The 144,179-nt window shown below is 38.8% G+C and overlaps 5 protein-coding genes across 5 annotated transcripts; 2 read left to right on the top strand and 3 right to left on the bottom strand.

Annotated features, from left to right (window-relative positions):
* Positions 1-24,020: 24,020 nt before the first annotated feature.
* LOC139730001 (lysosomal aspartic protease-like) lies at positions 24,021-36,145 on the bottom strand. Its single transcript, XM_071640926.1, has 9 exons — positions 35,925-36,145; positions 34,507-34,645; positions 31,872-31,995; positions 30,844-30,962; positions 30,297-30,496; positions 27,462-27,584; positions 26,277-26,415; positions 25,355-25,453; positions 24,021-24,321 (listed from the first exon to the last, which is right to left on the bottom strand). The coding sequence occupies exons 1-9, from the start codon at positions 35,981-35,983 to the stop codon at positions 24,160-24,162; spliced, it is 1,164 nt and encodes a 387-aa protein (XP_071497027.1). The 5' UTR covers positions 35,984-36,145; the 3' UTR covers positions 24,021-24,159.
* A 5,165-nt stretch (positions 36,146-41,310) lies between these two features.
* LOC139730057 (fibroleukin-like) lies at positions 41,311-49,099 on the bottom strand. Its single transcript, XM_071640971.1, has 5 exons — positions 49,027-49,099; positions 44,922-45,053; positions 44,121-44,239; positions 42,613-42,821; positions 41,311-41,611 (listed from the first exon to the last, which is right to left on the bottom strand). Exons 1-5 carry the CDS (start codon positions 49,097-49,099, stop codon positions 41,311-41,313), a joined length of 834 nt encoding a protein of 277 aa, XP_071497072.1.
* Positions 49,100-58,943: 9,844 nt separating this feature from the next.
* On the top strand, positions 58,944-71,684 carry LOC139730047 (carbohydrate sulfotransferase 15-like). The gene is made up of 8 exons (XM_071640962.1): positions 58,944-58,953; positions 60,616-61,331; positions 61,915-62,158; positions 64,459-64,605; positions 66,997-67,135; positions 69,325-69,460; positions 70,022-70,166; positions 71,488-71,684. The coding sequence occupies exons 1-8, from the start codon at positions 58,944-58,946 to the stop codon at positions 71,682-71,684; spliced, it is 1,734 nt and encodes a 577-aa protein (XP_071497063.1).
* Positions 71,685-76,821: 5,137 nt separating this feature from the next.
* LOC139729991 (uncharacterized) lies at positions 76,822-88,690 on the top strand. The gene is made up of 2 exons (XM_071640915.1): positions 76,822-77,085; positions 88,227-88,690. The coding sequence occupies exons 1-2, from the start codon at positions 76,932-76,934 to the stop codon at positions 88,688-88,690; spliced, it is 618 nt and encodes a 205-aa protein (XP_071497016.1). The 5' UTR covers positions 76,822-76,931.
* Positions 88,691-96,132: 7,442 nt separating this feature from the next.
* LOC139730190 (uncharacterized) lies at positions 96,133-124,098 on the bottom strand. Its single transcript, XM_071641089.1, has 2 exons — positions 123,282-124,098; positions 96,133-96,686 (listed from the first exon to the last, which is right to left on the bottom strand). Exons 1-2 carry the CDS (start codon positions 123,912-123,914, stop codon positions 96,183-96,185), a joined length of 1,137 nt encoding a protein of 378 aa, XP_071497190.1. The 5' UTR covers positions 123,915-124,098; the 3' UTR covers positions 96,133-96,182.
* Positions 124,099-144,179: the final 20,081 nt, after the last annotated feature.

Genomic DNA, 144,179 nt, shown 5'->3' with positions numbered 1-144,179 from the left:
TGTAAATTCTGGTCCACTGTTTTATTTGATTATCATAAAATTAGTATGAGAAAACAAATCTCCCCCCCCCCTCTCTCTCTCTCTCTCTCTCTCTCTCTCTATATATATATATATATATATATATAGCACATAAGTATCACTCATTCACATACATATCTACCATTATTGGAAAATGTGTTATCTTGACCTATAAAGTTTAAAATAACAAAGAAGATAAGAAGCATTAAGTTTTTAGTTCAATAGTCAGATTAGTTGCTATACCTTCGCCATGTGCATACATAATATACAGTAATTTATCGTTATATCAAGTTTCAAGTTTCAAGTTCAAGTTTCAAGTTTATTTCATATTTCCATTTCTCAGTGATGGGATCACAAAATGATTGACAATAAAACAAAAGTACAAAACATATACAACCATATCTTATGTTTGAAGAAAAAAAGACAAACTAACATTACACACAAATATAAATGGTCATTTTCATCTGAGGATATCACAAATAAATGTCAGAAATATGATGGGGCCTACATAAAAGCAATGACGCTTGTAAAAACTGTAGGTTCCCGAATTTATAGGCGTGAAATTATACGGAGAACGGACATGTTTATCTCGACCAACTTAAATTGTACCAGTGCAAAATCAGTATTAAAAACGAACTAACGAACCACATGAATACTTTAGTATCGCTTAAACGAGACTGTACATATTTCGCCGTGTTTACACACACACACACACAAAGTGCTATAACGGTATCGTGAAGTAACTTGGAGCTGCAGACAAAGACAAAAGACTGGGGGTATTAAAAAAGAGAATGTTGCTAAGAGCCGGGTAGTGTGTATCCACTAAGTAATAGCCGTTTTAGTTTGCGTTTGAAGGTGAATAAGGATAAGGAAGAAGTAATATCTTGAGGGAGGTCATTCCAGTATCTGGGTCCAGTAAACATAATTGTTTTCTTTGCAAAAATAGTGCGAGTACGGGGAAGGTGATAGGCGTCACTCTGACGAGTGGGGTAGCAATGAATAGAGCGATTTCTTTTGAACATGTGAATAAAAACGGATGGTAATTCATTAGTTGTTAGTTTATACATGAAAATTCCAAGATTATAATAAAATAGGTCTGGAATTTTCAGAATTCTGTTTTGATGAAAAAAACAGTTGGTATGAGCAAAATATCCGGCGTGGTTTATAATTCTTATTGCTCGCTTTTGAATGCGAAGAAGGGAATCTAATAGTAAATTGATTGCGTTTCCCCACGCCAAAATTCCATAATTAAAGTGTGGAGATATTAAAGAAGAATATATACTCTGCAAAATATAATCAGGGAACAAATGTTTAAGCTTGTTTAAAATTCCAATATTTCTGGACAAAATTTTACTTACAAAATTAATATGAGTTTTCCAGGATAATTCTCGGTCAATCCAAAGCCCTAAAAACTTCGCGTTATTGACCTGCGTTAAACATATATAATTTATTTTGATCTCATGTGGGACAACATTCAAAGAATTACTGAATACCATATAATAAGTTTTTTCTATATTCAGGGATAATTTGTTGGCATAAATCCAGGATTGCACAGACCTAAGCTCAATATTCATCATATCAATTAATGTATTAGGGTCTCGATGAGAACAAAACAAACTTGTGTCATCAGCAAAACAAATAAATGATAAAATTGGCGATGATTTTTGAAGGTCATTTATGTATAAAATAAATAAAAGTGGGCCCAAGAGGGAGCCCTGTGGGACTCCACATGAGATAAGTTTTAACTGCGAATCATAGCCGTTAATGTTAACAAATTGCTTTCTATCAGTTAAGTAACTCTTAAACCATTCGAGAGGTGGCCCGCGAATTCCATAATGATACAGTTTAGAAAATAAAATTTCGTGATCTATCGTATCAAAAGCTTTAGAGAAATCAAGAAAAACTCCAATTGTATGCTCAAAATTATCTATAGCATGAGCTACCTTGTCTATAAAAGTGAGTAAAGCATGGGTTGTATTATAATGTTTTCTGAAACCAAACTGAGAATCTGATAAAATATTATGATTTGTGAGAAATTTCAATAATCGCGTGTAAACTAACCTTTCAAGGATTTTAGAGATCGAAGTCAATAAAGATATTGGTCGGTAATTATTCACCAAATCTTTCTGTCCCTTCTTAAAGATAGGGACAACTTTTGCAACTTTCATTTTATTGGGGACTTTACCATTAAGTAGAGATTGATTAAAAATGTATGTTAAAGGAGAAATGATTTGATTCAGAACATTTTTTAAAAGAAAATTTGTAATTCCATCATATCCTGAACTTTTTTTATCGTTTAGATTCTTGACGATATCAACAATTTCTTCTTTAACAATAGGTTCGAAAAATATTGATTGAGGATTCCTATTACCTAAGTATCTATGATATTCAGTTGAGGATTTCGGGATTTTACTGGCAAGATGTGGACCAAGACTTGCGAAATAATTATTAAAAGATTCCGCCATGCTAACCGGATCGTTAATCTGCCGGCCGTCCGCCAAAATATATTTGGGAAGATCAGTATTGGTTTTGTATTTGAGTGTCTCGTTAATCACCTTCCACGTACTCTTCACATCATGTTTATATTTAACAAACTGTTGCGAAAAATAATTCCGCTTAGCAACACGTATTAAGGATGTCAATATATTCCGATATCGAGTATATCTTGATTTATTTCGAGGGCATGGATCTTTGCGATATTTATGAAAAAGACTATTCTTGCGGTTAATGGACCTGAGTAGAGATTTTGTTACCCATGGTTGTCGAGGTACTTTTTTGTAATTTGAATGGTGAGGCCTTTGAAGAGGAACACTAGATTCATAGTTAGTGGTCAAAATATTCATAAAATTTTCAAATGCTAAATCAGTATCGCTTTGAGAGTATACAGTGGACCAATCTTCTGAACTTAATTTCTCCCTAAGTTTATTAAGGTTAGATTCAGACATTACACGAATGCCCGGATTGTGGGTATGAGAAACATTAGTAGTCATAAAATTTGACACAAGGGCATAGATTGGAAAATGATCAGTGACGTCAGAAACTATTATGCCAGATGTGATGTCAGAAAATAAATCATTTACAAAAATGTTATCAATAAGAGTAGATACATCATCAGTTATTCGAGTCGGTTTTCTTGTAAGGGGAATAAATGATTTCGACAACATAAGGTTCAGAAAATCTGCGCACATAAGATTATCGTTGTAATTAAGAAGATTGAGGTTAAAGTCACCCATGACAAAACATGTCTTACTATCAAAATAACTGCTTGAAATAAGGTCGCAAAATAACTCTAAAAATTCAGCAGGGTTTGAGCTGGGTGGTCGATAAATCTCCCCAATTATAATATTACCTTTATTCAAGGTTTTGACCTCAATAAATACACTCTCAAAAACTTCTGACATCACGCTATATTTTTCCAAAAAAACACAATCTAATTTCTGTGACACATAAAATCCGACTCCTCCTCCTTTCTTCCATGTTCTATTATTTGTTATGAGTCTAAAGCCGTCTATTGTAAGCAGCGAAGAGGGTGATGTCTCCTTTAACCAAGTTTCACTGAGCCCGATAATATTATATTCAGTTTTCAACGTGCTCACAAGAGAAAGAAATTGATCGAAGTTTTTATTTAAGCTTCTGATATTAAAATGTGAAATAAAAAGTTGAGTTACGTCATTATGAGTGAGTGAAAGAAGTTCATCCTCTGTGTGATAGTGAGTGAATACATTTTGGACTGCGGCATCGTTACAGTCGAAATCTAGTCTCAATTCAGAAGTCTGCATATTTAAGAAAGTGACGATGTCGGAATCTTCGCCCTCTTCGCTGTTTACTGAGATTACTGGTGTCATATCAGCAGGTGACTGAGGATAAAGCATGCTAACAGCAGCGGCGTTCGAGTTAACAGTGGTATTTGGATTCATCATTGTGCATGATACAGAATAGGTGAATATAAAGATAGGCTGTTAACAGAAAATAGGTGCTCAAAAATACATCTGCTGTTGGATTTTAAAGGAAAATAGGTGAAAGAACATTTACCCTGATAATAGACGGTTAAGGAATGTTCAGTTTCCGTACGCAAAACAAGGCATGTCAGAAATTCAACGGTATCTGCGTGAGCATAATGCGTAGGGAATGTGGTTGTTACTAGTCTACAGGAGGGCACAATTGCACTGAACAGTTCAGAGAGGTAATTGCAAAGGCAAACAGACAATAAATTATTGGGGGTGGTCGAAAACACCGTAGAAACACATTTGTGTAAACACAAGGATAACAGTTTGCTCAGGGTAGGTGGCAACTTACATAGAGGAGTCAGATACACCAGGGTGACACATTTTTGCATAAACATTAATAACAAATTTCTGAGAGGAGTCGGAAGCACCGTGGTAATACATCTCTGCATATACAATAACAAATAGCTGAGAACAGGTAGTAAGTTGGTTTGAGCGGTCAAAGACACCGGAATAACACGTTTTTGCATACACAAGGATGGCAGATTACTGAAAGCTGACAAGTTGGTAGCTGTGGAGAGCACCGGCATAACACATTTTTGCATACGCAATAGGAAGTTCATTAACACTGTTATGTAAATTTTTGTGAATTTCGTTAAGAGAGACAGCACAGTGTGCGTGAAAATAGCAATATAGACAGGTATACTAAGTACTGGTACTTTACATAATGAAAATAACAAACCAGTTCTCTGTTTAGATCTTAACATACATGTGGCTATACGTACGTTCATAAGTATGCACTTGGCACAATTGTGAAAAATCAATTTGTTGGTTCGCACAGGTGAGATCGATTTTGGTGTAGCGTACAAGGAATGTATGTCAAGGCAAAAAGCAAGCACTACTGAGCACAAAACAACATCAAAGTAGAAACGAAGATCAAACACTGTGTCGTGTGCGTACTCGAAGCACACAGAAAAATACATAATCAGAAAGAAATTGCTTACATACATGTCTTCTATAAACCGTTTTCTCCAGATATTACCCGCAGCCACCCCCTCCCTCCCCCACCCTTGAAAAAAAAAAAAAAAACCCTTTGCAGTCAAAATATGAACGTCATTGCAATCTACGTCTTTTCTCATTGCATATGAAATGATATTATCATTTTCATGAAGTTGTGAAATAAAAAAGACAGAGGATATGTTTAATTAATTCTTAACGAAGTACACGAACTGAACTATTTCATGTCAGATATAGTAGTCAATGACTACAAAAGAAAGCGTATGACGTTTTGCATTTCTTTTTTCATGTCGGATATAGTAGTCAATGACTACAAAAGAAGGCATATGACGTTTTGCAATTTTTTTTTCTTTTGCAATTGCTGAATATTAGAAAAGTTGTGGGAAAAATGAGGAAGACACTTTCTTCCTGTCAGTATAAAAAGCAAATTTGTTGTTGAACAGTATATCATTGCTATTCAATCACATGAGCGTATAATGAGCGCACTGTTAAAATACAACTACAGTGTAGGTTTATACTTCAAAATTCATTTCAACCGAATTACTGTCTGAGCCGTGGCTTCGGCCTTATACACTTAGTATGATAGTTAAGTGTAATGTTTCTCTAATATAAATGACAAAAATGGAAGGGAAAAAGAACAAGTCATCAACACTCATGGTACCCATTTGGGCAAGACTTCCTTTTAAAGATTTGGGAGTGATGTTACAAGTCAGACTAAATTTACGTAGTTGGCAGAAGATTTGGAATTGTTATTCAGCATTCATAGCAATGGCTGGGTAAGTTAACAAGGAAGAAACACTAATGTAAACGATAACAACTTGGGTACTTGCTTACCAATCAAGTCGCAAGAGATTGTCTAACTTAAAGGTGCACATAGGAGCTGAAGATAACACGAGACTCGCGACTTACAGATTCAGTCACGGTACAGGTTCCAAGTCGCGGAGCCTTTCACTTTCCATTTAAGGAGAACTTCTGTGCCAGCTAGGTATATCTTGGTAGAAGCGTTTTTTTGCTTTCTGAGGTCGTAGGCTGTTTTCGCGAGAAGGCTTCTCCTGGCTTTGAGGGCAGGGGGCAGATCCGTGCGGACCGTGATCCGTTTGGATTCCTGAACGGGGCCGGTGCTGGCTCGCGGCTGACTTGTTTGGCGCTGGCGCTGGTCGAACGATTCAAGAACACGGTTCCTGTCGCGGATATAGACAAACTTTGCAATTATGGCTCGCGGAACAGGGTCTCGAGATGGGGCTCCATTGGTCTGGCCGGAAGCAGCGTTGGCGTTGTCGCGCCGGGGGAGCCGGTGAACGTTCACGAGGGCAATATTGGCGGCATCGTCTGCGCTTATCCCGAAGTAGCAAAACGTGTCGCGAAGTGTGCGCTCAACATTTTCGTTTGGCGTTTCCTTCACTCCGTAAAAGAGCAGGTTTGCGCGACGGCAGTAAATCTCCATTGCCGTGAGCTTATTTTGGAGTTTGGTAATTTCGGCTGCCATCTTGCTTTCCATTTCTGGAAGCTTCTTGCTCTCAATCTCGATTATCTTGTCAGAGTTCATGGTTACGGAGTCTTCTAGTTCTGACAGTTTGGCGTTAATTGAAGCGACCTCTTGCGAAAGAGTATCAAGCTTTGCACATACTGTAGATGAAGAACGAGTTATACTTTGTTGTATGTCCGCCAAAGTCAGGTCACTAGATGCGCCATCATCGCTCCTTGAGTGAGACTGGCTTGCGTCGGCACGGCTGGGTTGCGGAGGGTGTTGGGTGGGAACAGACCGGTCTTTGCTGGCAGCTCGAGTAAGGCGGGTCGCCATTTGGGCTGATGTTGTGCGTTCACAAATTTCAAACAAATTCCGAGTTTTAATGAATTTCACCGCTTAAGTTCCAAAAGGTTCGTTACAGCAGGTTAAAAGCAAAGTTGTTCTGGAGCTGGAGCTGAAAATTATGCAGGAAGAGTCAGAAAATAAGCCATGGAGTGGTGGTGAGGGATTGGGGCGGTGGCTGCAGAACCAAGAGGGCTATGGCGACACGTCCGTCTCCATCGAGCGCTAGGGATGGTTATATATATATATATGTTTAATATCTCTCTCTCTCTCTCCTCTCTCTCTCTCTCTCTCTATATATATATATACATGGATATATACACACATATATATATATGAAGAGTTTGTTTGCAAAAACCGATAAGTCCATATTTGCCAAATGGAGATATTTGCGATTAAAGGTCAAGAAAAATAAAGAGAATAATAAGAAATTTTTTGCTTCTTTTGACCATAACTTCAAAAATGTACCTTGATATGTAGTGACCAATATATCATTTAAAAGGTATTATTTTGTACTTTATGACAGAGACCGTACTTCAAAATCTTCAAAAATGGACTTATCGGTTTTTGCGACCAAACTCTTCATATATATATATATATATATATATATATATATATATATATATTGTGTACATATCGCTAAGATTCCGCTCGAGGAAGTTTTGAATCCATGAAGACTGCAAGTTTTTCAGTGATATCGTATTTTTCACAGACACTCTCTAAAAACTCATTAAAAGGATAATTTAGATACTATTTCATGACTTTAATGCCGACTACATACGACTCATATTTAAGACTATCTTGACTGTCTCACCTTTTCTGTTTTTTGTACCAAGCCATGGACATGACAAGGAGGGCAAGAACGACACACAGCAACGCTCCCAGGCTGAAAATGATGACTTTCTTCTCAAGAACTTCAGAATGTAAAAGAATTTCAGTACTGTTAGAACAATGGTTTCTCTAGAAAGAAGTCACGAGGTAAATTTTCGTATACATTTGGCTACAAGTGAAAATATGTCTTAATCTTGTCATTTAATTCATTATGGTTGTCCCTTTTTTTTTGGCGTGCTTGGAGTACTTCTCAACGATTACATAGCTACTCTCTGAAAATGTGTGATCCAGACTTAATAAGTCTTAAAAAAAAGATAAGAGACGAGGCATTTGGTTTTAGTTCAGCAATAGTCAGCTCAGTTGGTATCCGCTGTCCAGTAAGCAGTATATAGGTTACATGTCTGAATGCCATGCAGGCAGATGGCAGGTTCCTACTTTTTCATTTCGTCCATTGACATTTAATTGTAATTAATATTGAAATTGAAACTAGAAATGTCGCTATGGCGACTGGTATGCCTCCGCCATAATGCACGATTCTCCTAATAGGTCTATAGTACATGTGGACAATGTGTGATTACATTTTCACAAAATTGGCAAAATATTAAAATGACATGTTTGTCACAAATGTATTGAATGTTTACCATCCTTGACCTATGTTTAATTGGATGAATAGGAGAGCATGTATTTGGGGATTTAAGAACTTTAAATTGACTTTGACCCTTTCATAAGTTTATGCACTGAGTAATTTTCAAGGTATGGAAAAAAAGTGCAATTTCTGTATTGAACAGTAAATTGTTATCATTTTCATCTGGCCTTTGATTTATAAGAGAATCACTGTCAGTTAGAACATACATAAATATGTACTAAGTTTCAAGATAGTCTTGAGCCACTTCCGAGATATGGAGAAAGAATTTCAATTGATCTTTGACCTTTTGACCTTTGACCTTCTTGGCAAAAAAAAAAAATCCCAGAGAATCTCTATTGGGTTATACATGCATACATCAAGTTAAAAAAAAATAATCCTGCTGGCATTGCATAAATATAAGGAAAATAGTAAAATTTTGAAGTATTGCCCTCGACCTTTGACCCCCTGACCTTTGACCCATGAACCCTAAATTCCCTAGATAACCACTGTCAGTCAGTACATGCATATATACTATGTTCCATGAAGATACCTTGAACAATTTCCAAAATACAGAGAAAAAAGTGGAATTTTAACATTTTACTTGACCTTTTGACCTTTGACCTTTTGACCTCATGACCCCAAACTTTCACCAGAGAATCTTAATTGGGTAATACATGTATACACTAAGTTTCAAGAAAATATCTTCAGGCATTGCATAGATATGGGGGAAATAGTGAAATTTTAAGCATTTGACCTTGACCTTTTGACCTTTGACCTTGAGCATGTGCACCCAAAAGTTTCATTAGGATACCTCAAAAGGTTTTGGTAGTTACCCTGTCCACAAAATTCATTACGGACGGACGGACGGACGGAAGGACGGACGGACGGACAACCCGAAAACATAATGCCTCCGGCACCACTTCGTGGCGGAGGCATAAAAATTGAAGTCTATAATACATTGCAGATCGACCATACGATCTGAACGGAGACATTGGGAGAGAGACAGCGAAGGAAACATCTCTAACTATATACACTCTCTTCACAACAGTACACACATGAGCAAACCAAAGAAGTGATAAAAAACCCTTTCAATTTTAACTGACCCTTGTTAATATTGTTTATAATTTGCCATTTCTATATCAGTTACTAGCAGAGTGAGGAATCGAGTAAAATAGACACAATGAGAGAGAGAGAGAGAGAGAGAGAGAGAGAAAGAAAGAAAAGACTGAAAGTGAGCTGCAACTCACAGATAAAAGTTTTTGTACTTGAAATACTTGATGTCGTGAATTCTAGAACGGCCTGTCCATTGCCTGTATATGAAAAAAGGACATCACATAAAATTAACTGTGAAGAAAGATGATTTCTAAAGCGTGGCGGGGCAGCGATGTCCATACTGTTCTGTCCTTTTCAAGCATTTGCAAATCCATCAATATTGGCACATTATGGACATGATTTTTCCGAATATACATACAATACATACAATCGCACACGTACACAACAAGCTGAACTTCTTTATTTCGAAGTGTTTTACAATTATACACAGTATACCACTGCGCGAATACAATGAACTTCCTTAAAAAAAAGTGTTGTGTTTTGTGTAGACGTTGTGTGGATTTTGTCTGTACAGGAACATGCACATAAACATATCCATACGCACATGGAAACGTTATGACGTAAAGGTGCATTTCGGTCTATGTGAATGGACAATTATCATTTGCACTCATGGGCCTGAGAAGGAAAGTACAATCTGCGTGAAAAAGAATGATCAGTCCCCACTATTGTCCACTCGCCTTTTAAAGAAGAGAAGTACAAAGAATGTACGTACCCAACTTATATGACCCTGCATCACAAAACCAACAAAAAGTCGTCTGACATGGATTTTAATTAAGGGTAGATTCTAAAAAAGTAGACTCTAAGCTTTTGAATGATGTATAACTCAATTCAAATGGACTGTCCTAACGTATCTAGATATTGGAAAGAAAGCACACACTCAGGAAAAGTGTGTACTGAGAAAAGTTGCTCTGAAGCAGAGGGTCTATTCAAGCGCTTTTAAATCTTTGCAAAGCCGTGCTAGCTGTGCGATGGATGAAAAAAAAAGGATGTTAACCAACGGAGCCACAACAATGAACTGATTATCAAATTACGCTGAAATTTAGCATGCTTCATTAACACATTCTGTAAATGATTAATACTAACTTTCAAAGCAGTAGCGTCATCTTTTCTAAAGTTATTAGAGTTGAAAGTGAAGAGTGTGTACAGGGTTTCTAAGAAATGAAAAGGGAACTCCAAAGACACAAAAGTGTTCGAGATAGACTGATAAAAACACTTTCCCGTTCGTTTTATGATCCCAGACTTTAACATAATGTATAGAAGAAGACTTGCTCTTTCTGAAAATATGAAAAGTCAAGATTGGCTAGGTTGAAGCATTTCACCTATTTTCAGTCCTCACACAAAATGTTCGTTTTATGATGCACGGTCACATAATCATAGAAAATTAATTATTTCCTAATTGATGAATTATGAATGCTGTACTTGAACGCTGCGTCTTGAAGATACTTGAATTCTTTGCTAGTGTGGTCTATCTGGCACTTAAAGGAGACAGGTGTACCCCTTTCTTCCTTGTAATATGAGATATCATATTCATTGTATCGAATTTCATTCACGTGACAAATTCTTGAAGTGTGCATAAAATAAGGTCAGCCAGTTACACACTTGTGATACCCTATAAAGCAGATTGACCATGGTGTTTAGATCATGACAACATGGTACATGTACCACGCTTTATGATAAATGAATCAATTTTGACCGACTGATTGTTGCTGTTGATTGGAAAGCCAGGCAAGATGGTACTGAATCACTCCAAACAGGGAAGTAAGTTGACCATCCGGGTCTTCCAATACATTGAAGAGTTGCGCTCCCGTTGATGACGTAGCCTTCTTTACAGGTGAGAGTTATCATGGATCCAAACCTCATGATACTTAAGTTCCAGTAACCATTAGATACATGGTGAGGAGGATCACAAGCCCCTAATGAAGCTGTAAGACACAGATAGCCATGAAGAATTCTCGGTGACCATCATAAGAACATATGAATTCAAGTTTAAAAAAACACACAACCCCCCCCCCAAAAAAAAAAAACAAACAAACAAACAAACAAACAAACAAACAAACAACCCATATACATATGTTTATCAGCGATTCATTGTTGTGAATTATTGCATGGGTGAAAAAATGTCTGCTTATCTCATGAAATCATTTTTTTTTCTTTCAGGTAAATGTATCGCATATTTCGAAAGGGTATATTTTTTCTGTTTTTTCCCTCTTTCGCCTGTTCATGTCGAATAAGTTTATTATTGTTCATTAACTTCAGGAATGATGTGAAGGATAAAATGATATCAAACTACGACAATAATAGTGAATACATGTAATTGCAGATTTCTAAACATGACAGCATTTACGGAAACATAGGCAGATAGGAGTCTCATCGCATCACAATGGTAACGACATCTATATACACTACCAACGATAATATCTATTATGATATGTTTTTATGGACAATTATCTAGCAGCCTATTGATATGATTAAACATTGTAGATTGATAATCAGAATTAAGATATTACAGGTAACCAGAAAGATGAGACTTTCAAAAGAACAAAAACATGCCTTGTATGTTATCACTGGCAGTATATAGTACTCACGTTTAAAGGAAAAATGGAAATTCTTTAGTTGTTCAAGGTCTGTCTCGCTCGGACATTCCCAATCTTCAAAACAGGTTCCGCAGTTGGTGACGAAGGAGGTGTAATCTGCAGGTCGAAAACACACGCATTTTCCTTGGTGGACAACAGCTGTTCCGTTTTCGATGCGTTGTTTGCTACAGGTAGACGAACACTCTTTATACGAACGAACGTCAAATCCGCGGTTAGAGAACGCCTGAAATGTCTGTTTATTGCCGAGGTAGCATCCAAGGAAGCCAGGTTCTACGCGGAAATAGGATGGTTTCTTATGAAAATATTCTCGTTATCCAAAGAAAATATCTACAAAGTTTTCCTTTGTATATTCAATAATCTTATAAGCAGAACAACGGTGCCCGTCATCAAACTGTCATGAAAGTAATTGTGATATTATACGTGAAAATGAAATATAATCCTAAAAAAGGAAGGAAGCAAACTGATCTTATCTATTTGCCATAATCATATATATATCATACAGTACTTCATCTTTAGACATTCTCATGATCGTAAAACAGTTAAATTGCTTTCTCAAAAAAAGAAATGTTGCTGACAATGCACAATCGGTATGCTGAGCAAACAGTTTTGTTACACTTGATCTGTGTTAATCGCCTAAACGGCATGAGAAGATTGTGCAATGCCGACGTATATTTTCAAATGGTATAGGCCTATGTGTCATAAGTTGACATGGTGTATACACATCCTTACCGCGACATTTGAGTATGACATGCGAATTCTGGAAACACTCAGTGGTTGTCAGTGCACAATCCATGAAACGTTGAGAATCTGTAGATTGAAATTATCAAATGGTACATTCCATTTACAAGATCATGCTACCTAATCATTCTCAAACAAGCATCTAAATATCTGGCTCGTTTGCAAGGAATATTAATAGAATCGTTGAACATCCCTACTTTGGTTCTTATGACTTCGTATTTACCATTTGTTTCAAATGTATAGCCATGCATGATACGGCTTATTATAGAATACTACGTTTCGATTATTTTTGTACGTCAAGACAAGGTCTTAAAATAGTAATAGTCATGGTATTACTCAGTTATCTTTTTTTTTTAACACAGAGTGGAAATATGTTCAAAATCCATCAATCAATCAATCAATCAATTACCACGAGCACATGAAAGCCGCTGACTTTTGATCCTTGTTGCTGTATTTGGCAAAGTCTGAATCACATAATCTTCTGGCGCTGGGAAGCCAAGTTCTGCGCATATCAAATCAGCAGCTTTGGCGGTGAATCCATCAGAGCAGACATATCCGTCTCGTTCGAGTATATATACGAAACCTTCTAAGGGAGAAGGTCCGCCAATCAGCTTGACAGATGATGAACCTTGAAATTGAATATAGTCAAGCAGATGGCTTGGATTGAAATGTTATTATACGAATAAGAAATCAATATATGTAATTGTTCTGCAGATTGTACTCTCCGATACGACACACAAAATCGAATCCGGGCCTAGGGAAATTACCCCTGTGCAATTACCCCGGACCCTTACTCTGACCCTAATCCTAATCCTAATCTTGAACCTAATCCTAATCCTAACACAAACTCTAACCCTAAACCTAACCCTAATCTTTATTCTAACCTTTATCACTAACCAGTATTTAGCCGGGGGCAATTGCCCCACACACATAGAAAGAAAGAATTGTTTCTGAGCGATGCCATCAAGATCTACCCGTCTAAATGAAGTTTAGCAAATTTTCTGTATCCGACAAGTCGCTATGTGGTCCAAAGCAGGGTTCTAGCTTCTTGAAGTAAGATTTAGGAGATGTTCAATTTAACATTTCTAATCAAACATTAAAATCATCAATAAATATTACGAATCCAGAATGGAAGAATATCGTTTAAATGTAATGAATTAGGTTTAAACCTCACTAGAATTTTATGTTGTGCATGATCTAAACTACTCGTGGGGATGTGAATTTGCCATAGAAAAATCAGTGTCATAGAAAAATCATCTCTCTTTAGTTGAAAAGGAATGTGCCAAAGTTCTTGGTATCACAATAAAGAAGCATATACCGAATCATGGCGCCAACGCTTACAATGACGTAAACAATGTGTCTTCGTGGTCTTCTTCAATAGCTAAATTAAGTCACGTAAGTGGACTATTGTAGGTAAAATGAAAGTTCTGTTTGGGTTTTTTTTGTCAGAACATTCTCCTATTACCATGATTTATACAAAGTCTTGATTTTGGTGTACAGTACATTGATTCGATTATACTTGGGAAAATCGCCGTATCAATCTCTCACACACGGATCCTATCTATTCAATTATTTGAAAATTGTCAACGTAAAATGTATAAATTCTTTTTCTTACCCTTAACTTTTTACATGAATAGAAACCATTACAAAATGCATCCCTCATTATTCTTAAATTTATTTTCATAAAATTCAAGTTTGATTCATATCCAACAAGTACACACAGCAATGTCCACTTAAATATTGTCATAACATATTATACGTTTTTCCTGTCAGTTTCATTTTTTTTTTCTCATTCATGCATTCAGTTAATTGGTCAAATATGCTCATGCATCAAAATATCGTCTTTCAAAATCGCCTTTGGTCGCTATAATTAACTAATGCAGCAACCGATTTAGCATTTGCAGATTCGAATTCATTGAATTAACATAATTTTCGGCAATGGTTATTCAACTGCATCTCAACATGTACAATCCGAACTCAAATAATCTCAGCAATCCGAATATTCAAAGTCACATAACAGGAAAACAAGTTCACATTAGGAGCATTCAACATGTTCATATTGAATATGTATGGTATCCATTAAAAAAGTACATTACTTGTGATAAATTTTAAATTGAATGTTAAGAACATCTTATGTGGTACATCACACATAATGAAAATAGATATGTCAAATGAAAATCACAATCACCAAAACAGTTTGATGTTCATAATGAAAATAAAGATATCAAATGACGATATAAACACAATAATAATGATAATGGTATGATGATATAAGAAATAAAGATAAAATAAAGCAATGTAATGATCATGATGAAAACAAGGATTCAGGTAGAAGTTAACATATGAATGTGGGGCAAAAGAAAGATGTTGAGATAAGAAGAGGCTTGTCATGATGATTTAAAGATTATTGATAGGAAGTAAATGTCATATTCAGTGATTAAATGGACAAAATCCCTCTCGCTTATAATGTTTATAGTATTATATGTGTCGGCTTATACGGAACTGAATGCTCAGCAGCGAAAATCAATTGCTCAAAAACGAAATTGAAAATGCTTTGAAGTGTTTACCCACCCATCTCACTAATCTAAATACACAAATCTGGAAATCCATACCCAGACGCGAAATTGAATGCATGCTTACATCCGAATTTGAACTTCTGACCATTGATTTTAATGCTTGAAAGGCATTTGTAATCACAAAACATTAAAGCGTTTTACCACAGTCCATATTGTGTTTAATCTGTTTATGTGTATCATCGACTACACTACCATTTTCCTCACACACACACACACACACACAAAACAAAACAACTTGATCCTCGAGTATTCTTAATATCATTTTGCGGAGGACAACACAAAGAGAGTATAACAAGACAGATACGAATTTAAGAGACAAAAAGGATACCTGAATATAAGGAGCAGTTGAAAAAAGAAAGGATGTAACAGTGTTTAGCACAGTTATACCTATACGCAAAATTGAAAAACTTAATTTACCAAAGAATTTTTATTCTAATAATGAAGAATTGTACGGTAGACAAAACATTATTTGTGAAACGAGAGTGAATCGGTGAGCTAGATTTCTTCTTTGTTGTAGGATGATTGATAAAAAAACATTGAAGAGAATGACTGCGTCTAAGATCATCAGACAATGATGTCCATACATCAGGTTCATGGTGTCCAATATATTTTGACCTATGATAAGTTGAGGATCTTTCTGAATGATTGGTGAGATATGAAAGGATGCCACAGTTTGACATTACATTTTGTATGCATATTCAAGTTTCATGACGAATAAAGAACTGATGGAATGCTGAAAATATTGATAAATGCATAGGCCATATTCTAGTATCATCAACATACATTGTTGATTAATGTGTCCGTGTGTGTATGTGTGTTGTGGCTGTGTACACAAATAATATGTGCATTTTGTCTAATAAAGTGAAAACCCACAAATTCAATAAACGAAATCCTTTTTTTCACTTGTTTTACTTTTAATTTATAATTTGATTTTGATTTGATTTTATTTCATTGTTCCACATCTCAAACATACATAACATGATACAATCGATTGAACATAAGACTGGACATAGCGTCGTAATTACAAAGAGTACAAGAGAAGACAATTTTACAAACATGAAATGTGGGGTACCTACTAAAAAGCAAAGCTTGTAATGTGTAGGTCCCTGTATAGATGAAAATGTTGTTCTTCTTAAACAAACAACCTAGTAACGAAAACTATGAAAGGAAGGAAAGGGACGTAAAAGAAAAGAGAGCAAAAATAGCAAGAGAAACAAATAAAATACATTAGAGCATAACGAAATAGCCACCTGTAGTGCGCTTACAAGATTCCTAATGATAAAGCCATGAGTAGGCCTATATACTTACCTCTGAAACACTTCACCTTGAGCTTGAACATCACTGGGTATGTATAGACTAATACATGTAGTTTCGTCTTATGAGTCAGCGATAGTACGGAAAGAGACGCTTCATGACTCCTGATCAGATTGCCATACATTTTGTGAGATATTACATCCAGAATGTGAAACTCTATCGCTTGATTATCGATAGACTCAATTTCTAGAAGTGTTCGTCGTCCGCGAGGTGCCTCTACAACCCAACTATGACCGTTTTCGACGCAGTTTTTATCGCATGATATGTTACGTTCTAGTGGATCCCCGGAACAGTTCAGCAGGAAATCTACGAGACAAAGAGAAATCAGGAAGATTAGGTTTTAACTCTTGCCTTAATAGATTTGGAAATTTTCGAAGACTAGTACAAATCGTGTATTTTGTTCAAGATGCATTAGATCTGCAAGCACAGAGTGTTAGAAGAAGAGGATAAAGACTTTTCGCAAATATATGGTTTTAGTGTAGTTGTAACAAACCTTAGCAGAGTGTTACCTGCAAAATTCATAGAGCTCAGCTAAGTCTAACCATTTTCGAAGAGGGAGAATAATGTTGCTGTCATCTTACTTATTTTTCGATGTATTTCAGTTGATAAGTTGTTTTTCCTTATTTTTATTCGAGATGATAATCCAGAAAAGAACTCTTTAGTCTAAGACAATAGCTCTCAATGTGAATATAGTTAATGTACCGCTAAACTGATCTGTTAGGCGAGCAGTGGATATCAATCACAATATTGGAAGCCCGAAAGAGTTAAAAGCTGTCCAATAGGGAAATATCCTGAAATGCAAATACAGACATTCTTAGAAAAGAATAACTACGTGATAAAGCACATAATTATGGATAGAAATAAAAACATACACCTCGTGTTTGTTTCAGGCGTTGACGAAGTATGGAGCGGACTGTAAAAAAGGAGACCGGCAAACATCCATACAAAGGAAGCCATTCTTTCTTCGGTCGCTCTAAAAGTCAATGTACAGCCAACTAATCGCTATCCTGCAGTAAAAAACTGAAGACAAATTCCAGCCTGATACACAGCATGCTCCTCACGCAAAAGATATTGTAGTAGCGTTGAGGTAAGGGGAAAAAAAGCAATTATGAGATGTGAAAACCAAGGCACTGGTATTCTTCAATTTCGATGCAGAATATCCCTGCTAACTGCAAACAAATATGAATTCCTGTAAAGGCAGAAGAGAGGTCTGCGATACTTATCAATTATTAAAGGTTAGTGCTGCTTTATGAGCTGTAGAGAAATGACCATCAACCAATCATTATTGTTGATGAATTCGTTCTGGTCCAGCATGTCGTGGACGAAAAGGGTCTTACTGCGCGTGATGAGGATGCGTAACCATTATGCCAACTCCCTGCGTGAGCGTGAAGGGTACAATAATATTCTTTTGTCATATTGAAACTTTATTGAGACCTCTTATCATTATCATTTCATTTTTTTTCAGAAACGGAGAATGAGTGCTTCATAAACCACTTGAGCCTGTTTATAACTTATCTTCGTAGGAATCAAATGACTCTTTTTGTGATCGATAATGACTTTCGGACAAAATGAAACTTAATTCAGACGTTGGCCTTTCGTACATTATTGTAAATGAAAGATATGATTCTTATCTGTTGTCACAATCTCACAACCAAATGAAACTTAATTCAGACGTTTGCCTTTCGTACATTATCGTAAATGAAAGATATGTTTCTTATCTATTGTCGAAATCTTACCACCAATTGAAACTTAATCCAGAAGTTTGCCTTTCGTATAATATTGTAAATGAAAGACATGTTTCTAATCTATTGTTGAAATCTTACAACCATTTTTTTTTATCAAGTGGGTAAGATGATATCATTACCAAGCGTTTTCGATTTCGAACACAGAATCAAAGTAATTTACTGTATTTAACACATTCCATGCGGGAATTTAGAATATCGTAGAAAGCTCCATTTGCATCATTGAAAGATCGATTTTGATTTATATCTAATGCTTGTTTCATAATTATTTTCACAGCGAAATCCAAGTCAGCAGAGAGCAAGACGGACAGTCGTGAACAGGGTGATGTGTGTACCCTTGGACTACACAACTTAAAGTTTAATTTCAGTGTGATTAAAAACTTGCATGCCTTTGATTCATCTTGGGTCTAGCCTTGACACTTACGCCAAATGAATTGTAAATAGACTATTTTATTGAGGCCTAATTACAGCTTCTTGTATGGTGTCATCTTTGCCGAACAGTACTGTCGACATAAAGTATATTAGAGTTGCGGTTGTCTGTTTTCGAGTTCCGAGTTTGTCAAGTTCATTTCTGTGATTATGTATTATGGTGCTTTGTGTATGTGTGTGTGTGGTGTGTGTGTGTGTGTGTGTGTGTGCTGGACCCGTGCTACTTACGTTCTACTTGCGTGCATTCCGTGTGACCTGCGTCACACGGATGTTCCGTAAAACGCATGCGAAACTCGCCCAAATCCTTGTCCGCCTGCAAAAATTGTCCTGCGTGCTGGAAAATTCCCACTCGCAATAAGCCCGCGTAGCTTGCACGGAAAGGTGTGACAGGGCCGTAAACTTGGTTGCGGGTGAATTGGACTTGCGTGCGCAACTCCGGATAACTACGGGTGAGATACGTGCCAGGTAATGTCATGTGCGGGTCATCTGCGGGGACCTCCGGGTAGTAAAAATTGTTCTTCGCAAGTCGCACGCAAGGCTTGCTGGAAAGGTGTGACAGGGCCTTTGATTGTAGTAGCGATAATAATGACAGAATGTGTCAATTAGTGTCAAAAGATTACGATAATACGTTTATAGCCGCTTGTGAAAGAATTTCCTATATCACGAATCCTGGACATCCCTCTCTCTCTCTCATTCTGTGTGTGTGTGTGTGTGTGTGTGTGTGTGTGCGTGTGTGTGTGTGTGTGTGTGTGTGTGTGTGTGTGTGTGTGTGTGTAATGCAGGGCTCCACATCAGCGACGGCCCGTTGGCTCTTGTCCACCAAATCCCCCAACCCCCCTCCCCACCCCCCACCCCCCACCCCCCAAAAAAGTTACCTTTTGAGGAAGTGTGTGTGTGTGTGTGTGTGTGTGCACACACTCCCCCAATCAATTCACCTCCATCACATTGGCCATAGACACTTGGGGCGGAAAATTTTCCAAATATTCTATCAAAAAGTGAATGGGGGATATTGATACCCTCTTTCTCTGTCCCGTTTACCTCCAATATAGTACACAGTGACGCGACACGCGAAACATGATAATATGCAGGAGGTGACACATACCATTATTTAACAAGTCACACTTTCCCTGAATGTGTATTTTTCCTTACTCTTTTTGATTGAAACTTGAAATTGAAAAGTGTACACCAGATTGTCGAATCTCAATGCTAGAAATGCAAAAGATTCCTCGAGTATGCAGGGCTACTGCCTCTAACCCTGCCCCCCCCCCTCTCTCTCTCTCTCTCTCTCTCCGATCAGCCCACGTTCAAAACTTACACTTTGCGGACTGAAAAACATCCAAATACTCCACACACACACACACACACACACACACACACACACACACACACACAAATATGTGCACCATATCGCTCTATTTCAAATCCCCCCCCCCAAAAAAAAAAAAAAAAGATCAGAAGTTCCAGGTCTCGTGTGAAAGGGAGGGAAATCCCCGTTACTCTCAGACTATAAACCGGGACCTCCGGAAGAAGGAATCCTGTTTCATTTTCAGATTAAACAGGAAGCTGAGAGTCACACCTTCCTGGATTTAAGAAGCTTGTATCATTTTCGCACTGACGAACCTGTTCTATTCGTTTCCGGAATAATGAACCATAGGAATAACAAACAACCATATTTCGTTTTCGGATTAACGCACCTTCAATGGAACAACGAAACTTCTGAGTGATGAACCGTCAAGTCAAAATCACTTCGTTTTGAAACGCTAGTGTGCTGGCCTAGGACAGTGCGTGCATGAGGTGTTTTCGTTTTGGTCAATATTTTCGCGATTGAATGCAATACCCGAAATTCGCGAAATAAAACCACCGTGAAAAATTTCAGTTTAATCATCACAAGTTGTGCACCTTGATGTAAATCGAGTCAGGTATCAGAAATTCGAGCAGCCCCTCCCCCCTCTATCTCGTTCCAAGGGTCTGGGACTAAGCGAAAAGGAAAATGGCACTTTTACCCTGTCGTAATTTAACGAAATGTTGTTTATTTTCAAAATTAATCGACTAATCGAATGAGTTGTGCCGTAGACACGAGTGCTTTTAGAAAAGTCCATAACGGAAATATTTTATGAATGTATCGGTAAAGGGCCTACCTATCGCATGTTTCCCTGAAATGCCTTTCGTTAGTCATGTGGGTAACATGGAAGTCATGTTCAATCTAGAGAAAGGTACATAGTCGGACATTCTTATGTCTTTTGTTAATAATCATATTAATATTTCGGCAATGATGGACAGACGAGGCCACAGGCAGAATTTTGGTTTGGAATGTTTTGTTGTATGTATGTATGCTTTTTTTTTTCTTCTTCTTCTTCGTTTTTCTAGGGGGCATATACAAGTAATCCGAGGAAAAATGCAATGTGTAGTTGAAGAATTACTGTACAAATTGTATTATGAAATACAGCTGTATATGGAAAATATAATTGAATATTCGTTTCGCCACATAATAATCCCGAAAAAACACAAGTTAACATGTATCTACACTGCATATGTCCTTTAAACGTACCATATAAAGTCAATTCTAGATTTTGTAAGTTCTGGGAACATCGAGAGACAATATGACTTGTCACCTATGCAGCATACTAAATGTACATGTACTGTATAAGAAAACGCAAACGTCTACCAGGAGAAAGGGGGAAATGAATGGTCAGACTGTATTTGTCAGTATAATACAAGCAGACCGCCTGAATGAGTTTATCGAGGTTGGGGTTAGTTTGTATAGAAACAGTGGCCATCGATATCATGGTACTGTTGATCATGACTTCGAGGCATTTGTGTAGAGAGAGTTCTGTGGTTTTTATGTACAATGTACGTGACAGGAAGTGAGCAGTTTTATTTTACTTTTCCTTTCTTTTCTCTCCCTTCTCTCCCCCCCCCCCCCCCTTTCCCACTTCTCTCTCCTAACACAACCTACTTAGGGATATACTGTACTTAATTGTATTGCCATACAAAAAGCTTGCCTAACTGAGTGAAGAGTACACTGCTATAAAACACAACCAGACAAATAGGCAAATGGAGCCGACTGCTGTATGCTGTGAGTTCACACTTTATTGCAACATCTATGACTGTGAGAAAATATATGTATGAAAAATGACTGCATGCATTCACAATTATTCACACCAACAATTGCATCCATGTACAGGAGTCTTAAAATTGTCACTTTGCACAAAATTACATCCTCCCAACTGCTGTAAGTATTCAAATTCTTTTACAGATACTTCTTTCTCTACAATCACTGAAAAATATCACTACAATTGTATTCTCTAACCTAGTCAATCATAACAATTTTAATGCTGAGGCTGTATCTTTTCATTTGAAAGAGATACAATGTACAATGTAGTACATACACATGTACACATACATCTCTCTAATACGTGATGAACTATGATTTCACCTACGTGTGTAACACTGTATAACCTCAAGTCATGTATGACTACATGCATTAAATTTACAGCTACTCTGTGTTATAATGTATGATTATGATTGACTTAGAATGGTTTATTTTTGTCTTTTCCAAATATGCAAATATGTGTATTTTGTACATGCATATCTCACTCACTTAGATTGGTTCAGAAAAGTTAACCATGAGCAACTTTCTATTTCTGGAATTGTACTTCATCTTTACATCAAAATGACATTTTTGTCTTGAGCCAGCAACAAAATTGAATCACCAAGCAAAATAAAAATGATAAATACAATTCAGTTAGAGGCATACAACTACATGACAAATCAATCAAACTTTTTTTTTCTTCAAAATAATGGAATAATTGAGCATTCTGATGGTTGATGTGCCAAAAATTGACACTAAACATACATATATTTTCTTCTACTACTAAACTCTCCCATAGCACATTGCTGTCAGACTCAAAATTTTATCATGATTTATCCTTTTTTCTTTCATCTTTCACAGCGAAAATTCTTTTCATTATGCATTCTGTCGGGTAAACAAGTAACACTATGAATTCACATACATTGTATTAACAAATAAAGTACCTGTAAGTAACTATTTGCACTTTTCTATTTCCACACTGAAAATACAGCATTACAAAGTATTCCCTGACTAAACTGATAACAAAAAACACACCTTAATCTTTATATTGTAGAACATGACAGCCCTGTGCTACAATTTCATGACGCTGAGTAGAGATAACAGAGGCTGATCATTCCAAGGTTAGTCATTTTGTCCATTATGTCGTATTGTCTCTTCAGAAATGGAAAGAAATTAACCCAATAAACTCATCAACACAAGAAAGTCTCTCTTGACTCTTTGCCTATGGAACATACCGTTTCAAGAAGATGAAGAAATATCAAGCAGAATAAAAAAAACATAGATGAAATTAACATCATCAGTTAAAAAACAAAACAAAACAAAACAAAACATGAAAACCTTCCCCATTGTATTAACAAAGGGAGAGTGCATGTGTAACATAAATCATGCTATTGTTTCTTAGGTAATTTAGACTGCAATTGATACCATGGTTAGACCTTCACTCTATAAGGAAGTCATATATCACTTTACAGATACACCCACTCACACTCATAAGAATACAGAACTCCTATTTCTTGGTCTTCAGACAGGCAGCATGCTTGCTGTCTGAAAGTCTGTGTGGAGGATCAATTTTAGATCGTGCAAATGCAAGCATACTGTGCAGTACGAATTCCGGTGGGTGATCTGGCCGGGTGCTTATAGTAGAACATTTCCTGGATAAGTTGGGTCCTCACACTACTACTAGAGTGCCAGTAATGAGGGTAATCTTTTTCATATTGCCAGTGTGAACTACACTGTAGCTCTGCAATTATGAACACAGGAGAGAATTAAGAGCAAGTGAGAGAACATAAATCACTCACACCTTAATGGACCCCATATGCAATGTTTGGGCAAGGCAGAGGACAGATGCAACTTGCTTTAACATAAATACACCTCCCAGAAACCTCTGTCGCTCCTGTCTCAAACACTGAAGCACTTTAAATCACTGATCCAGTCAGCATCACACTTCATGGAACAAATGTGCTGAAGTGCTACTCTTGCTCTTTCTGCTATGTTTGGAATTAAACAAAAACAAATAGAAGAGGCTCACAGAGACAGAATGCTCTGAAAAGCATTGAGTTCAGACTGCTGCAAGATTCTTTTCAACTCATTTCAACTAAAAGGGAGAAACCACTATCTTGATAAAGACACAGTGATCTCATGGGGGGGGGGGGGGGGGGGGAGAGGGGGAGGGGGAGGGGGAAGGAAAGAGACAACTTTTGTTTGAAATGACATTCCCTGAATTTCAAACAAGAGTGAAAAAGATAACATAAAATACAAGGACAATGGATCTCTTCATTTTGAAAGCATGGTGAGGAGAAACAGAAAGGAGAGTCGTCTAGACGGCGGTGGCGAATCCAAGTCGGTTGTTGCCACGGTCAAACTTGGTGTAGTAGGTGCGGAGGAAAGGGTCTCCCAAGATCCAGAGGGGACCAGCTGGGGGTGGGACATCCAGGCCGATGAATCCCACAATGCACATTGTGACTGATGACTGCTGGACCTACACACAAACCAGAGACAGAGGGGACAGGTTTAAGAGACTGCTGCATAAATTTCACGCTGTCAACACATGAATAGTCTACAGATCACTTTCAGTTTCAGTTTACTTTCACAAACATTCACATAGTTGCCATTTACACATACACATGGGAACATGTACCTATATTAATTACAAAAGGCCTATCAGGAAGTTTCTTATCTGAGGCCAGTCCAACCGGATTTTTTAGCATTTCTTCCTTCCTCAATTCCATATGTGCAATAAATCATATAAATCCGAAACAACAGAGGAAGAAGCACCTTTGACCCAGTTTTTTTGATATCCTGTTCCACATGGAGCTTCGTGTGGAAACATCTGACCCTCACTACAACAGAATTTGCATACAGTTAAGGTATAATTCATTGCTCAGAAGATTACAAATAGTCTGATCTATTGTATTTGGGGGTGACTTCAGGCATAAACACATTATACTTACATATTGTTTGGATCAGGCTTCTTCATATCTGCCACAATGTGCCTGATGGATATAGTTTTACCCAGTTTGAGCACTGATAGTAAAAATATGATTGATGTTGCTGTTTTGGACAGCACATAAAAGTGACACACACTGACTACCTGTTTCTGTGTCAGGACTAAAAATTTACTCAAAGTGACAGGGCCTCAAACTAGCAGCATTCTTGGCTTTCCAAAGAACATGTCTGCACCTATAACCATGCAGGCAGCATTCCATTCTAACTGCTGCAAAGGTATAATTCTAGTTACTCTGATGCACAAAAATGTGCTGCCAAAATAAATTCAACATACTGCGCAGGGCAACATGAAATACTCTTTCATTGTGTAAAGACTCTAATTATGAAGATATGGGTCACATCCATTCCAACAACGACAGCAAATCTATGAATAAAAGACAGGACACTCTGACCAGCAACAACAAATTGACGATTCTAAGGATCACTTTTTCCATGGGCCAAGAGTATCCATTATCCAGTTTGTGCTAGATTATGATAAAAAACCCAAACAATTACTTTTGACTTACCTCCAGGATATAGTCTCGACCAGTCAGAACAAATTTCTGTTTATTCAGTGTGATTGTGACATCTGGAACAGTGTCAATCTTGTTGCAGTCAATCAGGTACTGAAAAGATTAGAAAATCCAAAAATAAGTGATAGAAATATCCAGGCATGACAACTTCAAGCAGTCCAAATCATTGAGAGCTGTATCCCTCTCACCAAACCTGCAAAACAAAATCCACAACTAATCCATTTTGTTAGCATTTAACCTATATACATGTATATATACCTGCTTGGTTTTGGTGCCTTCTTTATGTTAGTGCCTATTTCAGCCATAACTGAGGGCTTACATTTATGTAAGTATGCCTGACATTATGTTGCTGGGTCGACAAGACCTCATATCTACAAAATGTCAAATGTTCAAAAGAGCACAAAAATATGGCAGCTAAAGCACTGCATCAAATAGGAGAGTCTTTCCTTTGACATGCCGTGGTGGCTTTATTTTGAGGGTAAGACAGCTAGGATTTGGACAGGACATCACTAAATTGATTATCTAACCATTAATCCAGAAAAGTCATTTTCACAAAAATTTCAGATACGAGGTCTTGTTGCCCCAGCGACGGTTGATAGTTGATGCATGCACTGACATAGCAATGCACCTGACTCACTGCATAACTCATTGAATCATCTCTTATTCTTATTTTCGAACCCCTCCCCCCTTCCATTAAGGCTAACACAAGTTAGAGTATTTTACCCTGTTGCGGACGGACTAATTTTGCTACAACACACATTTCCCATACACACCTGCCAAAGTATACTCGGGACTTGTCCTCAACGGGTCAAAACCGAACATTTCTATACAGAGACATGTGTACTAATTTGGTGCAGATATGACTACTCCTCAATGAGCAAAGGAGATTGATAAAGAAGAGATTATCTGATTGTACCTCTCCAGATGTAAATGGCGCTCCACCAATCTGCTCCACCAGTTGCTTGATTGTGGCAGAGGGTCCGGCAAGGAGAGACGTCCCAGTATCGGCGATGGCAACACACTTGGTGCAGTATGAGGTTGAGCCAACGGCAAGACTATAAGGTAAGACACAGACAGCGGTACAAGCTAGATTAAATAATCCTCGTCTTAGCTGACCTTGCCCAAGTTGAAAAATTGGCCTAGTCAAAGAAAAATTCTACTCAGATGGATGTAAACATTTGTTAATCATGCCATGTAATTTGAAATTCATGTAAGTTAAAGGATTCTGTCTGGTCCCTTTGTATTCAACCATGGCCAGGTTGGCTGAGCCTTGAATGATATGGGCGGATGACTGAACATGCAAGAATGACAGAGGACTACAGTCAACATCCTGATAGGATGCTTTTTCTTTATTCTTTCCCTATTGTCTTTCCATGTGAGGAGGTTTTCAACTGACACCAAAGACACTACAGTCTTACAAATATTGCAACAAACAGTGAGTCTGATACATAAACACAAGACTGCAAAGGTGTTTTCGATCTGCTATTTACTTTGAAGTGGGTCATGTACATAATGATGACATCATAGTCACATAACAAAGTAAACAATATTCCAAACTACATGATGTTAATTTAGATGCATAATGACATCCCAAATGTACTTGTATTTGAATCACATCCACTATCCAAGATCAAAGTTCCATTCACCCTCTTCACTATTCTGCTGTTTTTATGATAAATAACTCTTTGCTGAAGAGGTCACTTCCACTGTGATTAAGTAGCAAAACATAAATGATTATAATATGATGGGTTTTAAAAAAACAAACAATGACTGAGGCCAATGATAAGTTGCAGATAAACACACAGTGCAGTATATTGTAAAAGTAATCCCAAAGAAGTCCACATAAATCTAATCCACTGAAAATAAAGACAAAGCTTTGATTTGTGGAATATCAAATCTTCCAAGATGTAACATGAAGGTTTAATATTTTAGCATGGCAATCAAATTCCATTCATAGAGATGGTCAGCTCATTTGACTTTGGCTTTTGCACAGTTGAGTGTTATGTAAATGCAACATGAAGGCTTGGGTAACACATGATCACATTATATGTGACGATGACAAATACAGCCTCACTAAAGGGACTCTTCAAAAACATCTTACCTCTCCATTTCAATCTGCCAGTACCCCTGCCGTGTGACATTCACATAGGTGAAGTCCCCTGTGTAACGCTTTTGGTCAGCCCCACCAAATACAATCTCACCTCCAGGCACTTCTGATGCATTCCTACATTCCACAGGGAAGAGTCACATGTTATTTGACAGCACAAGCAGTGACCTGTCGCATTTGATGTGGTGCCTCATGTCTAACCCTTTATCAATGTCAAGTTTTTTAAATTCTCTGATAGCTCTACCAGCATCCCCACTAACGGAAAATCATTTGAATGTACATTTTCACGTCAATATACAGAAGGCATTCCTTTATTTATTATAATTTTCAAAGTCCAAAGGAAAAAAACAAAAACATAACAGAAAATATATAACAGCAATGCAACATCACAATTCCTCTTAAAATACCTGTGCCTAATCTGCTTCATTTGATTTAAAATTCTACATCCTGGCTAGTTATACCACAACTTTATAATAATTACATGCTATCACATGGTCTTTGATGTTTTAACTTTGAATTCTGAAATCCCTGCAGCTACTCTGTTATAGAAATAATGGGATTTGCAACAGTTTTCTAGTGGTTGTCATAAACTATTCAAAGGCTTTCAGTTGATCATAAGGGATATAAAGAGTAAAATAAAAAACAGCATACTAAATGGAATGTCTCACAAAGGTGTCTAATATGGTACATACATTATATCTTCCATTTCTTATTGTCATAACAGAAAGCTCTTTGCTATTCACAACGATCTGATCCTGACAACTTCCAAAGGTTAGGGATTGTAAAGTTTTGGTTGAGATGGGGTATCAGGTTTCCAACTTTCTTATGAGATAATGAGAAACCTTGTTATGTACATGTATTATGATGTGATTGTCCTAAATTATTCACAGGCTTTCATTTGATTACAAAGGAGACAAAGAGCAAAATGAAAACAGCCTACTAAATGGAATGTCAAATGTGGCACATGCCTTCATTTCTTCATTTCCTATTGTCAACAGAAAGCTCTGCAATTTGATATTCACAATGATTTCATCCTGACAACTCCCAAAGGTTAGGGATGGTAAAGTTTTGGTTGAGCTGGGGTATCAGGTTTCCAACTTTTTAATGAGATAATGAGAAACCTTGTTACAAAATATGAACGAACATGTAATTCTACGAGAGATCCAAAGTTCTAATATTTGACTAAATTCGGTTTTGAAATGGTTTAGATATTCAAAACAAAAGAATCCTAATAAAAGGTGGGACTCACCTTTCATTAGGATCACTCTGTTTTACTTTTTTTCTTGATATTTCATCATTTCAATACTGCTTTTTATTAAATGAACTTTGAAGTACTCTTAGAATAGTTTGCTCTTTTATGTTTCATCAGTAGTTTCTTTAATATCTCACAAAAAGTTACAAGCTCAAACCTCATCTCAAGTGATTAAAAAATTGTTTGAGTTATCACATTTGATGTGAATATGCATGTCACTTGTATCGCAAAACATCCTACGTACCACATAAACATTTTGCAATAAAGCCTACAATATGAGGAGATATCACTATTTTTCTTAACCCTATCTAGGCCGGGGCCCCCCCCCCTCGACGTTCCGCGCGATGTATCGCAATTGCAAAAAGCTATCACCGCGACGTTTCATGACTTTTTTCTTTCGAGTCTCGCGCATCTTTTGACACCAAATTTGCGACGCCTGGGCGCGCGGCTCCGAAGTTACACATAAATATACTATATACATGCATGTCAGACCAAAAATTGCTCAAAAACGTGAATTTGTGTACAATTTCAATGCAAACTGTGCTTTCAGGCAAATTTCAGAAAAGCGTGATTATTTGGGTGTTTTATTGATTAAAATCAATGAATAACATATTTTCTTGCTCGGAGCGATGTCGCGGACAAATTTCTTCGAAAAAACAATGAAATACATAAAGTCGAAAAAACAAAGAAATACATAAGAAATTCAAAAAAAAAAAAAAATACTGAAGAATTTTTTCTGACATCACAATTTTTTTTATTACATTTGCTAAGGACACTAAAAAGAATATTTACACAAAAAACGTGCCTGTTCTGAGCTTCACTTTGGGATTTATACCACATAGTCTGATTTCATGCATCATTATGCATAAATTAGCATAATTTAGCATAGATGATAATTTTTTGAGAAATTGACTTCAAGGTATTTTAGATTACATCATAGGCAATGTGTGTGCCAATTTTCGTCGCGATCGCGCGGTCGACGGCCGAGATCTGGAGGGGGGGCCTGGGAGGCCCCCCCGGCTCTGTCAACTACCTAAATAGCCCGGCCTAGTTAGGGTTAAATACCATAACTGTATTACTGTAGATTGTTTATGTTAGAAACAATACTCAACATTGAATGTACCGATGAACATTTGAAGAGTTTGTTTGCAAAAACCGATAAGTCCATATTTGCCAAATGGAGATATTTGCGATTAAAGGTCAAGAAAAATAAAGAGAATAATAAGAAAATTGTTGCTTCTTTTGACCATAACTTCAAAAATCTACCTTTATATGTAGTGACTAATATATCATTTAAAAGGTATTATTTTGTACTTTTTGACAGAGCCTGTACTTCAAAATCTTCAAAAATGGACTTATCGGTTTTTGCAAACAAACCCTTCATTTCTACATTGGTTGTTTTTAACCCTTACTCACAGTTTGCAACTACAGTACTTCAAAACACTCAAATTGGGGGTTTTTGTTTACAGATATATATCTGCAAATTGTAGAGTGCCTTATAAAACTGGTATGATGATGATGATGAGGATGATGACGATGATGATGAGGTCAAAATAAACTTAGAACACATGACTTACTTTGCTAGGTACACAGAGAAGACAGGTTCTGCTACAAGTCCCTGCTTCATGATATTGTCAAAGACCGGCACATTGCTGATCCTGGTGATGGTTGGGTAGCCGAGTCCCATGATGCCATCGAACTTGGCAGCCACAAAAGTAAGCCCCGGTTCCGAAGTTGCCTCTCCGAACCGCTGATTCTTGGCAGCCAATCCACCCAACTACAGTGAGCATTGGCAATGGTAGTAAAAGATGAAACAATATACAAATCAAACACTCTTCACACTTACAACACCAACAAAATCAATTATCAAAATTCTTCAAAGGTTTCTTAGCATTCTGAGACATCACAAAAGTAAGTTTTATTTCTGAGGCACCCATTATGAATCTACCTCCTGGATTTGTTCTGGCATGTACAGATTTTTTCAATGTTTCCCCACATCTTGTATGTTCAGGTACTGTACGCTGATTTTTAATTTGACATGGCTTCAACACCAGCATTAATAGTAATGACCACAATAATCACATGTGTTCCTTGTTTTAAACCAGGTATAGATCATCTGCTCACCGTGGCTGTGTCTTGACTCACGATCCCTGAACATGAGCCTGAACCATACTCGATGGACCATTCGGTGCCATTGGCCACGTAAGTGGATGATTTGGATCTGTAATATTTATTATGTACTTCTGTAGAGACAATGATACAACGGAATGGAAAGAAGAAAGACTGTATCATAAAACACATCGCAAAATATCCAGATTACTTCTACAAAAGGTATAGACAACTCTCCCCACAATGAAGGGCAATCATGTACATGTATGGAACAGAATGTATAGATTCCATAGTGTTTTTGATTCTTTAGATGATTTTTCCAATCTTGAACAAGGGACACAGAGAACCAAATCAAATTTGGTAAAACAAAACTGACATTAAGAACGAACTTAAGCACGAAGGGGGAGGCGGGGGCCTTGATGTGCACCTAAACTTCAAGAAAAAACTCCACCTTCACTCCATCTTCATACTACGTTGTACATTTGTATGGTGCCCCTTGATGACGGTATGTCACAAAAGGAATTACATGTATAACCAACTACCTCCCGTGTATACTTTAAATTGCAAATTATTACCTCTTTACCTATAAAAACACCCCATATAGTGTACTAGTACACTGTATGTATCTGTTCTACTATGACATAAAAATCCTAACTGGAACATGCTTTAATTTGCCCCATTAGCTTTCCCCGTGGCCTTAATAAGGACACCATGCTCTTTTAGGATAGCACTGCATTCCCAGTGTCGAAGAGTACATCTTCAGGAGTGGTTCTAGCCCTGAGGCTGCCATGAAAACTGTTTACGGTACTTATCCCTACAGGGATATCATACTTACTATTTTCATTTTTATTGTATAATCAATTAATAATAAAATTACCATATGAGGGTATACATGCAATATTCTCATTTTAGTTGAAAGTTTGTACACTGTATGAATTAATAACAAGTAGAAAATGATGGCAAGGCCCTCTGGTAAAACAGTAGTGCTAAACACTCATCAAGTGTCAAAACACTAGTCTATTCATAACATGAGGATAACTTACGACAGGCGATGTCTAACAGGGAGCAATTGGAGGCTGGGACCCAGAGATCTGAACTTCCGGTGTCAAACACAACTTTAAAGGTCTGCTCCGGTGTGCCAAGTGAGATGGGTCCATAGTACTGGGCCTGACAAGGGATCATGTGACAATGAGAACAATGAATCATGTGACATTTAGGCAGGCTCATGTGGGAAGATAGACATGGATTACTTTTAAAGGGGATGGCTACAAAAATGTAGTAACTGATCAGTGTGAATCAGTGGGAATGCTGGGGGATGATTGTTCTAATCATTGTGGGATTCATTTAAGAGTACATTATACACGTATATCTATTGTTGTGTGAAAATTATTTGCTTCAGAATGGTCTCATATTCAAGTAATGTGCAGTTTAATGTTTCCAGGTTAACATGCCTGTACAGTGATGGGGCAATCATTAACATTAAACTGCACATTACTTGAATATGAGACCATTCTGAAGCAAATAATTTTCACACAACAATAGATATATAACGTTCTCTTAAATGAATCCCACAAGAATCCCCTAGCATTCCCACTAATTCCCAATGATCAGTTACTAGCCATCCCCTTTAAAACAAGCTTTGATATGCTTAAATTATACCTCAACACTGGACCCGCTGGAATGGGGATACCTTGGAGTGGGAAGGTTGGCCCAGTTCGCATATACACGTAATATTCGAGAATCCCTGCAGCAAATTGTGTGACACAGCTTTATCACTGATCAAGCTAAACTGTATACTGTTCTAATGTACATATTGTATGTACAGTAGAACTGTAAGCAAACATTGTGACGCCAAAGAATCTCAACTGAAGTCGAATGCTACCAGTTAGCGTATGCTTCAATGTACACATATATTCACTGACACATGGCTGATGGGTGCTCTTTGTGATTGTTTAATGTGCCCTAGTGAGCAGCGGATAAAAATCAATTCAATTGGACCACAGTACCTGTATTCCCGCATATATCCTACACAAAGATACAAAAAATGGATAAGAAATATTCAAAGAAAGATATGACATTTTGAAATCTCACATTTTTTTGGAAAAAAAATTATTGGCCAGTCCCTATGAATATTCAAATCAGCAAGTTGACGATGTCATGCCCTAACAATTTCATAAAATTCATGTTACAGAAATGACAAAAATCTCCTATTTCAGCTATATGAATATAAAACTTGTCATAAAACCACCAAAAATAACGAAAAAAAAAACACAAAACAAGTTAACTGTGATCCTTGGAATGTGAACATGCTTTTATTTGTATTACACTGCAGCTGAAAAATACTTTTTTTTTTCAAATTTCATGTACAGCATACATGAAATATAATAAAGTTAGAGTAAAGATTAGGGTTAGGTTTAGGGTTAGAGTTTGGGTTAAGGTTATCATTAGATTCAGGATTAGGATTAGGGTTAGGGTCAGGGAAAAGGTCTGGAGTAATTGTCCAGGGGGTAATTGCCCTAGAACCTACAAACAATGTTAATCCATCATATGGCCGTGACAGAGGTTTCTACATGTATGTACTCTTCAAGTGGTTCTACAGAGTTGCAGACCTGTGCTTTAGACAAAGGCATGTTTGGGTTACCATGACCAGATTTCAGGAGTAAATAAACCTAACTGGCCTTAACCAGCTGATACAATTATGAGGACAAGTGCTTCAGTGCTTGTTAAAACTTTATACAAGATGGCCTATGATAGCTGCCTTTCTGATTTTTTTGTTTGTTTTTGTTTGTTTTTGCTGGTTTGTTTTTTTGTTGTTGTTTTTTTTTTTTGGGGGGGGGAATATATATCACAGCCATACGTGTGTATCTGGGAGTAACATTTTCATTTTATATTCATGCTTGGTACAGCACAATGCATGCATGTTTATGGTAATGAACTGAACATTTTGCTCCTTTCACTTTGAATGTCAATATGCCATAAAAACATTCTACAAACCTGTATAACTAACAGTGCCAACAGAGATTTAAATGCTTGTCAGGAATAAGGAACGACAAGACCTACAATCTAAATGTAGGTACTCAGAATTATGTCTGCAAATGAAAATACAAATTACAATGTCAAAACAACTGACAGAGTTACTAGAATCCATAATGGGGGCAGATTTTTTTTTCATTTCACTTCGTTACACACATAAACCCATGATATCATTTTCAGTGGAAGTCTTCTGATATTGTCGATTGCATTTTTTTATGTATAATGGAGGTCCTGTGTGTGTGAAAGTCACAACTCATGTACAGTATGTATGTAAAAGATCCCGCTTCATACACTTATCATAAAGAGCAGGTTAAAACCTTTGAAATGGTCCTGCCTCCTGTCCACCTGGACACCATGGAAGGCAAGCTAGTGCACCTGAATTTCATGTGCTATGTACAGTATCCAACCATTTTCTCCTGATAGAAAACAGAAAAACACACAAACACACACACACAAACAAAACAAACTTTGCAACTGATTCTTTGATATTTGGATGGTTCTATAGGGTTTTAAACAGCTGTCAATCATTATGACCCAAAAAGGACACAAAGCATTATGTGATTATAATTTAAGTCTCTTTACATATTTCATGTACGGTACCCATCATAATTATTTTTTGTCAGGAAGACTGGAACTGGAACTCACATCAAGATAATCTGTCATATTGACAGGAACGGGAGTGTTGCCTGCATTGTACTTATGGGTCATCGGAGACAGCCCAAGTATAGGAATCTTTGAGTAGACCATTCGATGACGTATGGTGTCCATCTTGTAGAGAGGAATCCTGGCATGTGAAAGTGACAAACCAGGTAATGTTAGACATGGCATGGTATATGAATGTATCATACTGCATTAATGGGTAAGATACACATTTCTTGTCGTGGCTATACTCTATAATGGCGAGTTGTACCTGTACATGAATTGGAAGTACATGCATGTGAAAATAATTACCGGTAGTGTATTTTTGTGTGTGCTTGTGAAAGAACAAAATTGCATATAAATGCGTAAACTGTGTCAAGATTGCGACCGATCTTTAGTACGGCAGCACCTCTACAGTGTACATGTTTTTGTATCTGCAGTGGCGGATCCAGATGAGGGCACAATTGGCGCATCCCCCCCCCCCCTTTATGTTTCCTTAAAATACAAAAGAAATGATAAGGAAAAAAAAATGAAATGAAACCCTGGATGCGGCACCAGAAATATTAGTTGCGTCGACCTCCCCCTTACAGAACTCCTGGATCCGCCCCTGATCTATGGTCTACATTTGTACACAAGTATGGTCACATGGATGATCATCCACGGTCAGCACCTTGCACCTTTATCATTAGACAGAAAGATCCGTCTGTCCGGATGAGTATTTAATTTATTTTTTTAACGTTATCGCTCTCCTCCGTTGTATCAGGAGGGGATCCGTGAAGCCAGACGCAGTTTCCGCGGAGCATTTCCCCGACGACCAGATACAGACCGATCTTTCGCACAACCTTATCATTTGACCGAAAGATTAGTCTGTATCTGATCATCAGAAAAATGTTCCGCGGAGACTGCGTCTGGCTTCACGGATCCCCAAGGAGAGCGACAACGTCAACAAAATAAATAAATAAAAGACTCCTCCGGACAGACGGATCACGGATATTTCTGTCTACTTCATCATACACAAACTGACAAAGTACTAACTAGTTAGTACTATGTCTATAGTACTATAGTAACAACAGGTGTTGCCAGTGTTTATTGTTTAGAAATTATTATATTAGAATAAAACGTTAGAAAGAAAAATACAATTGGACAAATAGGCCTAGCAAGTTAACATGCTAACAATACATGCTACCAATCGACTATTTAAAATCTTGTACTATTCTTATTTTGCAGCTGGCTTGATAATTAATTGATCAATTGTGAACAACTGTCAGCTGAGACCTGAGTGAACTCACGAACTGTAGTCTGTAGTGTAACGTTTGTTAGTGATATGATAGGGCCTATGTAATTTACTGCAAACTGCTAACGATGATGGAACTAAGCTTTAAGGACAAGCTTACATGAGGGGGGAAATAATAAGGGAAAGTTACCTGAGTGTTCCCGCATTGACAGCCACAATAAGCATCAGGACAGCCACAATGGACTTCATTTTGAAACGATGCGTTTCAGAATCAAAATGGAAATCGGAAGAAGGAAATTTAGGCCTGGCTACGCCTACTGCTGCGACTAATGCGAGACCAAACGTAAAACAGCGAGGTCTACCGCTCTGTCCCGACGACCCGGCGTGTGATTGTGGTGTCTGAGCTTTGTTGTTCGCTTCCAGCGCTTTTCTTCATTCAGCGCTTGCGTTGGCGTTACGAGCTGCATGCTTCACATGATCATCGTCATGTGATTTCATCGTTCACTATCGATCATTCTGATATTCACGCAATACAGCTAGAAATAGGTTGAACAGTGACAATCGATTCGCGAATGGTTTAGGTCACGTGACTTTTGTACGACGAACTGAGCTGCTGATCAACAGCGGAAGCGGTACCACAAGTTTACAGCCCCTGACTTTAGACAGGCCCTTTCAAATTGTCATACCAATAAACGCTTTCCCAACGCATGATCTTCGATGCACTAAGTGTCTTTTTAGGATTTATTTTCTCTATAAGAATCATAAATGCATTCTCATCACACTGCGAAGTTATAGCAAAAGCGGAAGTTGAGGATGAGAGAAGGAAACTAACATGGGATCTCCAAAAAGAGAGACAAACCATGAAGTTCCTTTGAAAAACTAAGAAGAATAGAATCGTCTCCAGGGGCTGATCAGGAGTTCCGGAAAGGGGAGGCGCCGGCGCCCCTTTAATTTTCTTTTTTTTTTTTAAAAAAAAATAAGAAACCATCTTTGTCAGCCGATTGTAGTGGCAGCAGAAAATTTCTTGTCAGCCGATGAATCCCGGAAGTAGAAAAATTGCGCGCTGTTCCTTCGTTGTTGTTGTTGTTGTTGGTTTTTTTTTTTTTTTTTTTTTTGGGGGGGGGGGAGGGAGGGGGTGGTTGTCAGCCGATGAAACCCGGAAGTGGAACAGAAATATTTTGGCGCCCTCCCCCTTCCCCCCCCCCCCCCCCCTTTCGAAATTCCTGGATTCTTCCCTGTCATGGTCATAATTGATGCTATTAAGGAAACACTAGACCTCAAGGAGACATCAATTTGTATATTTTCATTACTATTATTTTTGTTATTATCATTTTTACTGACACTTTTATTATCATTATTATCATTATTATCATTATGTATTATCATTATCATTATCATCGTCATCATCATCATCATCATCATCATCAACGTCATCATTCTCTTCGTAAGATTTTACTTGAGAATGGGGCGGCATTTCGTAGAAGCCAAAGGCGATCTCGCCATGAGGTAATTCAACCTATTTTGTTTTTCACCAAGCATTGAAACAGCTCATCACAAATAAACCAGCAATACTGTCAGGAGAAAATCAGCAACACTGTGGGAATGTGTACATTCTCATCCGCACTGCGATCTAGATGTATAAAAGAACAGTATACGGATCCGCCCATACACATTAAGCACACACGGCTATTCTATAATGATGTTCATTTAAATGCACAAACTTTCAAAAACTGATGGGATTAGTGTTTTGTTTTGTTTGTTTGTTTGTTTGTTTGTTTGTTTGTTTGTTTGTTTGTTTGTTTGTTTGTTTTGGTTTCTTGGTCATTTCATAGAGTGAATGGCAACATTGGTTCACATCATTTTAAAGGAATAACAAAGGACGAAATGTTCCAGAGGCAAACGACCAACAAAGTTCAGGCCTGCTCAACGGGATATGGGCCTAGCAGTGATCATTGCCATTGTCACTGAAAGTGGCAAAATAGGCCAGCCTGTACGAGAATGCAGGTTTGTGTTTCGGGTTTGTCTTTAGGGTTTCTCCTAGCATTTATTGTCCATAACCTGTACTATAGCCTTTTGTACGATAACTTGGTCGCTCCCACTGAGGCCAACCCACACAGCCCATTTTTCCGGCTGTTCATATTCAATTCAATTCAATTCAATTCAGTTCAATTCAAGTCAATTCAATTTAATTCCATTCAATTCAATAGTTTGTTTATTTATTTTCATTATCAAAAGTAAAAGGGAACATGACCCAAAGTGGTACAAATTTTCAATTTGTCTTTCGTTCGTCTGATAAAGGGTTTTGGGGGGAATTTTTTAAATACAATATAAAAAACTTTATAAACAATATTCAACACATAGGTTCCAGTGACAAACCATGTCTTGAATATGAAGAAAGTATATAAAACGTTTAATAGTTTCGCCTTTATAGGAAGAACCAATGTTGAAGGGGATGAGCCATTAAACGTTAGAAGAGAACCCTTAACACGAATCTGCAGTCGTGCAGACTGGCCTGATAATTTGACCACTTTCATTGACAAATCTCATCCATGCAGTGAGACATGCATTGTTCCTTCACAATAAAACGCAAACTTGGAAAATGTGCAAAATGTCATTGTTGTCTTTAAAGTTTATGTGCTCAGTCATGCATGACATTTGTCAACATAATTACATAACAATGGAAAGAGGAAGAGTCCCCATTCGTCACAACTAACATTGCCCTCTCCATAACTGACAATTAAAATAATAGCCCTTCAAATTTGGATGACCGTTTTTTCTTTCTTCTTTTCTTTTCTTTTTTTTTTGTTGTTGTTATTGATACGCACTGTATATCTCGACGTCTCAGGTACGAGGAGGTGAGAAGGTGTGTTGTGAGATCTATTCCTCTTGACATCACGGGTCCGAGAAGGCGAGAAGGCAAGTTCTCATATTCGCTCCTTAACTTGCTTTTTTGGACCCGAAAATGTCGAAAATGCGAGGAATTTTAGCATCTTCTTTTGGACTCGGCACTTAAGCTTCACTAAATTACTGCACAGGCCTATTATAACGATTATCTGTTGAAAGACGCTTCTTATTAGACATGGTGTCTGCACAAGAATGAATGGAAGCAAAAATGACAAGTGGTATAGCTAATTACAAACCTTTGCCAGTTTTTGTCAGTGCACGGAGTGGCTCCACTTTTATTGTTGTGGGCATGGTAAAGTGAAAGCATGAGCTACACTATTTCAATGACATTTTTCATAATATTAATGACGTTATTGTCAGGACTTACACGATCAAATTAGTCTTTTCATCAAGAATATGATTTTCCTTACTTTATTGAATTGAATTATACCATACAGTGAAGCTGTCATCGGATGAAAAGATTCTACACCACTTTCGACTCACCAACTAATTATAGTAAAATCAGTTAACATTGTAAGAGCTGAAAAAGCGTTCTCCTATTTTCGTTTTCTCAGACCGTTCGTAACCTATAGAGTTCTGAGAGTTTGGAGAGAACAATGATATCAAAGCTGGTTCTATATTATATACAGTAAGAAAAACGAAGAGTCTTATAGTTTCAAAGCGTTTGACTTTGGTGTCAAATAGCATCTACGAAATGTGTAATTTAGTTAAGGTGTTAGGCCTACATCATCATCATCTCACAACAACTCTCCTGTTAGCTCGTTATTGTTTGTGTGTTTGTTCGTTTGCTTGTTTCGTTTTCCATCTGAGAAGATGGCTGGACAGTTCCTCTATAGCTGATCATCCGTGGAGTCCAGTTGGATGTGAGGAAGGACCACTTTACCGGGGTATAGCTATTTTTTTTTTTCCGATTAATAAATGAAGCGGGATTTTTTGCGTGCGCTAGTTGTGACTCTTTAAAACCATGGAGCTTCTTGTAAATTACGGGAACTCTATCTTATGTCCTATCCCAAGATAGAGTGCTTTACCTACCGACCAGAAATTAAGAGACATCATGATTACACACGCATGGACTCGGGATTCGAACCCGAGTCATTATTGGATCTGGAGGCAGACGAACAACCGAGTCAAATCACCTTCCATTATAATTTCAACAATCTGTTACAAACATGATAAGCAATTTATTTGATATGGGTCCCGTAAAATTCATTACTGCTGTATGTGGAGTATTGTTTCACAACAGAAAAATGGCACACGGCAAGCTTTGAAATACCAGCTACTTTGTATAGCGTGTTATAGGTTAATAGTATAGTTCTGCGCCAATAACATTATCACCGTATACATCTAATTTGCAATGGTTGCGTCTAATTTATGTTCAGTTCAAATTTCAGTTCAAATTTATTTCATATTTCTACTTTCTCAATGACGAGATTACAAAATTATTGACAATAGAACAAGAATACAAAATATATACAATCATGTCTTTTGATTGAAGAAGAAAAAAATAACATACTTAACACAAATGTATATGGTCATATCATATCAAGATGTCACAAGTAAGTATCAGAAATATGATGGGGCCTACATAAAAGCTTTAACGCTTTTAAAATGATAGGTTCCCGAATTCGTAGTAGGCATTTAATTATACGGAGAACGGATATGTTTGTCTTGACCAATTGAAATTATACCAATAAAAAAAAGAATAAACTAATGAACCACATAGATATCGCACAAACCAGACTGTATAATCTCGCGGTGTTTGAAAAAGAATGATATATATTAAAAGATGTATCGGTACCATTAAATAACTTGGTGTTGCGGGCAAGGACAAAACACTGGGAGTATAAAAAAATGCTAAAAACTTTGTAGTATGTATCCACTAAGTAATAGCTGTTTTAATTTTCGTTTGAAGGTGAATAAAGATAAGGAAGAAGTAATATCATGAGGGAGGTCATTCCAATATCTTGGTCCAGTAAATATAATTGTTTTCTTTGCAAAAATAGTACGAGTACGGGGAAGGTGACAGGCGTCACTCTGGCGAGTGGGATAACAGTGGATAGAGCGATTCCTTTTTGAACATGTGGATAAAAACAGATGGTAATTAACTAGTTGCTAGTTTATACATGAAAATTCCGAGATTTAAATAAAATAGGTCTGGAATTTTCAGAATTCTGTTTTGATTTTTTTTATAAAGTTGGTATGAGCAAAATATTCGGCGTGGTTTATGATTCTTATTGCACGCTGTTGAAGGGACTCTAATAATGAGTGATTTGCAGTTCCCCACACCAAAATTCCATAATTAAAGTGTGGAGATATTAAATAAAATATGTATTCTGCAAAATATAAACAGGAAAGAAATGTTTAAACTTATTAAAAATTCCGATATTTCAGGACAAGATTTTATACTTATAAAATTAATGGGAGTTTTCCAGGATAATTCTTGGTTTGTCCCCAAAGCCCTAAAAATTTTGTGTTATTAACCTGCTTTAACAAGTAAGTCCAGTCGACCAGATTTAATTTACACGCTTGTAACCTGTTTTAACCATAACATTTTGACCATTCAGTCATCACTATGTTAGCTTTTCATTACTTTAATACGTATTTCTTTACACTATACCTGACATTATGCTGTCCAGTTTCGCTCTCGTCAACTGTATACACTTTGCCATTGCTTATTTGAGTGGACGGATCATCATAACGCTGTCTTTGACTTGGACTCGTTTGTCCGTAGTCTTAATACTATCATTGTTCCATCGCATCCCAGACTGATCATCGGGGGATTCCGTCCAATGTCGTCCGTTGAGGTTGGCTGTGCTGCATCTTTTGTACCACCATCCACCGTATCGGGCGATGGCGCAGTTTCCGTTTTTAAATTTGTCGTTATCCGAGTCGTAAGTGGTGAAAAACATTTTATTCTGAGTTTTCAACGAGTCAGTCGCGTTCCCTCGGTAGTTAGCCAGTCGCAAGCGATACCTGTGGAGAAATAAAACAATACGATGGGTATCATAGGAAATGGTGCTTAACGTGAATAATAAGATGGTGGTTATGTTTGCTTTTAATGCTGTTTTTAAGTCCGGCTTTCATTTCATAATTATTCTGACAATACAATAACTTCAAAGGTAAGATAAGGCATGTTTGAAAAATGCGTAACTGTAGAATTATCGTGACAAGTGTGGTTAGAACAAGAAGAATTAGTGAAATACAATTCTGGTATTGATGGCAACAGTCACAATATTAACGAAAATCCATTTCATTATTATCATTTATTTATTGTTTATTATTTAGAATGATATATCAGTGTTGTTAATAACTATTGCTAATGCTGTCTGCTCGAAGAAAAACCGATTGAATGGAATCAAATCATTATTGTTTATTCAATATCATTGCTCGCACAATACAAATTCTACAGTTTCGTATGCTTACACCGACAATGAAGCAGCATTTTTTTTCCCCGAACTTCAGACATTCGATATTTAAATATTTTTCTTTCTTCGACATTCGATCGTAATTCTATAGTCAATCAACATTGCGGCTCAAATTGCTCAATAACAATCCATAAGACTTGACATCAAAGTCGTTTGGGTGGTATATGGGGATTTTTGTATGCTTATACCTCAAACCTACAAGGAGTTTACGAAGGAATCAAAGTACTGACTACAGTCTTTCAGAGCTGAAAAACAACAATTCAGCAAAACAAAAAAGGATGACAAAAATAATACATTTACACGACTGGATCTCCAGCGAAAGCTATGCAATATTGTGCAAAGAAAAACATGTTATAATTTTTGTTAATCTTTTGAAAAAGACAACTGTGGGATCAAATTTGGATTCTTGCTTTTGTAAATATGATGAACTTTGAGCAAACAATTTGAGTAGAAATGCCTTTTTTCCATCAAGATCGCTGAAACTAGCCTCGATTCCAATTCGATCCCTGTCATTACTACAGTAAACAAATCTTAATCCAATTAACTCACAATTCGGACGCATCTGACAGCACGAAATCATATTCTGCGTAGAGGGACTCATCATCTAATCGTTTCATATCCACGCGGAGACGGACGGACTGCTTGGCCAGACGATAAAGCTTCTCCAGCCCCAGCCAATGGTCTCCCGCCACGTCACCAAATCCTCTTACGTAGTCTGTCCAAGAAGCATTGAATGACGATGCAGCACTGAAGCGCCGCTGTCAAGAGTAATTTTCATGCCGATTTGCCTTTGTCTTTTTTTCAAGCGGACTCTTCACGGTCACAATAGTCAAATTATTATTTATCAAATCTGGCACACAGTTTTATTCGACAAAACTAAGGGTTTGCCTTGAAATAATGGTTTCACTTTTACATAAAGAGACGGTCATGTCGCCAAATTATAGTCTTTATTGCTGAATGAATGTAGAAATCACTTCTCTCGAACAAAAGCTATTTGATCCATCTACATCTATTTCCAAGTCACCTCCAATTGACTTTGTTTATTCCTCCCAATTCTGACCTGGAAATGATGACATAAACACGAAAATACTCCACAACGTTGTCCGCGCTCTGGAACAATGGTAACGAAACAACACAGTTGAAGTCATATCAAATTTGAACATATCCAAAATTAGGGCAGTTCTTCGTTCTCTTTATCTCTCTTTTACGCTTTCATTGATCAATTTTTCCTCAATCATACCGAGACATACAAGGTATGTAAATCATATATGCACAAAGGCTTTAGGTATTGGCGTACCCTTGGAGATATCTAGAGTATTGCATTACTTATTAAAGGACTTAATTTGACAATCAAGGTTACAGTATCCATTTTACAACACTCTTTTTCGAGAGGATGCTTGCTCTTTCAGTGAAGTTTGATTTTTGTTGGATTTAATTGGGTGGTAATGAACTGATATCACAAGAACGTTTGTTTTGGTTTTTTCGCTGCTACTTAAACATTTAAGGTTTTTCTTTCAGCACCGTATTCCATCATGATTATGTGTGCTTTGAAAGAGAAAATTCGAGAGAAATTTTAGAAGCCCCAAGAAAGCTTCCAACATTCCATACATTAAGCCGACGTTCATCTATCTTTTATGAGCTATATCATGCATATTAACTAAATACCAAAACAAAGATATGAATTCCCTCGTGATTGATATAGCGCATGTACAGAGTAAATATTTTATGTGATGCTTAACCTTTACAGTTAGATTTTCATAAGTCTTTTCTGAATCTTATTAAGAATAATGAATTACTTCAGTGAGATTGAAACCCCTGTATGCACACACGTGCATATGCAAACATTGTATAATACAAACTATATGGCTGTTGCTTCAATGCAACAATTAGATGATGGTATGATGTAAAGCGGTGTGAAACAGCATTATAAAGTTGAGAGAAAGAGCGTTATAGAAATATATTGTAATTGCACATCAACCACGTACACAACAACGGAAATTTTTCTCGAGACAGGCTAATGAAAGTGAGAATTATTACAATGCCCCATTTCGCTCTACCTGAAACAATGTCCATCCTCCCCCGTCGGTTTCCATGTCACAGTAGACAAAAAAGGGTCCATCGCCCGGAGGGTCGATTGGAAAAACTCCGCTAGCCATATCACCCATGTCTGCATAATCTGCACATGTTTGGGCGACTGAGAAAAATCACACAAAAAGTGGCATTGTTTGTACATGTACATTATAATTCATTTGGTGTCCTGCTACAAATAATTGTATATATTCGGGCATATTCTACTCAATTTGATTTCCTTTGTGTGGGGTGCATGGGTGTGAAGATTATTACATCAATCCGTTAACAATTACAGGTGCTCGTATAGCATAATATTCTGTATGTGGAATTAAAGCTTTGAATTCAGCCTAATTACTAATCAAGTTTTCCTAAAGCAGAAAAAGTTAATGCGTCACACTTTAGTACATGATAATGTTCAAAAATATAACGATTTGCATGTACATAATTATTTCATACTATAACGTCATAATATATTTGGCAGTGGGTAAGTTTTGAAAGTAAAATTGTATGGGCCTACATTTCCGTCGATGTTGTCGGGTAAAAGGCTTTCATTTCTTAACTCTAATTTTTTTTTTTTTTGTCTACATCGAGGAGACGTAAATGTCATATCAATTACGCGTGATAGAATAATTATTCATTTGATTTAATATTGTTTGAATGCACCGTCATCATATTTTTTTATTTGTTTGTTTATAGGTTTTTTATGACGAGCAATATCATTTTTGAAGCAATAGTGAAGAACTCGCCATGATTCTATTGAGTGCTATATGCAATGGGTATATACTCACCCGGCACACAAATGGCGCTTTCCAGCTGCGGCGCCACGTTGCCCAGAGCCTTTTGCAAATGCGTTGGTATCCGTCTTTGAAATGTCGGCAGCTTGGCATTTCCTTGTGGGATTGTGCGACATTGGCTGTTGACTGAGATTGTCGACGAGGATTAAAAAAAACATGGAAAACACCACCATTGCGCCCGGGAATTAAATGGTACAAATGGTTATTAGGTAGATGTATAGGTAATTTCAAGTCCGAAAGTGCTCATGTTTTCTCTTATCAGAGTTCTCACGTTAAGAATTATCTTATGGGTACACAAGTTTGGATACCTTCATCAGAAAATGCTTAACTTTCTACACTGCAGCATCTTTTATTATTATTAATTATTTAAGTTTCTCGTCACATTATTTATTATTTCTATCAAACCATTCCCTTTATTTTGTATTGATCTTTGTTTTAAATTGATCCCAAGCTTTCAAGATAACACATTACTTTAACAACATTTGTAACTTCCCAAAAGCATCGACTTGCAGGCCTCTGCCTTTGCTGCTCCAAAATCTCGCATTTGACAGTCTCTATCATCTGACACAATGCCATATAATAACTTTAAAAAATAACTTAAAAAACATTTACTTTAAGAAATTTATGACAAATTATGCGTCTTCTGCATTACTCCATTTCGTGTCTGTAATGCGAAGTTAGGAACACTTAATAGTAGCATAATGCAAATGACTGTTCCTTTAATTGTCGTGAGAAAATTTATATTCTTTAGTCCAAGGAAAGCGAAAAATCTTTGTAAAACGGCGTGTTTTATAGGCCTAATCTTAATTGTCAAAATGTATAAATGATATTTGACGAACAGGTGTGTAGCGTGCCTCCCGTCACGGTCATCGCATTGAGAACAATGAGTGCAACCCAGCAACGAACCTGTACATAAAATAGAAACCGATATTAAAGAGAGCTCAAACAGTTTATCCTTTAAAAAAGTTAGAGGTGACGAAACCAAAAAGAACGGTTATATCATAGTAGCGTAAATGTTAGTCTCTGTGACGCACAATGACAGTCTATCGTATATTGTTGAAAAAAAAAACAACTCACCATTGTTACAGCGTACAGAGGGATCTGATCCATTTCAACGATGAAATCCACGTCTGTAGCACACTTTAGTGACAGGAAAGTGTTCAACAAATCGCAGTCAAGTCAGAAGAGTTATGGCATACGATTTACCGTCAACGTATTCGGTGAACTCACGCTTTTCGAGCTCCCCGACCAATACTCATACTCGGCAAACATCAAAACTGGTCTTTACATGAATCAGATGCTGTTACACTAACGAGTTTTGGCACGTGTGTATAATGTGTATTTTGGTGCCGTTGTTGTCTCTTCCTCCCTCTATCTATCTACATGTATCTATCTATCTGCCCCCGTCCCCCCCCCCCCCTCTCTCTCTCCCTCTCTCTTTCTGTCTCTCTCCCTCTCTTTCTCTCTCTCTCCTGGATGTGTGTATAAGAGTGTGTCCATGTCGTTGTACATGACATTTATTGTGTATGCATAATTGCTGGCGTGCTCCCTCGGAAATAGCTTAGTTCTATTATATGCCCGGTGGATTATAGTTTTTCACTTTTCTTTTCTTTAGCGGAATAAAAGAGAATTGTATATTGCATGATACTGAGAGACAAGAAGGTGACTGTAAACTATTTACCAGAACCACGCGTGAAAGTCTGTACATCGGAATTCGTGTCAGTTCAGTTCAGTTCATTTTATTTTTCTCCATCGCAACATGAACAATAACATATGCACAGTGTATGTGAAAGTAAAGAATTTAGAATAAGTAATAAAAAATAGGGACATGGGCGTCACCAGGGGGGGGGGGGGGGCGTTGGGTGCGGACGCACCCCCCTTCAGACAAAGAAAAAAGAAAAAAAATCCCCACTTCAGTCTGCGAGCGACCTCAACGCCAGACGCTAAATAGTTATTCTTCTTTTTTTTTTTTTTTTTTTTTTTTTGCACCAGAGACAACAAAATCGTGGGCAAAAACAATTCTCATCCTACCTGTCGGCACTGATTTTATACAAATCTACGAGTATTCTACAGTGTTTACTATTTATCGACCGTACTGTACATCCGCACCGTACGGATCACGTACACGTTTGCATGTGCGTGTAGGGTCTGTGTACCAGCACGTTATACTTCTGACCAATCCATATTGAGAATGCGAGCCCAAGTACGAAAAAAAGTATATGATTTTGCCCACCCCCCCCCCCCCAAGAAGATTTTCTTGCTTTTTTTTGCCCGACAAAAAAAAGTTTACCCCCATAAAAACATTGGAAGGGCAAGCATATGATAATTCTGCCCCCCCCCCCACCCCCATCTATAATTGATGATTAGTGAGATGAGAAGATTTTCTTGCTTTTTGACAGAAAAAAAGTTGCCTCCATAAAATGTTCGAGGGGTAAGTGCACCATATCTGCCCACCCCGAGATTAAAAGATTTTCTTACTTTTTTGTTAGAAATTTGTCCCATTATTTCACCCAAAGTGTGCACAAGACGGCAGGTTACTGAATTTCAATCCTGAAAAAGCAAAGTCTCAGATCTCTCATGTGGGAGGGGGATACCTCTTCCAACACCTTCCCCCGTTCGATCTATTTTCAATGGACTTAAAATACAACTATAGATTGACAGATTTACAAATTTTCATCGAAAGTGTGCACCAAATCTGTCACTTTACTTAATAAGAAAAAAATGCCAAAGTTCCGTCGTGGGGGAGGGGATATTATCTCCTTTCAATCAACAATCAACCCCTACCCAATGGCGTAGCCAATGGGGAGGGGGAGGGGCGATGGGGCAGTCGCCCCCCCCCCCCCCCTCCAAAGATTTTAACCGGGGATTTGGAAGGCGGAAAAATATAATCGAATATGGGAGAGGTATCTTCTTACCACCCTCCCATTGCCTTGTCCCTTCTATGGACTTAGTACACTATGGGGAATGACAATTTCCGGATTTTCCACAAAAAGTGTGCTTCAGATCGCTTTATTTCAATTCTAAAAACTCAAAAGCTCCGTCGAGCGGGAGGGGGATACCCCCCCCCCCCCCACATCCTCCCCCTAAGCTCTATACCTCACTATTCTTTGTACATACACAGAGATGATGCACAATCGGAATAAGAGCCATTAACATTTCACCGGGGAAAAAAAACCGAACATTTGTTTAGATTATTATTTTTTGGAGGGGGCTGCAAAAAAAAATTCCAGTACATTTGTATTGCACCAAAAGTTTGCAACAGATCGCTGAATTTCAGGTCTGAAAATACAAAATCATCTTCGTTTGGGAGGTGAAATGCCCCTTATGTTGACCCTCGTGCGCATGCTTTTTTCTGTTTGATTGCTTAGCAGACAGCATTCATAATATTCACTGTAAGAATTAATGCAAGAAGTTTATTTAAATTGCACCATTGAATTTTTATAGGCAAATCGTTTGATAATGATTTACATCAAAATGTACTGCTACCTTAGTGCGACTGTTTCAAGTCGATAAAACACGCAAAAATCTGCATCAAATTGCACCATTTACAAAATCAAAATGCAAAAAGTTCTCACCGTGGGAGGGGGACACACCCTCCCCCTCGCTCACTCCGCTCGCTCTTGTTTCGTCGCGTTCATAATATTCAGTGTAAATTTTAAAACAGGAAGTTCATTTGGATGATACTATTTTATAGGCAAATTGTTCAACAATAATCTACATCAAAATATACTGCTACCTTAAACAAGTGGGACTGTTTCAAGTCGATAAAACACGCAAAAACCTGCATCAAATTGCACCATTCACAACATCAAAATGAAAAAAAAGTTCTCACCGTGGCAAGGGGAACAACCCCCTCCCGCACCCTCCCCCCTCGCTCCCTCCGCTCTCTCTTGCCTGGTCGCGTTCATGACATCAAAATATCAAAACAGAAAGTTTATTTGGATGATACTTTTTTATATGCAAATTGTTCAATAATAATCTAGATCTACATCAAAATATACTGCTACCTTAAACAAGTGGGACTGTTTCAAGTCGATAAAACAAGCAAAAACATGCATCAAATTGCACCATTTACAACACTAATATACAAAAACTTCACCGTGGGAGGGGGACACCCACTCCCACACCCTCCCCCTTGCTCCCTCTGCTCGCTCTTGCTTGGTCGCGTTCATGATATTCAGTGTAAATATTACAACAGGAAGTTTATTTGGATGATACTATTTTATAGGCAAAATGTTCAATGATAATCGACATCAAAATATACTGCTACCTTAAACAAGTGCGACTGTTTCAAGTCGATAAAACAAGTAAAAACATGCATCAAATTGCACCTTTTACAACATCGAAATGCAAAAGGTTCTCACCGTGGGAGTGGGGACAACACCCTCCCCCCCCCCCCCCTTCCTTGCTCGCTCCGTTCGATCGGGCTCGGTCGCTTTGCTCCCTCGCATACTAACAGCCCCCCCCCCCCCCAAAAAAAAAAAAAAAATATATATATATATATATATAGATAAAAATAAATAAATAAATAAAATTAAAAAAAATTTAAAAAAAGAAAAGAAAAATAATAATGATAATAATAAAAAAAGATGATGAAATCCTAGCTACACCGGCGCCCTTTCCACGCTTGGTTTCCCAAAAAAAAACCCTTAAAGTCTGGGCTGGGGATTGAGAGCTTCCTGAATTCCAAATGTCTGTCCAAAAAATCTCGTTACATTTAGTGTCAAAACGCACCCCCCTTGAAAAAAAGCTGGTGACGCCCCTGAAGGATCATACAAATAAACATTATAGTGACAAAGTAATCAATAAATAGGGCGGTACATTATATTTTAGAAGGGGATCATACAAGCAAGTATCATAGTGACAAATTGATCAGAGGATGGAGATTAATGGAAAATCAAACATCAGATGCAAAGCCTATATACAAACACAGAATAAGCTGTTCTCAAATGAATCAAATAGCGTCGTATTTCCATTCACAGGGCAATATGATAACAATAACCATAATGATAATGATGATGATGATGATGATGATGATGATAATAATAATAATAATAATAATAATAATAATAATAATAATAATAATAATGATAATAGATATAACAATAATAGTAATACATGTACTACATACTACACTGCAAAAAGTCCGGTGTTAAATAGTGAACACCGAGCTGGTGTTAAATTTTCGGTGCTCATTTATGGTGTTAAATTAACACCTCCGGGTGTCATTTCCAAATTTTAAACTGTTTTTTGAAGAGTTTCTTAGTAACTGCACTTCTTGTTGATTTTTAATTTAAACAAGACGATCAAGAATTTTACATTAAAATACTAGATTTTTGAAAAAAATGTGAAAATAAATTTACACCAAAGTAACACTAGCTGGTGTGGTCTCTTATTGAAGCTGGACGGGTGTTAAACCATTGATATTAACACCAACAAATATCAAATCAACACCATGTGGTGTCATTTTTGAATTAACACCAGTACAGTGTCAAAATAACACCAGGTACAGTGTCAAATTAACACCACGAAGTGTCAGGTGAACACTTTTCAACACCATCACAGTGCATTTTTAACACCTGTAGGTGTGGTCCTTTATTGAAGTTTGATCGGTGTTAGATTTAACACCCGTGGTGTTAAATCTAACACCGATGTTTTTACAGCGTACTACTAAGAGTAATATAGGTTTTCCTGTCCATTTTTGCACTTTTAAAAATTCAATTTCAAAAATTTGTTATTCAAATTCGTCCCCAGAAGCACACAACATGCAAATCCTAACTTCAATTTACGCTCAATTGACATTCTAATTCGTTTTTCGTCAACCATTTTCAAAAACATTGCAAATACTAGTACATGTACTGTATCATAATAACACTCGGGTGAGCTCCTATTTTTGTCGGATCCTGTTTTGGTTTGATCAAACCTTGCATACAATTATAAACTTTTTCTATAATAAAGTTAGGATTTGCTGTTCATTTCAAATTGCTCTATATATAGTTCTAACGCTATACACCAATGCACCCATCATACGGTAAGTAAAAGTCACAATATTGTATAGAAGAGAACAGCAGGTTTTAAAGTTGTCTACACTGGTTTTTTGAGTGGGTAAGCTTCCTATACAGAAAATGAGAAAATGAGATAGTACCTTTATTGCGTGTATCATTGATTGCGGTGACTCTGGGTTTGTACTATTTCTTGGATTTCTCAGGGTAGGCAATAAATTCGTGTTCCCAGAGGAATTGAATAGCTCTTGCATGCGTTAAGAGGGATCTGATCTACAGCTCTTTTGTATAATGTGGCCGGCCACAAAAGTTATCATGTTGTGCACAGCCTATAGGGATTGCATTGTTTGGAATTGAATGGTTACCCTGAATGTAATCAGCTCTGTACATATATAGTGGGGATTAACCGTAGGGGAATGAACTTTTCTCTTTAGGATCTTTTGCTTCGAGTTGTTGAGGATTAGCTTTCTTGGAGGATGGAAGAATCTGAAACTTGAGTTCGATGTACAGGTAGCTCTGTGATAGGTAACTCTGATTCTCGATGTAAAGTCTACATTGTGGAATGTATTCTGGAAGCTTTTGCTGCAGTGAAGGTATATATTGAAGATGACATCTCTCATTTTACTTTTAATAGGCTTAAGGGCTCGATGCATTGTGTTTTTAATTCTTTGTTAGGTCTTCCGATTTAACGAAACTTTTAACATTATAATATTCAGTTGACTGTACTCTTTTTATCGAAGACAACGTGGACATTATTATGGTGGAGCGTGGAGGCATAAAGAGGTGGGTAAACGTAATAAAAGAGATTGACAGACGCCACTCGCTGTGCAGTGTCTACATTGCTGTATGGTGATGGCTCGATTGGAATTCATCCGTGGTTCCCACGTACGGTTGCATTTAAAAGGCGTTCTAACGAGAGTGTGTAAGAATTTACCACTCTATTAGTCCTTTTCGGCCCTATTGTTGGGATCTTTAATCCATGAAGTTACTATCATTGTTAACATACTGTGCACCGCGCACTGTTGTACGTGAAGACACAGTGTGTGGACAATGGTTTACTTGGTAAAGCCGTTGTGCTAGATCATGGAAGTAGCATTGCTTTCATGGTTCGTCATCCCGGGTGCACGTCACGAGACCGACACCCACGAGTCATACAGCCCACAAGTTATACAGCTCACAAGTCATACAGCCCACGAGTCATACAGCTCACAAATCATACAGCTCACCAGTTATACAGCCCACGAGTTCGACACTGAGTAAATAACGCCCACGAGTTCGACATCAAGTAAAAGTATTCACCAAGATACAGGATGAAACATCTATGACCTTTGACCCTAATTTACATACCCAAGATGGCGTCTGATCAAGTAGTTGTAATTTTATGAAATAATGTTCGTGACATGAACTAAACATGTGCAAAATATGAAGGTGATAGGGGCTGTTTTTCTTGAGTTATTGCAAAGAAAGTTGCAAAAAGAAAGAAATATTTCAATACATCGAAGATAAACTTTAATTTCAACCAAGTTTTTTTCACGTCATCCCGACAACGTATGAAAAAACGAAGGGCACACTTACGATAGCCCTACATCTCAGCTACAACATATTAAAATCTTAGAGAAATTCACCGAAGCATAAGTGAGCTAGTGCTCGATAAAGATAGTCATGTCAATTTTCATTTCCATAAAAATTGCACTCCCATAGAGATTACACGTAAACTGGTCAAATTTGACAAGGTTACCTTCAATCCATTTTTTTGAGGTGATGTCGTCATCAAATCAAAATTGCGTAATTAAATTAATGAAAGAGCATTTCATAAGCTACAACATATTGAAATGTGGGTGAAAATTGGCAAAGGATTAGTGAGATACGCTCGAGTAAACTTGAAATTTGATGACGTCATTTTGAAAATTTACTTTTTTTACTTTATTAAGAAATTTGACATCTTTTCATCATTTTATCAGCATAGCCAGCCCATGAAATGACATGTACAACTCATCACCTTTCAGAATATGTAAAGAAAATGGGGGGTCACCGTCCATCCTGACGAGTAAAATCCAATTTAAAATTGGCGGTTTTTTGGCATAGTTGCACTGTGTATCCCCATTGACGCGCGCGCGGAATTTCAACTTTGACGGGCCCGTATGACGTCATATTGAGTCGGATTTACTTGAAACTTGGTAGAAATATTCCTTGACATTTTAGGCATCCGATAAGTGTAAAAAAACGGGAAATTTCTATTGCATATGAGCTGTGTGTGCGAATATGTGCGCGCGCGTACGCGTCCGTCCAATTGAGCCCAGGAGTTATACGGCTCACGAGACCGACACTACGCACAAAAGGCTCATGAGACCGACAGTAAGCAAACAAAGCCCACGAGACCGACACTACACTTAAAAGGTCCACGAGACCGACGCTACGCATACAAGGCTCACGAGACCGACATTACGCAAAAGAGGTTCACGAGACCGACACTAAGCAAAGAAGGCCCACGAGACCGACAGGATGAACAGCGCCACCTATAGACCAATAAATTGTATAGGGTGTCCTGATAATAGCATACGAAGATATGAGAGATGGAAAAGGTTGCCATCTCCGGCAGGGTGTTACCCCATCAGTTGTTAATAAACACACACACACACACACACACACAAATACACACATACACACATACATTATGAGGTGACACATCGCTTTATACGTGGCAAGATCATTGCAAGTTATATGTAACTCTAATGAATACAACTTATATCTCTTCTTGAATTGATTTAGTGAAGAGATAGTTCTTATTTTATATGGTAAATCATTCCATTCCAAAGGACCTCTATACAATTTTTGAGCATAGAGGTACGTACGGACGGGAGATGATAATCAGAAGAATTTCTTGTATGATAATCTCTGTCCACTGTGAGGGTAGTCTTTTCCTGTCATCCATTCCATCCTTATACTTCTTTCCCTCTTTACAAGAGAGCTGTCTCGTGTTTGTGTGTTTGTATGTGCGTGCTTAGTCTCTGCCTTACTTTATTTCCCTCGTTTTATCAGTTTTGTAACTACTGATTTTTATGAGGGGACTGCAGACTACAGGCTCTACTTTTTAGCAGTCCCCTCCATTTTCAACCACTTTTTTTTGTATTTGTCATGAAATTACAATTTTTTTTCATTTTTCATAGTTTGTTTTTCATTACATTGTTGTATCATTAGTATATGTGTATTCAAATGTTGTAACCACCATGTGTTGGAAATGAAATAAAACGAAACGAAATGAATGCATATATAGCATACCGTCGTAAACCTTCCGCTTTGCACAAAATGACAAACCCATCGTACGGTGATTCTCGCAAGAACAAAGTAAAGATGCATAACGTTTCTTGTAAAGAGCTTGCACAATCACTCTTGGACGAAGATTATAAACAACCCATAACAAGTTTGACAAATTTTAATGAGGATATGCATCACTATACAGAAATCAATAGAGAATAAAAATTCACGAATTGTATAATTATGAGAGTTACGTGCAGTGGATACAAAAAAAAAGACGATCGATAGTCATTATTTCTATAAAAGAACATTAGGTTGAGCCCGCATTTACAGTAAAAGTTATCGCGTTTAATTGGTTCATTTGTCATTATTTTTTTACTGCACTGTCTAATCACAAATGTACTTAAAATATTTCCCTTCTTATTTCGGAATTTTTCGCTTTCTTAAGTGTTGCATAGACCAATAAATCTTTTATCAAGTTCTAATAGCGTACTACTTTATAAACAAAAGTCTTCACTATTACATCCTCTGAAGAAAGAGTATTATGCCTTTGAATTTGGACTGATTTGGTATTCATCCCACTAGAATTAGAAAGTTCCTCCGCAGTATCATGTAATATTGAATGTTGGAAGTACCATCACATTATAGCCATTCGGTTGTTCGATATCCTCTCTACCTGAAAATTGTCTTACTTGATCGCAACTGTATGTGACATGTGTTCATTACATGTCATGTTATAAACTTGCATTTTTCGGTATGTGCCATGTTACACGTGAAAAAGTGGCAAGTCGACTTGAATTGCCTTGAATGACTTTGTCGCATTCTGGTTAGGCTGTTTAAAGGGTGTGTACAGTTCTGGTCGAGGTGAAGATTTAGCTTTTAACGTTTTGCGAGATATTCAGCCTCAACTACTCTATGAGATGTCAAAGAGCATGCAGTTCTAAGGTGTATCAAAAGTTTATTCGATGAAAATCGGTTTTGAAATGGCTGAGATATCCAAAAACAGGGTGAAACAAAGATATCCTAATAAAGTTGTGGCATGTCGCCTTATTATCACTTTTTTTGGATATCTCAGCCATTCGAAAACCAATTTTCATCAAATAAACGTTGAATCCTTCTTAAACTTACATGCTCTTTCATATTTCATAAGAGGCTTTTCATTATCTCACTTAGGAATGTTCAAAACATGAATCCCTACCTCAACCAGTACTGTGCGGTCCCTTTATTAAAGATCGCCGCATAAGGCGACCTATTGTGGGAGGCTTACCATAAAACCTGACTGAATAGAAGTTCGACAGTCGATTATCTCCTTTCACTGCATGGGCTCCGCTCTTTGACCATTGGTTATAGGTGACATGGTGTATTCTCAGCTAGTGACATAAGGCTGCGTTCACATAGAAGTATTCGGTATTCGGTAGTCGGTATTCGCTATTCGCTATTCGCTATTCGAGCACCGAATACACCATCACCCGCACCGTCAACTCACCATCCCATGTAGTGAGGATTTCTTCCTCCTACATCGCAGCAGATCTTATTAACAATTTCTAAACTGCATCAGAATGTCAGTCTACATGCTTATATTTGCTAACGGGCAAAGCCAGACCAAAATTGTCATTATTTCATAAACGAGAGACGGTATACGCTGCAAGAAAATCGAACAAGCTCGATTCCCACTTTGCTTTACTTTTCGCAGGTATTCGGTACTTTCGAATAGTGCCCTCTTATGTGAACCGGTGTGAGGAAATCCTATCGTTCGATTCAAGCCATTCGCGTGCCCTCGAAAAACGAGCCCGAATACCCGAATAGTATACTTCTATGTGAACGCAGCCTTAGGACTTACGTAACGCACACTAAGCACGTCTCTACCCTCAACCATGGCAAACATACCAGTACAATGTAGTTGTGGCAGTATGAGGAAAGCGTTTGCCGATGCTGTGTTGAAGAAAGACGCGCGACGGACTTCACAGGCACCCCCATGGAGAACATCTACATGGCTGGAACGCCTTAGATTTTTACCGACACTGTCTTTATAGACGAACTGTATCAGCACTAAATATTTTTTTATTGTCTGTAATGCCATGGAGCAACCTACACATCATTTCATGTTGTCTTTGATACGTACCGCGACGGGGCAGTTTCATATGAAACTACTGGATAGCCTATACAGAATGAAATACCCCGTGATTGCTTGACATCGTGGTCTTCACCTCAGCCAAGAAGGATGGTAAGACATAGTCACCGAATTAAAACGCTCAACCTCTCTTTCTTGTCTGATTAATCTAATGCGCATGCATACACTAAATGTATATATTCACCTTGAAGTGTGGCAGGGTTTTTTAGGGGGCTTTGAAGTCCATTAGTAACTCTGATTATAAAATATATAAACAAAGAAATCCCGATGGAAACCCTTTTTCTCTGCTCGAAGTTTTCACGATATATTGTGTATACAAAATTAAATATTTATTCAGATATACATGAATATATATATATACTGTAAGTATATATAAGGGCGGTGGGTTGGCTCATATTCGGTAGCGCGTCTGTCTCACGATCCTAAGGGCCCGGGTTCGAACCCGAGTCTGGACTGAGCAATGTTGTGTGTACGTAAGCATACCGTTCCCTCTTGCAAGAGGCAAAACACTCTGTCCCTCGGATTGCCAGGACGGCTAGACTTCCATAATATGTACCTCCCGCTTCATTCGTTCATCGCAAAGAGCAGGGTGTTTAACCCCGTAAAGTGGTCCCACCTCACATCGAACTGGACCCCATGGAAGACCAGCTTAACAAAGCTGAATATGGGCTATCCAGCCATCTTCTCAGATGGAAAACAAACAAACAAATATGTATATGTATATATATAAATATATGCATATAAAATTACTGTATGTATTTGAATATAATGTATAATGCATTGTATGATAGCAATCGATTATTTTTGAATTGTGCAGTCATTGAAGACGTCGGCATTATTCCATGTCAATGACAGAGTCACAACCTTGCTCTCTAAAAAAAAGCGAGTGAAAATATTCACTCTTAAAAGAGTGGGAAAGACTTCCATATTATGTACCCCCATCCCCACTAGCTATTCTTCTTCTTCTTCTTCTTTGTTTGTCTACATTGTACATTACCTTCCTCTGAAGTCCGCATTTCCCTAGGACACCGAGATCAATGTTACCCTAACTCTAACCCTAACCCTAACCCTAACCCTAACCCTAGTCCTAAACTGAGTAAACTCTAACCCTAATCCCAAAGCCACCTAAACTTATTCACATTACTTTAATGTACATGACACATAGCGGGGGGTACATATGGAAGTCTTGCCAAAGAGGGAATACAAAAAAGAGTGAATTTAGAGTGAAATTGGAGTGAATTTTGAGTGAAAATGTTCATTTTCACTCGTTTTAGAGTGACCTCAGGGATCACTCCAAAATTTTCGAGTGATCCCTGAGGTCACTCCAAAATTAGTGAAAATGAACATTTTCACTCAAAATTCACTCCAATTTCACTCTAAATTCACTCTTTTTTGCATTCACTCTTTTAAGAGTGAATATTGTCACTCGATTTTTTTTTTTTTAGAGAGTGCATTCTGCAATTGGACGGGCATATGCATGTGATGCTTACAAAGAAACAGAACAGTTATATTGTTATGCACAAGTGTATGCTTATCTCCCACCTGGTGCTGTGTCTTCTTTCAGCTAATCGAATTCAAAGTGATGGAGCATCTACAGTACATATGGGTACAAGTAGAATGTCGACATTCCATCAGACAATGGGGATTGTACTCCACAAACATGCGCTCCGTATACTCCGTTAGTCTGTCCTTTTGCGCGTCTGGTTGTTGCCTAGCTACAGTATCAATGTACACTAATAGGAGGATGCATCTATAGCGGTGCAACTGATTGACAAATTGCCCTACATCGACGTAATATAAGCACCGAATTAATTAGTGTTTTAGTAGTAGTCATTAGTACCGTAGTTCCCATGATAAAAAAAAATCAGGGACATACTAATGTACATACTCAGGCAGAATTCGAACTTACCACTTCCTACGATCGCCTGATCCCAGAACAGGCGTATTATCAACAATATCGACTGCACCGAGCTTCCGCCCGACTGCCAGTGTTGATTCTTAAAGCATGCAGCGGTTACTGCATAAAATTTATTCAAAATAATTAATAGAATTCTTGCGTCGAGTTGCTTTTGTTGCAAATGATTGACATATTGCCCTATACAATTGCACATCGACGTCGACATAGGGCAATTTGTCAGTCAGTTTTAATAATGATAATAAAAAAAAAAAACTCGACACAAGAATTTCATTAGTTTGGACATCTGTAGCGGATTAGATACAAAATTTACTGTTTTCTTTAACGTTGATCATTACTAGTATTAGACAACAAGATGGAAAATAGTCGGTTACTTTATAGGAGACAACAATATCATGACCTTACATGTACGTACATGTACGTCGATAAACCATGCCTATATCAGCTTCATATCTCGTGATAGTTCGTGGTATTCGTATATCACGTGTCTGTGATGATTGTCCTTACATGCACAGTGTTGATCCCATGTACAAGTATATTCGGATGATTAATGAAAGAACAAAGGGTCATCTGCTTTGAATCTTTATGACAGATTCAAATGCGTGTTGCGTTTTCTTCAATAACGTACACTTGTATGCAAACACTCATATCGGTGTGACAATACGGGAATTCTTTTATTTTTTATCAATGACGACTGATAAAGGAATCACTACATGACGGCATGTAAAAGTGTACGAAATGTGCGAGACCTGTTATTTAGGTTAAACATTATGTATACGTCAATAATTCATTATATCATTATTATTATATATTTAATTGACTTTCTTATAAAGATTAGTTCAAGGAGTAGGCCTATCGATTAACAGATTAATCTAAATTTCTCACAAAAAAAAACCAAACTTGTTTCCTGCTGTGATTTCTCTATCAATAAGATTATAGTATTATGATTCATTGTTGCTGTATGAGTAGCTTTATAATGATATCACAACAATTTTCTGTACTCCTGGTTGTACATGTAACAATAATGTGTTCCGAAGCTGAAGCCATAGAAACGTTCCATACTACCCATACAATGAACTATAGGCCTATATCCTGAATAGGTGGTGAAAACTTGATGTAGTCCATGGGCCAGGCCAGATATTGGTACCATCTGAGGTGGCAAAACCTTTTTGGTGTCATTTTGTTTGTCGGGCATAGATATGCTTATCAAGCTATGATAGCATTTCCAAATGAGTAGCTTAGTCATGATAAATGAATTTTTAACCAATTTGGTCTCGTTGTTATTTCCCTATACTTCTGAATCGAAACTAACCGCTATACAAAGAAGAGCACTGTCTTCTGTATGTTCCATAGAGCTGTAAAATGCAGCTCTATGGTGTGTTCACAGGTGTTCTGTTGTAAACGCGGTGCTCTTAGTCTTTATTCAAGGCAGCGAAGGGAATATCCAAAGGTTATGATGTCCAGAGCGCTCAGTCTTTATTCTAGACGGCGAAGGGAACATCCAAAGCGTATGATACAGTGTATATTCTTTTATCTAAAAACAACAACAACAACAAAAGAAGCAATTCCTCGTGAATTTTACCGTATTTTTCAATTATTTATCATTTTCCGGCGAAAACGCTGTGATGAAAACGCTAATACCACGCCAATGTCGCTTTATTTCCATCCAACAATATAAGGTAATGCAAAAACAATGTACCGGTACATTACGATACATTATAATGAATAATATTGTAAATGAACAGAGTGATTTTTGTTTAAAACTGATGTATTTGTTGATAGGGTAGTATAAAAACAGTATAGATAATTCCTTTTATGAGGAACTTTAGATGTGATAACGGTACATTGGTCTAGATAAAGACTAAGTGCACCGCGTGACAGCTGTGGACATCATAACACTTTGGATATTCCCTTCGCTGCCTTGAATAAAGACTAAGCGCACCGCGTTTACAACAGAACACGGTGGACATACAGAAGACAGTGCTCTTCTTTGCATAGCGGTTAGTTCCGATTCAGAAGTATAGGAATATAAAAACGAGACCAAATTGGTTAAAAAATCATTTATCATGACTAAGCTACTCATTTGGAAATGCTATCATAGCTTGATAAGCATATCTATGCCCGACAAACAAACTGACACCAAAAAGGTTGTGCCACCTCAGGTGGTACCAACAACCCATTTTTCGGGTCTTGGCCCATGGACTAATGTACATGTATGCGTCTTCACTCACTTTTTCATGAACCTACAATGCAGTTGAATGCTCTCACGCCTCATATATAAATTTCATTTCTCCTCCCCTCCCTCCCCCCCCCCCCCCCCCCCAATCCTGAAACAGAAGCGGGTGTTGGGTCTCACGATTCTCTTATTCGCCACTTCGTGTGCAGTGAACTACCTCGCGTCAGTTCAACAACGAACTGAAGGTGAAGGGCCTCTTCCCCTCGCTGTAGCTCGGAGTTCACATCAAAGTGCGGGGGTGACGAAAGCTGGAGGTCTCGCATCGTGGCTCGATCTCGTCACTCTGGAATCAGACACGGGAATTGGTGGTAAACCAACTCAGAGCACTTCAGCCCGAGAGCAGGGAAATGACAGCCTGGAGGACAGAGTTGCAGTTGCACAGTTGCACCAGACCACAAAAAGACAAGAAGTAGAAAAAGGTACAGAGAGCCGATCTGGGAAAGGAAAGGAAGAAGGTAGAGTAGACTCATCGAAAGATGAGTTCACCAATAACGATAAATTTCGAGATGAGAGTCATTTGAAGGACAAAGGAGAATTTAGAGACATTGGACAAAACACATCAGAGAACTTACAAAAAAGCTTGTCAATAAATCACAAGGAAAGCTCAGCAGGAGACAAAAACGAATCGTCGGGAAGAGAGAAAACTCAACCAGCAACGAAAACCGCATCGGCAAAGAATGACGTTGATCCAGTTGTACATGAAGGAAAACCCCCGTCAACACAACAAGGAAAAAAGAAGAATGCTTCTATTGCAAGCGAAAAAGTTGGAAAGTTGACTGGAAAAGAAAATGCATCGGTATCTTTAGGGAAGCTTCAAGTAAAATGGGACAATGTTGCTCCAGAGGTTATCCAAATGGCGCCGGAAGTGAGTATGAAAAATTCTTTGGATAATACCCATATATAGGCCTACAAGCACCACAACCACACTCACACACACATACACTCACACACATAATAGACACTGAAGAACAGGAAACTTGACCACTATACATGTACTTCGATCAAGTTGCATAGTTTCAAATTCGGTGAGCGTTCTGGCAGATGTCATAATTGTACTGCCTTAATTTCAATTTCACACATGCAGGTTGTTATAATAGTGAGGACAGCTATGAAGGCACATGTAAGGACTATGAACAGAAGTGTAAGGTCGGCTGAAATGACATGATATAAGTCAGTGTATTGCTTTAAGGGATTTAAATTGGTACTGTGTCTCCTTGATTAGCGATGTCATAAAAGGATGGGGTTTTTTGTTGTTGTTGTTGTTTTTTAGTTTCCATCATTTTGGGATAACAAGAAGACATGCGGATAATCAAATGAATATTGTTTCTTGAAGACGTTTATCATCAGCAACCTGAGATCCATAGCAGACTGAAAAGCAGAAGTCTTTAAAATGATGTGTCGAAAGTTAAAAAAAAGAATTACCCCCTTCATCTTTCATTTCTCCCAAGGTGTTCGCGAAAGTCCCTCGCCAGTTCCTGCCTGAATTTAAGAACCCATGTTGGTACCGGGGATCCAGTGAACTGGTCTGTCTCCCCTACTTCTACATGATCGGTATGCCGAAATGTGGGACGACGGATGTGTGGGATAAGCTTATAGCCCATCCTGATGTTGTCGGAGGGGTGCCTAAAGAGCCCCACTGGTGGGCGCGACGAAGGAAGGGGTGGACTGAGACACCCATTCACAAGAAGACAGGTGATTTAACATCGGTAGAAGATATGAAGCTTATGATATCAGTTTCATGTTAAATACATGTACAGTTTTATGTGTATACGCGGTCGCATACGAGTTTAAGTTCGCGTTTGTTATATTAGTGTGTATCTTGTGCCTTCTGACGCATCAAATTGTCAGCTATATCTAATAAAAGCAGCAGGGAATATACAAATGATATTAGCTCCCATGCAGTTTTGCTGTTGACCCTGCAATATCATTATGAAACTTCATATTCTGTGGAAAATCTGTTCTGTAGAACTGTCAGACGTATATACATTCTCTCAGATACAGGGGAAACTCAGTATAACGAACACTGCTATAGCGAGATATCGGTTATTACGAGGAAATTTTCCCGGTCCCAAATTTCCTTCCACACAAGTCTATGTAAAATGCTACTCTTATAGCGAGATCGGCTATAACGAAATAACTGCTATAACGAGATAAATTTTGTGATTTCCAAACAAAGAAAAACATAGCCAATCAAACCTGATATAGCGAGGTAAAGCAAAATGTCTTCGGGTAAAGCTTTACTTCGCCTGTGCTATCATGTTCCGAGATTGTAAAGCTCGATGCGCCAAAAACTGTCTTGTACACAAGCTTACACACATATTTTCTTCAGTTCACTCTACAGCTAGCACCGCATGTTGTACGTGTATATATGTGTGTGTGGGCGCACTGATACATGCAGAAAATGTGGTGGGACGGCCGTATACATGACATCATCATGACGTTTAGCAAGTGTGAGGCAATCTGATGCTGTGATTGGCTTTCTACGTAGGGAATTCCCCATCTTCACACACACGCAGTCATAATGTACATGTATACAAAATGTGTCACACACACACACACAGCATTGTGCAGACCATATTCAAGCTTTCCACACACAACACACACCCATACCGTCACCACACACCAATCCACAGACGATCTTCACACAATCGCAAGCAGTTTAGATTTACAAATTCAAACATCTACAATTGATAAGAAAAACATTCTTGATATCGGATTTCATTGGCGAAAAAACATCTTCTTACCCATAAAGGTGAGTAATTACCTCACACACATTACCAAGTTATCAGTATTGATTGAAAGATGATGGGTAGTCCCACATGTGCAAATTAATGTCTTTATGTTATGCTTTCTTTTATGCCTACTGATATAACGAGATATCGGCTATAACGAGGAAAACGACTCGGTCCCGACCATCTCGTTATATCGAGTTTCCACTGTAATAGCATTTCCCCCTCTCTTTGAAGTACTCATTAACGTCATTTCAAAGCAAACTTCTATAGTATCGTAACAGATATTATGCGCTATGATGATGACGGGGCCCTCTGGTAGAGCTGTGGCAATGCATGTACTGAAAAGGCTACCCTGGATAAATAAGGCCTTATGATTATGTGATCATTATCATGATGTGTTGCACTATTTCCCCATAGTGAATCGGCACGGCTAGCATACAAACTTGTACCGTATGTCCCCCAAAAAATACAACGGGACCCTCCGCAGTGATCTTTAGAAAAAGTGAATCAATCCAAGTACAAATTCAGGATACGAAACTATAACTCATTGCCCACATCTTACAGAAAACCTCATTCGATGGTTAAAGAGAAATGAGGAATTTTGTTGAGGATGTCAAGAATCTCTTCCCTCCAAGTTCTGTCTATCGTTTTCACACACAAAGCATCGAAGTGCTAAACTTGGAAGGATCAGACTCACCACATGCTTTACAACATTCCACATTTTTTTTTTTCTCTGTGACCGCTTAACCAAATTGAATGGGGTTTTCTGCAAAATAGAGCTAAGATGTTATATTCTAAGATCCTGAAGTAGCATTAAGACACTTTAATCATATTGGGTGTAATCAATGCAAAAAAAAAATTGATTGTATTTTTTGGGACATACTGTATACAAAATATGCCGAAGTCATCACATAGATCACCACCTGCATGTTACCTTTCAATCTCTCAACATAACTCACGCAATTAGTGTGCCTAGCCTTTTGCCCTGGCTTTTGACCATCATACTTCACTGATCAGTCATTGCAAATTTGAAACCAGTGCATTGAGTGGGCAAGGCGAGCGGAGTTTTCGAACAGCGGTTGCAAGATGCATCAAAAGTATGCGAAAGCTAGGCTCCTGGTGGTGGAAATTCAGAAGCCACATATACGAACAAGAGAACAAAGAAAGTGCTCATGGCTTAGTGAAAAACACACAATGTAGGCCCTATGCAAAGAAACGCTCTCCGAGAGTTGGGTTTTCTTTCGCTCTGTTCTCTTGCAGTTCTATTGATTCGTAATCAGACGGGAGGAAAGAATGATGCCTCCTTTGAGTGGTATCTCAACTGGTTCAAGAATGTTGCTGTGGAGGTGATAAAAGAACGACCGTGGAACAACTCAGATGACTCGGTTACTTACCCCATCGTATTTGGTAAGTATGATTATCTTTTGGTAATTCGGGCCATGTGGAATTAGTGGTACTGTTATCATGGTTATACCTTCAATGGGAAGGATTTAAAAACGTTATATCTGGGTTTTGGGGTGTTGTTGTTTTTTGTTTGTTGTTGTTGTTGTTGTTGGGGTTTTTTGTGTTTTTTGTGTTTTTGTGTTTTTTTGTGTTTTTTTTGTGTGTGTTTTTTTTTTTTTTTTTGGGGGGGGGGGGGCAAATGTGCGGTAGGGAGAAGCGGGAGGGAACCGGTTGTGATATAGGACATAAAGGTTATAGTGTGTTCTGCACTGGCACGTCATCGTGCTTGAATAGTTAGAAAGAGGAGTATAACGGTTCAATTTGACTCCAAATATTTCTCACGTTACAGAACTGTTGGCAAACGAGGAAAGTATGTCAATATGATAATACACACATTTGAATTTACAGCATGCATGGTTTCTGCCTTTGTTGTCAAATTTTCAAGGGATGGCTGATGCCATAAACATGCAGTAGGATACACTTCTTTGCACCAATTAAACCCCTCTGACATTTTGACATAATCCATGGTATATTAAGAGAATGACAAATGACAGACAAAACCGTGTTTGTACCAATATGATGGTATAAGATTGGTCGTAATCACGAATGCAAATTACCTGACATTATGATGTCATCAGGCCTAGATACACTGGACCGGGTTCGTGCAAAAACAGTGATATATGATGTGGATTATGATTTGGCTTTGGCCAATTGTTTGGAAATTACAACCTCTCCCGCCTACAGTCATGATTGTAACCAATGACAGATTAGTCTAACTCAGTAAGACTTTGATGAGAATTCGAGAACACCAGTTGTTGTTTTGTTTTTATTTTATTTTATATATAGACGTATGGAGAAGATTTGCGTATATAATTCAGTAGGAGATATAATGAGGCCGTATTATTGGTCACAGTTCGTTTTCCGAAGGTTCGTAATTGCGAAAGTTTGTTATACTACATTATCAAACCTTAATCAATTCGGATTAACGAACCTTTGGAATAATAAACTTTATTTCATTGTTCAGATGAATGAACCGTCGAAAGACGGAACCTTCGGAAAAAACGTCACACATTTTCGGGTTATAGTGAACCATTGCCATTTTCAGATAAACGAACATAATAGAACTTGCGTGTTTCGGAATAATGAACCTTCGGAATAGCGAACCATATTTCATTTTCGGATTAACGAGCCTTCGGAATAATGGACATAACCCAAATCATTACCCTATCCTTTTATTGCTTTTATTGCTTTTATTCATATCAATGTTTCTTTTGAATATCATGAATCTTTCATATTCCATATCTTCTGTCTCCATGTCCGATTTCATGGTACATCCAACATTCTGCTTAGTTTGTCATTGTGCATAATCTGTTTGCATTCATATCAACTGACCATTATAAAATATTCATAGCGCTAACGATTAATCCAATGCCAGCCAATCCACATTGCTGTACTATATGGATCTTAGCTGACGATCGTTTGTTACCTATAGCGAAGAAAAAGAGGTTGAAAATGATAGCTCACTACCATTTTCAATATTCAACTTTGTATCATCAAAACAAACATAAAATTAAAAAAAAAGGTGCCTGTGATGCTAAAATTAATAAAAATGTGATAATGAACCTGAAACCACTGCAAAGATTGAACTGATAATATATTTTTTTCTGATGTTGAATTGTAAAGTCGGGGTTCTTTATTGAGCAAAGTCCCTGTGTAATTCACTGGGCTATGAAAGCCCTGAACAATCAGCTACCCAATACAAAAAAAAGAAAGATTAATTGAATGGAAAACTGCTAGTCATCGTATAACAACGACGAAGGCACTGTCAGCACTCCCCACCATGCTCTTTGCAAAAAGCGCTGTTAAACCGTTGGAAAGTTGTCACGTATACCAGCAATGGACGTGGTGGTCATATCTGGACTTGCTTTGTTTTCATTGCCTATTTTAATGTATTCCGAATGGTGTTATAGCCATGATAGCCGCCAGTCCTGTTTATCCTTGCTTCATATAACATTTAATACTTTCTCAATGCGGACTATGCGAAATGAATGAAATACACTAACTGAAATGGAAAAAAAAAGTTGAGTGGTACGCTAAGGAACCGATATAGGTGATTTCCTACAAAGAGAAAATACAAACACATCCATGATTGAAAATGTATATACCGCTATTAAAAGGTCATTACTAAAGAAGAAAGCTTGCTACTGTAGGCTGTCCGACACATTGATCACAACCTGCTCATCACATCATACAAAAATATTTGAGTGTCAGGGGGCAAACGTCCACAGACTAATTACCACTATATACAATGTATTTAACTGTCCAGTCGATACATTATTGCATATTGCCCTGCAGGTGATGCGTCGATCAGCACAGCGTGGGACAATGGAAAGCAATGGCGGGGCGAGCTCGACCACCGCACCAATGCCGACCTCATTCACGCCGTCCAACCTACAGCAAAGATAATAATGATCTTAAGGAATCCAACCGATCGGTGAGCGTGTCATCAACGTTTCTATGTATTGATGTATCTGTATATGTACGACACGAAGTGTTCGTCTGTATAATGCAAACTCCAACTATATCAGGTACACTGTAAAAACATCGGTGTTAGATTTAACACCATGGGTGTTAAATTTAACACCGATCAAGTGTTAATAGAGGACCACACCCACAGGTGTTGAAAATGCACTGTGATGGTGTTGAAAAGTGTTCACCTGACACTTCGTGGTGTTAATTTAACACTGTACCTGGTGTTATTTTGACACTGTACTGGTGTTAATTAAAAAAAAATGACACCACATGGTGTTGATTTGATATTGCTGGTGTTAATATCAATGGTTTAACACCCGTCCAGCTTCAATAAGAGACCACACCAGCTGGTGTTACTGTGTTGTAAATTTATTTTCACATTATTTTTCAAAAATCTAGTATTTTAATGTAAAATTCTTGATCGTCTTGTTTAAATTAAAATCAACAAGGAGTGCAGTTACTAAGAAACTCTTCAAAAAACAGTTTTATATTCGGAAATGAAACCCGGAGTTGTTAATTTAACAGCATAAATGAGCACCGAAAATTTAACACCAGCTCGGTGTTCACTATTTAACACCAGACTTTTTGCAGTGTATATATGTTATTGTGAACAACTTCGAGACTGCTTTGAAGATGTTTAGATTTAAGCCAATAAATGCTGGGCAACACCATAATCCCATGCATATGTCTATTTAATACATGCATGTATTCAAAATTGAACCCTTTGCGGTGCATCTACGCTCCCTGGTTTTTATTTTTCCTCCTTAATGGGTTACATATATACTTTATATATATATATAAAGTATATATGTAACCCATTAAGGAGGAAAAATAAAAACCAGGGAGCCTTAATGGGTTACATATATACTTTATATATATATATATATATATATATATATATATATATATATATAAAGTATATATGTAACCCATTAAGGAGGAAAAATAAAAACCAGGGAGCGTAGATGCACCGCAAAGGGTTCAATTTTAATATCTGAAAAGTTCAAGAATTAACCCTTTTGGGTGGAAGAATGAACCTTTTTACAACCTTGAGGTTGAACAATGTATCCTTCAGAGGTTCAATTTATAACCTGCCTGGGTGCAAAAAATAAACCTTGAGGTTCAGTTTTGAACTCAGAGGGTTCATTTTTATGATTTTCAATTTTCAATTTTTCAATTTTGAACCCCATAAAAAATAAACCTTGAGGTTCAGTTTTGAATTCAGAGGGTTCATTTTTATGGGGTTCAAAATTGAACCCTAGACAGGGGTTCAAATTTTGAGGGAAAAGGGGTGCTGCTATTGCATCACGCCTAGAGGTTCAATTTTGAACCCTGATTTCTTAGTGTGCATGGAGGAACCCAGTTTAATGCATTAGCGGTTATCTTTCGCTGTTGCATTTCATTGTTGCTTCTGAACTGAGAATACATTTAGGGCGCACATAGCACATCAGAATACATGTGTATGCGACATTTAATGTTTTTCTTCTCATGCCGCGAAATCAATTTGAAATTGTTTTTATTTACTTTCTGTTCTAGATCCCATCCCCATTTTGTCTATTACCATTCATGGTCAGATAACCTGATATCATGGTGAAGTGCAAATCATTGTATAGAATCGTTTAATGGCAGATCCACAAAATACCGACGACTTGTGTGCAACAAGGGTCTTAAGACAATGTTATGAATATGACGCACAGGCGCAACCATGTACCACTGAAAAGAAATTCATTATTGATAACATTTCACGTTTGTGAAACACCGCTGCTGAAATGCAAGTAATATTTTTCTACACGATTTCAATACAGTTTAAAGAAGGACTATACATATCCAGGAGGAGATATATACTGCAGTGAATTATATTTTCAACTGCAACATGAAGAAACGGTGGCGTCGAGATTACTATAGTTGTATGATACTGTGTCATAATTATACTGTATTATGTTTCTGCGTGAGGATTTTTTTTTTGTTAGTTTCTTATATTTTGTTGGTTGCGCTGTACTTCCTCTTTACGCGCACTTTGTTTTTGTTATTTTTATTAGGTTAAAAAAAAAGTTCTATCAATGAAAGGCGTGATGTTAAAGCGGGAATATTCACATGAAAATTTTGACACCAGTCAGCACCAGTCTGTCTATTGTGTGTTCTGTCAAACAGAGATTACTCGGCATATCACTACAACGGTGGCACCAGCGACGGCGCCTTCCATCAAACAGTGTCGTCCCATGTCGGTTGCTTCCAGAAATGCCTGACATCGCAGCGTGAGGAATACTGCACCTATGTAGCACGATGTGTAAGTCCTTTCTTCCCCTCGTCAACTCTCCTTTCGTCACGTGACTAATCTGCAAAGGGTGAAAGGTGAATGATTTGAGCTTTGGCATTGATTGACAGAAGATTTTCTTATCGAGTCTGTTAAAAAAAAAAATGACGCATTCTCTATAGAATTAATGATGGTGTCATTAGGTGCGTGCATGTTGTGTGTTCAACGATTTCATATCAGTATGCATTTTTTTTTTTTTTTAGTGAAAAAAGCCCCGAATGATCTATGAGTAATTCAAAAATGAATATAAAATATGAATCACGATATATACCTGTTTAAATCCATCACTTACACGCAGTCTAATTTCCAGCAGTATCTCATACTTATCGTACGTTTTAAGTTATAGTCATCATGTGAGGTTTAAAAATGTTATAGAACGTTGAAGAAAATGAAGCATTTCTCTTGAGCACGAGATATCATACACAACTGAGATTTTGCATAATGGCTCGGATTTATTTGGCAGAGATTCCCTCCAACAAAATAAAATATTGGTATTGGTATCCAAATGCATATCACCTTTGGATATCTTTACAGAATCGGCATAAAAGTCTGTACCTGTTCTACGTAAAAGACTGGATACGAGTCTACGGTCGCAGTGGCGTACACGTCATGACACTGGAGGATTGGCATGCCGATACCGCCGGAGAATATCGAAAGCTTCTTCGCTTTCTCCAGCTCCGTGAGTATCCAAGAAGTTGATGAAAGTTTCAGAAGTTGCTACCAAATTCAAACAGGAGATAAAGATTTGTTAAACAAACTTCATAAGAATGAGAATTAAATAAATCAACCATGTCTTACAGCTAACGTAATATTCCACAAATCAATTTGCTCTGCATGTTATCCTATATAAGTTATATCTGTTCATTGTTTTTCTTAATGGGATGTAATATAAGTTCAAATTATTTTAAACATAATCATGTGAGTGTTTGATCATGCATGTCTGTAATCAATTGTAACGTACTATATGTATATATAGTGCAAATAGTGCAATTTCATTCAATAATAAAATCGTTACAGACTGAATAACATATATGGTACTACATAATAAGAGCTATTGTCATTGTAAGCTAACCATAAAGATACTTCAGTGCAGTTGAAAATTAGTATGAAATGAAGAAGTAAAATTTTCTCAGTAAAACAATGAAATTTGATCAAAATCAGATGAAAATTAAGGAAGTTATGACATTTCGAAGTTTCGCTAATTTTTCAGGAAATAGTTAATGAACAGTCAATATCAATACGCAAATAAAGCAAGGGAAGAAAGTAGATGAATATAGTCAGGAAAACAACAACTAAAGGTTTTATATCCAATATTGGAACCGTGTTATTTAGATTGTTTGTAGCTACCAGTCAAATCGTAGTATCATAACATGTATCATGTAGAGTGACATTTATTTGTACTTGAATGTTTTCGTGAATAAAATTTCTTAGTGGAAAAAATGAATAGGCAAAAAAATTAATGGTCATGGGAAGATGTCATCCCCTCATAACATGGCATTTATAGGTTTCACATTAAATTGTGACATTTCCGGTTTTTCATTCAAACGCAAACACAATTTGAGTCCCCTCATATCCTGACACATCTAATTAATCATTGAATCTAATGAACTGAAACTATCCAACCAGGAATAACATCATGTTTTACACTCTGATAGCAGAAAGATTAGATTTTTTGTCACTTTATTTTTCTTTACACTATCAATGAACATTGTGAGGTGATAACATCATTAGCTCACTCATGTGCATATGCATATTAACTGTAAGAAAACCGTTCTTCACAAATTAGCGAAATTTCATACAATTTCATATCCTCCCTAATTTTTTTCCGATTTTGATCAGATTTTCACTGTTATACGTAAATAGCAAGATTTTTCTCTTTCGTATCAGACTAACTTAAAACTGGACTGGAATTCTTGTTTAATTATTAACGTGCAATCAGGATTTTGTTTAAGCTATATATTGTCTTATCCCTTTTTGATTTTCCCTCTCTGATTTTTGAGCAGGTGACCTCACTGACGAGCAGATAAGACGCATCACTGCCAGAAAGTCTCAGAACGTGAACTCGAGGAAGGCGGGTGGGCACACCATGTGGAACTCCACGCGACAAATCCTTGACGACTTTTATCGACCATACAATGTCAGGCTTGCCCGGTTCCTGAACGATACCAAGTACACTTTTAGCCGGCAAAGAACATAGACCCTGGCGTTTCCGTAACATGCGAACGAAATTGATGCGATATTGTGTAGACCGACAACCCCATTGTACGATTAAATGTGTCTTTCAAAAAAAAAAAGAATCGAATAATCGACCACAATCGGCATAGTGTCAATGTATGAACGGAAATATTGTGAAACATTGAATTAGAAGGGGACCCAAAAAGCACTATACTTGTATTTTTGTTGCCTTGCTTTTGATTGGTATGAATACTGATGACGGTTGAATCGAATGATAGAAATGCAGTGCTATGCTGAAAACTTGCATCTTCCATCATTTTACGCCAGAAAACGAAAGTGGCCACAGTGCTTTTTACCTCATTCTGCAGTACACATAATTTGCCAGTACAATGTACTAAGAAATAGCAACTTTCACTCTTTTTTTTTCAAATCCATAGAAATGTTTCCTTTTCTTACCCACGATTCGTCTTCGAGAAAATCTATTTTACAAAAATAATGTAAGACAGACATGGTCAATCAATGCATTGTCTCTATGTGTTTCTGTACTGCATGGTGTTTTCTTGTGAGTATAAAAATTGTCATGATGCATACTATTAGATATCATGCGCACCTCAAACGGCTGTAAGTAATGGTATGATGTGACAGTATTGTTATCTACTGTTTTAAATCACTGTTATATTTTATTGTTATTACCACCTTGACAATCAAGAAAAAAAATCAAAATAATATCCATCTCATCTGAGAATTGACTTAAAAGTCTTACGCAGAATCTGAATGCCGTAGAACATCATGAAATCATAAAGTAAATCTATGACGTATAATTAACTTGAATAGCAATTATAACTTGCACTGGTTTCAGACGACATAATATGAGACAAAAATCCACTTTTTATGCACGTAATTAGATATTGTCTCGCATAACCACAAGTGTGTAATGTTTACTTTAGCTTGCCTTATTTCATATCGTTTCTAGTTTTTTTTTTTGTATGTTATATAAGAAATGTACTTACAAGAAATGTTAGCCTCTTGACAATGCAAAATTGCCAACCAAAATCAAAATACATGTATTATCAGTTGATATCAATTTGACCTATTATAGTAGACAGTAGACCTACAATATTACAAAATTAGGAATTAAAAAGTGCATTTTTTAAGTCAACTCAAACCGCATACAAACATTCTTATCGACCTGAAGCGAATCAATCAGGATTAACAGAATCTATTAAATCAGGATGTACAAAAGAAAAAGAAAAAGAAAACAGTAACATTATTAATTGTAGCAAACAGATCATGGCCAGTCATTACCGGTAGCCGTAAAACCTATCGCTTTTATTACACTGTAAGTGAAACATCAAAAAAGTGTTCGTCCTTTTCCCGTGTAGTCCCTTTTTGTAGTCTTTAGTTCTAACTTCCATCTCTTTCATCTCTTTTCCAACAAGTGACAGAATTCTTTGAGGAGCCTAGGTTTGATAACTGCCTCTCACGCTGTATTTGTGCTTTGGTTGATGACAACCATTTTTGTTTTCAATTTTCCATTTTGTATATACATTGTCAATATGATTTACTAGAAAAAAATGTGATCTACAGAAAGAAGGCGAAATTAATAAAATGTATAAATTTTAGTTCAAAGTATAGCCTTTGACTTTTAAAAAGAACGTGTGCGTATGCTTGTGTTTTGCGTGCTATTGATCTCAAAAGTGATTACAGTGAAGGAAACAGTGTTCAGGCATTTCAGCATGTCTGATGCTAATGCCTAACAAAGGAGCTCATTCATATTGTGGGAAAAATCGCGAAGTGGCGTCACTGTGCTTCCACAATTTTATGAACCTAGGAATGCATGTATTTAACTTTCTTTATTGCACAAAATATATTCGTTTTGAATGATTACGTTTGTATTTATCTTTAGGTTGTTTTTTGAAAGCAAACAAAAGTGGTTCCAAGCTATAAAAAAAAAAAAACCGATTCATGCTATACTTGTACTCATATATACTCGCCCACAATGCAACATGAAAAACCAGTAACGGTGGTTCGAGTCATTCAATCGTGCAATCAGTGGAATAGCAAGCTTGTTCTTATTGTAGTCCCCGAGCAAGCACTGTGACAAGCTGCTGTGTGCTTCATTAGTCTATCAAATATTGTAAACACATTTTGTTATTGATCGAAATGCATTGAAGGACCTCGATGCAAAGGTCGTAATTGAAATAATCAATCACAGGTGCACTTCCACTGCTTTCATAAGTATGGTCACAAATTTAATCATTCAGGCCCGTAAAGGGGGGGGGGTAGGGGTCTTGCGATTCGGGGATTTCTATTTCTGTCTCTCTGTAAACATTTCATGGTGTAAAAAATAAAATGATTATGAATAAATAAATACAAATCCATATCTAAGATTAAAGGACAAGTCTATCGTCATGGACATATAGATTGAGTGAATGCAGCATTATTAATAGAACACATCATTGAAAGTTTGAGGAAAGTCGGACAATCCGTTCAAAACTTTTTTTTTAAAGTTTCTGCGCAGTCACTGTTGGATGAGAAGACTTCTGCGGTGTATGATGTCACATAATTATGTAGAGCAATATAAGGAAAATATAAAGAGAATTCCACGAAATTTCGTATTTTCAAAAAAGTACACATTGCCTTGACTCGTTACTGAAGTATGTTATGAGTAATATTATTCCCACTGCCTTTAGAAAGAGGTAAGTCAAGAGCTCGTTTACTATGAGAAAAAAGTGAAAATATGTTGTATTTTTTTTAATATTTTCTTTATACCGTTCTACGAATATGACATCACCAGCTGCTGCTGTTATAGTCTTCTCCAGCAATGGTGGCACTGAAACTTCAAAAATTCATAACTTTTGAACGGGTTGTCCGATTTTTCTCAAACATTCACTGATGTGTTCTGCTAATATTGTTGCATTCGCTCAATCCACATGTATAAAGTATGAAGGTGGACTTTTCCTTTATTAACACTTCGCCTTCATCCCCCCCCCCCCTCCCGCTTTGTCGGCATTTAAAGGGATGGTGTAGTATTGACTGAGGTGAGAATTCAGCTTTTAACTTTTTGCGAGATACTTAGAAACCACTTTGGTTAAATGTTGAAAAACATACAATTCTAAGAGAATTCAAACTTTATTTGATGGAAAAACGTCGGTTTTGAAATGCCTCGGATATCCAAAAACAAATTAAAACAAGAAAATCCTATTAGTCGGGTCCCAACTTTCATTAGGATTGCTTTGTTTTGGATATCTCAGCCATTTCAAAACCAGTTTTTATCAAATAAACTTGAAATTCCTCTTAAAATTATATGTTCTTTCATTATTTCATAAGAGGTTTCTCATAATTATCTTGAAAAAAAAAATCATCATAACAAAAAAAAAATGGAAACCTCAGCAAGCTCCATCTCAACCAAAGCTGTACTATCCCTTTAAAATGGTTGAGAGGTATTGACTCCTCGAGTCAACGGCTGAGCGAGATACCTTGAGTGCTATGACCCAAACCCGACACAGCTTGAAGGAAGGTTTTTGGTTCTTTTTTTCAGACCAAGGTATTAGATTTGCATTTTTTTTTTTTTTTTGCGAGAGGAAATCACGAAACAATTATTGTGAGAATATATTCGGGATATCTGTCACCCCTGCATTCATTCACTGCCGCTTATTTTGTCATTGCCGGTGAGCGCATGCATCCACCTCCATAATAATAGCATGAGTAAAGGACATATGTATAGTGAAGATTATGAATAATTATGTACGTACATAATCATATTTTAATGCAAATGTCCACTTTTACCAATTTTGACTCCCCTTCCCCCCCCCCCCCCCCCCCCCCATCGTGGTTTCGGGCTTGATCATTATCGCAGTCAGTTTGTTTGAAAGTGTTATTGTTGGCGTGTTTACCGGAATCCTTGGAAAGATGGTGATTCACAACGTATAATATCTGCATTGCATTTGCAGCTGCACTGTATTCTTCGAGAGCTGATCATACAAGCTGAATGAGGATCAATCCCGTGTCCCCTTGCTATAATGAGCAATGCTCAGAACAAAAGATCATTTATAAACAATTGGCCAGTGAAAAAAGTGTTCTCCCTAACTGGAGATATTATAAAGACGTTGCAGTTATAATTTAATTCATTCAAGCGATGGTGGCACGTGGATTTAAAAAAAAAAACTTTCAACATTTACAACTTTTTGAACGAACTGTCAGCAGTTCTCCCTCGAACTAGAGACTATCAAACCTGCCTAATGTTTCTATGCATGTTCACTGAATCCATGTAAATTTCAAGTAAAGTCCCCTCAATGATAAGAACAGAAATACAGTGAAACATGTATCATTAAAATCTTTCAATACCATAAGACTAATACAATCGTAAATGTAGCGTATATGCATTAGTTTCAATAAAAGGTTATAGGGCACATGCCAATCACCTTTTTTTATAAACCATAAATCACTCTCAAGAATAATTTCATGCGAAAAGCTTGTATCAGTTCACATTTTGCAGGTTGCACATTTTTTTTTTGCCACAAAAGACGTTGCCATATCCATTGACACATTACGACAATCCTTGATAAAACTTGAGGTAGTTTAAACTGATGTATTCTGTTAAGGGCCCATTAAATCTTTAAATACCTGTCTTATTTTCCAGCAATCTTGGGATGTACAGATCCAGCAGAATCAGAAGCATTTTGTGTGTAGACCCTACTGACAAGACCTGGCATGTCTGAATTACTAGTAATCCATCGGATGAATTGACCATCTCATCGACAATAAAGAGATGCTTTTCGAGATGCAAAGCCAAGGTAAGGATGTGGCCGAAAGGGGGTCGGGACAGGGGGTAACATACATCAGTAACCGGTCAGGGAAGACAAGCAAAACAAAAGAAAAACAAGGTTTTCCAGCATATTTATCTCGAGAGTTGAGCAGCTGTGTTCTGCAGCAGGCCATGCGTGCAGCCCAACTGTTGATTGTTTTGCTGTTTTGTTTTGTTTTTTTCTGCTGGTGAGTCTGGCGCCCTCTACGAAATTATGTTATGATCGCCGAGCAACGGTCAAAGGTCACGAATAGCGTACGTCGTAACCGTGTATGCAATCATGCATCGTAGTCCCACGCGTATAAGTTTTCGCAGTGGAGAAGTTTTGAAGTTCTTCCATTTTTCCATTCGGTGATCGCACGAAAAGACGATCGTTTTGCCTTCGCCCGCTTCGTGATCATACGTTACTATCAATAAAGCAGTCGTGAATTTTGTTCCGTCTTACAATATGTAGCGCCCAATATGGATGAGAAACCACCGCCGAGCCGAAGATCATCTGGACACAGCGAAAAAGCTAAGAAATCTAACAAAAAGAAGAAGAAAAGCAAATACAAAGAACGAAAACGTGGAAAATCGAGTCCCGACGAAACAAATTCGGACAGTGCGTTGGAGACTGGTGAGAAGTTTACTCTAAAGTCATTCCTTAGTCTCGTTAGTCAAACGTCAAGTGAAATAGAGTCTAATTATCAAGCTATTTAGACTCTAGATATTTACAGCAAAGATTTCATGGTTCGTTCATATTGCCATCTGTTCAGGGCTGCCAATTTCGAGTGAGGGCTGGAGTGAGACACCGTCACTGACTGTTACTTAGCGTTAGTGTTAAATGAGAGAGAGGGGTCGAATGAAGCGACGGTGGTCATGGGGGGGGGGGGGTCGTGTGAAGGGAAGTATCTCTCCCCTCCCCCTTTCCACTGGAGGGAGCTTCGACAATTTTAACCGTTACAATTTAAATGGTGCACTCTGATGCATACTTCAGATTCAGTGAAGATTTCAACACATGCAGAGTCTACCCCGATGCAGGGCGCTGCTGCTGTTAAGACTATGCATACTAACTGTTAGAGCCTAACCCCGGGACGCTCCGTATACAGTTACACACTGTGGGAGCGTCCTGAGTCAATAGAGTGCTATATCGGTAAGCTTGAAAAACATACACAGTCTGTCACAGATTTTCGCACCTCCGTAAGTTTCGAATATCACGAGGAAAAAACGTACTTTTATAGTATACATAAGATTCTTATCTAATTAATACCCTTCGTTCACCTTGTTCTTGTTCACACTGGTCCAATGATCTTGAAAAAACGTTTTTTTCACGGCCATATACGGGTCCGTAGTCCTAGCTCCCCATCCCATTCACCATTTTCGAAATCAGTATGCAGTACACTGCGCACGTAAATATTCATGTGATGGCGGAGTCGCAATGCGTTTAGCCTTCTGACAAGGCCTGCGCGCGCGCACCCACCCAGAAAGCAACGCAATATACAGCAAGAGTGTTTGCCAACAGTATGATAAGGCCTTGCCACAAAGCTACACGACTTGACGGCCAGCGCATGCGCACAAATCTCAAATCCATTGACTGTATAAGATGTAGTTCTCCCGAGTTCCTCTCGACCGAGTCGCATTTAACTCATCAAACCGAGCAGAAAGGGACTATTGCCAGAACCAAAAGTTGAACGCAGTCAGTCTTCAACATTACATCTTCACCTGTAAGTCTTCATATTGCAGAATTTTTGCGATTTCATATTGATTTTTAGGCGCTATACTTCGCCTGTCATGATCATGTCTGCTACAATGCGCAGCCCCAACACTGCGTGTTGGGGCTGGTCGCAGTTAGTTAGAGCCATACCATGGTATATTAATATTAGAGGGTCTAGAGAGGGTGGTGTGACGTGCCTGTCATGCATGTGGCTGTGGGAAAATCTCGAAAGTTTGGACAAATTGCTTGTTTGGATGATCAGAGATTTGGGGGAAATTCCTTTTTTTTCACTTTCTGATTTTGGGTCTCGGCCTGAGAATTCCTTCATCAGAGTAATTAATACAGTTGAAATTTGATGAACTGTCGAAACACTTCACATTCAGGTTGGATGCAGTTTTAATTACCCACTACAGATGACAGTGGCTGGAATGTTAAGCCACTACAATTTGTACCTCATTGTAGCAGCACCTCGGGGGTTAATCTAAGACTAGACGCATGATCAAAAGTAAAATTATCAGAGTTTAATTCTATAGAAAAACTCTCCTCTTAATCTTGGTACAGTAGTACAAATTTTTTGTATGTGGTTCTAGACCTGTAGTATCAGGACTGTTAACTGACCTACAGGGGGGTGCTTCATCAACGTTTGTCAGCGCTGACAACTGTCAGCGCTGACAATTTCAGCAAAATCCTTGGTTTTGATTGGCTGAGATGCTCTGGTCACTGACTGTTACTATGGTGATTCAAGTTGTCAGCGCTGACAAACATTGATGAAACACCACCCTGATCGGTCTGTATCTTGTCATTGGGGATATGTTCTGCGGAGACTGTGTCTGGCTTCACAGAATCCCCTCTGGAGGAGAGCCGTAAAAGTATTAAAAAATGATTTAAAAACAAAACTCCTTCGGACAGACAGATTTTTCTGTCTAGCCAGTAAGCAGTGTTCCAAGAATAGAAGTCTACTACAGCTGTAAACTCACATGTTCACCTCTTTATATTTATAATGCTCTCATGTAGAGATCTCATTGAATCATACAACTATATTATAACCGATAATCGCATGACTGTTACTGGCTATTACTGTAGTATATTGTTTTCTCCTACATTGTAGGTAGTCTAGACAGGTCTGTGCTAGGGCTAATACCAGTTGTTCTATTTAACATTAAAATTCATATCTCCTACATTGTACATGTACTAGCATACTCGCTAGAAAGTAAAGGGACTGTTCAGTTCTGGTTGAGGTGAGGATTTAGCTTTTGAACGTTTTGCGAGATATTCAGAAACCACTCTATGGATAGATTCCAAGTTCAAAAGATTTTTGTGAGTGAGATTTAATTTTCCTGACTCGGCATCTCGGCGCACGCTCATGCCCGCGAGCAAGGGGAGGGCGGGTTCCCCCCTCCCACAGTAGGGAGCTTTTTCAATTTTTAGCTCTTAATGGTGCGATCTAGTGCATAGGCCTACTTAGGTAACTATTTTTTACTTATTTTGAAAGACAAAAGGAAAATATACCTTCCATTGCAACTATCACTTTAATCCTTTGTGCTACGGTCCCGATGCCTGAGAAAAATGGGTGTCATCCATAAGATTGTGAGACGGACCCTAAATGTGTGAGTCTCACACAGAATGCGTGAGACTTGGTAGCTCTGTCTGTGAGATGTCAAAGAGCATGCAATTCTAAGGGGTATCAAAAGTTTATTTCAATGAAAATCGGTTTTCAAATGGCTGAGATATCCAAAAACAAGGTGAAACAAAGAGATCCTAATAAAAGGGGTGGCCTGTCGCCTTTTATTATTATCACTGGATATCTCAGCCATTTGAAAACCAATTTTCATCAAATAAACGTTGAATCCTTCTTAAAATTACATGTTCTTTCATATTTCATAAGAGGCTTCTCATTATCTCACTTACATTGTAGGAATGTTATAAACCTGAATCCCCACCTCAACCAATACTGTACAGTCCCTTTAAAGAAAATGGCATACGATAGATGTAGAACCTACTTAGTATACACTGTATGATTGTATGTTTAGGGCTAGAACTGTGTGTTATCCCAGCTTTTGAGAGACTTTACTTGCTTATTAATTTTTTGTTTTGTTTCTGTTTTGTAGAACTGAATCATTGACATCAAGTTTGTGTGTGTGTTTTGTGTGTGTGTGTGTGTGTGTGTGTGTGTGTGTGTACTGTGTGTGTGAGGGTGTGCGTGTGTGAGGGTGTGTGTGTGTGTGTTTGACAATAAGTTTCATGAGCTGCAGAATGTGATTTTTTCCCCCTATTTTTTTTTTCTTAACAGACTAAAAAAAGCGTGGGGGAGGATACACCACCACCCCCACATTGTTCTGCACCCCTGAGTTTTGTATATAGTTGTAGAGTACTTCTCCCGCACACATTCTTTTTCTCATTGACAAATGAATTTATCTTCATGATTTCACTTCAGTGCTGCTGCAGTAATTTACATTCAAGTTATTTGTTATGATGGTGTGCCTGTGCCAACATTTTAAATCTGAAAACATCAACCTACTGTTCATCTGTATCTGAATTCTCAGTACTGATTGCAGATTTTACTGGCATTGATCTGTTACATGCCATAACACAATTTTTATGTGTCCTTGAACTTCATAAAACCTTTCCTTCACTTTGAACAGTCATATGCTTTGCCCTCTCTGAACCAGTGCATCTTGATACAGGGTTTCTGCAGTCATGGAAAACCTGGAAAAGTCATGGAATTTTGAAAATGTTTTTGCCAAGCCTGGAAAAATCACAGAAAATGCAGAATTATAGATCAGTATTCTTTAATAATGGTCTGTAAAGCACATTGAGATATTTAACAAGTGTGAAATGCGCTATATAAAAACTAGCAAAAATTATGATTATTCTTATTATAGCATAGAAAAGTCATGGAAATGTATACATTTTTATATCATTTGATTTGCCTTTTTAGTGTTTTTTTTTCAATTTACTTTTGTTTTCGGGAAACATTTCCTAGAATAAAATCTGAGTAACTTGTTCACTACAGACAGTCTTGAGTTGGTATGTTATACACACTGTCACTCGTACATGGACACTACTTATCTAATAGTAATTTTCATTTATTTAACACTAACCACTTGGGGATTCCATGAAGTTACTGTCTGAAAATTGTCCTTTTATTTTTCTTCAAATTTTACATGGAAAAGTTATGGAAAATTCATAAAAGAAATAATGGAATATATTTTTGTACAAGGTGCAGAACCATGTTGATAGTATCAGACTGTCTGACAGACTATCTACACTGTTCTACACAACTGTGTAAACATGTTTGATCTACCGTATACTGACTAACAATATGGAGTCGTTAGAGAATGGGTGATACCAAGTGACTGTTCACTGTTTTGAGGGGTTTTTTTTTTTTGCCAAGTTGATGTTTTGTTCGTTTTGTGTCTTGATTGCCGAGTGTTATGAATCAGCCTGACATTGCACAAATACATGCGTGATTTGAAATTAGTGATCCTCTCTTGCTTTAGTTAGTGATCCTGCATACATTGTATACTATGCATAACAGCCCAAAGATTGTTTCTTAGGGGATGTCATTTTCTCACTGAAATGATGTAAAAGAATCGACATTCCTGTGTTCTGTATAGTAAATGTAATGAAAGAGATCAGCTACAATACATGTCTGCAGCAGTCAAGGACAATTCAGGAAGTCAGATGTTATTAACAATATCTAATGTCATCATGACTAAGTCAAACAAAGATCATAGGTCAGAAGGAAAAATTGTGTGAAAGAGAAAGCTGTTTGAACTTGAATCAGAAAAAAAAAGATAAGATAAGATTAAGAAAGAGTTTGAGCAAAGTCTGCAGGACATTATCATACAATGAGAGGTTACAAACTTAAGCGATCTAATTTACTGTCCTGGAGGAACTGGCTGTCTAGGTCTCGATGAACCCAAAGTCTACAGGTGTACTCCCTGACATCAAAATTTTCATAATTTTGGGCTTGGCTATTCCAATATCAAATACAAATTGTATGTACACTGTAATTTAAATCAAGTGAATGATAGCCAGCACACTTTGCACGCTCGATTCTGGTAAGTCAGTAGTAAGTGAAGAGCGCCATCTTGCGACCAACAACAGAATAGACAGCTTTCACTGATCTCCAGCTAAGTCGGGAGGCGAGACGATCAGTGAAAGCATCCCATAAAATCTATAGACGAGTAGGCCTACATGTATCGGAAGTACGCAAGGCTTCGAAATGTAATACTACCGTATGTCCAAAAAGAAAAATTACAACAGGGCTCTTCACAATGATAACTTTAAAAATAGTGAATCAATCCAAATAATACAATTTCAGGGTATGAAGCTAGAACTTATTACCCACATCTTGCAGAAAACCCCATCCGATTTGCTTCAGTGGTCAAAGAGAAAGAGGATTTTTGTAGAGCATGTCAGGGATCCCTTCCCTCCAAGTTCTGTCAGTTGTGTTCACGCATTATGCAGTTCCAAAAGCATCTACCGGTAAGTGCTAAGCTCAGAAGAATCAGACCCATGACATGCTTTACAATGATTCAGATTTCTCTGTGACCACTTAACCAAATTGAATGGGGTTTTCTGCAAAATATAGCTATGATATCATACTTTAAGACCCTGAAATAGCATGTGGACAGTTTATTCATGTTGAAAGTTATCAAGCGAAAATCTGATTGTAATTTTTTAGGGGATATACTGTATATCAGTTAGGGGGAGGAGTTAGGGGGTGGCGCTCGTTGGGTCGTTGGCACCTCCGCAGCCTCGACCGGAATATTTGGGTGAAAACCTCAGAGAGTCGTGTTATTTTTTGTTGTGAGGTTTTCTTGTTTTGTTTTGTTTTGTTTTTTCATTTATGTGCGTCTGTGCATGTGTGCGAGTGTGTTATGTCATGTTATTCGTGTGCGTGCGTGTGTGAGTGTGTTTCGTTTTGTTTTGTTTCGTTTTTAACTACATTAGTGAATGTAGTTTCAAGGTTATTTATGGTGTATCCATGCAGTTAGCGTGGCCCCATAGAGCTGGGACCTAATTATGGCTAGGTTTAGACATTTTGATTTGCTTTTGAAAATGAAAATGCATGATCAGTTTTTCAACGTCCTTGGAAAGTATTTTTCATCAGTGTGATGAATACACAAATGGACACCATGCCCCCTGGAGGTCCTGAGACTGAGAGCCCCCCTTCTTAAGTTCGCTATGTTCTCATAGGTATATAGGCGTATGGTCTGGAATAATGCGTGGAAGGTAAACTTGTGATTCTGAGGTGAGCGCGAGACTCCCGGGTCTTTTTTTAACTCGTGTGACGAAAGCTTTCTCTCGCTATGCTTTTCAAGGTGATGAAACATTGACAAATTGGAGCTTATCATTGTTTAGTTCAACTATTGTAGCTATATTGTAAGTTGCAGTGTAAGTGTTCTGGACTTGGAAAAAGCGTGTATTTCAAAAAACTTTTAGGAAGTTGAAATGACAGAATTGAGATAAAGCATATCCATGAATAGTAGCCGGGGCGCTTAAATGTATTGACCAAAATAACTGCCCATGGACCGCAAAGTACGAGTATCCGTCATTTGCCCTTGCAGATTATCATCTTTAGTGTAAAAATAACGTGAACAACATCACCCGAGGAACGCTCAACTAGAACTACAATCTGTATTGTCCAAAGGCTATTCAGTTGTTGCCTTGAATTTTGCTGAGTCTGTCACACTCAACATCCTTTGCCCTCACTGTTGTTATCATAGAAGAACAAATAAATGAGACGGGTATATTGTATGGATCGTGATATGTTATGAATGTCCTACCGTGAAGTCATGTCAAAATGAATAATGCTGTATATGCTGGGTGCTTTTCAATGATATCGAGCGATATTCCTAAGCCTGTTTTGTCAATCGATCCGCCAAGGAGGTTAGCCCTCGTTCCTTTGGTCCCGACAATTGTCTGGTCACCTCACTCGTTGTCACTCTCAGACGAGCTGATATTCTTTCAGAAGCTCGAAGGTTTTTTCAATGCTAGGCCTTTGTTGGCCGACATCGGCCCATCACAATGCCATAAACCCCGACCCTTGTCCGGGCTGAGTTTGCCTTAGAGCACAGATATAACTTACGTAATGTTGTGGACAAAGGAATGGTAAAATAATGAAAGCTATTGATGGAAGGGCTTCATTACAGACGCGGGCTCTTGAGAAGTGACATCTCCTTTGATGTGCCCACCTTTTTGCGGAGGTTTTGATTAGCGAGGTTCTAACAGTATTAAATCGCTGCCAGGTGTGTTGCAACGCTGATCAGTGTCCCGTTGTATTCGCCAAAGTCGTTGATAGGTATCGTCGCATTCTTCTTCGCGAAAAGTAGCTCCGGGAGATCATCAAACTACTCTGGAAGAGACATTGCTTAGGAGGAGGTAGCGCTGTTAAACTCTGCTTGGACTATGATGATGTTTAAGGACACTTCCTTCGTTAAACTGTGTCATGATTGCATTGGATTTTCTGTGGAAGTTTTATCAAATACGCAAGTTTAGGCTCTCATAGACCTGTCTATTCTGCCGACCCGTCCGGGGTACCATGGGAATCGGTGTCTGTGTGGTACATACTGTACCAGGAATTCCTTCTTCTTGACAGGCAGTTCTGACAGGGGATATCTCCATGATGCTCGCTTGTGTAGTGTGCTTACACCGCCTTCTTGCTATACTACCAGACAACCGGAGCAGATATTGTCGCATGCGAACGAATCGGACTACTTGATGAGATCTAGAAAAAAGCGTGTGAGATCCGAACCACCGCGTCAGATCCTTTAAAACCCTGGAGATATCCATCCACTGAGAGAGAAAGTGATGCCTACGTATATCTGTTGGAATGGCTGATCACTTCGATGTTAAAGACAATTACCGGCATAATGCCAGGGACGTGTTGCTTTGAATCGATCTAAATTCACAAACTATCAAATGGACTCATGTCAGGCTTTTGAAATCATTCAGATGACTTTTGGCTCAGTGTTTGATAGAGGTCAGTTGTCAAACACTGTCAATACGCGAGCAATAGCTGCGGTGAAACTGCGCTAAGAAAAACCGCAAGGTGCTTTAATTCAGTGAAAGACACAAACATCGGCTCAGACGACTGTCTCCAAAAGGAGTCACTAAAATGACAAAAAGCCGTGCAAACTATTTTTTAAATCAGTAAGATAAGACAGAAATGTATTCCAGTCGAGTAAAGTTATAGGGGAAACATGACGGCTGTCTCCCAGCTGGCAGGGGTGCGGTGGATCGTGCCCCGATCCGAGTGGGGAACACGAAGTCACCTGATGTGACCGAAGTGGCGCCAGGTTTGGATCCTTAGACGACGTACACCGCGAAGATCGATGTAAGCCACATGACATTGAAACAAATCTCTCACCTCAAGCGAGTAACAATACTAAGTGCTGTGAGGATACTCATTGTTCGGCGGCAGTAACCAAGTCGGGCCGATCTAAGAAATATTGACAGGGAATCCGGAGATCTATTAATTATTCAGCTTCCAGTCACATTAAAAGGCGTGGTACAAAGAGGGATTGTTATCCAATGTGACGCTATTCACCCCGCTTGGTGTCCCATTCAGATCCTATCGACCTCTCCCAGTGATCCCTCACACGGATAACGACTTGATGACTCTCCGTTTGTGTGTCACCCATGATTTCTTCTTTTTGTCGAAGTAAGGACAGTTTTGATTCAACAGATCCAACGTTTGATACATTTTGGCAACTTACGAAGTGGGAACTACATAGAGAAACAGAATTTCCATCGCAACATAATATTGTTTGTAAGTAATGGTGTGCAATCAATTGTCCCGTGATAACACTTCAAGGAGCCGCGATATGAATGTTATCATCGTGGTATCCAAGGCAGTGCAGTAGGACATCTCCATATGCCATCACGGATAGATGATGAGCTATCCTTAGTTACCGTCCCTTGAAAAAGAAGACGCAGATCTGTGAATTACGGTGTATTGTGCGTCAAAATCATTTGACGGACTGTTAAGGGCGCTTAGATAGCCTCATTTCATTTTTGGAGTGTAGTAGGTATAGATCGATGGAATATGAACACTGATCGCTGCATTGCTTGTCAAACACTGAGGTACAGGATGTCGCGTGCTTCCTGAAATTGCTATACCAGCTATAGGTAGATGTTTGAGATAGTGTGGTAGACATCATTGGCCTAATTGATGGGCTTGAACAAAGTTTCTCAGCCAACAACGATGCCGAGGTCGGGCAGTCGAGGGCCTCTCCGCTTGCCCAGCATCGACAACGACTTCCTAGTGAGCACTTCACAGGACCTGGGCGGGGCGACTAGTCCCACAAGCTGTACGAAGTTGACCGAAGCGGGAACGAAGTCAGAGGAAAATTGTGCGTCAATAATGCAATTTTTAACCTTATAGGGAAAATAACTGTGATGGTGCTTTGGTGCTCTGTGCGTTTGGTGTGTGCGTGTGTTTATCCCAAATGTATTATGCTGTTTTTGTTGCGTTTGTTTGTGTGCGTATACTCGGCTCAAACACATCGTAAGCTGCCATGACGATTTCAATTTACTTATTCCGGCTAATGGCGCTATATACCGGGTGTCCCCAAAAAAGCGGAACGGTGTATTTTCGGTTCCTTGCGTTCTTAAAGTAATATATTTTTTGACGTCATTAGAAAGAGCATCTTCCGCAGAAGACAATGATTACCAAAATCATAAAATTTGGTTCAGTACTTTTTATTCTACGCCAATTTCTGTAAACAGTGGCGGATCCAGAGGGGGCGCAAGAGGCGCACGCCCCCCCCCCTTTATTTATCGTTAAAAACAAAGGAAATAAAAAGAAAAAAATGAAATGAAACCCGGAAGTGGCACCAAAAAAAAAATAGTTACGCCCCCCACCCCCCCCCCCCCCCCCCTTTACAGAATTCCTGGATCCGTCCCTGGTAAATGTATTCATTTTCAAATTTCGCTGGATTTTTACTTCTTATGAGATAATGATTTTGGCGCGACACGTGATCCATACGGCGAATATTGTGTAAGCTCGGTGATCCATGTCAACAAAAGATACAGCTTTCACATTTGGCGCGGGCCAGGAAAAAACAGTGTGTGTGTGTGTGTGTGTGTGTGTGTGTGTGTGTGTCTGTCTGTCTGTTTGTGTCTGTGTCTGTGTCTGTGTCTGTCTGTCTGTCTGTCTGTGTGTGCGCGCGCCCAATGTGAAAGCTGAATCTTTTGCTGACATGGATCAACGAGTTTCCACAGTTCACCGTTATGGAACGCGTGTCGCACCCAAATTATCGTCTCATACGTCGCAAAAATCCGACGAAATTTGAAAATGACTGCATTTCCAGAAATTGGCGTAGAATAAAAAGTACAAAACCAAATTTAATGATTTTGGTATCATTGTCTTCTGCTGTTATAGTGTGAAGATTTCATCATTGTTGAACAATGTGTTGCCATGGTAACAGTACAATTTTTTTGTGAAAATCATTAAAAAAAATTGGTTCAGCTAACTCTCTCAGTTTTTTAGCATTTGGCTTCAAATTTGGCACATGTGACCACTGTATTGCCTAGATGTGCAAAATTCATCTTCCGTCCTTGTCAATAAATGTGTTGCCATGGTAACAGCATATTTTGAACGAAAATTATGCGATTTCTATTTTTTTTAAATAAAAAGCATACAAAGTAATTGCAGGTTGAGCTGACTCCATCAGTGTTAGGTGGGGGTATCAATCACATTGAGTGATAGTTCTAGTTTTGTAAGCGCTCTGAGCCTCATGGAAAGAGTGTATTAAACATTCACTGTATTGTTTTCTTTTGTATTGTAGTAGAGTGCATACAGGAAAGTACATCAATTAATTCAAGGAATAAAAATACGACGACAACGCCCAAGTGCTACTCGAGCTCGTAGATTGTTTTTGTTTTTTCTTCCCTTTGTAAGTCTGTTGGTAAGCGTAATAAAATCAATCTAATATTTTTTAAAGTTTGGTAACAAACAGTTTGTTGTTGTTTATCGAAGGGGTAATATAGGAACTATGCTACATTAAATATCAAATATTCCTCATCTCTTTCTATCCCACGTTCATGTGCAGGTCGCAAGCGGATATCAACTGACAAGAACCACTCTTCTCAGTCTACCGCTAAGTCCTGTTCCTCTGGGTCGGTGGACGCCAGGAAAAGCAAGAGTAACACCAGCAGCGGTTCGGGGGTCCGATCGCACGAGGAGTTTCTGCAGAAATGCATTGTAGACATTTTCGACAGCCATCGACAGGCTCCGAAGTCCAGTCGGGCCGCATCGAAAAGCAATTCGCGCGCTTCGGCCAACAGTCAAGAATCTTCGGACCTTGATAATGACTTAGACGACGTTTCGGAGGCGCTTAACGAGAGCCTGAGATGGGATAATCCGTGCTCCAATCCCAAAGACGAGGAAGAGCGTATTAGAATTTACAAGATCAATCGGCGAAAGAGATATTTGATTGAATCTGTAAAGCACCGGCACGACAAGGAGGGAGTTTTGAGGTTTGCCCGAGAATTGGCGGCGGCCGATACTAGATAGTGATTGCCATGAAGTAATGACGAACTGTTGCCATGAAGTAATGACAAACTGTGACCCCATGGCTGGTGAACGAACGTGCCCGGAGTTTTTGTCTTCCCCATTCAGCCTGCTTGGTATTTTTTGTTTCTCGTGTGCCAGGACGCCCCCTTGCGGTGACAGTTATCTACTACCAGTACATTATTATACCCCCGCCAAACGAAGTTTGAAGGGGGTATATAGGAATCAGCGGACGGGCGGTCGGTCGGGCGGTCGGGCGGTCGGGCGGGCGGTCGGTCCGTTGCAAATCTTGCGTCGCGAACTACTTCCTCAGTTTTCAACCGATTCCCATAAAACTTGGCACAGATGTGTGCCTTGGGTTGTAGATGTGCAAGACGTATTTTTTGACAGTACCCAAAAGTACGTTGCCATGGTAACGGCATATTATGGGCAAAAATGGGTACAAATCTTGCGTCGCGAACTCCTCCCACAGTTTTTGATCAATTTTTATGAAATTAGGTACAGATGTTCATCTGAATATGTTAATGTGCAAGACACATATTTCCGCAGTGGCAAAAAGTGCGTTGCCATGGTAACGGCATGTTATTGGTAAAATATAGGGCAAAATGCTTCATGGCAAAACTGCTTCATCAGTGTTCTTCCAATTCTCATGGAATTCATATTGAATGTTTGTCTTAGGATATAGGTCAGCATGACATATTTCTTGACAGTGACAAAAAGTATGTTGCCATGGCAACAGCTCACATATTATGAGCCAAAATGATGGAAAATTTTGTGTTGCAAACTACTTCCTCAGTTTTTGCCCAATTTCCATGAAACTTGGTACAGATGTGTGCCTTTGGTTGTAGATGTGCAAGACGCATTTTTCGACAGTACCCGAAAGTACGTTGCCATGGTAACGGCATATTAATGGCAGAAGATCAAGGAAAGATCTTGCGGATTTAACTACTTCCTCAGTTTTTTGACCAAAGCTTATGAAATGTTGTTTTGACCAAATCTTATGAAATGTTGTTTGATGGGGGTATAACCAGTCGCTGTAGCGACATTTCTAGTTTCTACCGCATCGATCGTCTGTCACATGCACGATTTCAGAAAGTGAATGTTACTTTAATGTGCCAAGAGAGTATCGATATAATTGTAAGCCTACACTACATGTACTTTCTTCCTGTCTTTCTCTCTGTCCATTTATCTTTGTCTATTCTAATTGTAATTCAAGTTATTGTGCAAAGATAAAGAGTCAAACCAATGCTTTACCACATAATTATGCTAGCACAGAAGGGATTATCTCATGTGATGGACACCTACGAGTCATCCAGTCCACGAGCTAGACACCATGTAGAACGGGTCCACTAGCTAGACCTTATTTGCCTATAGTGTAGAGATCATATGCCTTATTTTCCTAGGGTCTAACCCATGGACTGTGTAGCTCGTGGATCTATTTCAATTGATGTCGAGCTTGTAGGCCTTGTTCACTTAGTGTCCAGCTTGTCAGCTGTATGGCTCGTAAGCTGTATTTCTATCTGGTGGGTTGTTTGACTCGATGGCAGTATGACTCGTGGGCAGTATGACTCGTGAATGTCGAGCTCGTGACGTGCACCCGAACGGAAACACACCTACATGTACGTTGGACTTTTATCATAGTAAGCTTGAATACTCTCTACCTTGAAAATCATACGTCATTGGACAGACGTTAGCAGTAGAACCTGAGTTATATTCAGTGAAATCTAAATGAAAATATAATGTATGTATACCAGATCAAAATACGTTGTAACTGATAGTGTATCAGAGCTAGAGGCTGCAGAGCTACTACCACAGTATAGAAAGCTGAAAAGACGGGTACAGGGTGCATTTATTGGACGAAGAATGATAACACGTGTTTTGAAATAACATACGGATAGACAGAGTCTATAATGTAAAAATGAGTTTTAAGATGGCGCATTTTGCGTCGCGTCAGATGCTGAGCTGTTCCTTTCATTTTACGATTATAAATGTATATAAAGAGATGATGTGCAATATTAATACTACAAGTGTACCTTCACATACCTTGAGTTTAGTTGAAGTCGTGTGCAGTGATCACGCGAGTCTACACTATGGCATTGCATTCCAAATTTATAATGGCAGCGTGTCTTTCCGTTGAACTTCTGTCTATAGTTTAATGCGTTTACTCTTACTTTATTGCCATCATAATTGCATATGTTGGATGATGGATATATCTTGCTTTAGATATTTAACGTCCCGAGGACTTTTTTTGTTCGTGAGTGTTTGAGGGTATGAGCCCTGTAAGAGCGCTGTATAAAGTGATATATTAAATTTGATAATTCATGTAATGTATGACAAGAGTGACGTATATTTTTGCTGATGTTAACATTATTTCATACTTGCCTGCCTATTCTTTAGAACCAACATGTTCAATTCGATGTTCACAATCACCAGAAGCCTCCCTCCCCCCCCCCCCCCCCCCGTATTTGACTGTGGTTTGGGACGAGTGGGAGAGTTTTGTAGACCTGCTTGCATGTGTCTCACATGGGTAGGACGGAAGGAAATGAAGTGTTCGTTCTTTATTACTTCGAAAGAGTAAAAATGAGATTCTAGGATATAACTTTTGTATCACATTTTTTTTTCCTACTCTCTGTTGGATATTCGGTTTATGTGATATTTGCAAATGCTAAGCCACGGCCAACTTCGACCATATTGGTGAATGTTTGAAGAGACCATTTGATGGTACGGTGTATATGAAAACTTACATTCTACCATATCAAAAACGTGGACGTGTCGGCATGCAAGGTGATGTAAAGTTTCAAATGTATTAGAGAGAAAAAGGAAACACACAACTGAGGTCTAACTAAACTCGTTGATGTGCCTGGCGTTGTAGCCAATGGTGGGTTATCGAAAGCTGACTTTACTCTTCACCACAGCTGAAGGAGAGAATAATTTCCGTTTTTCGTTAAATCATCAGTTTGCATGGTATACTGGTAGCCAATTTCTTTATATAGAGTAAATTTCACATGAACAGTATGGCAACCGTTTCACCCCGGCTCAATAGCCAATGAAATTGATCTTGTTTGTTTGTTGTGTTTTTTGTTTTTGTTTTTGTTTTTGCATAATTGTTCGTAAGCTGTTTTCAGCAGAAAATGATGCATTGATTGTAACGACACATTCCAATCAGAAGAGACAATGATGTCATCACCTACAACTTATTTTTCGGTGAAATACACAAAAACAACATTTGTTCGATTTAAAAAAAAAATCGATGCTGTGACAACCTTTTCCCCGCTTTGTCTTTGTCGCTAGCGTATTACAACGCTACGATAATTGGAAGGAAAGGAGGAAACTTTAACATTCTGGTTGATTTCATGTCCAAAAGAAAGTCAAGATTTATAGAATAGATGCTATCACCATCACCTCTTCCAGTTTGCATGTGTGCGCAGTTGCAACTGTATTGTCACTACTTTGTACTTGGATACAATAGTTCAGTTGTGCTTACCAAGATCTACACAACAGTTTCTCTCTTTTGTTCAGGTTCGTCGCATTTATGTTTTTTTTTCAGTTTTTTTTTTCTTCTTCTTCTTCTTCTTCTTCTTCTTCTTCTTCTTCTTTTTTTGTGCTGATAAGCCTTTCACGGCGCTATCCGAGATACAGCACCACGATAATGTAAAAGAAAGAATTCCTTCCTTACTTGTATCAAGAATTAAACAAAGATGATATTTTTGTCCGAAGTCCATGAAAAAAAACACACTTCCATCGCTGACAATGCGTAATAGGATATAGGCCTACTTGATATATTACGTTTACTTTACTGTATGTCTAAGGAGTCTTTTCAGAGGTTGTGAAATGTGAAATTAGTAAATATTAACGCACAAACATAATGGAGTATTTTGCACGCAACATCAGTCACGTTTGCTATGCTACTGTATTGTGGGATCCTTGTATAGTTGTATAAACTGTACGCAATGATGGATGACTTGCAGTCGTAAAGGCAATCTCTGCCTTCATTTACTTAATGTCCGTACAAACCCCGAATCATTTTCTTCCCTTGTTTCTCTTTGTTCGTGGAATATGAATGTCTTTTTCGGTTTCATTGTCGTGTAAGGTGTCTGTTGCGCAAACTACAACTTACAAGTATCCAGAAATGTGTGTTTTTCTTGAGTGTGATCTACTCGCATAATAAACACAAGACATCGCGAAAGAATTAAGCTGAATAACACAGTGTTTATATGAGTGTAATTAGTGAGTTATTATTCGTTGTTAAGTTTCATCACATAAAAACAAATATATACATTCTGCAGCATGTTGCCAAATCCATCATCCAACGACTACTCTAGATACACGTACATAAAATGACAAAAGAAATATATACAAGATGTACAAACAATACGCTTGCATTGCAAACATTGATCGGCTTTTCCTGGCTCAAAGATGTACGGCGTCCATCACGTTGTACGCCATTAAAACACTCACGTGAGGGTAGAATCGGCGAGGGGATAGTACATGTGGTATACTGTCAACCTGCTGTCATAGTTTAGCCGGTCCCAAGAGATGACGCCGAGATCAAAACAAAACATTCCCCGCCTACTACATTTCCAAGACCCGAACGCTGAGGGCGCTGTCCTCCAGCAGATTGGCAGACTGTCCGTATTCCTGACTCGTTCAGGGGGGCAAAGACTTATCACTGTACACTTTGTATACAGTACAGCAAAGTTTCGCGTTTCCTTTAAGCTTGTAAGAACGAAAACTTAACTTAAAACCTGTTTGCAGGCATCGCTGAGACAATGGAATTCCTTGGAGACAAAGAATGGCAGTCATACTGGTATTGCTAACATAATTGTCATAATATGTATATATATCTATACACTGTATAATATTTGCTGGCGAAAAAATACGTTGTTTCCCCCTATGACCTTTTAAAAGCGTGTGTTTTTGTTGTTTTTTTAATCTGCGTACGTCATATGCAAGCTTTCATTTTCTTTTTCTTTTTTACTTCCCACTGTTGTTATACGGTCAAAATCAATCACAAACAAAATATATTAGACACATTCATTACATTTCTTTGGGATATCGAGCAACGGACAGCATTCCGTGCGAATTCCACTAAGTTAAGTACACGTAGTGACGATGCGAGCACGGTCATAACAGTATTTGTGAGTGTTTTATCACTCTGAATCCATAGTTTCAAATGAAAGCTGAATACACGACGTCACAATACAGTCTCGGTGAGATGTCACAATACAGACTTAGTGATGGAAGAGTTTCGTAATTGATCGTACTTTGTTGAATTCCACTATGCAATGCTGTCAGGAGGAATGTGTGTGATCAACGAATGTTGAAACGCTTTGGCTAGCAGGTATATCCCAGGCAGGATTTAAAACAGAAAAGAAAGTCAGGAGATGGTCTGTGCAAAATCTATAGAAGATAACAAGCTCATGAAAATACAACTGGAACGGGCAAAAATTAGCAAATACACCGATGGTGTGTTTGTTTCTTGATGTGTGCTCACGCCTATAAACTCTATAGTAAAAGTACTAGGCCTCTTGCGAGAGATTGACCACTGACACCTTCGCCATGCACTTCTGGAATGAAAATGACAAAGGAATGAACATTACCACACCCTCCATTTTGTCCACGTGAAACACACTCTAGATCAACTCTTATTGTTTTTCTGTTCATTAATATAATCCCTGAAGATATCACTCAAAGTGGATAGCTTGATGATTTCTGCGACAGTTATCACGTCACACTTGCAATGCGTTCGTCGGCCAGTGCAAGCCCTAAGATATATTATGGCCCCTACAATAATGATTTTCCAGGGAGAGATTGGTTTCAAAATAACCAAGTGGCATAGACAACTCACGTGCATTCTTACAGCACGCAGAGAAATACATGTATCATATTATATGGGTGTTAAGATTATTCCTTGCATATTGTTCCAGTGATAACTAAAACGGATATGTCTTGGATGAGGCGTTACAAACACCATTAATATAGCGTTAATTTTCATTAACATGCATCATAAAGAAAGGGATATCGTATATACGAACACATGGAGCTTGTCCGAAAACGTAATCAAGAAACCCTCGTTTGTTGTTCATTGTTCACACACGTATGAGGGCCATACCACGATCAATCTAGGATTACAGTCTCTCCGGGTTTAGCTATCAAGTATTCAATTTATTTGTATGTAATTCAAAACAGGAAAATACGTTATCACCATCCATACAGAGAATGGCTGATTTAAACTAACTAACGCCTACACACAGATTTGTTTTGATTCTAAAATCTGACATCTAAGTACTCTACGATGATCCCAATTCAACACTGGGAAATGGGTAAAATATTCTAGTTTGATACGCAGTCTTACGGAATACTGTACATTTCTTCTAACTTGAAGCCTTATAATAAGTTTTATATCTTGTTTTTTTTTTCCATGTATTGAAAGCACCGCTTAGCTAGGAATTCAGCCTTCACATCACTATTTGACAAAGGAATGGCAATATCGACACCTCGGAAGCTGTAATGGATTCGACTGATTTGAAGCTAACATTGATATCAATCTGATATCAATCAAACTACATTGATATCAATCTAATAATCAACATTTTCCATTTTCTAGAGGATAAATTCGTTGCAGACACCTGAGCAAAAGTGAATAAGTATACATTTTACGGTGAGCTGTTACTGTTTGTGGCAGCGATAGTGGGGGTTTTGTTCTTACTGGTAGTCAACTCAGTGATGATGGTGATGGTGATGGAGATGGAGATGGAGATGGAGATGGAGATGGAGATGGAGATGGAGATGGAGATGGAGATGGAGATGGAGATGGAGATGGAGATGGAGATGGAGATGGAGATGGAGATGGAGATGGAGATGGAGATGGAGATGGAGATGGAGATGGAGATGGTGACGGTGACGGTGACGGTGACGGTGACGGTGACGGTGACGGTGACGGTGACGGTGACGGTGACGGTGACGGTGACGGTGACGGCGATGGCGATGGTGATGGTGATGGTGACGATTATGGTAGTGGAAGTGGTAACTCTCTGAATGTACCATATGTGTTGATGAATATCTCATGAGTATGGACAGTATCGTAGATAGGAATATACTGTGCAGCTCCCAGAGTTTAGGTAGTGCATGGCTGCACTGTGACGTGAAAGATAATTATTCATTTTAAAAGAAAACATCCCTTCAGAACTCATTTCTGCACAGGCTGATAATTATTCCGAAAGTTCCTTACAGTATAAAAGTAGCAGGATCTAGTTGGAATTCATCATCATTGCAATCATTCGTGATTGCACGGACTCTATTATTCTAGGGATGAAACATTGGAGACGTAGCTCCATGATTAGATGTAACATTACACACTCATTTATGCGTCATCGACTTCAGTGGCACGCCCATCCGCGTCTGATTTTAGTAGTGATATTCTCAGTTCAATTCACTTGCACATTATAATGGCGTGTCTATCACATCGTTCAAGTCCACAAGTTAGTGTCCAGATTCATTCAATCTGCACAAATTTGACGGACACATAGTCTCTGGCCTCCATGTTGACGCCGACCTTGTACCACTTTATCGTCTCTTCGGCGGTGTGCTCCACGCTGCTGACGTGTGTCTCTCGGACCGACCGGGGGAAGACGAAGACCGATGTGGAGTACTGCTTGGGGCTGGGGGCGTTGAGTCGGATGAAAACCGTTTCCCGGTAGCGGCGGTACTTGCTGTTGATGAAACACTGGGTCATCGTGGAGTAGTATCGGCCGGGGTTGGTCTGACCCGGTACGAGTCTGACTTCGTCCCTGTAGCGGCGAGAGTTGTCGATTTCGCAGTGAACGCCGTAGCGGTACTCCTGGTGCGCGGGCACGCGTACGAGAGACACGGACTCCGAATATTCGATGTTAGTAGGCAGGGACCGTTGAGGGAGCTGTTCATTCTCCAGGTGGACACCATTGCCGTTCCTCTCTGTGGCGTAGATTCGGCTGAGGGGTACCTCCGACTCACTCACCTCCTGCAAAGAAACAAATGATACGATTCTGGTGACCAAATGGCAACATATTGATTGCAGTTACAAACGTAACACAACGCCTGTCTCGTATAACTATGACTACCGGTATATAGAAATCAATTACTTACACTGACACATCATCAAGAAAGACAAGGATAAAGAAAATACATTGGGATAAGCACACACACATACACACAAAATCCTGACTCGTTTGATGAAATGTCAAAATAATTTCAAATGTCCAAACTAAAAGATGAAAAAACAAAGTTTTGTTCATTTGAGGAGACAATTAGTGCAACACTAAGCAATTTGCCGGAATCATGTCGAAACATAGCGTTCTCTTCAGCTTAAGACATATGTTCAGTTCAGTTCAGTTTATTTCTGCATTCTGTTTTCATTATGATGTATAACAAAATTTGACGATATGTTATAAATGCGAATCAATACAGATTATGGGGTATGGTTGTATAAAGAAAACGTATTGGGAAAAAAATGCAACAATGTCAAACTGGATGTAAATTGTACGAAAAGGAACAGTTCACATTGGGTGTAAAGTATCACCAAACATACGAGGACCTTACGAGGATCTATTTCCGGTTTGGATACAAATGAAAAGTTCCAAGTTCCATTTCCATCCACTGACTCACGAAAGGCAGCCTACATCACACCCAGTCTTCACACATTTCATTTGTTAGAAACCACTTTATTTAACACCAATCCTAAATAGTCAACACTGCCGATCGCACTTCTAGTCAACTTCAGCCTTGAGGGGCTTGTACAAGTATAAAGAGTGGCCTCAAGAATTAGGGAAGAAAGGCAAATATAGTATCATAACAAGGGAGCAAAAAGAAATGTAGGTACTGACTAAAAGGCGTGGGTGAATGTGGCTAGGAGGAAATAAAGGAGCAAATCGGAATCGTTACCAAATAAAGACAGTCAGTTAACCATGCCTTGTCTCAGAATGTGAAATTACAGCGCGCGAGTGTCATTAATACAAATTGACAGATTTGAGAGTAGGTTAACACGCCACGACTTTCGGACCTGCACCCGACACGGACTTTGAGCCAGAAGCTAGGTATACGTAGACTTGCATAAAACGATGATTCGCGCACAGCTTGATAATTAATGTCAAGTAAGGTAGAGCGAGTGAAGGGGAAAGAGTGAGGCTAGAAATGACTGTGTGTGTTTGATGACTTGACTGTGCCGGGTATAAACAGAGGACGTGGGCAAAAATATCCCGACAGTCTAATCGATAGTCACGCAAATTTATTTCTACTGTATCATTAAATTCGACGTATGCATCATAATCTTACTTTCACTGCTAACCAACTAGGTATCGTGAATATGCGGCCTTGGTGCATAATTTTAATCAATGGCTTTCTATGCACGTTTAACTTAGAATTGTCTTCATGAAAATGAAGAGAACATTACATCACGCCTACAAACATAATATACTACACATAGTTATATAATTATATACATATACTTCTTTCTTTCTTTCTTTCTTTCTTTCTTTCGTTCTTTCTTTCTTTCTTCTTACAAGCTATGCTTCACTAAGGTCTCCTCGTTTGCCTTTCTCAAAATATTGTTACCCTTTCTTATCATTTCACATACACATGTAATTATATATTTATGTATTTGCAAAAATTTTAGTGTTAGTTGTTGTTGTTCCTATATACTCCTGAAAGAAAGTGTCAATGTTATAGTTATGTTATTGTTATATTGCTTATTGTTGGAAGAAAGACAAATGAATAAATAAACTTGAAACTTGAAACTTGAAACTTATTTATCTTGGTTATTCTTCTATGTATAATTCTATTCACTCATTTAGTCACTAACATGCATAAGTCACTAACATGCATATTTTTTTTCCTTTCTTCTTTTCTGATGCTCGAATGCGGAGCGACCATCAAACCTGGGCATAAACATCGTTATTTCATTTAATTTCTATGAATAACTCGGACAAACCGACGAGAACTAAAGAGACAGCAGCCAGACGAAAAAAGATTGAAATACATACACGCAACAGAATAGAAGGACGTGTGAGATCGTGGGCGTGTGTTATGTCAACTCCGGACAAGGTTTCGATTGTGGGTTTCCACCGTGTACATTCCGTGACACTTTTGAAAAGAGCGCAGAGGCAACTGGAGGGAATGGGGTCAGGGGAAAAAAAACGCTCAATGACGAATTGACGAAAGAATCTGCGGAATTTTTTTGTGAAATGTAGCTCCACAATATCAATAATTATGCACACTGTCTGTGTCTATCGGAGTGACGAGAGAATGACCTCTTTGCGCTTGAAATAACTGCTGACAGTTTTTTTTTTTTTTTCGTTCTGTTCTTTTCGAGAAGGTCAAATTTCGACAAACCAAACTTCTGCAATGCCAACGGCCAAGTACTCTGCGTGATAATAGCCTTTGAACGGAATGTGTCAAAGCAGTCTTTGGGTCAGTGAGCAGGAAGACAAGGCCAGAGTTTGAAGCTCACATGTCAGTCGAGGAGCAAAATTGACGAGGACTTCTGCAGACTTTCCCTGAACTGCATCTGCCTTCATTTCAAACATTTTTCCTGCACTGGTTCGATCGTTCTTGTCTTAATCATCCTTTTGCATGGAGTATGAATACCAACCTCCTCTCCTAACATTATGTGGTTACAGCTCGTTATTCCGGAGATTCGATATTCCGAAAAATGAAGGAAGGTTCTTTAATTCGAAGGTTCGTTACGAGTAATCCGAAAGTGAAGTAAGGTACAGTACTATAATTCGTAGGTTCGTTAATGCTAAAATGAAATAAGCTTATTATTTATTCCTGGGGTTCCTTCATCCAAAAACGAAATAGCAAAATCAATAAGGTATAATGGTTCGTAAAAATCCAAAGGTTTGTTATTAGGCTTTTTTTTTTCATCTCCGGCTTCACAAACCTTCGAAATAACTTACATCACCCATTATTTATCGATAGAGTGAAGTTTATAGGACCCTAGTGGATAAAACTGCCACACTATATCATTTGTCCCCATCAATCACATTTATTTGTAACTCTTCTACCGACAAAACTGTGAGGGATTTTATCTTTCACAATATTGCAGACATCTCAACTTGACTTATAAACTTCCATTGCCAGATATACAACCTAGCCTATGTAGATCTTAGTAAGTGTTAGACATACGAGGAAGAGAGAGAGAGGGAGTAAAACCAAGGAGGTAGTTGGTATCCTCCTTGGTAAAACACTAGCTTCACTGAAATGATGTAGAATACCTGGGCATGGCTTTTATCAAGGAGCTTGAAGCTCCTTGCTTTTATGAGATAGCTGCAAATAGGGCATCCCAACAAACACTAAGTGTGCTGCCCCTTGCTCTACTCGAGCGATGAACTGCAATGGCTACAGCCTAGGGCTTTCCGGGTACAAGTACTTCGGTAAAGTAATCAAACCTCATTAGCATCAGCCCTGATCGTCGAACCACGAGACATTTATTATAATAGTCACATCACATAGGGCCTACACTGTAATGAACCGAAGGGGAAATTACACGATACGTATATAATGTTGTGGCATATGTAGGGGAGCGCATGTAGTGTATACTGTCGGTGGTGAAGGTATTAATAAGCAAGTTCACCTCCCTGGTATTATGGCTTGTGTAGACGCCAACCATCGCTTCTTCGGGTCTTATGTTACTTGCCCTGATCTCTTTTCAGTTTGTGACTTTTTTGCTTGTTTGTTTGTTTGTTTATTTGTTTGTTTGTTTTACGTCCCTCAGTGAAACTATTCCTCAAATCATGTATCCTCACTTAATAAAACTTTTTTTTTGTCGCAAAGAAAAAACAGAGTATTATTATAATTAAAAAATCACGTTTAGATGAAGCAAATAATAAATATCAACTGAAAATGATTGCGGACCATTTTCTATAACAAGAACTATAACGTGCGCTCATTTTTGATCGTCTTTCTAGAAGTATCAGGATCCCGAAAACCCGATATTAGAGTATGGCGAGATCATGATCGCAATTTCCGTCCTCTGTTTCTGCAGAGTTGTTATCAAGCAGGGCACACATCAGAAGTCTGCAAGAGTGCAAGGGCCTACCTCCCTGTTTCATGGAGGTTCTGCTCACCTCCCTGCCTGTTCCAACTCTCGCAACACAGGGAGTTTAGCCAGTTTGGGGCAAGCACTCCATGTTAAAGGAAATAAGACGTTTCTGCTTTGGCCAAGCGACATGGTTCCCTGAGGCAAGCTGACGAAACTCCTCTGTAGCGGCCCTAATCAATGTAGTCAATCAGCCCGCTGGAGAGTTTTGAAAGGATCTGACGTGTAAATCTAGCTCTTTCGCATGACAAAGTAGCTGTATTCAGACTTGAGACGGGGTTTATTTTATCGGCGGACGTGAACACACATAAGCCACAAGATGGTCAAGATTACCTCATTTCTTTCTTTTTTTCTTACAGCCTCTACAGCAAACTATGGAACATCATCTCTCTGTTTAACATACTTCAAACACACAAAGATATAAATGCACAGACGACAGCCCCCTCCCCCTCCATACTCACTATATATGGAACCTCCGAATTTAATGTTGGAGTTGAGAGCACTTTGAGAAAATGAGAAAATCAAGTATGATGGGCTAGCGCGGGGATGATAATAACACGAATTGAAATCTAATCACCGACGATCTGCATGCACTCGACCCTCATTCAATCGTACACTAAATTCGGGCTTCTTCAGAATACGCGTTCGTTCAACGACCCGGGGTAAACCGGTATCATAATGCAGGCCGCTATATATAGGTGTAACTAGCTCCAGTGAGAAGGGAAATTGTATTTGAAATCGTACTGCAGCAGAAGAACGCTGGAAAATCAAATCAATGGCAGAGCTACAGTTAGTTGCCTGACGTTATCGAGCTGTTGGAGAGTGAGCAATGGGGGAGAGGGGGAGGGGCTGGTTGGGTTTACAGAAGAACATCATTTGGCGAGGTAAGCGCCAACTGCTAGCGCAAATCTAAATACGCGTTTTCATTGTTTGTGTGGAAATTAGAGTGTGAATGAAATAATCACACGATCAACTTCATAATAATCATCATTTTTCATCTATATAGCTGTCACATCAGTGAATGATCGAAGGTCTACAAAATGCAGAGTAAATAATCATCGCCTAAATGGGGTTAGCTAATCAAGCATGAAATTAGATAGCCGACTTGTACCTGTCAGTTGCATACTGCTACTGATCTCTCTTCTGTCATAACAATGATACACTGCAGATACGGTGAAATGAAGGTGGAGCTCTCAATTCTCTCAGGGAGGTGGGACCTCCCTGACTCTCTTGAGGTTTCCTGGTGCATATGTCGTGCACCGGTGTGTAATGACATCATTCGGGGAAGCCCCTTCACTCAAAAGTCACGGGGTCACGCCACTGCCGTCGGAAAGTGCGCATTGCATTCTGGTCAGTTGCTGCAGAGGTTTGGGGAAAATCTCCTTGACAAACTTTTCAAAAAGAACTTTTGGCGTCGAATCAAATTTTCCAGGAGTGACGCACTAAAAGTCGTATCGTATTCCTATGTTCACTTTCGGATTGTTTCCACAGGCAGGGGGTAAATAGATTGTCGTGGAAGCCCAAGGGACCCCGCAAAAGTTCTCCGATGACTCCTTGTTCCAGGTATGTACTATCAATAATATAGTAGTGTTGTTGATGATGATGTTTGGTTTGTTTTCTTCTTTTTTTTCACGGACAAAAAGGGCACTATAAGGTAATGCCAACACTGACGACATGAGATCGAAACAAAATGAAAGAACAATATACGCGAATAACTCATCTTGACTGCCGGGGTCTCCTAACAACAGAAACTATGATACCGATGTAATATTCCCACCCCACTCTATCCCTTTACCATTCTGATCATTCTTGCCGGCTCTCATCATCATTGTACAAATGTACTTACCCAATTAACAAGAAACAGACAGACAGACAGACACAAACATACGAACACACAAGCAAAGTTGTTCGTTGTTGCTGAGTATCCAATCATAATCACTGAGTTCAGTTCAGTTCAGTTCAGTTCAGTGCAAATGAGTTCAGGTCATACTCAGTGCCGTGTATCAATATTCACTCTGTTCTGGACTCTCTCGTAAACCCCTAATAAGAGTTTTGCCTGCATCCGTTCTCGCTCAATCTCAACTCGCCATCCGCGGGGTAAAATAGCCTCGCCCACGGGGGAAACGTATTAACATCCATCAAATCCTTAAAGTCCTCCGAACAGGATATTGCACTTTAAATGTATTTCAGCCTCATGGGCGAAGGCATTTGAAGCCACCCTCGCCTTCATTACACCCTAACTTGACCTCCTCAACAGATGGTCTGCACGCAGCAAGGCGTTAGTCAAATATGACCTGATCTCAGTGTACATGCTCATGATGCTGTCCATAAAGCTTCTGTGGTTTGGATTAATTTGACCACAAATTAATGTCCATCCCTTTACATTATTTGCAAAGAATGCATCGATAGAGACGACTGGGTATGAAGCCTAGAGGAAAAGCTTTCAATGTTGCCTTGATTACTGAATACTCTGTTGATTTCATTAGTGATTTCGTTCATCTATTTCATCAAAGATAATGTATATTTTAACGAAAATTATTTCGTACATCAGCATTGACATATCATGCTGCCCCCCCCCAAAAAAAAATGTTTAACGTGATGATAATCTTTGATCAGTCATTCCATTTACATGTGTGGCTATAGAACAACTGTTATTTCCTTTATGTACACATGGGAATCTTCAGTACAGATCAGGACATTTTGTTTGATACCTCCACTTCAAAGCCCCGTAATCCCTGAAACATATCCTCTTACAATATTTGAAAATGTCGGGGATAATCGTTACCCCGCAGCGACACTGTGTGCACTTATTGAAGTTCTCATACATTTTAGAGGTTTATATGACATATAGTTGATATACCCTTGCTATATCAAATTCTGTCTACTCATGTCATAAAAGTGATCACGGCAATCGGTAATCACCCCTATACACCAAGTCAATACATCAAGCTTGATAGGCGTCATCCATACTGACTTAATTTGAGAATGGAGTTCTCCACTGATAACTTTTAGTGGTTGTTTCTTTACACAGCTAACAAGAAGTTAAAGGGACGTTCGAGACGATTTATATGATTTCACATCATGTAGCACAAAAATCAATTTTGTAAAAGTTATTGTTGTCCTTGAGCAGATAAACCAATACTCTGAAACAGCCAAAACATATTAGGATGATGGCATAGGAGATGATGACATAAGAGTCACATGACAATTTCACTTTTTGAACAAGTTCATATGTGAAGAATTCACACAGGTATGGATGTTTTGATCTTTTGTTCTGCTTCCTAAGAACTTAATCATGCATTCTTATGTGAAGATGCGAAATCATCACCCTCGCTCACTGTGATTTGCTATGAATTTTGAAAACATTCTTATCCCAGTCAACACGGATTCTGAAACTCTGTCCCCCAGTACAACTGTATAACCAATATCGATAGTTGTTCAAGTGCAAAAGTCCAAAACTAGAATCATCAGGATCTGGCTGCCTCCTTTAACCAATAAGATGTATGATGCTCCTCGTGTGAATGGTCTGCATCATCCTCATCATCACACAGGGGAAGAAATATGGAGTCAGTAAACGGTCATGGCTATACATATACAATCCTTTCCAGGTGGTGGAGACGAGAAGCAGTGAAGAAAATGACAGCGTAGACGATGTGGAAATCGAATTAACTCTCAAGGACACGCCATGTCTATTTAGCCGCGTGAGTCTGGCTACTACTATACGTCGACGTCGGACAGTCATGGCCCATAGCCGGTCTCCAGCGTGCATATAGGCCTGTCATGTCCTATCAAAATCTTGAGCGATCAAGACACGACGAACCTATTAGAAGTTAGCGACATGCAAGTGGACGGGGAAGAGAGCGTATATAGAGATGGAAATAACATAGTCGGTATATTGAGTGCTATCTTTTGATTCTAAATAATGCCAGATCGAAGTGAAAACTAAATGAAAGAGAATGACTGTGTGAATTATTATTAAAGGGACTGTACAGTACTGGTTTAGGTGGGGATTCATGTTTTGAATATTCCTAAGTGAGATACTGAGAAACCTCTTTTGAAATATGAAAAAGCATGTAATTCTTAGAAGGATTCAAGGTTTATTTGATGAAAATTGTTTTTCAAATGGCTGAGATATCAAAAAAAAAGTGATAATAATAAAAGATTACAGGCCACGCCTTATATTAGGATCTCTTTGTTTCACCTTGTTTTTTGATATCTCAGCCATTTCAAAACCGATTTTCATCAAATAAACTTTTGATCCCCCTTAGAATTGCATGCTCTTTGACATCTCATGGAGTGGTTTCTGAATATCTCGCAAAACGGTAAAAGCTTAAATCTCACCTCGACCAGAACTGTACACACCCTTTAAGTTAAGTTAACATCATAAGAGGAAAGAATGATAGAGAGAGAGAGACAGAGACAAAGATACGCAAACGAAGAAACAAACATAAAGCTGAGACCAGGTGGAAAGACACATGGCCTTGATAGATCATTAATTTTTCAAAAGGCATCAGTCGAGATAAGAGATCCTATGAGGCAAAGCAATCATAACATCGTGGAGCTGACGTGTACGATTACGACTATCATCGGGATGGCACTCGGTGATTCTCGCATCCCATGCACAGACGATTGAGCTCACCGAGTCGTTTGTGACCGTGATTCAGCCAAGGTAGAAAGAGTCGGAAACGGTATGTTTTTGACGACGGGAGCTGGTGAAAGATCAGACCGATTTCCCGCGGGGAGCTACGCGGGATATATTTAGCTGGGCGGTTTTTAAGTTCAGTGTTTTCATCGGATATGGCCCATTTCTCTCTTGACTGAGGAGACGCGCTACTGATTACTTGCTATGTCAGGTGAATCAAATTAAAAAACGGTAAAAAACATCCACTTTCTTTAGACGGTCGGAAGATCAAAATATTGTAAACTCTTCTCTTCCCCTTTCTCTTCCTTTCCCTTCATTCACATGAGCTCTCTAGGCTATAATACTCAAACGGGTGATGTTTGTTATTCCGAAGGTTTGTTAATCCAAAAATAAAATAAGGTTCGTCACTCCGAAGGTTGTTGTTCTGAAACAAACACATTGCCTATATCTATGATGTTCATTAATCCAAAAATGAAATAGGGTTCGTTAATACGAACATTAGTGGCGTCCTTCCAAAGGTTTGTTAATGATAACATAAGGTTTTTTATTCGGAAGGTTCGTAAAATTCGAAAATGAAATAAGGTTGGATAATCTGAGAACTAAAAGGAGATGCGTAGTAACGAACCTTCGGAATTGCGAACCTTATTTAGTTGTTGGATTAACGAACCTTCGGAATAAACGAACCTTATTTCATTTTCGGATTAACGCACCATCGGAATGAGCGAACCTTATTCCACTTTCGGAGTAATTAGCCTTCGGAATAATGAACCTTATTTCATTTTCGGATTAACGAACCTTCAGAATAGGCCAAACGCATATTCGGAATAACGGAACTTCGGGATACCAAACCATATTACCACTCAAACAGATGATAAAAAATGACATAAAACAAATCAGCGTAACCTGAAGTGCAAATAGCCTCTGCATTGAGTTCCTTTTCAGACGAACTTTGATCATCTGGGGTGTCTGGGTTCTGGTTCTCCGTAACTATGGTGATCATGATAATTGCCAGTATTTTCCATGGAATATCGTAAAAATACAGTTGTATTAATGGAAGCAGTAGAGGAGGAATTAGCGGGGTGCCAGTGGTGACATGAGGATGAAATATAGTTCGCACCTGTATTGCATTAGTCAGGAAGTAGGCATGTCATGCCACGAGAGAGTTTCTTTTTTAACCTATAACTTCTTGAGGGTATAGATTCGACCAACAGCATGATATCCAACGGCCCTGTTACCATGCAGGCGATTTCTTGGCACAAACTTCGCCTACAAAAATGCTGTGAAGTCTACTTTCATGCCGACACAGCATCAAAGAAATGAATAGGACAAGCTACATAGATAACAGGAACTTTATTTCCAATATACTTTCCGCTACTTTCCCAAACTCCACAAATGCTTCTTCTGCGTCTGTGCATGGACCTACTGAAAAAAATGTCCATGGTCTGAGCAATGATATCCATGAAATGACGTCTCCTGAGATGCAGGTTTCCACCAGGAAGTTAGGGTAGGATAGGGGTCAAAGGGCAAGGAAGGTAACGCCCTACCAAAGTTGGGTTTTGTTCGGCAGACAAGACCGGGTGACCGAGGCGTAGACACCGATCGGTCAAGTCGTGTTGAGGTGAATAGGTTAGCGATTTGTGCGCTGTCTGTCCATTCATAATCACGTGATGGTATGCATTGTATTAAAACTCTACGAACGGATTATTTGCCCGAAACAACTGGGGAGGCCTGACCTACATAGAACTTTATACGAACCAGTAGAAGTTTGCACACAGCATAAGGAACAGGGAGTCACGGCTGTAATAAGCCACGCCTATGGATAACATAACAGAGTTTTAAAACATCTACCAAAATCTTCGGAACCTGCTTGTAGTAGTCTGCAAAATCATCAGAAGCATGACTAAGCAACAAATGCTGTTTCTATTAATTGAGATTGCAAATCTAAAACAAAGAAGCAAATACTAGAATAGATCTATACAGCTGCCATTTGCAAACGATATTGATTCAGGTCTGAGCCTAAAGTCTAACTCAGTTATTATGACGTTACGGGTCTAGATTGTATGTTCACTTTATTCGTGTGTTTGAAAAAAAAATGTGAAGCCCAAAAGGCCACCTTACCTCTCCTTCTATTCATAACGATTAGACCGCGACCACATTGAATTTACACACCAAACATTTAACCATGGAGCGATGTGTAGCTCCATGATTTCACCTCGCCTCGACGACCCCATCCACAAAGCCGTCTAATCACCCATGATCGCATGGTTTCCAGTCCATAGCATAAAGGCGTCGGGGATTCTCACGACAATAAATACGTACATTGCCAGCCACACGGCTCTTGTGGTTTTAGTTCCGCTTAGGGAAGAATGTTGAGCATGAATGTGGTTGTTTACTTTCTCTCTATACATTCGCACGAACACTTTTTTTTTCTTCCTATCCTTCCTTTCCTTCCTGCCTCTCAAACAAAGATTCGAACTGAAGAAGATCGAACTTCGAAGACTGATTCCTTGCAAAAGCGGTTTAAAGAGGTTCATAAAGAGGATGCTGCCGAGGGTCTTTACAGCCTTGCCGTGGGGGTAGAAAGAAGGACGTCGCAGTCAGATACCAGTAGGGCGATGGCATTATCATGTAACTAATATTCAGTCTATAAGTAAAACTATGAAATTACATTGTCTTATCACTTTATGTCGACCTTGCGTTTCTGTCTGTATAGGGCAAAAAATGTTTGTTCTGAAGCCATATTGAAAGGTATCACCATGACAACATTATCCCGCCAAACAGAAAGACAGACATGGCTGGTAACCTTATTGAAAGTTTCCTTCAAATCCATCTCATTGTCTGTTGATTTTCTCTCCATCTTGTTACATGTTATAGAGCGGGAAGATCGTGTGTTATTCCGACTATCTGAAATAAATTAGTTTCGTTCCGCATAATATCTAACTATATTCTGTTCGATCCTGATTCTTATACATCGCTTTAAATGTAACTAGGGCCTATGCCACAAAAAAAAACAAAAAAAAATTAACATCTGATATTGTCATCATTCTTGCTTCTCAAGCCTAGGCATCCTGATAATCAGCAGTCCAACTAAATAAGACTCCTGGGTGAAGAATAATCTGGGGACATGAATGAATAATTACGTGTCGTAGAATGTACAGGGTCTCTGAAGCGGCCTTCCATATCTGATAGTACTCAATAGGCATGCATGGCTACCCTTAAAAATGGAAATAGGAAATGAAAGCCTCTGTTTGAATTGCCCACACAAACACTTAAAAGAACACTCAAAGAAATACACACCCAAAAACATACATGTTCATTCTTGGATAGTTTTTTTTTTTTTTTCCATCAGCAAACATACAGAGCACAATTTGGTATGTGCCACACTATCCCTATATAGGTTTCGTGGCAAGGTCCAGCTAAAGGCTGATTTAGCAATACTCTCAAACTGCAGCGGCATAGTCGTGGCCGTCTAAAGTTAAGTTTGACAAATTGTCGGCGAACGGAATGACACCGTTTGAGAAGCCGATCACCATGGAGACCGAATTGCACGAAGGCTACAAGGGAGGGAAGGCAAATAAAAGGCGAAAGCATTTTGATATCGACACTCACGGTGTAAATGTTAGGGGGTCGTCTACTTTCGAGGGGTTTTCTATTCGAGCGAACTGCAAATAGACAAGTTTGCACGACGTTACCACTATACTACTCTATTGTCAGATGTCGCTTCATGTTGTTTTGTTCCCATATGAATCACGGCATTTACCTTAACTTTTTTTTCTTCCTCCCCTTTTTATATAAATTCAATTGGAGTCTGTGGATCTTTTATCTAAAAGAATGCGGCGCTCCTTGCTACGTACAATGGGGAATATGAATTATGGAATCGAACTTTGATCGAAATATTCAATAGCACTCAAACTGACGCACCATCTCCATATAGATACATCTCAGTCTGTATACTGATCTGTCAGAAAGCGAACCTTATCGACAAATATTGCAATTGCTATGCTTTGGCATTCACGTCAGATAAATTTGATCCAGTTATGATATTTCAAGGAAAACGGAAATAATTACGCGCTTGATATGTGGAACGAGAGCTACGACTATACTTAAATGATTACCATTGTAAGTTTACTTGTCTGAAAGTCTGTTTCCGATGAAAAGTTCACAAAAAAGCGACAACCAAGCGACTATTTAGCGACGCTTTACCACACGTCCGCTCGGTCTGATCAGATATACACCATAGACCATGTCATCATCACTTATAAGACAACACATATCTTTTTAAATTGATTTTACTTGTTATCATTCTTGAATCTACGCTAAGAATGAATGTTGCATAATTTTCATGGATAACAAATAACACTGTGTTAAAATGGACCATCATGATATAACATTACTTATCCGTCATGCGAATCATATGTCATTGTTTACGAAAAACAAGCAGACTAGTTTTCTAGCATGATAACGTGTTGGGTGCGACCATATCTGATTCGACGATTGAACTCTCAGTTCCTTGCTTAGTCTTGGCACTTGGCAGAAAGGTGTAGAAATATCTCCACCACCAACTGGTTTTCTGTAGACCGATATACATATATATATCAGTGTAATAAGTAGATCAAATACAGAGGTTTGCCGTCAATCAGACCCATGAGTGATTGAATTGAACGAAACAGACGCTTGCCTCGAACCAAGCACGAAAGCTCATTACCACATCAGAGCCAACGGCATTACAGCTCTCATTCTCTGCTTCAACAACGATAATGCGTTTGTTGACAAGGAAATAGACTCGTAAAATATGGACTCGTTCTGGTATGTTACATTCGTGTTCAGAGCAGTCACGATATGTGCTCTTCATGCATTGAAACACAAGGGTGTGTGTGCTATTTTTTTTTTTTTTTTTAGTAGCTGGAATGTATTTGTCAATGCGACAACAATGCTTCAAAGTCGCCAAGGCAGAAGGCGCAGTTCGAGAGAATTAGATAGGAAAGCGCTAGATCGTTCTGTATTTAATCCTTAAAAGCGCATTAGTGGAATCTATACGTGATAATGTGGCAGCATTCGGATGTAAAACGTTGTCTTTCTATGAAAAAGCTAAGGTTTGTCAAGGAGCCAGACTGTATTGTAATGCGTGCCCTGGTCTGCTTTATACAATCTGAGATACCTATGTTAGTTTATCTTTATCTTTGTCCTGAAGACCTTGCTTCAGTCGACTCTTGGAGTAGGAATCAGATCCACACCCCAAGTCATGGCGACAATGACGAAGTCGTAAGTCATGCGTAAGTTTTCCCTGTATGACAGCGAAATGAAAAGAAGGTGAGCCCACCCACCCCCCCCCCCTCCCCTTTACGAAACGATGGTCATATGCTCTGCTACAGAGGCAAGTAATCGAAGTCGCGCCAGTCGTTCTCGCCTTCTACCTCAACGTTTGCCTTATGAGGTGTACAGCTGCACACACGTGTATCACATTTATTATAGCTCATTGGTTGTAATTTCTGCAATCATCCTCGTTATTATGCCCTTCGAAACATCAGCATGCACGCCAGAGCATAGGTTACAGCTATCTATAGCAAAGACCCATGACTTTTCTACACACACATTCCTGACGGAATTTATAAGCAAGAAATGCTGATGGTCCGTGGTGGAAAACGTACAATGCTTGTCCTATGCCGCTAAGGAAGCCATATGAAATATACCTCATACTTTGTAAAGGGGAAAGATTCTTTAGCGATCAGATGACCAAGCTGTACGGCTAAACAAAAGCGCAAAATGTTTCAGCTATCTGCGAGTGAAAGATCGAGAACAACGTGGCCTCCTCTCGACTCCAATACGAGATAATTTAGCACATCGAAATGACACAAAGGAGGTGATATTTCAGACAGCAATATCTACTCTGCCACACGTACACTTCATCAATGTAGTATCAGATTTCCCGAGATCGGTGCAACAAGCAAAGAAGTACCTCCACCCCACCCCACTCCCTCCCCACCTCCCCCCCCCCCCCCACACACACACACAACACGCCACGGTTTTGTCCGTCACAGCCATTCTGAACCAAAATATCATTTCGATTTATTATCTTAGTTATTGTAGGCCCTACGTCATCAGGAGAGATTGCACAAACTACAAAAACTACAAGGCGTGACGTCATCACAATCATCAGATCAGAGAGTATCAATGCTTCTCTCCCGAGGCTTCTTGCATATCACATGACCTGAGGAATGTCTTTTTTGTCGATTCGGCACAGCATCGCTAGCTCGGTAGCATCGAAGAATTCACATCAGCATCGAGGACTGAAATGAATGTTATAATGCCGTCGCATGATTTTCTCTGAAACATCAACAATTACAATGCAATCATAAAATATTCTCACAGAAGTGGGAAATGGGAATAACGTGTTGTTGTTTTTTTCTTAACAGTATAAAAATTTAGTTTCGTTGTGCATAGTACAAACTAGATTCTTCATATTGGTTTACATGAATTCAGAAATTGACAGGGAAAATAGGCCTATCATCTTGTCTTTCTACACATGCTTTTCTTATCTCCAAAATATCATACCACCAGCCCTAGTATCGAGGGGTGTCTGAAGGAAAAGGAGAGCGAAGATAAACATAGATATTGCCAGTAATATTGATGCGACATTTGTTTCACAGAACGCCATGATGCTGCGAATGGACCGTAAAGGGCTGGGAATTATTAGCAAGTGTGAAGAGAGGCGACCGTTAATCAGGAAATAATGACGAGGCGTGGATAACACTGAGAAAAGAGTGATTGCTGTTGGGTTTAAACGCGATTTTAGGACAAAATGTGTATCTGGCGGGGAAATGAAATAAAAAAAAGAAAACGAGCACACTGCAAAGGACATGACTCAAATGGTTCAAAAAGCGAAAGAAGACAAACAAGAAATATAACGGAAAATAAAGGAAAGGAAGAAATAACGATTAAAAAAGCCACTACGATGATGCTCATGAAGATGAAGACGTTTGAAAACTATCGAAAAGTCGAAGTATCTGATTGACAAAAAAAAAATCATCTCGAATTGAATTTTGGGTAGTTCTTTTGTTGATCACATCATCAAATTCTCATCCATTAGGGCCTATGTCTTCGCATAAAATACATCATGATCGAATTGTTATAGTCAGTCATAAATTTCAAAACATAACAGGCTAAACACGTACCCACGAATTGTAATACAGCACACCACTATCATCCTTTCGCAGCCAGAGGCTGCTCAGACTTATACACAAACATTATATTAGGGACTTGAATTCTTACGCGTTGATATCAGGAAATAGACTTGCATTATATGAACGTTAAATGTATTATCTCCTGTTTGTCTTCCACGTTTTTGTATGCGTTCGCCAAGAGCCACAACCCATGAAGCGAAGCGGGTCGGGAAAGAGAACAATTGAAATCAATGTGGTGTAAATCCTTCATTCCAAAAGTCATCGAAACTAGCAAACACCATTGCTCCAATTCTATTCATAACATAAATCTCATATCGCTCCGTCTAATGTCTGTCAAATATTCGACAGCTCGGCACACATCCCCAAGGAGGAAGTGCGCGACATCATGCAAAGAAAAACGAATCAATTTACGACGTATGTTCCACATGTGTCGACCCGACAGGGAGTCGAGTTTAAAGGACAAGTTCACCTTCATAAACATAAGGATTGAGAGAATGTAGCAATATTAGTAGAACACATCATTGAAAGTTTGAGGAAAATCGGACAATCCGTTCAAAAGTTATGAATTTTTGAAGTTTTTGTGCAGTAACCGCTGGATGAGAAGACTACTGCAGTGTATGAAAAACTTAGATGTCACATGCGTACAACAATATAAGGAAAATATAAAGAGATTTTCACAAAATTTCTTCTTTTGAAAAAAGTACACATTCCCTTGACTCGTTACCGACATATGTTATGGGTAATATTATTCCCCCTGCCCTTTAGAAAAGGGCAAGTCAAGTGCTCTTTATTATGCGAAAAAAAGTGAAAATACGTTAAATTTTCTTTACATTTTCTTTATACTGTTGTACGCATATGACTCATAAGCTATAGTAGTCTCCTCATACAGCGGTTCCAACACAAAAATTTGAAAAATTCATAACTTTTGCATCAATTGTCCAATTTTCCTCAAACTTTCACTGATGTGTTCTACTAATATTGCTGCATTCTCTCAATCCTTATGTTTATAAGGGTGAACTTGTCCTTTAAAGTTCAGAAATAATTCAAAGCTATTTAAAAATAACATTTTGGTAGCGATATGGGGAATAGGACTATTAAATCCTATGGGACGAATGATTGCTTTTATATGATTTTATAACGATAATGATGAAGATGATGACGACGACGACGATGATGATGATGATAATCCCTATCGTCAACGGTTACAGCTCGTTATTCCGAAGGTTCATTGTTCCGAATTTCATTTTCGGAGTAACGAATCTTCGGAATAACGAACCTTCGAAATAACGCCACAAATGTTCGGATTAACAAACCCTTTTTCATTTTCGGATTAACGTACCTCTAGGTATAGGGAATTTGTGTGTTTCGGATTAACGACCCTTCGGAATAACGAACCTTCGGAATAGCGAACCTTCGGAATAACGAACAGCACCCTCGTCAACATCCTCATCTTCATTAGTATCATTATCATTATGGCAGTTACCATCTCTATCATGTTATCCTCACTTTCACTACCATTGCGTTTATTAAACGATGTAAATGTGACGAAAGGAAATTAATTCACTCGGTCTTTGTAGATCAGGGAAAGTTTTGCTCCCTGATATTCTTTACAGAAGAAGCTTATTTTACACAGTGATCAAACCATTCAGAATCATATACACCCTCATGTCAGAGATGGTTGAATTGAAGATGTCACCTCATTCCAATCAAAGACATTATGAATAGTATGGAGAGCAGCTTCCCTTTAAAGTTCTTCTTTTCTACAATCCTTTGCTGTTTCATCATCATCATCAAATGGCTTCCGAACCCAGCAGCAGCTACTGCCTTTCGACAGAAATAATTGCTTTTGAAAATGATTGGGAAATATCGCACTGTCGCCACTCGGAAAAAGCCCCAAACAAAACGCTGGGCCTGCCGTTTGTGCCACATCCACAATACTGCACCTGTTAAGAGGTAATCAGTCGAAGATTTATTGTTAAGTTTCCTCATTTTCAGTGAATGAACGCCGAAGGGAGAAGCCCCCGCACATATAGAAATCCTTGGCCTTTGGTATAAAGATTCGTTCTTTCATCTCGTTACACCCGTGTTTGGGATTTCTGTTTGGGGTCAATGGGAATTTGGCAACATATAAATTCCTTTCCGTATATCATATGATTTGATTTCCTCGCCAAAATTTTTGGGGTACATGCACGCAGTTGTCTATGTCCTGTTTTTATTTTGTTATTGATGTTGTCGTCTTTTAACGAGAAACTCGCGATGTGTGCATCCCCTGCACTGACTGTGATGTAAACGAAGGTGTCTGCGTTTTGGGGTTGTTCTTTTGTGCGGGTTTTGTGTATGTTGCTGTTGCTGTTGTTTGGTTGTTCTTTTTTTTGTGGGGGGGGGGGGGTAATCTGCTCGTTAGTAACGTTCAGAATATATTCTTGTCATTCAATTTATCTACGCGTTACATCTAGTGCAGGGAGTTACGGCTTTAATGACACGTTATTATCTGTTCACAACTATACTAACGTTCGTTAGCAACGCTACACCGAGTTGGGCAGAGGCCTATATGACAGGTGCGTGGATAAGCAAACACGCTATATAAATGTCATGGAGGAACAAGAGAAAAGTAAATATAGCGTACTTGCACTATATACAGAGTATAGGCCTATAGGCCTACTATGTATCGAAATCATCAAAGTTACGGTTACGGGGGAAAAACGTCACTGATAAATCGACATGGCGGGGCACCTCTCGCTTTCTGCAGAGTTCAAGTTGACAGCTCAAAATTACCTGGGACCAATCGAAATATTCCTTTATTGTAAGAGTTTCTAATACTTTAAAAGGTTCAACACATCGTGTTATCAACGGGCAACACTCAGGTAAGACGGGGGCGGGGGGGGGGGGATGGGGGAAGAGATGAATAATTTGTAGTGAATTGATATTTTTTCCATATCAATATATCCCTAAACACAACAGCTCTTCCAGTCTCGTCCCTTTTTAGCTCTGCATGTATTTTGTGGTCGTGGACAATTAATCATAGAACGTGGAAGAGAGAGAGAGAGAGAGGGGGGGGGGGCAGAAGAGGAAGAGAAGCAATTTGATCACGCGCTGTCGCAGATGTTTAATTGAAAACTAATTCGACTAAACGTAATTACTCGGGAAGCCAATGCTACAGTGGAATCAGAGAGACTATATAGCGTTGGTAATCAATTAGTGCGACTCGGACGAGGCTATGATGACATTCATTTTGATTGGTCAAAAGGCATGTACGAGAATTATTGCGGGACCAGCTGGCTTCTTGTTCGATCGTTCGCAGTTCATAAAGCGTCACAGAAATACAGAAATAGGGTACATAACTATATTTATGTACATTTTAATTTCATGTATTTCATTTTAAGGTGAAGTTAAGAGAAACATGATATTCAAAGTACATATTCAAGAAGCTAAAAGGGAAAAAATGGTGGAAGTACTTTACAATGCTTGAAGTAGTAGCATATTAGTATTTAGTATTGGAATTAGCGGTGCTCGTTTTTGTTGTGATAGTGTTTACTTGCTGTTGTAGTAGTAGCAGAGAGTAATGGCAATTGTGTATCTAAGAGTAAAAGCAGTATACAGAGCAGGAAAATTGCCGTCTTCTATTGTATGTAGATATTTTCAGTTTTATTGCTGATGGCATAATTAAAGATGGAAGACGCAATAGCAGCAATAGTACAATACACGTGTACTTGTTTTAAGTTTAAGGTTGCTGTTGTTGTAATGGTAATGAAAGTAGTTTTGGCAGTAGTAGAGTATAGTAGCAGAAAAGGTCACAGCAGTCATATCAATAATGATAATAATGATATAGAAAATACGATATAGTAGCAGTAATGGGTGGTGTTACATCACATAATCTCTATTCTGTGTACTCGTATACTGTCATGTACAATCCTCCATGCTGTGCCCCGCAGTGAACCCCGGCGTACAGCCAAAGTAAACACTTTGCCACTACGAATAACATAAGTCAATTAGTATCCATGGCGACAAGCATCATATCTCGGTTTCAAGCAGCCTTCTAGATTTTCCTCCTCTCAAGATAAAAGAAAAATTCGAGAAAAATCCCATTAGATTTCACTATCAATCACGCAGATTGTTATCAATCTCACATGAATCTGAACGTCATCATATTACATATCTTAAGTTGTTATGGGGTCACCTCACAGCTTCTCTGCAGAAAATGGTGTGGAACGGTGGCTATATGTTACGTGCCAAATATCGAAACCCATGCTTATTTTCATATCATTTGAACTTTGCCCGCAGCAATTATGACTGTTAAATGAATCATCGCGCCAGCGACGTGAAACGTGAATACATGCATGTAACGTCATTATACATAATACTTATCACATCACGTATTTGTCTGGAATTTCTAATGTTTACTGTATAAAGACATCTAGCTTTATCATAGCCACAAAGCATTATTACCTTCAAATAAAGGGAAGTCACTTCCTTCATCACACACATGAGGTACTAGGCTCGCCTACTAGTACCTCCCTGTTCACACCAACATGTTTGTAATCAAATCATCTTGGTACAGCTGACAGTCTTTACGGAGCACAATAGTACTTCTTGTATGATGCGTAATTTGTAATTTCTCAGAATCAGGACTATTTCAGAAGGACATTCTTTCGGTGATGCACCGACTTGTTTGCCAAAGCAGTCTCACTTGCTCTGAATCAGAAATTGTTTAAAAAATTCCAGTGGCCTTCAAATCTGCATCTTTTTTTTCTTCTTCTTCTTCTTCTTTTTTTTTTTTTTTTTTTTTTTTGGCGAGACGCGACAACCATCCCACAAATAACTGATGAATGATATGTTGCATGAGTTCGATAATTTATGCAGACAAGATTAGAATGACGGTTATGTTTATACCAAGATGGGGCTGTAGCTCCATGTTTACACACATGTATGCGTTTCAAAACTGTTTACATCCGTCATGCATCGCTCAGGCAGCGTACGGCATATAAACAAGTCAAGAAACAGGAGAAGCCTCGAGTCACGTACGGAAGTTAGGAGTACTGCTCACCAAGGAGCATCACACGTTCCTGTTATATACCTCCTTGGGCTCACCCTTCTAATACCCTACGCGTGGTTGACATTACAGTCCACTGGGTTTTCTCGTTAGCTAGTTTCACATTCAGCTCTCCCCATTTTTTTACCTTTTTACCTCCTTGCTGGTAGACTGCCTATCTTACAATTTACAATCCATTAAATCAACGTTTACATCGATTTACACGTTCCTGTTTACAACGCGGGGAACATTAAATAAAAACGCATCACACCCAAGCACCGCGCATGCTTTCTCACTCAGTCTTCAATTTTGTTTGGATTTCATCGAAGAAACATCGTAAACACGTACAGCCGAAGCCAGCATGTCTCTCATAAATACTTATGAAGGGAGGTGTATGAAAGAAGGAACCTGTCTTTTTAAATATATCCACCGACTAGCGACAGTTGATTTTGTACATCGTGCAACTCGTCTGTGACGTAGGTGATATTAACCTTGGATAGCTGTCTTTTGATATGTTCCGCCTTTTTGTCACACTAGATATGTCACGTCGAGTTTTTTCTTGGGATAGTAAGTTAAAATACGCCTAGCCGAACTTCATGGTGTAAAAAAATACTTTTCATCCACTTATGATGTGTTGTTCACAATGTAGGCCTACAAGCTGTACTTTTTAGTGGACTCCTCATTTTTTTTCTTTCCTCAGAGTATAGATAATGAAATATGTAATAAAGTTGATATGTAACTATAATATGTATATATGCATATGATTCATAACTACCTCTAATTTTCATGGTACGGTCAACTCGTATTTACTCAAGATCATATTATGTGGAGTTTTTTGTGTCTATTATGTTTTGTTCTGTGGAAGAATAAAATTAGATAAATTGAAACTGAAATTGATAATGGTATCGTTATCACAGTTCCTGTGTCTGTGGGTTCATCTGAAAATCATCAAACACATCTTTAGGTTTATGTGATAAGAATGTGGTAGAAAAACAAGCATGTCATGCGATTGACATATAGGCCTACAGTATCCTCCAGCCCCCCCCCCCCCCTTTATCACTGTCTATGAAATTGGCAATATGTACATCATTTTCATGTGATATAAACAGATATGTGGCTGTGAAAAAGACACAAACCAGACTATTGCAGTCGCTAGTGACACTGCGATATAAAATTACGTGTTGCGGAATCATAGCATGCGCATATCAATGCCGAAAACCCCCATTATAGGCGCATGTCCTTCATCAGAATCAAATCATTCGTGGCACCCAACGGGCTGAAAATTGCCCGAGAGTGCTTACCTCCCACGTCGCCCAAAAAGGCCCGCTCTTTATTATTCCACGTGCTCGCCAGTCACTGTCTGCAGCTGTCATAGCGCCGAGTTATGATTTGCTTACAGGCATGCATGATATCAACGACTGGGGGCAATATACTCCCCCCCCCCCCCTCCCCCCCCCCCCCCCCGCCTCCCCCCCCCCCAAAAAAAAAAATGATCCACTGGAAATATCGGTTTTTAACGATAAGCGTGTTTATTATGGGACAACCTTAGAACCGTCAACTGAGATAATGGTGTATAATCTGACACACGCGCCAAGACGAACCCTGGGCGAGATATGCTGCCAATGCTCTTGACTGTATTAGAAATACGGAAGCCAATTCCAGTCAAAGTATTCGGCAAATAACAATTGGACGAGCTAATCAAACAGACATCCCAGACCGCTTCATGCCCGCCGTATCATTAGTAATCAAAACACAGTATATGCGGATGAAGGCAGGCTTGGAACGTTCACGTCTAAAGTGCTTGAGATCACAAAGCAGGATTGGTAAGGATCAAAGTCTTTAAATATCTTTTCGAAATAAATTAACTTCCTCTTTCATGATAATTTCGAAAGGTCCAAGATTTCATGGACTGCACGTGGAAAAATCTAAAGCAATGATAACAATCGTAGACGTGTAGTTTTTCATGCACATCATTTAGCAGGGGTTAATTCCTCCTTCCTGAGAAAGAGAAGTTAACACTGATTGTAGATAGTGCTGTATCGCGCTCTATCACGCATGGGTCCCGTTGGCTTCATGACGTCATGAAGTTTCCGTAAATGTTACAGTTAAACAGTGCACCCACCAGTGCTGTAAATAGGAGGGAGTGCACATAATGTACATGATAACTAAACTAGGACATCGATGTGCCTCATTCTCTCTGAGCCCCTCGCCTCGAAGTTTAGGGCTATACACTGACAATAGTCAGTGGCTTTAAAGTCACAATTTCTTTTACTAGCTTGATCGTTTGTGTGCAGTGGTTGTCTGAGTTGTGATTGCTCTTTAGGGCTTTTTACACTTGTGTTTCTTAACCCCGGACTTTCTCTGACCCAGGACTATCGTTAGTCCCGTACCAATTTTTTCAGCTTTTTACACTCGCCAATTAGTCCCGTACTATCTCTTGTCCGGGGCTAAGGAGAAAACTGACCTTTTTACACTCGTATTTCTTAGCCCAGGACTTTCCAAACTACATGAATATTCATAATTACGCTGTGTACTGTACACGTACACGCACGCACCGGCAGCACTTGATGACCTCGTTTCTGATTGGTCAGTGAGGGTCGGACTTCGTCTCCGTCGCTTAGCCCAGGATTATTTTTTCGTTCTGTTTACACTCACTTGCTTGGCACCGCAATTGCGGTGCTAACCCCTGCTATTTTGCAGGGCCAGATAAGGGCTTTTTACACTTGTGTTTCTTAACCCCGGACTTTCTCTGACCCAGGACTATCGTTAGTCCCGTACCAATTTTTTCAGCTTTTTACACTGGCCAATTAGTCCCGTACTATCTCTTGTCCGGGGCTAAGGAGAAAACTGACCTTTTTACACTCGTATTTCTTAGCCCCGGACTTTCCAAACCACATGAATATTCATAATTACGCTGTGTACTGTACACGTACACGCACGCACCGGCAGCACTTGATTGCCTCGTTTCTGATTGGTCAGTGAGGGTCGGACTTCGTCTCCGTCGCTTAGCCCAGGATTATTTTTTCGTTCTGTTTACACTCACTTGCTTGGCACCGCAATTGCGGTGCTAGCACCGCAATTGCGGTGCTAACCCCTGCTATTTTGCAGGGCCAGATAGTACCGTACTATCGGTGGGGCTAGCCCACTTTGGCAAAAACGAGTGTAAACAGAAAGTGGGCTAAGGATAGTCCCGTACCAACGGTGGGGCTAAGGCCCCCCCTTAGCCCCACCGATAGTCCGGGGCTAAGCAAAAATTTACAAGTGTAAAAAGCCCTATAGTACCGTACTATCGGTGGGGCTAGCCCACTTTGGCAAAAACGAGTGTAAACAGAAAGTGGGCTAAGGATAGTCCCGTACCAACGGTGGGGCTAAGGCCCCCCCCCCCCCCCTTAGCCCCACCGTTGGTCCGGGGCTAAGCAAAATTTTACAAGTGTAAAAAACCCTTTAAAGTCTTTACAGACGGTCACCTTCGAATCAATGTGCGTTGAATAGACACGATATAACGTTTCTTGTTTGTTGTTATTGTCATTGAAGTCCCGCCAAAAATCCCTCACTTTGACAGGAAGGGTTCTATCAACACTCGTGGATGCGGCTTGGGGGAACCAGGGAAACCACTATTTTGGCGGGTGAAAACAAGAACACACTCTTGTTTTGCTGAAGCGCTACAAACCACAAACCTCAAACGATACGAGTTTAATAGCAAATACCGACGGACGAGAGGGTAAACATTTTTTTCTCTCGTGAAATGTGAAAAATTGGCAAGAATTTGCATGATTCTCTGTACCTTTACCTTGTTTTTTCCAACTCTATCACAATGCCAACGAGAGATTTCTGGACATAATAGCCTCTACGAATTAAACCATGAATCTGCGATTTCACAAGCCACAATATTCCACATTGACTTCCGATCGTGTGAAGATCAGGGGAATTCCTGTAATTAGCATGTTGTGTGGTTTGGCGAGGGATGGATCGGGGAGATTGGGGCGACCTCTGCCTCCTCCCTGAATGGCTAGTACGAGTGGTCGTCGTTTATCGAAAAAAAAAATACAAAATGCTTCAACGTCTAACACAATGTTTCCATTCATCACAGGGAAAAGGACAAGAAAAAGAACTGAATGAAGACATCTCCTGGGGGATACTGATGCAATCCGTTGTCGTGGCAACTGGAGATGCGCTCTTCTTTTTTTTTAAACTCTATTATCAATAGTAACAATCGGAGAGAAGAGGAGGGAAAAAGTACTAGTAAACGGGACAGTAGTACCAAGGATTCAGTACTCTAGCTTTAAGAACTTGTATTAAGCTTGTTTCTATGTACAACTACTGTAGAAACAGTAGTCATTGTAGTATAGAAGCAGTAATATAAGTAATACAGTAGTATAAGCATTTGTAGAAGTAATAGTAGTTGTAGTAGTAGTAGTAGTAGTGGTGGTAGTAGTAGTAGTAGCAGTAGTAGTACTAGTAGTAGTAGCAGTGTAGTAGCAGTAGTAGTAGTAGTAGTAGTAGAAGTAGTAGTAGTACTAACAGTAGCAACAACAGTAGGTGTAGCATAACAGTGGAAGCATGGAGCTACTACAAACTAATAATCAATCATACATTCGTGGTAGAAGAAGGAGGAGAAGGAGGAGGAGAAGAAGAAGAAGACTGGTAGGAGTGCTTTTACGTAGTTGATCCCACTGTTATGTAGGGACTACCAGACAATAATGCCATTAGTCCGATGGAAAGCAGATCGATAATGGAATGAGTAGAATGACGCACGAACAAAGAAACAATATCATTCAAGTATTATTTTTAGCCTAAACAACACGCATCTACTTGCTTCAGGTTCTCAGACGGGAAAAGGGGTCAAAACTGCGTATCAAATTTATACAGTATAGAGTATAGAAATATTGCCTCCGTATAGTCTATGCGTCTGCATAAATTACACTTGAACCATGGAGCTACTTTCTTGTAGGTTTCGAAAGAATCGAAAGAATCATTTTCAGTAATGAAACTATAGATTTTTCAAATCCGTCGTAGGCTTCAGTCATTGGTCGCACGACCTAAAACAAACACACGCCAGCAAAATGATTGAACGCGGACAGGCAACTTTGGCAGTGTACTCAACGGCAGCTGGCTGTCATTTGAATGATGCATAATCTACCGATATGGATAGCCTGAATAGCCTGCGTTTTTCTGAAAAAAAGTCAATTAAGCTTGATATCATGAGCAACAATGGTTGTCACGCACATTCCAGAGTGATGCAATCATTCTTTAGCTGGTGACGATTTCAGTCGGTGCGTGCTCCATAGAGCTCCAGCCTCCAGTTCATCTCAAACCACATTGTATACCATTGACTATGCAAGCTGTCAGTGTTCACGTTCTTGCACGAGTAAAAAACAAATACACTACTTACACGTAACAGTTTAATTAATGTCGAATACTCAACATTGCACATCATCATAGTAATTATTGGGATCTTGTAAAGAATAATGAGGGCCTCCTGCCTGTACATGTTATAGCAGTCGACAATATCACTCACTAGCAGACTACACAGTATCGAACCGAGAGTAGGGTATCTGCATTGACTGCAGCTGCAGTTGCGCAGCGAGCTGCGGTTGGTTGACGAACCATGGAGGTAGAAAATACTGCTCCACTGATGAGCATGCATCTATCTCTCTCCAGTGACCTACCTCGATGTTGTGGTTGTCATCTCGCCTTATTTCCTTCTCGTTTAGAAGCTTCTTCAGTTTCTCGGGCCTGGCAGAGATGTGAAGTGAGGGAATGTGTTCAGTACTCCACACGGAGCGGAAGGACTCGGGGACGGGCATCTTGAGATAGCTGGTGAAGCGGGGTCCCTCGGAGGCGGTGTCGTGCAACGTGTCGCGCAAGACGGTCTCACAACCTAATGCCCGCAACGGCGGAGAGCTGTGTACGCTAACAGGGAAGTCGGCGACTGATAGGAAGGAGATATGATTCGCCGTCTGCTCCGTACGATTCCTGTGGTTACACTGCTGCCAACTATCCGTTTCTCCCGCATTCGCTTTTGTTGTATTCTCTCGAGCTCTGGCGGCGTGCAGCAATGCGTTCGTGAAGTCAAGGGAGCGTGTAAATCCCAGCAGCTGTGCGGTGTTTATCCAGCGAAGGCGAGCGCCACACATGCTGTATGTGGGTGTGGAGCGGCCGGTTGGAGGACACACACAGCTGTGACGACCCACCCGTGTGTCGTTTCCCCTGGCTACCGGTTTTGGCGGCGCGCGCGGACGACAAATATCCGCATCTTCTGTCAAATCGTCATCCTCGTCAATTAACTCGCCCTCCATCATCACCTCCTCATAATAGCCAGAAGAATAACGCCATCAAACCGGTATCAATCGTCCAGCTGATACGATGTATGTGCATCCATGTAGCACGTAATGTACGTCCTGTACGCACGTATACTCAAGGAAGCGTTGAATGTAATGATGGTGATACGAAACTACTAGATCCTACAGGCAGTATAGAAAAGAGACACTCTAGCTGTTAGTACAGCGTTGATCATACAGCCTGGTGTAGACTGAAGAGGAACTCAGAATTTCCGTACCAAGTTCGAGTCGGTCGTTCACCGTTTTCCCTTTTCTGCTGCTGGTTTGATTAGAGGTCATTATTAGCTGATTCCAGCAGGCTCGTTTTGCGTGGGGAGGCAGGCAGCCGGAATATGATTGCACAGCTTTAAAGGGCAAACGCATTGGAGCACAACAACTCTGGAACGTTAAAAGCTCTTCACCTACCATCCTGCAAAACGAGGGTGCATTATTTTTTCCAATACCTCAATGAGCATGTTAAAGACTACACTATGCTTTACCGCCACTATTTGCTTTGACATCGAAAATACGACCAAGCCATGCTATTAATTCCATTATCCAATGTCCATCTCCAGCGGTATGATTATCATTGTTAAAATCACTGAGAGATCCGCAAACACAACAAATACAAACACAGACACAACCCTAACATTAATCCTAATCCTCAAATCAAATTAATCCTAAAACAATAACGCGACCCAAACCCTAAGTCTTTGGAGAATAATTTTAATACCGGAATAGATTAGTATTGTCTCATGAGCAAATGTCGTGTCACTGAATATTATAGAAGAGTTTGGCATGACATGTAAATCAGTGAAACTCCACTCCTACTGGCACTAAACAATGTTTCTCCGAATCGTTACCATCAGTACACTGACCAGTGCAGACACGGTCATGTCCTTATAATTATGCATTCAATTACGGTACTTTCATTGACCATTCCTTCCCACCAGTTGGTCTGCAGACTGCCACTCTAGTTCGTGGTTATACTGGGAGTAGAGGACACTTGGGAGAAAGACTGAAAACACTGCCATCCCCACACGTCAAAGCAATCATCTTCATGATGACGATTATGATGAATGATGATGATGATGATGATGATGATGATGATGATGAATATTAGTGACTCTTCTCCTTCTTTATTACCTTCTTCGCATTGTTATTATTATTATCATTATTATCATTATTATCAATATCATTATCATACAGAAGCGACAGTAGCAGAAGTAGTACAATCAATAGTAGCAGCACCAGCAATATTGTCATTATTATCACAAATCGTTAGTCTTCGTGATAACATCATTATCAGTATCAGAACTTGACTACACCAAACGTAAAGTCTGTCAATAAGCTGGAAGTGGCTAGTGCTGTGGTCTCTCATGGTCACACTTTTTTCCCTTTTTTTTTTGGGGGGGGGGGGGCGCACTCAGGGTTGACATGTCTATTCCGATATAGTTTATATGTAAAGTCGTTTGTATCTGCTTTCAACACCATTCGTTGCATGCTCTATTGTAGTCGAGAAGCGGAGGATCGTTCCTTATGTGGACATCGTACAGAAACGTACAGAAACATCAACATGGAAGCCAACTATATACTTATATGAGAACACACAAACGAGGCCACATGCGCGATGATATAAAAACGCTCATGCAGTAGGTTTAATCAAGTTTCTCTTTGACTTTGTTCATAATATGCATGTTAGCTTTGTCACAACAAGTTCAATTTCCCTCGAATATTGGCATAAAAAGGGTTCCTCCCTCACCAGTGTGCTTATATGGATGCAGAGGCGTATTTTATGCGGAGTGCTGCAATGGAACAGGAGCGGGATGCTCTGCCCCGTTTCCATGGTAACCGTCACAAGAAGTCGTCTGCGCTGTCTGTCACAATTCTCCCCTAATCTTTGAACATCGGAGAGGGGAAAAGGAGAAGAAATACTCCAAATCGACAGGCGAGTGGATTCGAAAGCTAGCATAATTGAACCTCATCTCATACATGGCATATATTTTTGTATCTGATTTGATTTCTGATTTTTATCGTATCTTTATATCCAGGAGGCAAAGTTAACTCGGTAGTTTATGGCAGACTGGTAGAAAATAGAAACCAAAATGACAGAAGAATGTGGAAAAAGTCATGTTTGGACCGTTCTGGTTGTAAAATTGTAGAACAAAAATATGCACGATTCTGTGTGATAGAATAAATAAAGACATTTCATATATTATATGTACAAACATTCCTCTGTTAAACTGATCATTATGATATCTAAAAGAACACATCCCTTCCATACTTACCAAAATGTCATTTTTCATGTTTTATGTTGTGCATGGGGATGCACCCGACAAGCATTGTTTTTTGTTGTTGTTTTTACAATTCCTAGCCATATGTCGAGCTTTATTATATTTCAATTTTGCTATGGTCGTTTTCCTTTTCAACTTGTTCATTTGTTAATTCCATACGGTTCAATTTCGTTTATCATACCTTGTCATGTCGTATGCACTTATTTGCTGTACCAAAAAAAAAAATAATAATTGCATGTTTTATTGGAGAAAGAAAGAAATGAATGAGTGAATGATTGTGAATAAATGAATGAATTAAACAATTAATCAATTAATCAATTTCTTCCTGGAAAAGGGCCAATGGCTTCTGATCATTGATGATGTAACTTCACGGGGATTGAAATCCGATTTAGTTTGGAATTCCGAGTATACAAGTTGTATGTATTAGAAAAAAAAATAACAGAAAGACAATACCAAGATGACGTCATGTACAACATAAATGGCTGCATAAACATTTCGCCTCTTGTTTGTGCGCGCAATCCGAAAACATTGGTCATTTTTATATTCATGCAATTACTACCAGGTGACAGAGATGCCATTGTGGAAGGAGAGAAAAACAACGATGTGGTCATGTTTGGGTAATTCACAGTGCCATGCAGGAATAATGTCTATACTATTCGATATCCACATAGCCACCAAAATAACACCTTTTCTCAATATACTGGACGTGACTTCTCCACGCAATTACTTCCTCAAGCAATTAATCGCGCGTTTCCTAGGGGACGGATGTAATGTGGTCGTAAATAGGCGAGTGAGTGACACACCACACGTCACACGCATCAATGTCAGCTTGACCAAAAAGTTATCGTGTGTGATTACCTTCTTGGCTTGACACAGCTTGGTCACTAGGGCCATGTGTGCAATCAGCCCTGCACCTTGTGTTGTCAATGATATCCAGAACATGGTGACCGAGTCTGAATGAGCCTATTAAACATTATAATAACTCGATTTAGTCTTTAATTAATCAATTCAAGATATTGCGGTGATGACCAGACACGGAATCGCATTTGCGACGTAAACAGTGCAAACGACGTGGAAGAGGCTCTTTGATCGTGTTCAACTTTATCATACCAAAGTCATTTTCAGTTCGCCCCTTCACTTTGTTCTCATTGGCTGATGACGGACAATCGTGGCGGTATTATTATGGGATAAAACGGGAGTTAAATTTTTCATTGAAGAGAGAGAGAAAAAAAAAGGGAAAAAACTGACGTCATCATCTCTACAGAGAAAATCACTAAAGAAATAAGAAAATAGTGAGTAATCGAGGGAAAAACAGGTCCGCCTCTCACCTATAGCAAGCAAAACACTTTGCTCTTATTGGTAAACGAGTTTACTTTGTATACATAGGTCCATGCTTTCTTGGAGAGAAGGTAGAAAGATGAGGGTTATCAAATATCAAGAAGATCCCAGAAGCTTTCGGTGAGACATAATGTCGTACAGATGATGAGATGACAACCCCACCCCTTCCCTTTCCCATCTTTTCAAAACTTCTAAACCAAAATTCCACCATCCATTAGAGCTCTACAGCAGTCCTTGAAACCACCATTTAGGCCAAGTACTTGAAGAGTCGATTTGTCGCTTCTGGTAAACGCGAGGAAAGCGGGTATAAAGTTCTCCGAGAGGGCCGTAAATCAGATTTTATGCTGTCGGTGAGTTTGACAGGTAGGATTTAATGTCCTCCTCTCCGACGTTACAGGAATTTTAAGGATGGCACTTGAAGATCGCCGCTGCGAAACGCGGCAGCTCTCCCTACATTTTCATCCTGCGAATGCTAAACATCCGTCAAAACAGTTTTGGCAAACTGGAAGTACACGTTGAATACCAAGGACGGAGAACAAGATGTTAAAAACAACTGAAAAACCTGACATTGGACTGACAGTGCATCACAACTGCAGATTTTATCCATGCAGAAAACGGAATTACAAAACACGACGTTAATTCTGTAAAACACAACAGCAAAAGTTGGAGCGTGACGGAGCTACTGTTGTATATAGCTCCATGGTTGGAATTATTTATCCATGGAGCTGTAAAGCTTCATGATCTATCAAACATTCCGTCGTACAAGCCAGACTAACAATAACGAATCAGCTGTTAAAATTGAACTTGAAGTGTGAGTCCTGTAAGAGAATATCTTTGCTGCATGATTTGCTGTTCTATTATGCCCTTATAAGCGCAAATGAGAAATGAAAACGCGTGGAAAGTTGAATATCACGAAGAAATAAAACACTCCGATGTAATGTCGAATGCAGTTTCGGATGGAAAGCGATTCTGTGAGGGAGATCGATCAATAGGATATCGGATGTCGGGGAGGTAATTGGGAAAGATTGGCGAGTGGGTCTCAAACGGGCAAGCGCACTTTGACTGCCGGTAAATTCCTCTTTCCCGCGTCAGCAAGAATATAGGGTTTTGGGCATGGACTTTATAGAATTTAGTGTCTACATTTCTCGTGACTGCTATCGGTATCCAAACGTTCAGAAATTACATATATGTTATAGATAGTTTCTAATCTCAATGCGTCATGTTACCTGATATAATCTTAGAACCCCCGTGGTTTACCCCGGGTGACCAGCAATCGGTAGCAAACAGCATCGACTAGGGCAATTTTACGAAAATTTTATACTGTGATATCTGGTGTTATTGCAATCTTCCCAAGCAGCTAGGCCTAATAAGATGATGTGTTCTCAAGATATTCGAATCGGAGATAAAACTTAATTAAATGTAATTAGCCAACCCTGTCTTCTTCTACTCCCTGCATAGCAACGTCAATTTGATATAGACAAGTGGTTTTGTCACATCATTTTAACATAGGCCCTCCTCATATTTTAGTTCCTCAATGATGCGGTCTTAAACTGCTGTTGACACGTAGGTACCTATGCCACCTGCTCAGGAGACCGAAGGGTATGACGTGACTTCATCAGATAAATAAATGTGACAAAGTGAAGTACGACTGCTATTCATTCCTCTACAGACCAAGCAGCTGCTTATGACTATCGATTGAAAAGGCTAGGTTTTGAGGCTGGGGCCACTGGGTGACAACCAACATTGCCAACTTTTATTAGGAGAGGGGGAGGCAGCCTGGGGTTTTTCATGAATAATGATAATAAAGCTATAACAAGGAGAGGCTAAGGATAGACACTACAGGGACATGGAAGGAACATTGTGACACGTTCGTGATTACAAAGTCTATAGCAAGGCAGTTGTTGAGATAAAGGAAGTGAATGGAATGAAGTTCAAGGTGCAAGAATTATGACCGCAATGTACCTGTCTTGTTGATACTTTGATAATCATCTCAATTTCAACGCATGTTCCTTTTACCTGGTGGGGTAATCCCTATACAGCAAGGTTACCATTATGGTTTCTTTATGGTTTCATACTTTGAAGATATTAAACTTTGACTTTGAAACAAGGCACCCCGTCTGAAGCATTCATGCTTCTAAAATCTACTTACGGTTTCAAATTACCGCATAAACGTTTCATATATGTATACTCAAAATGATTATGTCAACGGGATTTCCCAGAGTTCTTCTTCTCCTTTTAAATCTAATTCAGATATCCGAAATAAATATCACTAATTTATACTCGGAATTGTAATCATTCTCACAGCATTGACTTGCTTGTCTGTTTCTAACCGTTTAAAACGTTTCTGGGATGGAAGTTAGTACCACTAAGAGAGAAAGATAATTGTTAACAACACAGAAATGATAAGGAAAAAAAAGGATATTTGAAAAGGGGAGACAGACAGATAAACAGAGATAGAGAAATAGAAAGAGACGGATAAGACAAACAGACAGACAGGCAGTCAGGCAGGCAGACAGACAGACAGACGGACAGACAAGAATGTGTAAATTAATTCATTCATTCCAACACTTTTGCTTACCAGCAATACCTTCCCGAATATTTTCTGAGCTACAAAACCTATGAGACATATCCTCGTAAACATGATTATATCTTAATAACGATATTGGTAGGGCCTATAGTTATAACATTGTCACTAAATGACATGAAATTGAGAATGAAGAGTGCGCATGAACCAAAGAAAAAAAACGTGTAAGAAGCAATAACAGCAAGTCCTCTTCTCGCACGGATATCATCAAGTGTTAAACTAAAAGGAAGTGATTTACGTGGAAAGCTACGTGACGCAAACCTGACAGGGTTTTCTCACTTAACACACTATCGTCCGCACAAACAGCACCAAAACACAAACAGGAAACATCTAAAAATAGAGTTCGATGAAGTTAGATCTACCATTCGCTGGAACAATGGCTGGAAATTAAATGCTATTCATGGCGAAAATTATCATGTTTATAGACATACAAAGAGAGACCTAACATTATTATAGAGTACAGTTCAAAATCAAATTTCGTATTTTTACTCCTCTGTAAAAGGTTATTTTTGCGTTGTGACTGGTCAGCTTTGGCACACCTCTATAGCAATAAAGACTTATTATTCATCAATGGCTATATAGCAACCCGTTGACACAATTTGGCAATTACAAATACAACAATGGCAGATCCGAGAATGAAATAACTTAGCGTCAGATCTGACTGGCCTAATGTGGTATATCCCGTAGTAGATGGAAAGAACGTTTTATTGTATCGTATGTAATTCACTTTCTGAGAGGTTTTTGCGGTTTACCGAATGCCCGTCAGTCAATGTCAATATTTCAATCGAGAACAGCCAGGCAGCGATCGTGGGAGGTGGCACATAATTGCGTTGAAGTAAAGAAGTGTCACCTCTTTGGTTGAAACCATGGTAGAAACCTCATGCTCGGACTCCCTCGGAGCAACTTAAGACTGCGTTACATGTGGCAAGCCCGGATTACTCATTTTCTTGTTAAGAATGAAGGGCCTATTTCAATATTTATTGTCATCGCAGCTTTCACAAAACGCCACAACTTCCGAGGACAAGTTCAGTAGCTACCGAGGACGCATCCCTAAAACAGCATTGTCTTTGGATAACTAGACACAGATGCAAAAGCAAAAAAGCAAACAGGGTTGCTAGCAGGAAGGTATAAAAGTGTGTGTGTGTGTGTATTGTACGTGTGTGCCTTTTACAAATTTGTGTATGTGTATTGTGTGTATTGAATCCAACCGTTTTCACAAATTAATTCTTTAAGGAGATACAGTATGGGATACCGGAAAGAATATTGTCGATATTACGCAAAATATTCTATTTCCGTCGAGTTTACATGTTTTAGCTGCTCCTTGTATGCCTTTACACTGGGAAATAAAACAGTTATGATGTTTTGTTCAAGTTTATATGTTTTGTTTGTTTGAATGCTTGTTTGTTTGTTTGTTTGTATGTTTGTGTACGACATAAAAAGAGAATAAAGTTCTCAAACACTTATAAAACATGTTCAAGAACGTCAAACGAGTTGGTACCTTATCATGAGCAAAGCCAAACTAAGGAGAATATCTTACGAGGAAAGAAGGAAATGGAAATGGATACAATGTTATCAGAGACAACTCCACCGATGACTGTACAGTATCCACCCCCTGCTGATGGATTTAAACGAAACCAGGTATGAAACTAACAGACACCTAAAGCTCCTTGGCGATACTGTGCCCTGTCATTTTCATCTCAGCATGGACATGAAATGGCGATCGCTAATTATAGTGTCTATAAAGAAGTCACTAAGGAAAGTGAAACTGGGTAAAAAAACTCGACCTGCTGTGATCGCCCACTCCACGGCCTGGCGGGGTGGAGGCGTAGACTCGCCCCTGACCGATCTCTCAGCAGGAACAGACACTGAGATAACCGGACGGGGACGGAATTAGATCCAGGATGTCACTGGCTGTCCATCGTCACTGATCGTCAAGCTTTTGTCTTCCCCCGTAATTCACTTGCCTTGCTGCTGCCTGTGAGGGCGTATGACCAATGTCATGATGATTCATAGACGTTTCGAGAAGTGACGAGTGTCATTCCATTCATCGCATCAGGACAAGGACAAGAGCAAAACTACTGTAACTCCCACCTCAATACACATTCACTACGTTTTGATACTTTTCCATGACTAAAGTTTCAGGGTTTTATGAGACAAATCTACTACCATATGGCAAAGAAGCTAGGGAAACAACTACTGAAAAACGAATGATAAGTAATGTGTTTCCTCGATACTTTCTGCCGTTTTCCCTGTTTCTTTCATTCTTTACTGAGTTTTAGAAGAAAACAAAATGTCGTAAGGAGCGACCTGAAAGTGAAAGTATCCGAGACTTCGATGCTATGCTGGCAGAGTAACCTAATATTGATACTCAATGAGCTGTTGACCGCAGCAATCCCCATTGCATTCTCTGAACACTAGTGTACGGGCATAATTTTGTTGAAAATGTCGAAATTTTCTTTTTGTAGAATTCAGTAAGAAAAAATGCCTCAACGCCGAGCTCAAGACCAGGTCCTCCCCATGCCCCCCCCCCCCCCGAATAGTCAACCCCTTTAATAACAGCACCTGGCCGTCCGTGAAGCCCACGCATCTTCTTCGGTACCCCTCTCATACTTGTACCCTCAAGGAAGCACTCTTTTCTCAATAACTCCTATCCTAGCTCCGTTACATCGTTTTTCTTCGGCTAATAATTAAAGGGATGGTACAGTATTGGTGGAGATGAGGATTAGGCTTTTAACTTTTTGCGAGATACCAAGAAAACACTTATGAAATAGTACACAGCATACCATTTTAAGAGAAATTCAAAGTTTATTTGATGAAAATCCGGTTGGGAATGACTGAGACATCCAAAAAAAAAGTAAAACAAAGCGATCGCAATAAAGTGTGGGTCCCACACTTATTAGAATCGCTCTGTTTTGGATATCTCAGCCATTTCAAAACCAATATTCATCAAATAAACATTGAATTCCTCATGGAATTACATGCTCTTTCATATTTCATAAGAGGTTTTTCATTATCTCACAAAAAAAATGTTAGAAACCTGAAAAAACTACACGATCCCTTTAATCTTCCCTCTCTCCTACCCCCCCCCCCCAACTCCTTCTCTGCATTTCTTTTTTTCCGGACGTTGACCCCTCGTAAAGTACCCCGAAAGCATCCTCGTAATAATCCTCCTCTTCGGTGGATATTGACCTCATTATCTGAAGGCATCCTTCCCCTAAGATGGCGTCCCACCCCCCTGATACTCCTCTCAACATCACATTCTTTGCTCAGTCGATTTTCCCGTCAATGCATCTTCCTCTTTCTAATACTGGTTATACCTCCCTCTTTATACCCCTCCAGTGAGCCAACCTTGTCAAATTATTTCAACCTTACTCTCGCGACTCCTCTCAACATCCTTTCCTTTTTTACCTCAATCATTCCCTCTGTATTATATCCTCCTCTGTTCCCTCACACCGCTTTACCCCCCCCCCCCCCCCCTTGCAGCTTTTACCCCCTCCTTCGCTACTCTTTCAACAAATTGTTCAATATCTTCCCTTTTTGGATGTTTATTCCTCGCTCGGAGGCGGGATGTCGCTGAGTCAAGAGGAGCGTCACGCTCCGTAAATCCTCCGAGCCAAAGAAACGAGTGAAGAGTACTTCCGGCTAACACACAATTTACTGCCATGGTCCCTCCGCAGTTGATTTGGAAGAAGCTGCACCGCATAGTAGTAGAGGAAGAATCGAATGAATGAGAACATGTATCACGTGATGCAGGATAACAGTGAAGATTATACTCTCTGGGGACACACCCACGCACGCAAACACACACTTTTGTTCAAATTGAAATTAAAATTCAAGTTTGTTTGATTTTTCTCTATCTTAACATTAACGATGTACATGGAAGTAAAGATATAAACATAAGTAGTAAAAAAGGGAGATTACATTATACTTTAAATGGAGGATTGCAGAAATAGGCATTTTGGTACTGAATAAATCGAAGGATAGGATGGGGGACCCACTAAAAAGCGAAGCTTGTAGATTGTGGGTCCCACCAGTTACAATGTACATACAAAACACACACACACACATGCACACACGCACACACACACACACACACACACACACACACACACACACACACACACACGACAGATACATTGGGACGGATACGGGTGTGTAGGGTCATGCTTTGACTTTCCTTACACATTTTGAAAGATGAGATTGATGACAGGGAAAGTAAATCTTAAAAGTTGTCATGAGGCCTGCGGAAAAAAAGAAACAGTGTACAACAATAAAATCCGTGAACTCCAGAAAAGTGGAGAAAATGAAGGAATACCCTTTATCAATATAGAGGGAGGGAAAGATGGGGAGGTGAGAGAAGTAGAAATGGGATAAGCATGCTGATTAGATAACAGAGGTGCTATGATGAAATAAGAATTGTATTGAAAATATTTTTTAAAGCTACTTTTGCAGTGACGACTGAAGATGGCGGCATTTGAATGAGTTTTTCTTCGGGAATTTATGTGATAGACGCAGAGTAAAGTGACATATATTGCAAATTGGTATAATTTTCCTCCGCTCTATATCGTGTTCTGCACAGACTAAAGTCCTTATGATGAAGATTATTTGAAACATTTATCTATCTATCTATCTATCTATCTATCTATCTACATATGTATATATTACAAAACACAATCATTACTTTATTGACGTTAATCAAACTTAGAGGAATAGGCCTACATCGTAAATTGCAAAACGTAACAACACATTAGAAATCACATAATCATTATATCATTCAAGACGTTGTTTGATTAATTCAAAGTGATGATTATTCTATCTATCCATCTATCTACATAGATATATGTATATAATATAGAGGTCATTATTTCTATGTCTAACCATCAGCCTGAGATTTCAGAGACAAAAGGAGAGACAAACGGATTAGAGAGCATAGCTCCCGTCAGTTATGCATCTCATACGAACTGAACAAAATGCGAGATTGCAACGAGTGTGCCTCTAGAGGGCGCAAGTTAATCTCCTGCACATTTCAGCATTAAATGACGGTGACAGCAGTTATGCCTGATACACATTTTGTTAATCATTATGTGCAGTCCAGACTCCTAAAGATGCGTTTAAAACTAAGCAAATGAAATATATCTGTTTTTCTCTCTCTCTCCGTGTCTCATCTCTTTCTCTCTCTCTCTCTCTCTCTCTCTCCCCCAGCTCCCTTTATCTCTTTGCTCCTGTATCTTTGAATATCAGCACAATCTAATGATCAATGCATTAGTATCACTGAGAATAGCAAGGATTTTACTTTTTATCACTATTTAGCCATATTTTTTTTAATTGTCATGGTAATGTTTGGGTACAGCTGCTCTTACATCGGTATAAATTTTTACGCTATTCCCATAAAATACTTTGACACTCGCCTTTGGTCAGGATTACTAGCATGGAATATCAGATGGTACAAGGCAATATCAATAATTATTAATATGTTATTCTTGTACAAGTTGAAGGTATTTTTCATTTGTTGAAATTTATTGCTTTTCTTTAATCTTTATTGGCAAAATCTTTTCCAACACTACTTGACTACACTGCTATGGAAGATAGGCAGTATGCAAGTGCAGTTTTGTTTACTGGTGGTGGTTCTGCGACCACCTGCGTGCGAATTTATCTAGCGCCATCTCGTGACTCCAAACTTTCGTTCCCACAAGAACCAGCCGATAACCCGGCACCGTCATCACGTAGAATTTCAACGGACCAAAGTCATTTCTCAAACACTTCCTTGTACGGCAAAGGGACATCGGATATATTGACTTGCAAACTGTCTATGGAATAAAGCAGAAAGCAAAAACAAAAAAAAAAAAAAAAAAAATCGACGGATGACAGATTTCACTGCATGGCATTATTATATCAAAGTGCGCTAATCAATCTATTGAGCTGTCTACGATATATTTTGACATTTTGACATGAATTGAACACGTACCTATAAAGCGTTTGTTTTATAATGTCTACTTCTTCTCGAGAGCACTGAAAGAATATTATGCATTGAAGGCAGATTCAGAAGAATTCCATCTCCCGATGCCTTGCTAAATGCATTGAGTTGGGACGTCTAAAGCCCAACACGATAAATGATTATTATTTCTGAACCTTTCTTTCTTTTTCTTTTTTTTTTCTTTTTTTTCTCTTTTTTTTGGCGTGCATACCAACTCGCAGTGAGAAATCATCAGAAGTGAAATCGGTTCTCTAAGAACGAAAAAAGAAAAAAATAATAAATAATGTTTTTTTTTTATACCTCCTAAGCCTGGTATAATTTTTGCTCGCAGTAATTAGTGCTGCCAATTTTGAAAATACTTCTCGTGACACTGAAATTGTTTTGTTTTTAACCAAGCGATGCCGATTGATGTTTATGGGCAACTGTTGTCCACACGTTGCCACGCCCCCGGGCCACGCCTTTCCGCCTTTCTTCTACCAGCAGTCTGCGTTCTGTTAATCAGACATTTGACTTTTATGTTTGGAAGTTCAGTTTTGAACATGAAAATTAACCATCAATACGACAGACGTTTGCAAGACTAGATGTGATATAGGGAAACGATGAAGTGATACTCTGAGGTCACTTTGTAAGATAATGAAGCGTACACAACAGCAAGAAACTAATGCATTCGCAGTATAATTATCAAAGACGTGCAACCTCGCGAAGGAAGTCCGCTGTCTGTACGAGTAACCAGTGTCCATGTGTGCGGAACACAATGCCATATGTTCATACAAATAAACGATTCTGTTCAGTGACCGAAATGTGTCCTGCTGTTGTTCTACCGGTATTTCGACATCTGAAATAAGAAGAATATTTTAGTTTCCTTTCGACGGCTGGCTCTCATACCTGCTCAGCAAAGCGTAAAAAGAAGATCTGGCGACATATGGAAATGGAGGGAGAAAAACTGGGCGTATACCATGTATACAACAGACGCTGCATAGTTGGTCATTGGCATTCGATGTTATTAAAGACATGCTCTTTCATGAATTCTGCACATCTTTTTTTTTTTTTACAATCAAAACTTAAAGATAAATGTGTCGGTATCACAACGGCATAAATCAATGAACTCTGCGTCTTTGAAAAATGACAAAGTGTAATAATGTAGCTAAATCATTCCTACGTATAAAAGAGGAAGCAAATAAAGATTTATGACCTCCACCCGAGTAGCAACAGGTACATTCCGCATGAAACTCAGTCACGGTCATGGACTTTTAGTGTCCGTGTCAATCACGGTCTGACGGATAGCCCGAGGACAGAGCGAAGGGTAGCAGTTCGTTTGATGAAGTGAACCAGGGTACTAACCTTATCAACGTCTTGATCAACCCGACTGACACAGTTCGTTACCTATGGGGCTATCAGGAGATGAGGTTAGAAAACAGGAAGGCAAGTGATACTGTCTATACGCTGCAAAGGCCGGGTAGCACATGGGCAAGGTCACATGACCGGGACACGTCACCTGACAGTTGACGGGTCAATCTTCTTCGCAGATTTCCCACGAGTGTGTTTACTAAACACAGTGCGGCAGACGCTTGGCTCATCATCGATAAACCTTCCGAATCCATGATTGCTTAGCTTGGTGAGCGAAAATGCTGAGGAAATCACTTTGAGAGATAAAATTTTCAGCAATGTTCCAATGTGGTTTCATGTACAGCTACAACACGATGACTTGCAGACATATCCTGCTGCACAAATTAGGCCCTTAAGAATTTAGTTTCTTGGAAATTAGCTACAAAAAAAAAAGGAAATATGGGGCTGAAAATCATGCTAGTTTGTGCACCTGTAAATGTATCTATCTACGTGTTATATGTGTAGCCGTGCGACTGTGTTATTTATCATCTATAATGTGTGTATGTGTATGTATTATCTTTTCGCACATGAGTGGTTTACGGGTCCTGTGTGCACGAATGACGAATGAGTTCATCGTATTCTACGCTTATGTTTTGTGTTTATGTGTATAAGACTTTGTGAATGTTTCCGTGTACATGTCTGTGCAGGATAAGTGTTGGTGGGGGTTTTTTTTCTTCTATTAAGGAAAATGATATGTGACATCAACTAGTGATCAACAGACTCAGGACGACTTGGGGTCCTGGATGTATGTCTCGTCAGCAACGTATCAATGCGTGATGTACTGTGAGTCATATTTTGGTGCGGAGGTCTGACGGGCGCCAGAGGGGAGTGTGCCCTCATCGTTGGAAGCGCGCTGGAGGAAGAAGACCTGAGCTGGTTGATACAGTATGTATGACAAGGGACGCTGTTAATGTGGTCGATGCACTTTTAACAAGTGGCTGGGTTAAATTGTTTAGCAGGTATGCGCAGACTGATCAACAACATTGACTCAGCGAATACAGTCATGGATTTTCACTCCAAGAACTGTTGTGCCAAGGACAGAACAGCCAGTAGAGAGCGAGAGATATGGGGGGGGGGGGGGGGGGGGAGGCGGCGAACAGACAACAAGGTAGAAGTAAACAAGGACCACAGCCAGACAGACAGACAGACAGAGATACCCAACGACACGTATAAAGATATAGAGCAAGAGCAATGCTGACGAGACACTATTTATCATTTGCAGATGAATCGACAACCAAGCTTTAGTGCTTCAAAATAGTTCTAATGCGAGTAAAATTTTTGACCACTATAATCAATGTTTAGTATTGTTAAATATACAAAATGTGAAAAATAGTTCGTATTAAAATTGTTTCTAAAATAAACCGTCTACAGTTATGGTTTATTGAAAAAAAAATAGTGATCTCCTTATATTTTTGGTTTTATTGCGAAATTTTTATATGGTAGGGAGTTTTGTGATACAACTGACCTACACATAATTATGTATCAAACATTTTTTTAAATCACCGCTCACAATGGTAAACAGTGGCTTTATAAAGGAAAAAGTTAGAAGCTATAACAGGTGGTGGTCATGACTATGTGTATGGATTAGTGGAATATGATACCAGGTTTGTTGACCCGAACGTATGCTTATGACGCAATGGTATTAAAATAAGCCTTAGTCGCAGCTATTAACCCTTCGTGTGCTGTGAGTTCCAATTGGCACAGAAAACCCCATAGCATTTCACACTGATCCGCCCAAAGTCACTGGCATAGAAAGGACTAGGAACGGTCTGCACATGAGTAATTCAAATTGTCCTTGAATGTGTTCCTGCTATCTGCATTGTTTCAGGTTTCGAGCCGCTTTTCAGAACAGTTTCTGAATGATCATTTTCTTTGTTACAATGATTATCTTTTCCTTTCACAACCACTCCCACTTCATAGAAGAATAAAAAAGGAAGTTTTTATTATTAATCAAGAATAGCAGGAATTATATAGGGCCTACCATTCATCAATACAGAGCTTTCATGCAACGAAGGCCAGTCCGGAAATTGAGGACCCTGTATTACCATATTCTGCTTTATACAGATTCCTCTTTAGGATGATCATTACTCATTACCCAAGTTTCATCTTCTCCAGCCAAGCTGTTATCCAGGTTGAACTTTACTTTTTAACGAAGTTTTATTGCATTGCATCAAGCGTGCTTTAAATAGGGATGTATGAGGAATTAGACAGATGGATAGAGAAAATAATATACGTTGACACTCTATCAAAAAGGAAGGAACGGGGGGGGGGGAGAGAAAGAGAGGGAGAGGTAGAGCAGAGAGAAGGAAAGACAGGAGGCCGGAGGAAGGAGAGAAGACAGAAAACACACACACACACACACACACACACACACACACACACACACACACGCACGCACACACACACATATATATATATATATATATATATATATATATATATATATATATATATATATATATTTCATTTTTTTATAATAGCGAATACCACATCAGTTATCTCTCACTATTATGTGGAAACATAATTTTCAGTGTATGTGAAACAGTGTATACCGGGAAAACAAACATATGACAAAATTCGAGCAGATTATGCCACCTCATGCCATTGTCTTTGGATTATTGCCAATATCGAAACCTGCGGGGTTATTATTTTGACTAATTTTCAAACTTGACCTGCGGAAGACCATTCTGACCCCAAGGTTGGTCCCCTATTCACCTCTCACACCTTCCTCCATTATTCAATGATTACTGAGTATCAGTCTGCATACACGGACTAGTAAGAAGATAGACTGTAAAACATCTTTGACCGATATGAACTTCCTTCTCCAGTGACTTAGCTTTCGTTATCAGAGTCATCTGCTGGAGGGAAAAGGAAATCCACGAGTTGTTAGTTTTTCAGTTTTCTATAGGTCCTGTCTACTCGGACCCGTTGCAATTATAGGCTCGAAGCTTTCAAACAAGCATATTTGGCCAAGCCGTATAGAATTATATAGGTCACGAGTTTGCCGAAGCGATCCCGTTAATTAATATTCTGCCCCTTAAAGAGAAATGGACAGTCAAATCCTGGATGTGGCGCCGTGAATGCCACTACTGCGTTTCGCACCATCACAACATGAAAACCTTACACTTCAAAATGAAGTGTGCTCTAAATTGTCATTATTGAACGAGCTCGTCCATCGTAGGTCACATGGTTCATGTTTGTTGCAACATCACGATTCTCGCGAAACACATTGAGGCACTCCTGGGCAGTTAGTAGTCATCATGTTCTCTAGACGATGTCAATGCAACATTAGAGGGTCCACAACACATCGTGCAGATCACCATGTTTCCAAAGTCCATAAAGAGGATCATCATGTTACGTAATGAAGTCTACGGTGGCTCTAAAAGTGCCTCATGTATAGCCAGAGACTTGGCCGATCATTAAATTAGCTAGCATCAACTTAACGGGTTCGATTTAACCCCTTATCTTTTACAGTTTGTGCTTGAGCGACGCAAGATCGTCCTTTACAAAGTTTTCTGTATAGAAGACAGAGGATGGCACTAACAGTCCGTGAGTTACAGATTAACCCTCATGTACCTGCCGGATGATGGTTTCATTGTGTTTATTCACAATATCTATCATCACCTTGGGCAGACTATTCGTTGGCAATATCAATGGCATTTGAGATGTCGGTTTAAGAGGGTTAACATGGTTAATGCAAGGTAATATTAATTTGGAGAGTGGCGACGTAAAGAGCTAGGCGTGAATTGGTCAAAGGATCAGCTAAGATGGTTTTTTAAGCATAATTGAAGACAAAAAACACACTACATAATGGTGGAACGGTGTCCCTCCACCTCTGTGCTTCTTCAGACTAGCGCCTCTAGTGTATTTCTACTTCTCTTTTTTTCTTCTTCCTTTCCCTCTTCTTCATCATCTACTACTACTACTACTACTACTACTACTACTACTACTTCTACTACTACTACTACTACTACTACTACTACTACTACTACTACTACTACTACTACTACTTCTACTACTACTTCTACTACTACTACTACTACTACTACTACTACTACTACTACTACTACTACTTCTACTACTACTACTACTACTACTACTACTACTACTACTACTACTACTACTACGGCTGCTGCAACTGCTACTACTTATTCTACTTCTTTTTCTCCATATGTGATAATACTTCTTCCACTCATTCTTATTCTTATTAAGCTTCGTTCAATCCTCATGATTATTATCGATGACTTGTGAAGCGTGTGTCTGTTTGTCTATGTGGCGCGTGAATGGAAGGGTAATATCACTTACAGGACACACTGCAATCTACAAATATCTCAAATGTTACACATAATAATGATATTTGACGTCAGCAGACGTTTATCAAAATTCAAATCTTTGGCTGGCACCGTTGTTGAAAAAGACGAAGCAAAGACAATTGAAAAGAAATGCTTCCAAAAGTTCATGAGAAAGGGAAATGATTCCGTTCATCGACCCGTCAACAGACGCTGCTGTCATGTTCTGCTCTGATTGATTAGATTACTCCTACAAGTTGGAAGCTTTTTGATATTCATCGTTCTAATGTTTGAGTCGCCGCGGGATAATGAAATCGTCGTTTTCGGCGATGACTTCCACGTTGAATGTAATGTTATCGCGTTTAGCGAGATGAAGGAGGAAGGAAAATCCAACAGCGTTCTTCCTCACATGTCTGTCGATCTCTGGATTGAGGAACTAGTGTATATATATATATATATAGGTGGTTGCTTGTTGTCGGTATGTGGCTTGGCGAGACTATAGATTGCCTTGATGGCGAGAATTCAGTAGTAAAAGACCACTCTTTGTAATATAATCTTATACTTCTTCATTTTGTCTGCATGCCTTTTCTCTTTTTTTCCTATATCCATATATTTGGAGATATATTTATGTATACCATCATATATTCATATATTTTATATGGAGGTATTTACTATATATAATTTATGTATACTATCATATATTTATATATTTTATATGGAGATATATATCTATATATAATATATGTATATATATTTTTTCATTTATTCATATCACTGGCTATTTCCCGCGCTTTTTAGTCTCCCATCAAGTTCCTCGCTCTCCATCTGTGGGATTGATTGACCTGTTACAGGAAGTCATTGGCAGCGAGAGCCCTGAGATAACCAAATAGCCCACTTCCGGGGTAAACTTCACGTTTTTCATCTCTCTCCTCATCACCTCCCCCCCCCCCCCCCCCCCCCCCCCTCTCTCTCTCTCTCTCCCTTCAGTAGGCAGTGTATGTTCTACTGACCACTTCCACGTACTATATCTAATTAAAATATATTCTTTTCCTTTTGTTTTCGAGCTATTAAAAACGTCCTTATTTTTCTTTCTTATCATTATCACATCATTAAGTTTCACGGGTAAAATAAGATTCCTGGATTAACGGTGTTGGGTTTGTTTGTGGTTGTTTCTTTTCTTCGAGAAACAGGAGTATACATGATGTTGTTTGATGCCAACGTTATCATACAAACAATTCTACTTGCCGTTAATGAAAGGACTGTAAACGGGTAAATCATGGTCAAAAAAACATGTGATATTTTTCGTCTCTGATTAGTCTTTGTCTAGATTCAAGTCGTGCTTTCCTCCACTTCCCACTCCTTTCAAAGAAATGAAAAATTTTTAAAAGGTAACATTCTCATGTGCGCAATCATTCCTGTGAATGTGGAATTGGGCAATATCGTGTGTATAGGAAATGCGAGATACCAAAATACATCGATGATGATGATGATAATAATAATTATGGTGACAATAATAGATGTCATTATTTCAATTGTTTTTTATCATTATCATCATTAGCAGTAGTATTGTAGTTGTTGTTGTTGTTGTTGTTGCAGTAGTATTGTTATTATCATTATTATTATATTGTATTATCGTCATGATTGTTATCATTGTTATCATCATTATTATAACAACAACAATCCCTTAGAGTGCTAAACAAGGTACAGTGAACTGAGGCCCCAGATTGTTGATCAACATGTATTTAAAGGGATGGTACAGTATTGGTGGAGATGAGAATTTGGCTTTTAACTTTTTGCGAGATACCAAGAAAACACTTATGATATAGTACAGAGCTTACCATTTTAAGAGGAATTCAAAGTTTATTTGACGAAAATCGGGTTTGGAATGACTGAAACTTCCAAAAACAAAGTAAAACCAAGCGATCGTAATAAAGTGTGGATCCCACACTTTATTGGAATCGCTCTTTTGTGAATATCTCAGCCATTTCGAAACCAATTTTCATCAATTAAACGTTGAATTCCTCATAGAATTACATGCTCTTTCATATTTTAGAAGAGGTTTCTCATTATCTCACCAAAAAATGTTAGAAACCTGAAATTAGGTCTGAACCAAAACTATGCGATCCCTTTAAAGACAGATAGTTGCAAACATGCTGGAGTGCTTTGGATCTAGTGGGAGAAGGATTATTCAACGTCTTCGTACGAGATATATCCCTGGGGACAAAAGTCTCTTAAATTTGAATATGTAAGTAATTCGACCTATTGTGTACCGGGAAGTTATGAAAATTAAAAGCATGAACCATAGTCCAACCGATAAGGCCAAGGGTGAGCCCCCATCCCCCCCCCCCCCCCTATTCCAGTCGGGACACATTCTTTTTTCTT

The sequence above is a fragment of the Diadema antillarum genome, unplaced genomic scaffold, assembly GCF_040938485.1.
Source record: "Diadema antillarum isolate AM-2024a unplaced genomic scaffold, OU_Dant_1.0 scf00000021, whole genome shotgun sequence".
Lineage (NCBI taxonomy): Eukaryota > Metazoa > Echinodermata > Echinoidea > Diadematoida > Diadematidae > Diadema > Diadema antillarum.
Note: the sequence above shows the minus strand (reverse complement) of the source record. Positions and strands in the feature narration are given on the sequence as shown.

Excerpts from the sequence above, each read along its gene's own strand:
- LOC139730001 (XM_071640926.1), bottom strand. The coding sequence starts at position 35,983 with ATGAAGTCCATTGTGGCTGTCCTGATGCTTATTGTGGCTGTCAATGCG. Across the intron at positions 34,646-35,924 it reads GTCAATGCGGGAACACTCAG|GATTCCTCTCTACAAGATGG; the intron begins GTAACTTTCCCT and ends TTCACATGCCAG. Across the intron at positions 30,497-30,843 it reads TGAGTCAAGACACAGCCACG|TTGGGTGGATTGGCTGCCAA; the intron begins GTGAGCAGATGA and ends TGCTCACTGTAG.
- LOC139729991 (XM_071640915.1), top strand. The coding sequence starts at position 76,932 with ATGGATGAGAAACCACCGCCGAGCCGAAGATCATCTGGACACAGCGAA. Across the intron at positions 77,086-88,226 it reads GGACAGTGCGTTGGAGACTG|GTCGCAAGCGGATATCAACT; the intron begins GTGAGAAGTTTA and ends GTTCATGTGCAG.
- LOC139730190 (XM_071641089.1), bottom strand. The coding sequence starts at position 123,914 with ATGATGGAGGGCGAGTTAATTGACGAGGATGACGATTTGACAGAAGAT. Across the intron at positions 96,687-123,281 it reads ATGACAACCACAACATCGAG|GAGGTGAGTGAGTCGGAGGT; the intron begins GTAGGTCACTGG and ends GTTTCTTTGCAG.
- LOC139730047 (XM_071640962.1), top strand. Across the intron at positions 61,332-61,914 it reads TTATCCAAATGGCGCCGGAA|GTGTTCGCGAAAGTCCCTCG; the intron begins GTGAGTATGAAA and ends ATTTCTCCCAAG. Across the intron at positions 69,461-70,021 it reads GCACCTATGTAGCACGATGT|AATCGGCATAAAAGTCTGTA; the intron begins GTAAGTCCTTTC and ends ATATCTTTACAG.
- LOC139730057 (XM_071640971.1), bottom strand. The coding sequence starts at position 49,099 with ATGAACGCGACCAAGCAAGAGCGAGCAGAGGGAGCAAGGGGGAGGGTG. Across the intron at positions 45,054-49,026 it reads GTGGGTGTCCCCCTCCCACG|TCAACAGCCAATGTCGCACA; the intron begins GTGAAGTTTTTG and ends CGACAATCTCAG. Across the intron at positions 44,240-44,921 it reads AAGCGCCATTTGTGTGCCGG|ATTATGCAGACATGGGTGAT; the intron begins GTGAGTATATAC and ends AAACATGTGCAG.